At 41.6% G+C, this 127578-nt stretch overlaps 3 protein-coding genes across 4 annotated transcripts; all 3 read right to left on the bottom strand.

Annotated features, from left to right (window-relative positions):
* Positions 1-1215: 1215 nt before the first annotated feature.
* RRAS2 (RAS related 2) lies at positions 1216-44019 on the bottom strand. The gene is made up of 6 exons (XM_063158524.1): positions 43880-44019; positions 13367-13454; positions 12790-12892; positions 11316-11424; positions 4134-4252; positions 1216-3661 (listed from the first exon to the last, which is right to left on the bottom strand). The coding sequence occupies exons 1-6, from the start codon at positions 43982-43984 to the stop codon at positions 3574-3576; spliced, it is 612 nt and encodes a 203-aa protein (XP_063014594.1). The 5' UTR covers positions 43985-44019; the 3' UTR covers positions 1216-3573.
* A 40952-nt stretch (positions 44020-84971) lies between these two features.
* COPB1 (COPI coat complex subunit beta 1) lies at positions 84972-103640 on the bottom strand. 2 transcript variants are annotated; one of them, XM_063158525.1, is made up of 22 exons: positions 103542-103640; positions 101126-101276; positions 100248-100477; positions 99041-99210; positions 98771-98885; positions 98121-98213; positions 97462-97599; positions 96397-96516; positions 95867-95974; positions 95629-95775; positions 95056-95201; positions 93944-94040; positions 93164-93324; positions 92517-92637; positions 91934-92161; positions 91581-91760; positions 90635-90779; positions 89108-89227; positions 88643-88788; positions 87312-87401; positions 86437-86592; positions 84972-85305 (listed from the first exon to the last, which is right to left on the bottom strand). In XM_063158525.1, exons 2-22 carry the CDS (start codon positions 101214-101216, stop codon positions 85246-85248), a joined length of 2862 nt encoding a protein of 953 aa, XP_063014595.1. In that variant the 5' UTR covers positions 101217-101276; positions 103542-103640; the 3' UTR covers positions 84972-85245. The 2 variants fall into 2 exon arrangements, with proteins under 2 accessions (XP_063014595.1, XP_063014596.1); XM_063158526.1 differs by lacking the exon at positions 103542-103640 and adding an exon at positions 102637-102761.
* A 2047-nt stretch (positions 103641-105687) lies between these two features.
* On the bottom strand, positions 105688-114091 carry PSMA1 (proteasome 20S subunit alpha 1). Its single transcript, XM_063158527.1, has 10 exons — positions 114001-114091; positions 112985-113029; positions 110743-110844; positions 110145-110248; positions 109284-109372; positions 108999-109069; positions 107998-108127; positions 107293-107372; positions 106500-106604; positions 105688-106033 (listed from the first exon to the last, which is right to left on the bottom strand). The coding sequence occupies exons 1-10, from the start codon at positions 114001-114003 to the stop codon at positions 105977-105979; spliced, it is 786 nt and encodes a 261-aa protein (XP_063014597.1). The 5' UTR covers positions 114004-114091; the 3' UTR covers positions 105688-105976.
* Between the last annotated feature and the right edge of the window lie 13487 nt (positions 114092-127578).

The following is a 127578-nucleotide window of genomic DNA, read 5'->3' on the forward strand; positions in this document are numbered from 1 at the left end:
CCAGCTCGGTTCTTTTCTTAAATTCTGTTTGAGTGTTTCTTTTATCATGGTTCTGGTATGTGAGGGTAACCAACATCAAAATCTGCACCTAAATCAAGTGCAAATGCCCGACCTTTCCCAGCAATGAACTTCTGAAGAATAAGTGCAGATAATTTTTGGCAGTGCTGGGCTTGTGGTGACTGCCTTCAAAAGCCTCCTGTTTGGAATAAGTTCATCAAGGTCTTGTAACAAGATGTGGCAAGGCCAGTCAGCAACTACACACCACCACGGGTGAAATCGTGTCACATAAATGATGTCAGAAGAACCTCAGCCAATATTTTTGTTATAATCCAGACTTGAACTTTATCAATGATGACTAACCACAAGGCCATGCATTAAAGTCAGAGTTTTCCTTGGCATTAGTGGGAGTTAACACCTTCCAAATGTGTTTTGTTTTATTAACCCTTTCACAACAGCTCATCTCATGCTCCCATGCATAGAAAGGCTTTTGCCCACGAGCACATCAACCCCACTCCTCATCCAGCAGAGCAGCAGGTTCAGCAGTGTGAGAGGCCAGCAAGAGCTGCTACTTTGTGCCTTGAAATACAGATGCAGACCCTACCCTGGGCTCTAGGAAGAACAGGAGATCATTGCTGGGTACATTTCAAACTCTCTAGATTCCTGAACTGCAAGTTTAACAGATTTATGGATGCAGCCTTGAACTAAGTGACAAATGTTAAAGCATTTCTTCTGCCAGGAAAAGTTGTAAGAATCTCTCTTGGGCTGTCAGCTAAACCCTATCCTACAGCAAGGCGGCAATGCTGTAAATTCACAACCAATCCAAGGCCTATGGATGAGGGCTATTACTTTTAAAAAGACTGACAAGGTCCCTATTCTATTGTTTCAAGCAGCACACCAGGGCCAGAAGCATCATTTTTCACCGTTGCTTTCAGCTACAACAATTAGAAAAGCAAATCACTGAAATACCTTCGGCTGTTTTCAACTCACAACCACCTAGATCACCATTACAGACCAAAAGTCCCTACTGCCTTTCTAAAGATTTACTTCATGTCTGAAGAGTAGGATCCAAATGCCTCCATTTAACATCTCCTTAAAGTGCCACAGTCCAGAAAAGAGATGATAACACCACATAGATTTCTCTGCACATTCTCTCCAACAGAAGCCTTAAAAAGCACATGCACATGTCTTAGTTAATAAACTTTGCACAACAGCTGCTGGTGGTGCCAGGGTTGTTTATTTTGTTTGTAAGGTTCACCATGTTTACAGTGTGGCTTAGCAGGTGTCGGTTCTTTAGCATCAACCTCCTCAAAGTTATCCATCTCTCCAGGTGGAGCTCTACCACCTTCTCTATCAGCTATGAGGAGCTGCATGTTAAAAAAACTTCTTTTTCTAACTCCACTTTTTAAAGCCATTTTACCATGAGTGAAAGGTTTAAAAATAAAGAAAAAAAGTTATAAAATCTAAAGATATGCTCACTGAACAAGTTCAGTCTCAGCACACATGCTGTAATCTGTTGTCTTAACTCATTCTAAAGCCACATATTCAGTGATTTACCTCCAGAGAGCTTTACATAGTTAAGAAAACACGTGGTGTTTGCACAGGCTGTAATTTCTTACATTTGACTTGAAAAATGCAATGCATCTCCCAAATGTGTTTCCACTGTAACTCCTTGTTTGAATCTTCCACACACTCCTCCTAAGTAGACTTTCATCAACCAATAAATCCAGCAGGGAGAGGAAGCTCCCCACTCTCTCAAAACTGCATTACACAAGCTAATCTAAATTACATTAAAAAAAAACTTAAATTCCTCTGCAATGCCTGGCAGGAGTTTGAATCCAAGGTTTAATGCCTTGCTGCTGTAAAGGTACCTGGAACTTGTTTCAGCCCTGTTTTCTCAGGAGACACTTCCAGATTTATGGCAGAGCACCTGACAGTGAGCACAGCCTGAAAACACAAGGATTGTTTACTGGACCACTGACTACACATTTCAAGCCAAAGCAAACATCAGCTTTTGTCATCTATCATGAAATGTTTCTTAAAAGTAAAGCTTCTTTCCTTCCAAGCTTGAGGCAAATGCTGTTGCAGGTATGTATTGCTCTTCCCCAGCCAGGTTCCATGACTCCCTTTTCCCCCCATCCCCCCAAAAATGCAGCTTTTGGAAGAGATTCAGAAAGAGGCAGTGTGTTTACCCCCCAAAAATGGTTAGATCATCTTTAATTCTAGCACCTGAAGTTATACAAGGGTTTGCTTAATCAAGTTTCAAAGAACTGTTGGACACATTCAGTTAAGGTGACAACTGTGCAATACCACTCAGTATTTCAATATCAGGGACCATACTCTTGAATTGTTTAAACACAATCCACAGAACTCAAAATTAAACAACCATCCACAGTTTAACTAAACAATCAGTTAGAAGTCTTACAGTTTAATAATTCACATAATGGTCAGTCTTTAGTAAGGGATACTGAAATTCATTAAAACACAACACTAGATTTTACTCTATAGGTGTGCTGGGCAGGCACATAATTGGCCATTCTTGGGTACAACCGGGAGAGTAAGGAGAAATTCACCACAGTTTGGCAAATCCCACATTTTGTCAGTTAAAAGTGAACTGTGAGAATTAAATACTCATCTTTACATATACACAAGTTATGCTGTGAAAGCATATTTGCTTACAAACATATAAAAATACTTGTTAACTAGTTTGATAAGAAAATAATGTATAAAAGTATATAGCAAAAACATTTAATCATCTCTGACAATGGAAAGATCAAATTCATTTTTATATCACATGAAACAAAAACAGCTACAATTTTAGTTTTCCTTAATCCCTTACCCAGAAATACAAAGGAAGACACAATTTGTTTTCAAACATAATGTGAAATTTCTTAATAAGCTGAAATGCCTCAATCCAGAATGAGCTCAGGTATTTGGCCATATCCTAATAGTAGTAGTAATCATCCTGTAGCTGTTCTGGATTCAAAAAATAAATACAGTAGAATGTTTTGGCCACCGAAATAAAACTGCAGCATAAATGAGAGATGAAAATTTTTGCTGACAATGAAATTCAGTGTAGGTTTCTTAAGGCTAGCTGAATACTCAAGTCTAATTTAACTGAGGGCAGAAACAAACAAACAAAAAAAAGCCAATCCACCCCTTTTTTAAAAAGTATTCTCTATACCCCAATATAGGTCTCTGTAATAGCTAATGAAATGTCAGAAGTAAAAATAAATTAATTCACAAGAGACAACTTATGCATGACTTCAACACCTCGTCCTACACGGTTTTGTTTCATCTCCTTTGCGAATAAAACTCCACAAGGTGCAAGCTCTGAAGGGACAGAAGGAAGGAACTGTGGTATTAGAGAAGCAGCCTTAGTGTTTTGGTTTGAAGTCTGCCCCAGGATGACCGAGTCTTCTTCAAGAACTATTCTGCCAGCTTCTTGGACTAAGGCTATTCTGGTGACCACTTTTAGGACATGCACATATAAGGCTAGACCAATACCAGAAGTGATGTAAAATGATGGAAAGAAAAAATATGATCTGGCAGTTGATAGCTTGGTTCTTGGGATTCTCAGAAAATAACACAATGGCAGCCTTTCTTGTCTTTTTCTTTCCGTGTTGGCTCTGGTGAAGGAGGGCACTCTTGTTCCTGAAATTTCCTGGAAACAGGTATTTCAAATTAAATTCATAGAATGATTTTCAGGTAAATAAACACAACTACTGTATTCCACACTTTCTTTTTATACTTTCATAGGGAATGTACTTCCTTTTTATATTCAAATTACTGATAAAGTAAGTAATAGTTTTTGAGTTCACATTCTGGGGTTGTTTTTTTAAGAAACTAAATTTTTTACAGAAGGCCAGTCTCAGATGCAGTTTATCATATTTACTGACTGAGTGACCAATAAAATCCAAATATTAAAACAACAAAATTATCATTCAAATATATATTAAATTAATGTAAGCATTTTTCCTAATGCACCTGAGTGTTTTATAATGGAGATTATTGGCTAAAGCTTAAAGGTAACAGCAGGCAGAATCCTCCCAGCAATTTCCCACTGCATTTCAACACCTTTGCTGCAGCTATCCATTAATACATGGACATGAATTATCAGGTCTCAATTACCATACCTTATAACTCTGACAAGTTCATGAAAAGCTTGGTCTACATTCAATCTGATTTTTGCTGAGGCTTCCATGTACATTACTTTAAGTTGCCGTGCCAGCTGCTGGCCTTCCTCGAGTGTCACCTGCAACAGACAGCAGTCATTAAGCACTAGGGTTCTGCAAGCAGCTTTGTGCCACTACACTCTGCATCTTAAGGCATGTTAAGGATCCAGCTCCCTCAAAAAATAATGGTTATTTGGGCACAGCTTTCACCTTGCCCACGTTACACAGCTGGGAAACAGGTTTTTTTAAGGAAGTTTCTGCAATAGACAAAGACTGACTTTCCAAGAAATCCCCCTCACTCCGGGTGCCTCCAGTTCTGCATAAGACCAAGTTTTCCTCCCCAGGCAGACATTAGTCCCTTGCTCCTCCTCAAAGCAAGTGCTTCAGTCAGCATCTGCTGGATTATTAACAGAATTCTGAATATTATTACTAAATTCACCTTTCATTGTCCCAGCTAAATCCAGAGAAACAAACAAACAAAAATCAGACTACTCTTAAAACAACTGCTTTAACTTCTAAGTCTTTTTTTAAAATAATTAAAAAAAGATCTATTAATGACATAGCAAAACACAGCCAGTTTTAAACATAGCTTAGATTATCAGAGTTCTAAAAATCCATGAGGCCTTCAAGCAATTCAGAAATACTAAAGAAACCCTGGTTACATAATGACTCCTTGAGACAACAGTGGAAAAGGAGATGAACAGGAAACAATGAGCATCGTGAAAAGTTGGTACAAATTTAAAGTGATGAGGCAGAAGGCAGGAGGGCAGTGGACCATTCTAGGAAGGAGGAATAAGTCAGGCACAAGGCAAAACCAAAGGAGACCACAGTGTATTTTTGGATGAGGTGGAAAGCAGTGAGGTCAGAGAACAGAGGCCACCCTGAGTGGTGCAAGGCTCCAAAGGGAAGGTCACCCCCAGGGCCAGGGAGGAAAGGGCAGCTCTCAGTGACAAAAGGAAGTACAACAGATCTTGCCAAGACAATGCCTCATGAAGAAATGTCAAAGATTACACTGCTGTCACAGAAAAACATTAAACCAGCACGTAGAGGACTGATATAAGAACAACAAAAAAGGAGGGTTTATTCTAAAATTAGTTCTGAAAAGGAACTCAGAGTATTCATTAGATTAAGCAGCTGCACAGAAATGGAAATAGATGGGAATAGAAAAGTAGTGGCAGCATGACCACAGTGCATGGTCTAGAAGTACTTTTCAGCTTGCAAAATAGTTTCTTAACAGCTTCACAGTGGTTTAAGAGCCTCCATGCATGGCATCTCCACATGGTTGATTTCTCTGTCCTTAGCATCCCACTGGCACCATATCCATACACCTCCTGCTGAAATCAGGGCTGCTCCCACTAAACCCTTGTGAAGCTCTACAAAATGCTCCCAGCACCCTGTGCCATTAGCTGGAGTAATTCAGGATGCATCTGCTGATCTCAAACACTCACAGCAACTCTGCACTCATTTCAGTGTTATCACCACCAGCTGAAGCCAAAAAAGAAACCCTCAGGACCAACTCAGCCCCAAATCAACCACTGGAGCTGCCTTTTTAACTGCAGGGCACCCAAGGAGAACTGGAAGAACTGGAACTGCAGTCCTCTACTGCTGTTTGAAAACTGAAAAATAATGAAAACTCCTGCTCCCCCAGCTAGAACTGGGGAAGCCAGAATTCCACTTCAGCTCTCCACTCTGACCTCTGATGCTGAAATATTCCAATTGCAAAGCTTATGAAGGCTGCACTTGGACAAATATTTGGCACTTCAATGACTGTAGAATCTCCTGAAGTTTGCACCAGTGCTTCCAGAGCCTTCTGCACATCTCTACCTCAGACTAATAAGTTATAGATATAACAGTTCTAGCAAAACTAACTCTTTTTACTTTTCTTCATCCCTGCATAGTTTACTGCAGCCCCAGAAAGTGAGAGGCTGAAGTTCAACAAAAATAAATAATTGGCAAGGAATGTTTAATTCTGAGAAGAAGCTGAACTCAATCTTTAAACACATTTAAAGAATTTCTTCAGTATTGTACCTAAAGAACTTTACAGGTACAAGTCAAACTAACACTGTAATGGTTAAGCTACACTTCCACAATATCCTGCATCTAAAACACTATAAATACACTGAAGTTCTTGTTGTATTTACTAGAATATCTGTAACTGTTAAATTCCAAAATAATTTTTTTTCCAGACTCACAAGTATATTGTCAAGTTACTGGTGGTAAATTTTGGTGACCTCAAAAGTCAGTTTAAAACAATATTTAGTTTGGAAACACTATGGAAACATGTGCAGTGCCCAAGATGTTAATTAGAGGCCAGAACATACCAGTTCCATCTTCAAAGCTGAGGGAAATGTAAGTACAAACATAGAAATACTTGTAAATAAAAACATGAATTTTTCTATTTTTATTGTCCCTTCCTGAGTATGACAGCCCTGTAGCACAACAAGTTTTCCAGGACGTGTGATGGGACAGCTTATTTAACACCACCACCAAAATAAAAATTAAATCCTTTTTCTTCAAAGACGACTGGATGTTATTTTGACAGAGTTAAAGAGAACCACAGATTTGATGGCAGTGATTGTGTGTACATCTGTGTGTGCTGGTTCTGCAGTTTTACTGAGCTTAAGGCTGAATGCAAATGAGAACCACCCATAATGCTCACCCTTTTGCTATAGGATATTTCACTGTTTGTTTCTGGATATCACTCATTCTCCCTGTTCTGACAGTTAGTAAAAGTTTCTCAAATGAAAACTCATTACAGAAGATGTGAGCCAGTCAGACATGGAAAAGTTTATTCCCCACCTCCCTAAACTAACATTCTTCTTCTGAAACAGTTTCCATTTGAGTATCTGCACAATAATCCTGTGAACATAGGTCCTGCTCTCTTCACTATTCTGTCTGGTATCTGTCAGAAATACATTAATTTCTGAAGTTTCCATGCTTTCCTCCACCTAAATCAACTCCACAAGGCTGCCTAACCTAACACTGCACCTGTGTTTTGCCTGGACACTTACACAAGACTAAAGGACACACCACACAGGTAACAATTAAATGTTTCCTCAAGTTTGAGAGAAATCCATTTCTACCACTCTATGGTCACCCTACACTGCTCCCAACACAAAAACACTGTCCATTTCTGCCAAGACTTCCATCACTCCTGAAGAGTGCATCTGTCATCCCAACTGTCCTACAGGGATAATTCACTGTCCCCTAACTCCAGTTTGTCCACACTCTCCTGTCAAAGCTACAATCTGTCTGTGGGCACAGAGCTGTCCCTGGACACAGTCCCAACATCTACCACTGCAAGAAGTTATTGTCACACTTTCATACAAGAAAGAGATGGTTAAGAGTTAAGTCAGATGGATCTCTCTTTCTCTTCTTGCTTAAAAGGTAACAGAGGTGATCTCAGCTCTAGGTCATTGTGTTAGTTCAGTCATGATGTAAAAGCAAGAACTGGCATTTAATAAAACCCAAGCACTTTCCTGTTGCAACTTGGATTTTCCTTGAAATCCTGCCATCTGGGGAATGATCAGACTTGACCCAGTTTAAGCTAGCAGTTATCTGCAGAAAGTCAGACATATCCTGCACTGACAAGTCTACTCCTCCACCACTAGTGGTTATTATTAAAACATCTGGTGCTCTACTGAATTATCTTACAGTAGAAACATCCAGTGTTGAGTTCTAAGGAATTAACCCATTTAACAGAAAGACTGCTACACAGCATTTACTTTAGGAAAGAGCAGTGAAGAGATGGTGCTTCAATTCTGGTTTCAGAGTCAGCAATTTGTGACTGGGGAATTCAGAAACACTGGCAGCCTCACTGCTTATCATACATTCTAAAGATTAATGCTTCCTTGTCCTCTAAAGACTCATTTTTCTTTGTCAATGTAACCCATGGAGATTGAGAGATGAAAATCACAAGAAAGCTGCTTAACTCTATTTATCTATACAATTATTACCATGACAAATTGCCATTTCAAACTTGCTCTTTCACATCCCTCCCAAAACCACTTGTGAGCTGGTCTCTGGTTTATAAAGCCCCACTAATTTGCACCACACCTTTGGTGAGCCCCAACAATTCATCAAGATCATACCATTGTTTGTGCACTTCTGCTGTACAACCCATTTCATGTATTTCCTGAGAAACAGTTGCCACCACACGAGCATGATTAGCTATGCATCATTAGCCTCCAGATTTATGGTGTCACAACGACAGTACTCTGTACTCTGCTCAACCTCAACACATATTTACTTGGATAAAGGTGTGGCCAGACCCTTGAGACAGCCAGAACTCTTCCACATGTTTAACTCCTTTGGGTTCTGGGAAGATTTGTTGTTGAGCGTTATCTGCTGATCCAAACACACACTAAATTACTTTAACTGGGTTTAAGTCTTTCAGAGATTGCATGTGTTTCACTGGTCTGCCTCCTGCCTTTAGGAAAAAGCAGGCAGATGCCCAGTACAAGCAGTTTTGCCCTAAAAACTGATACCCAGCTTCCTGACTTTCTAGAAATGTTACCTTAATGAAAAGTGTACAGTTGGGATTACACAAGAGAGAAAAAACCAGATAAGTAAAAGATAAGCATGGCCTAGCAGGTTTTTGGTGGTGCCCAATGGGGCCTGACACATCAGCAGGCAAAGTGTAAAAACGCAGAGGACTTGCCCTTATCACACTTCTGCCCACAAGTTACAGCCTGGGGCTGCCCCACACTCCCCACTGAGCCAGCACTCCCAGCCAAGGGGAGGGAGCACTCTCTCCTTTGACCCCACTGCTCCCAGCACAGCTCCCTGCCAGGAAACCTGCAGCCACAGCAGGGTGACCTTGCTTGTCAGGCTGAAGTTTTCCTCATTTTTGGACTGGTTGGTTTAGCTGGTGGCAGGACTGGTTGACAAGTTTTCAGGCAGATGAACAAGCTGGTGCCCCTCAGAGAGTGCAACACCCAGCTGATAACATCGCCCTGCTGGCTGCTGCAAAGGGCGAGGTCTCACTGCTCCCCCAGCCCAGCTCCTCCCTGCTCTGCCCCAAGCCACAGTCCCACCCCTTCCCATGCTACCAGCACTGGCACTCCAATCTTGCTGCAAGCTCATTTAGCTCACACAGCTCCCAGGAAGCCATTCCTGCTCCTCCCCATCCAGAGAGATGATTCAACTCTAAAAGTGCTTCAAGTGAGATCTGGGAAAGAATGGGAATGTGAAGTCAAGTGGGAGGGGAGCCTCTCCCTTGTGGGGTCCAATTATGTCAGCTCAGCATCCCACAATCATTCCTTCACACTGACTGAAGCCCAAGTGAAACACACCATGTGATGGGGAAGGGGCAGGGAAGAGTTAAGAACATGTAGTAGCTGTTTAAGCAAACCCAGAAAAGTTTTCTCTGCTATATCTGCCTAAGCCCTAGCTTGTGATGGCAGTGACAAGTCCACCAATTGGTATATAAATGGTGAGTGAGAGCAACAAAAAATAATGTCCATCAGCATTTAATCAATTAAGGTAATTAATATAGCCATAAAAAGCAAAAGGAGATTTTGGAGCCATATATTGATATAAGCAGGAAAACTGCAAAGTTAGGCAATTCAGAAAAAGCTGCTCTAAGCCTGAATGTGTTCCAGCCCATCTCCACCTGAAAAAGCAGCTTGGAACAGGGCAGAGGAAGCAGCAGAACAGGAGACAGGCACCTCTCTGCCTTTAAGGGAGAAACAGAGGCAGTGTAATTAATTACATGAGGAGGGTGGAGGAGAGAGCAAAGTTCACAGCTGTTGCTAGAAATGGATGTCCAGGGTCATCAGCTACAATTGCAGGGATCCTGAGAGCTGAGGCTGAGAGCCACCATGTTATTTCCCTCCCAAAGCATCTGGGGGTTTCTCCTTCAGCAATTACAATTAGCAGAATAGTTTAGTTTCACCTCCATAATTTCAATGCCAACATTTGTGCAGGAGATGAAGTACAGATGTTCCAGGACCTGCAAGGTTAAATCTAGGGATTTTGATGAGGGCATGATGGTAAGTGAAGAATGAAATGTCCCTGTCTCAGGGACAGACTGTTCTCTGAATGTGTAAGTACTCAAAGTTATTTCAGAGGAATTTGTGAGCTACTTCTGTGAAAACTTCTTTCAATGCAGCATCTTTCAGCATAGCTTTTAATTTAGTCATGATCTTTCTACACAGCTTCTGGGATGAAGAGGCTGTGACAGCCAAGGGACCATATTCAACAGGAAATTTTCTGTACTGTAATTGCAATACAGAATTGCACAAACTAACTCACTGAGCTCTTTAAACCGTGGGGGTTTTTCCTTGTGAAACTCTTAGAACAATTACAGCAATTTTTACTTTATTCTCAGAAAATTATGTGTTGCCACCAAGCTTTCAATGTCCTCTTACTGTCTCAAGAGAAAATATTAAGCTTCTCAAATTAGTTGCTGAAGAAAATACAAGTTTGACATCTGCTCCTTTCCTGCTGCTATAGTAAGGTTATTTTCATTTCAGCCCAAATTAGGTTGATTCATTAAAAATCAACAGCAACTAAGAAAAATATATTTGAAAGTCCTTTAAATAATTCTAAATTAAATATTTTAAGTAGTCTTGTGACTAGAAGTGAGGTTTAAAACTATTGGTTTCAAAACTTTAAGGTACATAAATGTAACAGAAATTGTATTGAAGTACTTCCAACTTTTAAAGCTTTAAGTCACTTCTGCAGAAGATGAGTGGACAAAGAGAAAACAGTGACTAACCACTAATTTATACATAACAGCAGTGAAAGGTAAAAGCAAGAGCACTGAAGGCTAAGGATGGCTGGAGTTAGTGCTGGAATGCACTCTGCTGGCACAGTGCAGTGTGAGTAACAGAACTGAGGAATTAGACACGTTCATGCCTGAGTAATCAAGTCATGACAGCAAGCTCTCAGCTCTGTGAATAGACTTGGTCTCCACATAACCCCACTGAGTCAGACAGAAGATGTGCTGGGCATGGAATGCCATCATGTTCCTAAGGTTCTTCAAGTACAGAAACTGAGTGGAGTTTCTTGCATTGGAATTAGTTTGCATGATAGGACTTTTTCCATTTGTTTGTTCCCATTCTGGAAGGAAGTTTAATTTTGGGGGAAAACTGAATTTTCTGGAAGAAAGTGAGCAGTAACTAAGAGCAAGTGAATTACCTGTCTTTGGTGGTCCAGATCTGCTTTATTACCAACGAGAATCATTGGAAACTCATCGCGATCTTTCACTCTAAGAATCTGTCGCTGAAACTTGTAGATTTCTTCAAAGCTGTGAAAGAACACAAGCAGAGCATCAGTGCACTAATTCACAGATTCTCACAGATTCTGAAAAAGTTCAGAAATTATGAGTCACATACTGGGACTTGCCCTGCCATGACACACAAGCACAGACAGCTGCAGGCACTCCAGAGTCACAGCATGACCAGTTAGAGAACCATCCAACACTCAAACCAAAAAAATCCCCAAGTGAGCAGTGTCCTCTGCACTGGGCTGAGGTGGGGCTGCAGGGTGAGCAAAACACTGACTGTGTCTCAATCCATAGGGACCCAGGGCCAGCGTGCTGCAGAGAGTCAAGCAACCACAGTCCATTCTACAAACACTGACCCTGGAGTTCTGCTCCATCTAGAATATTCAAACCACAGCATAGAGACCCTGGTGATCAATATCAGCTGGCAACCTCCACAGCTACTTATAAGAATTTTGGGGGAAGCTATGAAAGCTGGAAAGCCTTGTTTTGTCAAGGACAGAAAAATGGCAGGGCTAAACAAGCAGAAGGCTTTCCAGTTACCAACTAAGTTAAATCAGGTACTGATGCTTCTCAAGCATAAGGAATATTCCAGCAGTGTTTAAAGAAAGGCGAGCAGAGCAGAAAACTTCTTCCAGGATGGTATGCTAAACAAGATAATTCTGGCCTAAGCAAGGATTTTTGGAGAATGAATAAATAAATCACTGTAAACACTGTTAAAGCCACATCACTACATAAGGACCTTCAGCACAGACATTTGCAGATAATCACATAGTCTTTGTAGCCTTCCAGACATATAGCCTGAAGGTATTTACACCTAATTTGCCAGCTAAAGTTTAAAAGCAAGATGATCACCAGTAAAAAAGTCACATTGAAAAGAAGCAGGTGCCAGAAGGGATGTATGTCACTAAGCATAGCTCTCCATCAGCTTCTAAGAAGATGTTTCATCTGCATTCTGCAGCCATTCAGTCAATGCATGGGGAAAGCAGAGGGACCTCTGCCTGCAAAAGAGTGCAGGCACATACCCTAAACCCACTCAGAAACCCAGAGTCAGTTACTTGATGCTGCACATGGCAAAGGGATATTCCTAAGGACTGACTGAATACCAGACACTCCCAGGAAAATGGTATTCTGGACTGTAATAAAGTTCTTGAACAGAGCCGTCCTCTTTTTTTTTGTATGCTTTCAAGTCATCTATTGAAAAAAATAAGACACTTTCACAAAATGATTGGTTCAAAATTGTTCTTCAGTGCTGAAAGAGCATCACATCTTGCACCTAAGAATGAACACATACTTAATGTTTTGTTTGAGATAATTTCAGTTAAGGATCATGTGCAATTTAAGAATAATTAAAACTTGTTTGTTTTAATTACTTGACCTCAGGCTTACCTTCCTCTATCTGTGACTGAGAAAACAAGCAGAAAACCTTCGCCTGTCCTCATGTACTGCTCACGCATGGCTCCGAATTCTTCTTGTCCTGCTGTATCCAGAACTGAACACAAGCAAAAATATGGATTATTACATTTCATGTTCTGACAGACTGAAAAAAAAAAATATTCCTGATAAGATATTGTGAGAGTCTGTCCTGTGCATCATAGCCAAGCAGAAACCACTTTTGGCAGATACTACTGGATATTTTTCCAATATTCCCAACAAGTTTTTGCACTGACTGAACAATTCAAGACCTACCAAACAAACTGAACAACAAAACACCTGAGGACTTCTGCTAATTCCTGACCATCTGAAACAGATGGAAAATGCTCAGAGATACGTGAGGATGAGGGTTGTTGGTTTATTCATAAAGAAACCACCAACATGCAAGAATTGCAATTTTTAAAGCAAAGCATTTCTATTGCACTTGGGAGAGGCAGCACGGAGGTGTGTTTTCCATGTCACCCAGGTAACTCCTAGGAATAAAAACAATTCCCAGTCCTAGTTTTGTGGGCACTGTGGGCGGGATACTTACTGTCCAAGCGCGCGGCTCTGTCGTCGATCACGCATTGCTTGGTGTAGGAGTCCTCAATGGTCGGGTCATAATCCGTAACAAAGTAGGACTGCAGAGAAAAAAACAGGTTTGTGGCTTAGACAAGCACAGGACACTCACAGAGGGAAATGCTAAAACTGGACACTTGGCAGCATGAGGAAAAAGTGAGTGTGTTTATCCATGTACAACCATTTGGTTCTTCATCCAAAGATATCCAGGAATGGTTTTCCTATTCCTAGTAAATGCTCATAAACTGTAGGGATTACTAGCAGGGTCACTGAGTTAACTGGATTCCTACAGCCTTTCCAACATTTTGTAGACATTACTGGTAACTCCTACGATTTCTCAGAAATCCTTAGAAATTTTCAGTTTCTATGGACTTCTAAGGTCTCTTGTAATTTCTCTGAACTTCTGGTAGGGTTTAGAAGTTCTTTGACATTCTCAAGTTTACAGGACTTCCTCTCCCCATCCCAGAGCCAGAGATTTCTAGGAAGTGCCAGGACTTTCTCAGCTGTTCCTACAATTCCCCGGCAGTTCTAGAACAATGTCTAGCAACAGTTCCTCACAGCACAAGTAGCACTTAGTTTGCTAGCTGAAAGAAGTTTGGTGGAACATCCTGGGTTCCCAGGACTTCTCTCCTGGTTTAAATGACTTTAAGCACTCACAGCCCCCAGACAGACAACCCCTGAAAGCAGAATTAGCCATGAAATGCCTGTGCCACCCATGGTCTAAGTACAAGGCTCCACCAGACACTGCCAGGCTGTTGCTCATCACCCACACTGTAGAGCAAAGCACATTCTGGTACATTTCTCTAGAGACTGGGTGATCTGGTACTGAATACTGGGTTAACAACACCATCAGAAGGCAAGTTTAGAATTCAAAGATGAAGTTTTAGCTTGCATGCAGTCATAGTAAAGTTAACTTCACCTAAAACTGAAGGAATCACATTAGCATAACAAATCTAAACCCTGATCAAATTCCTTCCCATCTATGTTCCCAGCAGGCACTCAGTGCACAATTTGTGCAGAACTGCAGGTGTACCATGTGTACATTATTGAGTTCTGTAAACCAGGAAGGAATTAGAAACATTTTGACACTACATATTGGTTCCTAGGATGAAAAAAAAAAGAAGGGGACTTTGCTGAAGCACCTTTCCAGCCACACAAACCTAAAGACACTGGTCTTCTCAACTTACTGAAATCAAGTTAACAGATGTCACAGTTGGGAAAAGAAAAAAAAAAGAGGGGAAAAAAAAAAGAACTGAAATCACAGCACTAGCCCACTAACCTTCTCCAGATACACCACTGTCAGTGCAGAACACAGTTAAAACTCTGTTCCTTGCAGATCATTTACGTGGCTGTTTTTGCCCGTGTCCAGTCCAGGTGAGGAGCTGCTCATGAGGACAGCCTGCAGGACACTGTCCTGGCTGCACCCAGCTGAGCCCAGCACAGGGCAATGGCCATGCCAGGCCCCTGGCTCAGCAGCATTCAGGACAGTGGCACCCCAGCAGAGCTCCTGGGCTGAGCTGCAGCTCCCTTGCTGGGAGAAGCACATCCCCAGCTGTGGGTGCTGTGCATAACCTGTGCTCATACACCACAGCCACCATGCAGCTGGCTGCAGGAGGAGTTTGTACAGGTCGCTGTTGATCTGTTCCTTCAGAGCTGGCACCACACTAAAAATCTGCTGCCCCCAGAGCAGAGGCCCTGAGCAGCTCCTTTGCATTTCAGGCAGACAGCAGTGTCCTCTCAGGATACACCTACACAGCAGCCACAGCTGCTCTGCACTGATGCACCCAGGCTGAACAGGCACCCTGCTGCAACCCCACCCACACCAAGCAAAACAACAAAAAAACCCTCCAACAAACCCTCTACCACTAAAAAATTTCAGTAAACCAACAGGCATGGGATCCTAAATGCAACACACAGCCAAAGTGCCCATCTATAGGCAGCAGAACACTCACCTCAGAACAAGAAGCTCAACTCATCCCTTTACCTTGCTTCCCTTTAAGATTTAAAGAGGAGAAAATTCAGCCTTCAAAAGTGTACTCTATCATTCCTTTTGCCTGTATCCATGACTCAAAACCTGTTATCCAGGAGCTTAGGAAGAGACTTTGAGGAATGAATTTACACAAACTCAATTCTTCTGTGGCCTTTAACAAACCTTAAAGGATGGATGAGAAACTGAGGTGAACATACAAATGTAAAAATAAAATCATTTACAGAATCTGACTTTAAAGGGGTGATCACAAGGAAGGGAATTTAAGTCCTCTGTTTCACTGAGGAAACAATGTGATATTTATAAAAAGCATTAGGTGACTAAACCATGGAAAATAAAGCACTCTGAAATTACTCCAGCTTCAGCTTTTATTCCTCCATCCTGCAGAATTCAAAGTTACTGTTTGAACCTTTACATCTACAAAATGGTAAAGGATAGCAGCTTTTATTTAAAAGGGAGATTTTGGAATCAATTTATTTTGCTCTAATGAATCAGTGTTAGTAGAACACCTAAAGCAGCAAGTTTATATCCAGCAAGGGCAGTATTTTTCACCAAGAGAGTTCAGAAAAAGAAAGCCATAATGATCTCAGATGGATTCTTCTTATTTTCCTCATTATCTGTCCAAGGGCCAACAACTACAGCATGTTCTGTAATATGCAGGGCATTTCTGTGATTCCCTCCACCCTTTTTAGTTTGTTTTTTTTTTTAATTTAATTTAAAAAACCTGACTATATACAAAGCAAGAGTGCAAGATTAGGTACAGAGACATGGAACATGGTTCCTCCCTCAAAAAGGGAAACAAGATTAAGTCATCCTGATCCAGCATCAGCCACATGTCAAATTCAGAACGAGCAGATGCCACAGATCCCCCATGTAACAATTGCTCTTACAAGTATTTTCTTCCCTCCCATGGAGCTGGCACAGCCGAATCTGCTGTCACAGCCACTATGGGAGAGCTTTGCAAAGCAATTAGTGCTGAGGTTTAGCTCCAGGCACTGGGCAAGGCTTATGTGCCTCAAACAGCTGCTGGTTTTGAGGGAGTCTTCCTTCCCAAATTGCACTGGGACTATGTGCAGCAGGACACACAACCACCACAGCTCGCAGGCTTTATCCAGCTTTGGTTGATCTACAAAAAATAGATGTAGCAGACACAGTATTTATCAATTTGAGCAGAAATGGACCCTCCTGCTGCTGCTCAGGCAGTGTTTAAAGAATTAAGGCATGGCAGATATGCTGAAACATTCCATGAGGCCATCCCTTCACTCCTGAATGCTGTCCGGGCAAGGTGCCTGCTCACCCAGCAAGCCCAAGACCCTACACCAGCACAAATAACTTTGCTGAGGTCAAGGAGTTTGTGGCCCACTGCCTAAAAGCCCAACAGGAGCCCAATCACAGCAGACACAAACCACTGTCAGCCTACTGGCCTCTAAGTGATGCCAAGCCCAGAGAAGTCAAGGAGCCAGCACACGCAGAGTGCTGGAATAGCCAGGCCTGCCTAGTGCTGGGTGTTTATGAGAGCTGTCAGTGCAAGCCCTGACACCTCAGGGCAGCCACCCTGCCAGGCCACAGCAGCCCCAGAAGCAGAGCAGGAGCTGGGATGGGAGCTGGCATGGAACACGGGGCATGGCTCTCTAGGGTGGCCCCACACAGCCCAGGGTGTCAGATCCCCTCCTCTAGGACTCATTGAGCTCCTCTGACAAATCCAAGGAGCCACAACTCATTCAGCTGGCTCCACTGCAGCTGGCCACTGCCTGCAGGAAATAATTAGAAGCAGTTAAATTTCTTCTAAGGAGATAGTAACTTGAACATGCTCTCCTGTTACACCACTCCCTTAATCACCAGCAAAATCAAAGTTCTTTCCACCCATCTCCTAGAAGGGAAACGAGAAGCTGAGCCCAGTACTCTCATCGACCATTCAATTCACCCAGAATATTATGCAACAGGTTTTCTAGGTTTTTCTCTTTCTATGACTGCTGAGGCAATCAAGCCCAGAGATGGGAAAGCTGGGAAAGCCTGCTGCCAAGGGCTTTTGTAAAGGGGGAAAAAACCAAAATATCATAAAAATCCCCAATCCCACACTACCTACATCACTTAGAGCTGGGGAACCCACCACTAAAATCCCTTCTTATGTACACATTTGTCATCTTAAAATGCATTTCAAACGATCTCCTGACCTTCACAGGAGTTTCTACTCACAGTGCATGGAAACAGTGACACTACACAGAATACTGCTCCAGCAGTCTTTGCTTAAGGCAATAGCAATCCCTAAATCAGTGTTTCAATCACTCAAGTCTTTTGGTAAGATATGAAAACCTGCTCTTAAGTTTATCCTCTTCCTCCATTTATTTGTTCCCTTTAGTACGCATAGAGAAATTCCTCCATTAGCTGACAAGCTTGGAGTCCCACTCCATAAATTAATAAAAATGACTAAGTAAAGACACCTTTGATGGAAAACCTCAATGCAAATTCATGGCTCTTATGCCACTTTTCATAAAGTAATAAACAGTGCACAAAATGAAAAGTAAGGAGATAACTTTCTTTTGCACTTTATGTTTTAGGGTGGGGAGAAGTAGGATGCTGTTGACAGGAAGCTGCCTCCCTAAGCTGCAGAACATCCCTCCCTTTCTCTTTACACCAGGCTGGAAGGGCATGCAATGAAAGGCAGCCCAGCACAGTGAGAGCACACCACCACTGTGAGTGAGTTAAAGGAGAGGTACATGCCAAAATATATATTCACCCTTGCTGTCTCTATAATCTCCATCTGTATTTACTAAACATACACATAACGTTTCAAAGAGCCACTGGTTGCTTATTTAAATTTTTTCCACATGTTTTAAGTTTTTGGTTCAAACCCAGCAAAGGCAAGGAAATAGAAGGGTTTCCACCCTCCAGCTACAGTTACAGACCAGCTCTGGATTTAAATAAGCATCTGCAATTTGAGCATTGCAAACAGCCCAAAAATCCTCCCTAGCTATAACTTTTATGCTAGGACTTAAAACAAACATGTGTAGCATCCACCAACACCAAAGCTTTGACTTTAGACTTGAATAAATTACCAAACACCTGAAATGTAAGATCCCAAGACATTCCTGTGCTGTGCTCCTTGACAGAGTATTTCTTCTGGCAGTCTCTCCTTTGCCTGCCTTTTACACTATCATCTCTTCTCTAGGTTTTACCTCATTTCCCCTGCATTTCACCAAGAATATGCCTGCTCTTGAGCCACTCAACCATTGTGAAGCCCAGTTCACTCCCTGCACTGCCAGGTCTTCACCATGGGCATATAACACACAGTTGTATGTAGCAGTACCAGGTACAGCCCCATCACACACCACACTGATCACATCAGAAATATTTAACCCAGAAAGAGACACCTAAGCTCTCTTCATTTAAATAAGTATTTCCAGCATGCATTCCAAGCCATAGACAAAGCCAGTGTCAGAGGTTAAGACCAGAGCTCCACTGCCATGGCCAAAAGTGGACACCTTTCTCTTTGAGGTACTTGGCTACACCATAAAAGTCTTCCCAGACCATGAATTAAGATCTAAATGACTGATTGCATAACTCAGTTTGCAACTTCCATTGTCCTTCCACCCATGACATCTGATAGCCTCTGCCATCAACTCTTCTCCCTAAGAGTGGCAGAGAAGCCAAGTCTGTACTAAAGTGACCCCAGTGACACACTGTGCCCTCCTCCAGCTGGCAAAGGAAGTGAGAGACCATTTCTAGGAGTTCTGATCTATGTTCCTGTCTCTGGAGGAGGAGGAAGCAGACAGGTTCTGTGTCACCACAGGCAAGTTGCTGGAGTAACCTGTCACCTTGCCCAAGCACCGTGCTGCCCTGGTCCAGAGCTAACCTGCCCAGCAGCAGGGGCAATCGGGCAAAGCAGCAGCCCAGGGCCCCAGCACCTCAAGGGATTTAAAGAACCTCCTTCCACAGCACAAAGGAGAAGTCACTCCTTTAGACTACGTGAGTTGGCTGGCTAGAAAACAAGGAAAACATGCAGTAAAAAAACCCTGACTTCTAGAAGCAAACATAAACCCAGACTGCATTCCAGAATAAAGGAACAGACAGAGCAAAACACACGAATTTAGCATTTCACAGAGCCCCAAGCACTTGGGTCACAGCAAAACCCAAACAAACTAAGAGCACACCACTAATCAGAGAGTCTCTGACAAGCTTGTTCCAACAGCAAACACACACCTCCCCAAAAGCAGGTGCTTCACTAGGACCCACTATTTCCAGACAGGGTAAATTGGTTGGTGCTGGAAAAGCAGGAGGAGGATGCTGTTGGGGTTGATGACAGCTTTGCTACCTCTGCAAAGGTTTTGTGCAGCACTCAAACCAGTGACAGTAAAGGACTGCAGGAGGGACCCACAGCAACCCAGCAGCACTTCAAACACAAACTGCACTCAGTAGGCTTTGCTGGCATAATTTACAGAATGAGGGCAAATATTTTGCTGTTGAATGTTGGGAGAATAGGAGACCAAAGGTCTAGCCTTATCCTGGTAAAGGCCAGACTAAAGAAACAATGATTAGAAAACTGCCTCATGCTAAAGAAGGCTAAGTGTGTCATCATCCAATCATCCCATATTCCTACAAATCTTTAAGAGGTTCTTTCTTTTAATTATACAAACAGTAAGAGCACCCATTCCTTTCTTCCAAGAAATATAAATTAAAAGATAGTCAGTGCTTGCAAGTAATCAATGATGCTTCCCTCAATTTGCACTACTTCCCAGCGCCCTAATGTGTACTGTCAGCATTGTTATGGCTGTCCAGGGAAACAGATGTCATTTGTAACTTCAATTACTGCCATTACCCAGTGATGTGAAACACTTCATGAAGTCACAAAGACAGAAGAGGATTAATCTGAAGGAAGTTATAGTGAAAGAAAGATGACATGAGACATGTACAAGCTAAGCCCTTTGGAAATTCATACGCAAGCTGAAAATTTTTATTTGTTCCTGAAAAAATAACAACACACATATATATAATACCAAACAACACATGCTTAATCAAACATTAACAGATCTACTAAAGAAGAAAATAATAATGGAAAATGAAAAGTTGTTGTATAAGCCACGGCAGCCTCAGAGTACATCCATTAGATTACTCCCCTGCCAACATACAACTGGAAGACAGAGGAGAGTAGGATACAGAAATAAACACCTGACTTGGTTAAGTAGAGGTAAGTCTTCTCCTTAAATTTTTTTGTGCAATGCAAGGATTCTCAAAAGCTGTGCTTAGCCTGGAAACACTAAAAGTGTCAGTCCTATTACACATCACTCAGTGTCCACGGAGGGAGAGAGGGACTCCTCTGTCCCTCTCCCTCCATGGACACTGAGTGAGCACACCAGAAAAAGAAAACTGCTAAGAAAACTCTGTTCAGTGCATGGGCATATTTTAGGCACATAGCTAAATATAACATGGCTCTCTTCTGTATGGGCTTTGTTCTGCTCACTACCCAGAATACCTAATAACAAAAGTGGTTTTGCATCCCTCACAGGTGTGGGGAAAGATGAGCTGGGATGGGGGGACAAGGGGGAAGGGGTATGGAAGGTAAAGTATCTTCAGTTTGAATGTGAACACATAAATCTGATCTGTGCACCTTTAATTTTTGCATTTCCTAAATGAACACTTGGATTTTGTATCCATCAGCACACTCATTTCCAATGATATTTCTCCAGATAGCTGTATGCTAGGAAATTTCAGATTTCATCCCCAGTTAAGCAGGACTGGCTTGTGTGACAGATTTAAAAACCAGATTGGTTCTGGAGCATCAACTTATTCTGCAGTCAAGTACTGGACCAACACTCAGGGATACGAAAGACTGAAATCAAACTGAATTTTGTGCACTGAAAGGGAACAATCCATCAGCTCTTACACATTTCAACATGCCTAAAAAACTGACTGCTAATTTTTGCCCTTCCCCTAACTGCTACTTAAAATAAAGCAGCTTTACTTTCTCCAACCCCACCCTTCTTTTCTCCCTGGCACCTAAGGCATGGCTGGCAAAATATCTTGGATTTACAGGTAGAAATCTGGAGAGTGTAACTGCTAAAGAGATAATTACAAGATCCAGTGGGAAAAAAAAAAATAAATAAACCCAGCTATAGTAGATTTGCTTGGGGAAAAGAAAGTGTCTTTGCCACTTTGACTAATACAGCCTTTCAGAGAATGTTCAAATCATAGAACTGAATTATTTCAATTGCAAGAAAATTTCTTGAAAATTAACAATATTCCAGAATATTCATTCTTGAATGAATAATTCAATTATAATCATTAAAACTATTTTTCTGAAAAGTTAGGTGCCCTTTTACTAACACACTTCCAAGCTTAAACACACCATCAGATGCCAGGACAGTCTCAACTTGAGGGCCTTAAATGCCTTTTCCAATCTAAAGGATTATATGATTCAAATTATGGGTGCTGGCCACATGAACATCATGTGAATACTGATGAGAGTGGGTTTTCTTTTCATATATGTTTTGCAGAGCACGTGAATATCTTTTAAAATATTAACTTCCTTAAAAAACAGCAAATTGATACTTTTTAAAGACAGCTTCCACCTTTTAAACTCAAACTGAATCTGCCCTGTGCTTAGGTCTCCTTTCAGTTCCCAGCTTACAGCTCTCCCCATGGGACAGCAGCTTGGTAGGAACAGCTCACCACCCTGTGAGCATTTCCCTCCAATTTATAATTCTCAAAAACCAAACCACACCAAACACACTCACTCAGACACCTGGTCTAGGCAATATGTGCACTAAAATTTGGCCTCTCTGGTACTTCCTAGTGGTGCAGTTTTCATTGCTCAAGATCAGAGGAGGTGCACTTTCACTGTCTGAGCAGACTTCTTTGTAATGCCTTCAGTTAATGCCCTTTAATGCCAGTAAGCACCTCCAGAGTTCTTTGAAGGCAGCTCTGCAATTTCTCAAGTTGAAACACGTCTGACTGTAAAGCATATCCTATACTGCGAGCTTAGTTGAGTCTTGATTTAATTTCACTTCATTTGTGTTTCTCAGTAAATATGTGCAGGAACTATGAACACACCAGGTACTTCATCTTCCTCATCTTAACCACTTGCAATTCAAAGAATGTTAAAAACATTCACAACACACCATCTTTTCATCTAGGAAGTTTTATCATGCTTAGATAGCTTTCAAACTAGCAGCTCACACAAGCTCTTCACTATGAACTCAAGGTTTTTCTCAAGAAAGTAGTGATTTTTTTTAAAGTACATATCTGATTTTAGGACTGTGTATAACCAGCCTATAGCTGTAAGAGAAAAAGTAAGCCTGCTTCAAAAATCCCCTGGTGAGGCAAGTCATAGATTACTTTTTCCCTGTACACAAGAAATCATTATCAAATCAACCTCAAGATAGACAGTGTAATTAAGAGATTTTGGTTTATAAACTAAGAAACTGGAGGAGACTTAGTCAATTAAAATCTCTCTTCACTTCTGTAATTTAGATGTAACTGTACCACAGTGAGCAACAGTCTTCAGCCTAGTGGCTCCAAGGAGACCCGTGTTTAGGGCATTTCCAGTCTATTCACAAAGAAGCCACTTCATAACTCTGATCAACTTGGACTTTTCAGATTGTCTAGCTTAGGTTATGGACATTTGGAGCCAGACAATTACATTAATTAAATTAATTAAAGTAAGAAGTTTTTCTTGCCCAACGAGCCAGTGAAACAAAGCTGCACTCCAGCAACTCTAACCCCTATTTCACATTTTAAGTACCTGAAAATGTTTCATCCCTGGGACTCCACAGCAAGCTAAAATCAGAATTTTCTGAAGTGAACACCTTTTTTATTCTGACTCCATTCATCAGAAAGAGTCAGGTAGAAAGCCTGAGGAAGGTAAATTCTCCACATTCTTCCTCTTAAAACCTTTGTTTAACATGGAGATACAATCAGGTTGACTAACCCACTAATCCCAGAGCCCACAGTTTTCTAGAATGAGTCAAGCTAGGATTAAATATTATAAGATAGTATTTCATTCTACAATTAAACTACAGCAACATCCTAGTGAAAGAGGGAGGTTTTATCATCCCCAGTCCTGACATTCCACTGTAATTCCCTGCTGCCTTCAGGATGATCCAGAGATCAGAAAGTTCAAATTGCCACATAAAAATTATAAAAATCCCTCATCCAAATAAATACTAGCCATGCAAACCACAATAAAGGCACCTCAATAAAGTTCACATAATATACCCAAGAGACACCTTTTGACCCAACTTCAATATATTCAATTACTTTATTAATACACAATTTGCTCAAATATGTAAAGGCCAAACAGGGACTGAACCCAAAGAATGAAAGCTTCCAGAAGTTCTGATCATACCACTTATTCTGCTGGAAAACAAAAACCTTGAAATGACTCTTTCAGACCCAGTAACACATTTTATTTACACTGCCAGATCATTGTAGACATTGATAGCAATGCACTAGTTCCTGTCCTGTAGGGCTTTTTTCTATTACCAGTAAATTCCATGGAATTTTTGAACACCAGCTTGGACAATATCCAACACATTAACACTCAGATTCATTAGCAAAGTCTGGAGTGCTTTATTTTTCAAAGATTTGTTGACTGATCATTAAAAGCTAATTATTTAGGGAAAAGCTACAAAATAGCACTTCTATCTAATAAGAACTATTGCTTCAAGATAAGCACAGCTCTAACAGCTTATTTGCCCAAATTACATATTTATTCAACTCCAACCTTTTGGCCTTAGATTAGACTGTCTAGACTAATTTTGCAGACTACAGACAATTACTATTATCTTTAAGTTTGGAAAGTGTCATAACCAGAAATGTCAGGAATGCTGAAATTACAGCTGTGTAAGTGTTATTTAGCCATCTATTTTCATTAGCAAGGCTAATAATTACTAACCTTCCCCCCAGATCCTCACCCAGCTCAGTAGAACACATAGCAGTTATCCTGGAGTATGACAATTTTAAATGATAATGAAATAATTGGTTGCCTCCCCATGAAATAATGGACTCCTTCAAAGTGTGTTACTCATTCAGGAGTGCAAGCATCAGAGGCTGCATGGTGCATATATTATAATGGTAAGATGTGCTGCAAAATTAATTAAAACAAAAACACACTGGGTAACTTTCCTTTAGAAAAGGGTGCCTGAACAGTTTGCAGGTGGCAAGCCATTGACAAGAAATTAATGCTAAAAACTCCAACAGCAAAACCATACTAAACACACATCAATTTCTAAAGTTTTCCACACATCACGGTGGCAGGGTATGACAGCCAGGCTGATTACCCCAAGGCCCAGTGGTCCCATGCTGCAGATCCAGCAGCTCAGTAGCCAGGGGTTTTTTTGCATACCCATATCAGTCAATCACACTGCATTTTAAGATGAAAACGTGCTTTCCCCCACCTGAAAGCATTTCTCAGAAGTTTGTGACTAAGCAGCAAAACCTCAGAAGAAGGAGAACTTGCACTGGTCAATAGGTGTTTTTTTTCCATGTGATCTGTGCTTGCAGATTTGGCTGCTCTGAGCCAGGCCAGCACACAGGCTCTCACGGGGACCAGGAGGCAGAACAAAGCACTTCACACCACTCACTCCCAAACCAGCAAAAAGCTCCACAACCTTCATGGTCCCTCTACCAAGTGAAGTTTTTCAAGAGATTCAAATTTCACCGTCTGATTTTTAACCCAGACACATCAAGGAGAAGCGCTTACAACCTCAGTTTGGGATTTAGAGCCAAACAACAAAAATCTTAAGGTTATTTTTATTGTGGCTCTAACCTAAGGTGTCAGGTTAATGCACCTGATTGTGAGAGTGGAAAGGAAGGAAGGGGATCTCTTCCAAGGTGGGGCAGGCTGCGTAAGCCTTTTCTCACTAGGGACAGAGTGTTCAGACCTTCCTGGCACTAAAGCCTTTGTTTTGTCCCACTGCTTGGGCAAGGTGTTCAACAGGTCTCATTCTGACTGATGGGAAGGAAAAGAACCCAGATTTAGCCATTGTAAACTGAACTCAGCAAAGCAATGTGGTAAGCCACTCCACCTTTGGAGCAAGAAGCAGAAATCCTACCCCATGAGAGCAGGGAGATCCCAGCACAGATATTTCGGTGACAAAGGCTGACCTGAGATCAGGATGAGGTGTGATGCCTGGCAGAAAGCACAAGCATGTTAAACAGAGGCTGGTCTCACAGATGAGGACACTACTGCTTCAGAAATAATAGTTCAAATTAATATCACTATCCTCAAAATTCCAGGTTTCTGGAAGAACAAAAGCTTAGAAATCAAATACAGGGTGGGCAAGAGCCATCAGTGCAGACTGGTGTAACTGAAACAAAGTTTCAGCTGCACAAGCCACTTTGGAAAACAGCAATGCAGAGTATTTTCCATCACAGATACCAGGGGAGTACAACGCTTTCCTTTCCAGCCTAATCAGTGCTCACAGAGAAGTTTAATCTTAATGTCCTTGAAGAATGTCTTCATAGTCTCTCTCAGCACCAGCAGCAGCAGATTTCAAGATCAAAGGTTATACTCCTTCCCATCTGACAACAGCGTAATTCAGACTGGTTTTCTCATCAAGTGGCTGGGGCACAGTACTGCACATGAGCATTGTTTACAACAGGCTGTGTAGCACTTCATTTCTGACTCTTCAGAAGCAAAGCCATGTCTACTGGAACTGCTACATTACAGGCAGACAGCTGGAGTTCTTAGAAGAAACACAAGAGGTAAAAGAGAGTGTTTTATCCTAAATATAAATAAAACCAACAAGGAAACCCAAACCAGCAGGCTCATGGTTGGGAAGACAGAATTTAGGCCTCCATTCCATGTTTAGCATCAGCATCCCACAAGTCAGCCCAAACATGCTGTCCTGCAGCATCTCCAGACCCTGCACCTCGGTGGCACAAGGTTACTCAGTGAGATCACCTTTAAATCAGCACATTTGCACAGTGACACACAAAGCTTATGTACAGCCCTAACACTGTCTGTGCCCCTCCTTCAGAATCCACACTCGCTTATACTCAGCTGAAGAGTATCAAACAGGGCAGCACCTATTTTTCCTGAGTTATTATTTTACAGTGTGCATGAAGTCCCATCAACATCAGAACCACAGAAAAGCAAGGGGGAGATCAGAGGACGCTTTCCTGGCAGAAGATGCATGGATGGCCACCCTTCTGTTCCACCAAGCAAGCTGCACACACAGGCCCACCCCAGCAGCACGGCAGACACAAAGCCAAACCACTCACAACTGGAATATTCACTGGGGAGCTTGACAGAGGGAAGTGCTCGAGTAGTATTATCCTCCCAATTAGTCAAGACTTTAAAAGCACAATGTGACCAATATTGTCCCAACTCACATACAGGGAAATGTGCACACAGTCAAATTCCCCTAACCAGAAACTACAGAGTGGTTTTACCATTGCTGATCCTGTACAATTTCATAGCACAGAACTGGTTTTAAGCACTGTCTTGCTAAATTGGCTTGTTAGTGGATCTACAGGGAAAAGGAAGAGATCCTAAAGCCTCAGTAAGCACAATTAAAATGCTCTTAAGCAGTGCCAGAATTGTCAGCCTCAGCAACTTCAGGTGTCAAAGAACTGTCAAATGGATACACATTTATGTCCTTAAATTTTATTTAAAATGCTTTTGCCCTTAGTAGTCAGTCTACGAATTTCAGCAAGCAACGATTTCCATCTAAAAAAAACTTATTTACCAGCAAAACATGTGTTTGTACTAAAACCAACCACAGTGTTTCTTCCCCTTCGCCTGCGCACCTGCGGGTGTAGTACCACACTTAGTCAGCATCAACCCACTCACAGGGCAGGGAAACACATAGAAATCTCAGAGGGAGTTTATTTTTCACTTTAAACTATCACAGACACTGCATGGAATAGAATAAGATGGAGATAACTAACATTAATTAATATATGTGGCATTGATGCTAATGTTAAGAATGTTCAAGGAACGACTGGATAAGGCACTTTGTGCCATGGTCTAGGTAATATGGTGGTGATGAGTCAAAGACTGGACCTGATTACCTCAGAGGTCTTTTCCAGCCTGATTCTGTGATTGTTAAGAGAATATTTCACATGACTTTTTGAGCTGGAGGATCCACCCAGTTGGATGTTAATCCCGGCATTTGCACTTTTAGAGCATGCATACCTTAAAAGCAAGGATTGTTCTACCCCAGTGAGAATATAATTAACCCTAAACCACATGCTTTTACAACTAAAGCAAAAAAGCCAAACATCTGCTGTAAGGGACCATTCTCATTCCACTAAAACCCAGAGACACAGCACACTCAAGGTGCATGTTGGGAGACCTGCTCTGATGTTAAGATCTACTTCACGCCACAAACTAGTTTTACTTGCAAACACCGACTTTCACGTGTCAAAAAGCCACATCTATGATGAACCACATCAAGAAACTGCAAGCAAACATTCAGCTGAGGTGCTACACACTCAAACACCACACACAGTCAACTAATGTTTTTACACTCTGGCCATTTATGGTAGCAGTAAAAAAGGCAAATGAAAGATTGGAGCAATTTCACACCGAGCACCATCACTCCCCATGCTGGAGCTGATTCTAAGTAACAGATAAAAAACCATGATTTGTATCAAACACCACCTCTACAGGCAATCCAGCCTTATTTCAGAAATTCACAGCTTGAGCTACAAGCATTTTCTAGTCACATAGACCTTAGGATCACTGAAAATCTGTTTAGTATTTTCTTCTCCAACATCCTACTTAGCAGTACATTAGAGCGGGTTCCAAAATAGTTCTCTACCCATTTGTGAGTGAAGTTCCTCCAAGGGGAAGAGGAGTTTAAAGATCAAATTAAGAGCAAACACTTCCCGTTCAGAAGCACATGAACTGCTGAAGGGAAACAGTTCCCAATTTCCTTCCAGAGCTGGATGCTCAGGCTGAACCTTTCTCATGAAACAATAGCATTGTAATTCCTTGTTGGAAGCACAAGTGCTCCAGACACCGACCCAGCCACACCTGGACCCTCAGACAGTCATTCCCCACTCTTGGTTCTGTCATCTAAAGCTTGTAAACACAGCTCCCTTAAGTAATTGGGCAAGCAGATTAGGGCTTTAACATCAAAATGCTCTCCCTACAGTACAGCAGCAAACTCTGTAAAAACTATTAAAAGCATCTACAGAACATGATACCATCAAGAGCATGCAAACCTCCACTGGATATAGAAACTTTCTGCATCCTTTCCTTGCACTTCACCTCATATTAAAAACTCTGGGACACCATCTATGCTGCAAGTACACAAATCCTGACAAGATGGTATCTCTAAAATGGAATCCCAAGGTTTAGCAGACCAACCATCAACAGAAAGCAAAGACCTTTGGCTGAGAGATCTTGCTCTGTACACAAGTTTTGCTTTTTTTGCTCCCTCCCAACTAGAAGAGGACAGAAGCACCATCAGATTACACACAATACAGCTCAGCTCCATTCAGGTAAACAAACCATTTTTCTCATCCTTCTGCAAAACTGTAACTTTATGTGCTTATCTAAACAGATTTGAGCCCAGTTTTCTATCACCATTTCCTAAGAGCTAAATCTCTGGAGTCACCTGGGTAGGTCCGCACAAACCTTCAAAAATAACTCTTCAAACAAACTGCACTTGAATAGAATAAATTCTTCTCTCCCTCTCCTGCTACTCCAGTTCTGAATAAAATAATCTAGTATTTTAGGAGGCTTTCAAGATTTAAGGGAAAATAAGGAAGGTACACCGCTAAAAATGCAAAGAATTTATTTTTCTCCTACAGCATATTCACACTGACCAGGTTATCAACACCACCTCATGAAGACTGGCAGACTTTGGGATTTTTAGAATGTTGAAGGTGTGAACTTAAAAACTAAGGGTTCAAATTTAGATACTTCAGTTCAGTAACAGCATATAGTCAAGATCTGCTCCGGGGGTTTCCAGCAAGGTGATTTCCCTTCTGCCCCGTGTGCACTCATTCTTACAAAGAATTTACATAAATGCTCAAATAAACTTGTTTTCTAAACTTACAGGCCAGCCTGCACGGGGCAGCCAGACCACATAATTTTTACTTCATTTGCATTAGAAGATACAGGCTGACTTCTCTACACATTATTATTTTACAGACATTAGTTGTAGGAGAATATTATTTTATTATGTATTATTTTTAAAGACATTAGTTATTAGGAGAAAAGTATTATAATCTGGAAAACAGATGTGCACATCAGATGAACATAGCTCATAAAAAGAATTAGTAAACACATTGTCTAAGCCACCTACAAGGATGATCAAAGGGAAGGAGGACAAGGGCTGATGAAAAATAATTTAATCATGCTAGTTGTATTTCTCCACTTCAGACAAGCTGGTTCCACTAGCAGCTGCTATCTCTCCCTCTGATTTTATGTTACTAACTTGTAACAAATCTTCAGTGAAGCAAGCTCCCTTCTTCAGGACAGACACTGTGAACAGCCACTGGCAAAAAGTAACTCTAATTTGTTTATTACCAAAATATTTTGCCTTTGAAAACCATGTTAGACCAGTATTCTTGAGGCATATAGCAAGCTCAGAAAAGAGGATACTTTTATGGATTCCACAAACAGCACAGAAAGGATTAGATTTGTCCACAGTCTAGGACCAACTTCCAAGGAAGATCCTTTTTGTTTATCATCTCAACATGCCAAATGATACTCACATGCCATAATCGGCCACACAATGTTAGTTTACAGTCTTTCAACTTGACAGGACCTATAAGACTTTCCAGGAGGGGAGCCAGTACTCCTGAAATGTAACTCTGCTGCTCTCACTTGCTGTTTAGTCCTTTCCAAAGCAATCCCTCCATTCCTCACTTTATTTCTGGAGCCAATAGTCCTGCAGAGGCTGATTCCAGAGTGCAGAAGGGACAGCACAAAAAGGCCTTGCTACCCCATGCAAAGAAAGAAGGCAACCCAAGAGCTTCTGTAGCATGAAATGCAGCAACTATAAAATCCACAAACAAAATTCAAGTTGTTCCCTCTGCAAGCAAGTTCACACTGACAGGAAATGAGTAGCTAACAAGAAGTAAATTACCCAAGCCCAGTTCAGAACATGTACAGAAGTAAGGGACTATAGCAAACCAACCAGACTCACTACATGTGTACTTTTACTAACTCTAACCTCCGCTAACCTGCTACAAACGCGTTTACAGCACGTGCAAAAGTGGCTTTACCATACATCTAGGAGGGAGGACAGCTTAAAACATCCTGCCCTGAAGGCAAGAACACACTCCATCACCTAAAGCCACTTGTTTTCATTAGGAAATTGATCTACAGAGCAACATCTGAATGCAAATTGAAACGTGCAACATTCTCTCCTGGTCTGACAGGCACACATAATGAAGTATCGTGTCAAATAAGTAGAGAGCATCATAATTCGATTGCTTTCTTGAGCAAAGAACACTTGCAAATGTTTCATTTAAAGGTATAAAGAGGCAGCAGTACAGCAAATGCCGCCTAAAACTGTGTGAGCAGTATGCAAAGACCTTCAATTTGTTTACTTACAGAAAGCAGCTTTAGAATGCACTGGGTTTGATCAGAGGGGGTTTTTTCTTGGCTTTTTTTTTTTTTTTTTAAACCCTACTGCTATTTCCGCTCCCATATTCTACCAAGTAGAGATCTTGTGGTTAAGGCATTCAGTGAAGAGAAAACAGAGCGTGGAATGCACAGGCAGACAGCCTTCTGCACCAGAAACCACAGGAAAGCACATTAGTTTCTCTCAATTTTTATAGATTAGAAACAGGTTTTTCAACTTCATCACACTCAGAATAATGGACTACTCAGATTTCCATTAATCATAGGTGAAGCCTCTGGACAGGCAGTCCAGAAACCCTTCAGGAGACCTTATCTACTTGGTGCTTAACTTGGATGTAGCAGTGTGTGAATGTCCCTCTGATCACAGCATTAGCAACACACAGCTCTGCCAGCCTTTAACAGGCTGCAAAGCTGATGTTATTTACAAAGACACGCTGGATGCTACCAATTAAAGGCAAGTAGTTTCTCTTTTGAGCTTTCTTCCAGCATTAGAAAGTATTTTAATTTAAGTCATAAGTCTTAGAAGACTCATTTCCTGTGCATGTGTTAAACTCAACCTTTCATAATGACCAAAACTCAAAGCTGCCTGGAGGGACCGTATGTGTTACAGACATGTGGGACAGAATCAAAGCCCACTAATGCATTGTTGTTTTTCCTATATACATACATATATAAATACTTGGCTTGTTTTTTTTTTGTTTGTTTTTTTTTTGTTTTTGTTTTTTTTTTTTTTTTTTTGTTTTGTTTTTTTGGGGTTTTTTTTAACCAGGAAAGCAGAGTTACAACAAAGACCTCTTCAAGTAGGTTTTGGCACTGACAGCCTACATGCTTCAGGTTTAGGAAATGACCGTCAGATCCTGAAGACATAAAAACAAATCTGGGGAAATCTTCCTGGGAATGGCAGTGGCAGCCGTTCCTCTGCAGCAGCTCACACTTCAAAGCATGGCCTGGAAGCTGACAAAAGTCAGTGCTCCAACTTGGAGATGTTCAGTCAGCAGGAACAGAGCATGGGGTTTTGTCCAGGAGAATCAAGCAGCACGAGTCCTTTTCCCTGTATCCATCATGCGTTTTCTGGATTGAGGAGAGACTATCCATTCAAGGAAGAAGTTAAAGAGATGATAAATAACCAGGTGAATAGTGCTGGGCAGCCACAGCAGCAGCTCATAACTCCTAGCACAGGGGAAAGGCTGAGATACTTTTAAATTTCTCATGCTACTCAACTGGCATGGGATTAACTCAAGTACAAAACAGCTACCTAAAGTACACGAGCTGCAGGGAGTTTTTAAAGTTTGAACATAAGCTGTTAGAAAACCCAGCCTCAATTATCTAGTCTGAAGCAAGTGGCTGCAGTTTAAATTATTCATCTTCTGAAATCACCCTGAACAAAATCTTCCAGATCACCACCTTCCCTCATGCAGGCAGGCATCCAGTATCTTTTTCAGGAGATCAGCTCAAGAGATGCAGGGCTTTTGTTTATTGTCTTCAGAGTATTTGTAAACTGAAGAAATGCACAGAAGACAGAATTTCAAGGTGCAATTTTAGCTCTTAAACAACAACAACAAAAAACCCCCAACAAACAAACAAAAACCTCAAGTCTTGAGCAAAATTCCCAATTCAAATGGATTTTAAAACCCCAGGTCACAATTTCAGCAGACACCCAGATCAGGACAGACTCGATTATTTTCAAAATCTGCTCTAAGTGAACAATTTTATTATCAATTTCCTTTTTTGGGAGAAAACCTCTGGCATGTCAGCTGAAATATTCAAGCCCTCCCACAAAACAAGTCAAAGCAGCTAAGGAGGAGGGGAAGCCACTATTAAAAATGTGTGGAATGTAACCTACTGGGCAGAAGGCAGATAATGGGACAAGGAAGTCGACTACTTCAGATCCGAGGCTCTTTTCCCACCAGCAGAGGCACTGGGCAGTTTCAAATTTACAAATGCTAATGAATTTTGTCAACTTTTGTAGGATATACATGACTAAAAATAGTTTGACAAAAATAATTTGTCAAATCTGCCATTTACTGGATAGACACTAATGGGTGCAAAAACTTCTAGACAGCTAAAGAAAAACATTTCTTTAGCTACTTCAAAAGCTGATCTTTCAAGTGTCTTTTTTAAATTCAAAGAAGTTGAGATGTCTGCAGCAATAGATTTGGGTGCACTTGCTCCAGCAAGATAGAAACAAAGCAGAAACTCCACATGAGACAAAACATTTTCTATAGTTAGTAGATTTAGGTCACAGATACAGGAATTCAGAAATGCCTCAGGTTTTAAACATCCTTGATGAAAGTGAAGCACTCTGTTTAAACCACCTCCTTGCACTAAGCAATGTTCTCAGGACAGATCAAAGAGCAAACCCACTGCCAGGTGCTCTCAGAGATGTGCAGGCTCCCTCAGCAGCTGCATCAGCCAGGAGACCACGCCTCAAAAAGTCAAGAGCTGCCCTGACACTACAAGCTGAACCTGAAGGAAACCAAACCTCCTGCTCCATTAGCTGCCCTGACACAGCCTGACCTCTGAGAGGCTTCAGCTGGACACCCTCTTTTCTGAAAGCAAGACTTGCTCATCAGGATTACACACAGGGGGCATTTCACAACCCTTCCTTGCAGCCTCTGCAAGAGGAACAGCCAGCCACCCCAAGTGGTCAGCCTGCACCCCAGAACGGCTCAGCTTCCCCCCATTGCACAAGGCAGAGCCACATCATCTCCTGTGGTTCATCTGCTGCACAAGCAGCTGCCTGTCCCACCCACCCTGTACTATTGCTCTGCTGGTCCCCATGAGCATAAAGAATTCTCCCAATTCTACCTGGATGTTTGTGAGCCTTTCTGCAGCATCACCCCAGGGCTGACACGGTATGACAGAGCAAGTTACAAACCACGTAATTGCCAGAAGCAGGAGCATCTTAAATTACATTACAGCAGAAGGTCTGGTTTTCATGTAAAATTTAATGTTAAAATCATGCCCAAGAAGTTACAGTGAGCAGCCTGATTCCCTTCTGATAATTTCTTGATGATTCTGGAATACCCCCAGAGAATTAAACCTCCTGTATTCCAGGCATGGCATGCAGCTTAGATGTGCAGTTACTGCAGCAATCAAACCAGACAAGAGCTTTTAGGTTTAGCACTCCTTCAGTTGGTAGTATCACTTGTACAACATAAAACAGTATTGTCCCAACAGCTGGAGAAGCAGTTAAAATGACTCAAAAGAGCTGGAAGCACAAGACTCCAAACCAAAGCTAAGTAGACACCAGCACTGTGGCTTGATGACAACCTGCTAAGAGCCAGCAATAAAAACAGCAAGGCAGGACATTCAGAGTGGTTGGTCCACTGGATGCCACAGACAGAACAATTTATTTCCAGAAACAAAAAAATCCCCACCACAAACATCCCTCTTATGGCCCCTACAGAGACAGAAAGAAGATTATCTCCACAGTTTAAAAGTTCTCCTTTAAATACTCTCAGATGGTAAGACAAGGCACAGTTGGTTAACTTTGCTGATGTGCTAAGAAGGATCTTGGCCTCACAGGTTCACTTTCAAATTAGAGGGTCTGGAAAATGTTTATCATGGCATACACCCATCAGAAAAAAAGCTTCAGAATTTGCTGCAGCACTGCAGGAGTGCTGCTGAGCACAGGAGGATATCACCTCCATCCATGATGCTTTGAGAATTCCCATCAGGAGGCAAACCTGCTTCACAAGGAGGGGGAACAACATCAGTTTAGGGAAAATCAAAGTATGGGAAATCAAAGTGATACAGCACATTTGGGTGCACCTTGGAAATCTCTCAGGACATGGCCAAGATTCAGGTAACAGAGTCTGGGGTCTGAGAAGAGGCAGGAGAAAGGATGCAAAGGCAAAGATGCTCTGTTTCTGGAGGACTTCAAACACAAGCTGCTGGGAAAAAAATCCTAAGCAGCAGCTGAAATTGCAAAGCAAAGTTAAAATATACTCGTTATTGCATTCTCAGTAATACTGGGTCATGCAAAGCCAGAATGCATTTAAATAAATCCCCATTACTTTACTGGCTTTTGCTAATGAAGGCTTGTTAGTGTGAGCTACTAGAGGCAAGCACTGTATGCTTCTTTAGTAGAGCTGGTAGCACTTGTACAAGTATATTATAGACAGGTTCCTTTTTACATGGTCATAAAGCACCTTCTTAAAAGGAGGCAGAAACACAGAAATATTATGGACACACAGTTAAGTAACTCCCTACCTCAAACAGTGCATATTACTGTAATCCCACTTATTTTCCCTGCATAGAACAAGTCTAATAACAGAAGAAATTTAGTAGATCATTTTTCTACCCAAAGATGCCAGATTTTTCACACAGATTTATCACTGGCATCCTACCATTTCATGGTCTACTTACCACATACAAAGCAAAACACTCAGATTTGCTTGCAGGTTTATAGATATATGTCTGCTTAAATGACGAATACTGAAGATGCTCTGCAATATGAGCTAAGCCTGTTAGTTTTGTCAGGAAAACTCAAAATGCTAACAAGAATGATTTAAAAATTTCTTTTCCTAGCAAATATAACCGGTGACTCAACAGTGTATCACTACAGTTACAGAATACCCTGAACAGGACAGAAAGAATAATTTGCTGGTAAGTTGTGTGGAAGCTCAAGTTTATTTTCTGGCTTAGAAGACTTGAGGAAAGTGACACATTTGATAGCAATTAATGTGTGTACCCACAGCTGATCTGCTGAGAAATAACACTCCTCATAGGTCCCCTGAATAAAGATCTTTGTGGAGCACTTTGCTTGTGAGTGTTACAATAATTTTTTTCTTCAACTGCACCATTTTTACGTGTCAGTGCTAACATCTAGTTAATTATTAAAGCACGCTGGTCCCACAGCCAGCACTTTATGCTATCTTTAATAGTGCCCTTCTGCATACATTCCAATCTCCTGAACTCATTCCTATCTGGATTCACCAAAAACTACACTTCACTTTCTGCTCACAACTGAGAACCTGGTGCAGGCCTGCTTAAAAAGAGCTCCACTGGCAGATGAAGTTGTTTGCAGAGCTGCACAGTGAACCAGACAGGGTAACTGATCCTGGGTAAAAACATTCCCTGGTTATTTTTAACTCCGATGGCTTGCGGAGTTTCGGTGCACTGGAGGGAGTAAATAGCTGTAATGGCAAACTGCTGTGGCAGCAAGGGGACCTTCTCAACATTTCTCCTTACTTGTAGTAGTGCTAGCTTATCAAATTAAACTTTCAGTTACAGCAAAGCCCTGTTTCCTCAGGCTTGAAGAACAAAAACATTTCCCCAGCCTTGTGCCTCCCCACTGTCAGTCCCTTCTAAAAGCAAACAATCAACTTGCCCTTGCTCTCAAGGCCCTCCAGATCCCCACCTGCACCAGCACAGCCCTCGTGGTCACATATGCAGCCCTCACTTGCACTCCTGGGGAGCTCCACACAAGCCTGTTCCAGAGGCACCTTCTCCTCTTTAGTCCTTTGTGAGATTTAGCACGAGCACATTTGTGTGTCACAAAGAGTCACCATAAACTCCATCATCCATCAGGATCTCCCCCTGTAAGCAGAGTTTATGGCATTTCCCCATGCAACTAGAGACGTGCACAGTCCTCCCCAGCAGCCCTCCCTCAGTCAGGTTTGAGGCTCTGCACAAGCCCAAGTTCTCCAGCCTTTCCCAATCCAGCAGCAGATCAGAATCCCTGACCTCACTGCAACAGCCCTTGCACACAATGCTTGATTAGTCTCAAGATCAAGCACTTCAAACGTGAATATGTGACCTTCTTTAGCTTAACCAAGAACAGTCCAGGCACAGCAGCCCAGCCAACCCTCTTAAAAACAACCCAGTGAAAGCAAGCAGTCTACAAAAAAAGTAATTTCAACCTCAAAGCTCCATCCAGAAGCATCACTGTGTATCATGAACTTCACACACTGGGATGTGACCAGCTTAAGTATATGCATGGTGAAAAAAAAAAATAAGAAAAAACAAAGCAAGCATATTAAGCAAACATCCCTTGTCTGCCATCTACTTTAAGTTATAAAGACAGGAAAGAAATATTTTCTTTTGTGTTACCTGCTCTCATTACGTCCCTATCTCAAACCCAAGCTGCAACCACACTTGAGCCATAAGACAGAGCATACAAAATAGCAAAGAAAAGATTAAAAAGAGACAAGAAAAAAAGGTGTTCACAGTCAGAGCATGTCTTCATAAAGAAGGACACAGTTCAAGGTGAACAGAAAGAGTCTCACTCACTGTCCAGACAGAAATAATTCACCTGGGATCAAACTAGAAATCTGTAGTAGCAGGCCTCCACTGCTCTCTCTCAGAATTTCAAAACAGATCTCCAGCAACTTTGTACGGCTTTGCACTTTGAGGCCAACATCCCCTAAGTGCATTATTTGCAATTAAACTTTTCAAACTGGTTCCCTCCTACTCCTCACAGTAAGAGTTTGTCTTGGTTGTTCAAAGCTGCACCCAGAAATCTTTGGACATGTCCTATGCAGAGTAACAGGTTTAAAAAAAATTAAAAGTACCAATTACAGGCATGATTTCTGTTTTAATGTTGGTTTTACATACTTCTTGAACTAGAACAAGAAGTGGTGCATTTCCCTGGTTCCATTTTCCTTTAAAAGTGCCTTTTGACCATAATTGAAGACAAGACTACCAAACTGGTGCAGTTCAGCCACCTGAACTGTTGGAACAAAGGGAGAAGTTCTCTGCTTGTGTCACACCAGTCTAGACCTGCAGACTGACTAATTTGGGAAGGAGCAAACCCAACTTCCCACCAGCCAGCCAGAAGTCTGCTACATTCCACTTCATGAAGCTGGTATTTATCTTTGGACACTTCAAGGAGTTCAGTCACAACGTTTGCAGCACCGGGAATGCTTTTGGTAAGTGCGAACAGGTTGCACAAGGTATACAAACATCAGCCATTTAGGCCCTTCCAAACTCTTGGAATATAAGGGCCCTACTTATAAGAGCCACCCTCCAGCACCACTACTGAGCACTGGAATTCAGAGCTCCAGCCAAAACCAGAGGCAGGAGCCTCTCCCTCTAGTACGGGAAGGAGGCTCAGGGCGAGAGGCCAGCGGCTGCCTATTCATCCCTGGGAGTGCAAAGGGCATGCCAGGCAGAGAGAGACCTGGGAAACTGTGCCAGGACTCCTTGTGCAAGGGGCAGTAGAAGACGAGCTGATAACCAAAAGGTACGTCAATATTTACTCGCTGTACAAGAAACCGCTGCTAGGAGCTAGCACACAGAAAGGTGCTCTCGACTGCCACGTGGGTTAGGTTATCCCAAAGGAATGCCACTTGGGAAAAAAATCTGTAAATCACTCAAAACCAGAATGGTGAGTATCTCAAAACTTAAGCACTGCTCCGAATTTATGGCAGCTTTTGAACCCAGCTCAGCTCTACCCTGAGTGTGCACTAGTACGAGGCATGAGCGCTGGATAACAGGAATTGTTATGCCACTGCTGGCTACACTGCAACACTCACATGCAGCCTGAGGCTTCCTGCTTGCCTGCAAAGCAAGCCTAAGTCACCTACTGCATTCCCAGGCTGTAGATCTGTAAGCAGAGCGAGCCCAGACTTTGGTTTGGTAGCAGTGCTGCAGGAAGCAAGGAGCCGAGCGGTTCGAGTTTCACAAGAGGGGCGACGAGCAGCCCTTATTATTCCAGGTGACTGCATCACAAGTCCTTTGTTTTGATTAGGATTTTTATTTCCCACCTTTAACCTCAACAGATGTCGACAATCAGTTGCTCCTGAACTGTATTTTGTCACCTTGAGTTAGTGCAAGGAGGCCCCAGGCTTTATCTCAGTGTGAGCATACCAGTCCCAGCGTAGCCCTGCGTGAATCTGCAGCCTGGAATCCGTGGCATCCCATTCCCTTAATTTGCCTGCACACTTACTCCAAGAGCATTTTCTGACGGTCACCGAGGGTTAGTCAGAATACCCAGAAACTGTGGAGGGATTTGCACATCCCAAGTGCAGCCCAGGGAAATGGGGCACCAAGACATCAGGGTCTGTCAAACACCCAGCACGCTGGCTCCAACACCAGCTGCAGCTGCACGTTCAGTTGTTGCTTTTCAATCTACTTTACTACTCTATTTTGGAGCTTGGAATTCATATGTAGAGCATAAAATTCAGAACAAGCTGTTTTGTTGCCCAATAGCTATTTCAGAGATAAAAGACACTTTGAGATAACCCACCTTTGGGTTTATTGCTAGTTAATGGGAACAGTCCTGTGAAAGTAGCAGCTTGGAAAAGGAAAGAAAAAAGGGGGAAAAAAGCCTGAGCAACTGCTCACCCATCTATCTGCAAGTCATATGTCTGCTTTCAGAAAAAGTGTCTGGTATTAAAATTCAAGAGTCAAAAATCTACATCCAACTAACTTTACTTACTAGTCAGTGGAACAGTAAGCTCAGCTCCAACCAGAATTTGTAACAGGCACTTTAAGGGCAGAAGGAAAAGTATTTTCTTTTACAAACTTGGCAGCAAGATTTGAGCTTGTAAATACAGCATGAAATCAGTAAACAAATAAAAAAAGTCCCAAACAGTGGAGCCCTACACAGATTTTGTATCATGTTAAGTATTTTAGCAGTTTCAAACATGCTCATGCCTCAGCACAGGTATCATTAAGCTGACTGACAAACTAAGCTCAACTCAGCCACACGGAACTAAATCCATTCAATATCATCTCAAGGATCTAGTGACATTTATTAACTGATACACTCATACAAATCACCAAAGCCTACTCAGTATGCAAAACTATACATGTCATTGTCACAAAACAAAAGCCATCGTTGTACAAAGAGGAAAAAACACCAGGACAAAAATTTGTCAATTCTGATAAAAAATAGACAGTATTTTGCACAGCAGACTTGAGAAAATAAAATATTAGCGGCTTTCTTGCTGCATACTGCTAAAACTAGAAATATTTGTTCAGTTTCACAAAAAAAAAAAGGAAAAAAAAGCATGAAGTAAATGGCAACTGCAAGATAAAAAAAAAATCAGAGGCTGATTAGGTAGTTGCTAGGCTGTATTCCCTTTGAGCAAGGAAACCTGAATATTACAAAGAGCTGAGTTACAAGGGAATGTGGGGTATTTTGTGACAGACCTCTGCATGACAGCTGGAGAAAAGCTATTGTGGCAACAGCTGTGTGCTCTGCACAGCTCATACTCCCAAATACCTCAGCCTGCTAAGAGGCCAGTTAACTGGCTGCAATGCATTTTAAAAGTTTGCTGCCTCTTGGGATGTGAGCATGATGGATTATTTGTGTATGTTTTCAATAACAGAAGGAATGCTTAGTTCTACCACTTAGCCTTTTACAAAATGCTGTGGTGTAATGCTGAACTATCATTCACTGCTGCTTTCCTAGAGTTTGTAGCTGCAACATCCCATTAACTCTCCTCCACAATTAAAACATCTTCACTTCCTCTCTTACCAGTGCACAGGCTCGACAGCAGTAAATTCATCTATCATATCCTGATTTAAAGGAAATGATCTGGTATTTCCAGGATGAAATCCTGACCCACCAACAGCAATATTGAGCTGTGTGCACCTCCCTAGAGGAAGAATTTTGAGGAACACGCTACTCATTAACCACTGAAAGCTTTGATCTGCTGATTTGTACTCTAAAGCTTCTCTAGGGTGTCAGGTGAATGTCTGAGAGGTGAGCCCAGGCAGTTGTACACAAGTGACCATTTACACCTCACTTGCTCCTGCACTGCCCTAATTAGCACAGCAGGGCTGAACTCAGGACACCAGAGAGCTTCCCCTGTACGGGATGGGTTTGCTCACTCAGCCTCCTTACAAACACCTTGCTGTTTCAGGCCAGGCTGAGGCACAACAACGATCAGCAGGAATCTGTCCTCTGACACACAGGACAGCAAGCACAGGAGCACTCTGCACTGCCCTGACCTCAGCCACTGCTGCTCCTGCAGGAATGAATGCTCTCTGCTTTCCCACCATCATCTAAACAAGGCAGGGGAGGATGAGCTGTGCAGGCATCCCAGAAAGCTGGCAAGAGAAAGAAGATTAACTGGTTCTTCTTACATCCTCACTTTCTCATGTTTCCCTTTGTTTTATCTGAAATCAAGGAAGAGTTTTCCCATTTTCAAGTATGAATCCCCTGTCGTCTTTCAAAGACACAAGGTAAACTGCAGCACATGCTTCCTCATGATATCCTATCACCACAAAAGTCTGATTTACTGGAAAACAATAAGCACCGAAGTAAAGGCTGCACTTGAGTACTGATTTACTGAAAATTCAAAAGGAAAGCAATAGCAAGTATAGAAGTACTTGCTAGAAGTAAGAAGGAAAAAGCTTTCCTTTTTAAGCTTCAGTTGGTGACAGCCTTATTTTAAACACAAGCAATAAAGAAGCAAAAAAGAATTTAAATCCTCCACTGACATCAGGATCTGTCATGCAGCAAAAGCTAGTACTGATCCATGTTTTAGGGAAGGCCACTACACGTTTGTCACTTAATCCTAAGAAATTCCAAAAATGAAGCACGTGACTTGCTTGTAATCAATTTTAAAACAACTTGGAGCAGTTTCTGTGCAGCCTTAAAAGACAAACAACGTATTTGGCAATACACTTGCTGTACAGAAACTACCCAGGTGCCTGCATGGCAAAGCACACACTTGCTAACATCACAGCTTTAAGAGCTCAGGAAGACACTGTGGGACATAAATAGTACAGCAAGCCTCATCTCTTATTGTCCAAAACCACACAGCAAGCACAGAAACAACACAAAACTCTCCCCTAAGGTACCTGAAGTACTGCCCAGGTCTTTTTTTCTCAGCTACTTTTCTTCGGGGTTTTTTTTTGGTTGTTTGGGCTTTTTTTAAGGCTGAATTTTCTGCTAAACTCCACTTTGCAGTGGCAAGATTTTATCTCAGGATAAAGCTGCCGAAAGGGCAAGAAGATGGAGATAACTTAATGCAAACTGACAATAAGTTGTTTTGAAGAATTCACCCTCAATGTGTCAGCTTAACACTACAGCGCTGCTGCCTCAACACTCCTTCAAAGTTAACTATTTATTTTTCTGCTGTTAATTTGAAAAGATCCTTATACGTGGCAAAACAGACATGGGTTCCTCTTTTGCAGAAATTTGCTGGAAGACAAGTGTCAGTCACAGCACTTCACCCAAAATTTATAACTATATTTAATAAAAGCTCAAGTTGTTAGATTAAAGAAATAATTTCTACAAGTACTCAAATATTGAAGCCATCCAGTACTCAGCAGAACCTTACTGCTATTTAAAAAGATGGCTATACAAAGGCATCAAGTGTGAACTTCCCCTTTTTTTCCTCTTTACATCTTTAGTGGAAATTACAGGTTTTTTGTTGCAAAGGTAGTTATCCCAAAGCCCTCAGCGCTGCCTCAATCCAGAAATCCCTCCAGCAACATTTCCCAAGAGTGAAGCCACGTCCAGCTGCACACATGACTGCCACAGTGAGACACGGGCAACACCACCTACAGCAGCAGTGAATGGCACCCTAAACCAGCTGCAGAAAACCCAGGGTTTCATTATCTCCATACGCAAGCAATGAGGAATTCAATCCACACACTGGGAGCACTGCAGTTATTCCAGCCCCATCACCTTCAAACAGACCCACCAGCCAGTGTTTCACCAGAAACTGACCATCTACACATCTGACTAAAGACACCTGCCCAATACATCTCAAAAAACACCAAACTAAACTAGTTCCAAGGAACTAATTCTCCCAAAGGGTTCCCTCTTTTAATGTTCTGTACAACACTCGATCTTATAAGAATAATCTTATTATTCTGGTATCCAGTACTTATCCAAAAATTCAAAGTAATGTTTTCTATGTAGTTACTTAGTCTGTGCTGCGGAGCTTAAATTCTTAACAGAGTAGTTGAGCTAATGAACACATGGATGCATACGTGAATGAAAAACTCGACTGAAATAAAGAAATGGTCTCTTTGCTATCAGAACACCCAACACCTATTTTGTTCTAACAAAATATTAGTGGAGAATATCACTGCCCCAAGCATTCAAAGACAAGTCTGCCCCACCGTCCAGCAGCCCATCTTAGGGGTAGGCAGAGCATGACCGGCTCTGCACAGTAGAATAAAAGAAAGCAAACAAGAAGCCATGCCCTCCAGATTTGCTGCTCTGCCGTCAGCAACAGCAGCAACCAAAACGCAAGAAGTTGTCTCCTCCTACCACCATAAACAGAGGTAGAAATGCTAACAGCAACAGGGCAGGGACTGAAAATAAGTAAAGGAGGTACGGCTGAATTCGTGGCGAAACACTAAAAAGGGATCTTCCTCGTAACACTGACGCGCACCCTTTGTATCGCTATTCTGGCGTGGTTTTTACTGAAAGCGAATAGACGAGAAAGTTCAATTGTCTGCAAGTTGAACAGCAGGCGCTCCGAGGCTTGGTGGGCGCTGGCCGGTCCCGCTCGCACGGCGCGCCCCGCCGCAAACACCGCTGCTCTCGGCGGGAGCCGCGGGAGCTCCCCGGCCCTCGCCGGCCCGGCCCGAGATGCTCAGCCCGGGGCAGCTATTTCGGAGCCGGACGCCGAGTGTCACCGCTCCCCGGCCGCGCCTGCCGCTTCCCGGGCGGAGCGCGGGGCCGGACCCCGCCCGCGACCCCGGAGCCGCCGGTCCCCAGCGCCGCGGCGCCCCGGAGCCCAGCGCGCCCGGCCGGCCAACCCCACCCGGCGGCGGCGCCCGGCGGCCCGGGGGCGGCGGCCGCCCCTTCCCGCCCGCCCTCCAGAACCTTCCCGGGGGCTCGCAGCGGCCCCCAGCCCCTCAAGGTCACAACGCCGCCGGCTCCCCGCCCCGGGCTTCCCGCTGCCCCGCCGGCAGCATCCCGCGGCGCCGCCGGGAGCTGCCGCCCGCCGCGCCGGCTCCGGCCCCGGCCCCCCCGCGCCGGGCAGCGCCCAGGCCCCGGCGGCAGCGGCGCTTCTCCCGGCGCCGCGGCCCCTCACCTGGATGAACTGGATGGTGAGCGCCGACTTGCCCACGCCGCCGCCGCCCACCACCACCAGCCGGTACTTCTCCTGCCCCGGGCCGTCCCTGCAGCCCGCGGCCATGGGGGAGCCGAGCGGGGCGATCGCGGCAGCGCCGCCGCGGGCTCCGACGCCTGCCTCTCTCTCTCTGCGGCGCTCTCCTGCCGCTCCTCCTCGTGCCGCCGGGGCTGAGCAGCCGCAGGCCCCGCCGAGCGCCGCCGGCAGCGGCAGCAGAAGCAGCGCCCGCCCCGCCGCGCGGTGAGGCAGCGCCGAGCGGAGCGCGCAGCACCGCCCGCCCCCGCAGCCAGGGCGCCGCGGCACTAATGGCCGCCGGGGGCGGGGCCGCGCAGCAACATGCTAATGAGGGGGCGGGGCTCCTCTTATCTGCATGCTAATGAGGGTGGGATATGCACAGAGGGCGGGGCCAGCGGGGAGCCGCCGTACACACGGCCGCAGGGGGCGGGGCCCGCTCATCGCCATGCTAATGAGATGTTTGCATATGCATAAGGTGCCCGCCCCGCGGCACCGGCACGCCGCGGTGTTTGTGTGGCGCGGGTGGTGGCGGCCCCCGGTGTCCCCTCCGCCCCCGCGGCAGACAGCGCGCCGCGGAGGTAATTAGCGATGTCCCCGTGGGCTGCGGCGGGGCGCCCGTCTGAGTGGCTCATCAACATTAATGAGGCGCTGGATGCCCACGGGATGGAGGAACGTGCTGGTCACCCTGAGAGCAGATGCAGAGCCAAGGCGCGGGGAGGCTTCAAGCCAGACGGTCGCTAATGTCGCTTCTCACCAAGAGGGAAAAAAGGGAAAAAGTCATAGTGACTAAAGCCCTTCGCCACTCTTCATCAGGTTTCCTTGTGAGCAGGCACGTGAACGGGTTTCTCACTCATTTAAGCCATTCAGATCAAGTCCACACTCTCCTCCGAGCGTCACCCACCGCTGGATGTCACAGCCCCATATTCATCCCTCTCTACTGGGTCAGTGCGTGGTGAGTTCACCCTGGGCATCTCCACCGCCTCTGCTGGGGACAGGCTGCTGTGATCTTCCAGTGCTGTCCCTCCTCTTTGGGTAATATCTTACTGCCCAGGGCGTTTCTGCACACCCAGCACTCGGCAGATGGTCATCATACAACAAAGCAGAAGTTTTGCTTTTCAGGGAATTCCTTCTTCACTTCCTCTCCCCTTTTTGTGAAGATATAAAGCAACAACTCTGTGAATATCTAATCTTGCACTCCTGTACACACGTGCGTCCTTTTGCCAACACAGAGCTGTTGTCGTGTTCCTCAGTGGCAAAATCACATCAGCAGGGTGGACACGCTCCTCCTCCCTACAAACAAACCTCCAGAAGCAGTGGCCCCGCATGGAACCCTCGCTGAAGGGACCTGCCCTGTCCAACACTGGAGCTGTGTGGGGAGGCAGGGACAGCAATCCATGCAGCCTTTTTCACCCAAGAAACCCCGACTTTGAACGTTCAACACCCATTTCAGCTCTGCACCAAAAGATGGGAGGATCCCACAGGTGGGATTGAGCCTCCTTCCCTCCACAGACCCAGCACAGCACTGACAGAGATCCGCAGAGAAATTACGGCTTGCGGAGCTAATTAGGAGCTAACATGATATCATATATACACATGGGGGCAAATCCATGCTGCAGCCTAATCTTAATTCCACTATTACCCAATTTGTCGTGCTGAGCTTTGCGATTCTTTAACTGAATTCCTCTGCTGAAAACCCCCAAACTTCGAAACCAAGAACAACATCCTTCAACACCCGCTCTGTCTCTGGGGAGAAGAGTGTCCGACACACAGGAAACAAACTGCTACTTTGTGAGTTAGTGGTGTAACTCTGTGAGAAGGAGATACTTTGTTCCCGGGACTCACTACAGCATTTTGGAAGAGGAATGCCGGCGCTCAGGCTCAGTTGCCTCGGTATTCTCCTGCAGTGATAAGCTGCTTTTTCACATCCGTTTCCTTATTACCCATGCCAATCAAAAATAAGGAACAACTCACACAGGAAAGAATACGTAGCCTAATATTTTCCAGTTTGGAAAAAAGATAAGTGAGAGGGAGATAAAGCAGAAGTCTGTAAATTCCTAAGCAGCATGGGGAAGTTGAGCAGAGAAAACCTCGAAATAGGAGAACTGAGGGACGCCCAGTGATAGTAGGAAGAAACAAGTTTAAACAAACAAAAGAGGATAAAAAAGGACACTGTTTTCCACAGACACAATCAATGGCACTGTGGAAATCTCTGCCACGAGGGCCTGTGGGAAACGAAACTGCAAGTGAGTGACGAAAGGTTAGACAAAGTCACAGAGCAGGGAGCAGCATAAAGCAGCCACTAAGCACAGCGACCAGGCACTCAGATTTGACTGGGGAAGCCCCCAAAGCCCTGGCAGCCTGGAGGCAGGTTTGCTGAACAAAGAACCCACTTTCCTCCCACATGCCCTGGTTCTGGGGTTCACTCATCTACAGATCAATTACTGGCCACTGCCAGGATCAGGGACCCGTGAGAGTATTAATCCAGCAGGACAAGTCTCCTAATTCTTAATTACATTCTCTAGGCTAAGAAAAATCACAAGTATAGATTGTAAGGAAGTGAAGCTGCAGCTAATTTATCAAGTATGGGGTGTTTTTTAATCAAAATACAGCTACAATCTCCCAGTTGGCCATTAGCACAGTAACCACTAAACTCCACTGCCAGGAAGGGCAATGACATGAAAAGCACATTTTTAGTGAGTTTTAAGAGCACGCTAATCTCTATGCAAACTATTGAAATAGGATATCTGAGTTCTTGATTCAAAGTTACATAGAAAGCCAAACATTTTTATCATCCCTTATTTTTTAAGTTTCAGTTTCATTATACATAATTTAAAACAAATTTAGTATTCTGAAAACAATATCAGTATTGTCACTGATACAGCTATCGAATCTTGTGAATTCTGCAAGAAAATTTTGTTCTTTAAATAACACTGACAGATATGACAATGGGTTAAAATAATACAATCATCTGTTATGATCAAAAGATTCTATTGCAAAAACAATACTGTTAAATTCTTTGCATTTGTGAATTTTGAAATCTAGCTTTATAAATAGAGCCATATTCTTTCAAAGCACAAAGCAGTGATCACAGAGAAACAGGAGATGGATTGCAATTGATGAACAGCGGTGGGCTTTGTAGTTTTGTAACTGCACCCAAAGATGTCAATAAGAATTGTTTACTCTTTGTTGTATAAATATAGGTAAAAGGAGAGAATATCAAGTACAGAGACTGTCTAAAACCAGGGCAGCCAGGGCAGATCCAGCTCTGGAAGTGCCACTCTCTACACCTTGTTGTCCCTCAGGCGCAGCCCTTGCTGTGAACCCTGGTTTCAGAAGACAAGGGGTATACATGAGAATAAAGAGAGGGGGATGAGGGAACTACACACTCCAGGATTCACTTCAAGATCAGCTAACCTGGGAAGGACCTGGCTGGTGGTGATGCACTTTACCCAGCAGGTGAAGGCAAGAAACCTGGGACTGACAGGAGGCAGCAGGGCAAGATGATGCAAAAAGTGTTTGCAATGCTCCACGCAGCCAGGAAAATAAATTTCACAGCGCCAGTTTTCATATCCCCGGGGAGGTAGTAAATGTGGGATTTCATAACAGAGAGGAAGAACTCGAAATACCAAGAGTTGAGACGGTGGAGCCATGACCAAAGTTTTGATGAAGCAGCTGGGAAAGAAAGTACAGCTTTTAGAGGCGTTGCATAGAAAGAAGCTGCGTCATTTCAGGTCTAGCCTGAAGATGCATATTTAAAAAGAGACAAAATCAGGAATGACATCCAGATGGCAAGCTTAAAAGAAAGATCACCATAGTGCTTTATATAATGACAGGAGAGAAAAAAAAAAGACTTCAGGAAGTGCTTGAGGGAAAGATCCAGAACTTTATTTTACATTGGCAGCCTTGCAAAGAAGTGGGTTTGGAAGGTTAGAAGACGTGCATGCAGTAAGTGACATATTGAAAGCTAAAAAGCGCTCTGCGAGAACGTAAAACCTTAATTAGAAGAAAACTTCTCAGGCTTAGCGCAGAAAAAAGTTACAAAAATCTTTGGGACATGAGTCAGAGTGGCAGGTAACTTTAACTCTGAGTTATTCCATGGATTTAGGATTATATATGTACCTATCACTTGTTTATTGACCTTGCTCAAACAGGCCTTAAACATCACCCCTCCTATGTGTGGACAGTTTCACCTAAAGGACATCCATGTGCTGCCACCAAGGACTCCACTGATGACCATAAGAATATTTGAGGAAACTGGCTTTCTCAAAGCCATAAAACAAAAAGCCTTGGGGAAAAAAATATATTAAAAATTTGGTTTTCCTTGGAATAGAAAAGTAAGACCTAATTCAGAAGAAAACAGCCGATAATTTTTCCTGTCTATACAAAAACCATGAGCTATTTAATGAGCAATGAGCACCTAGAAACTGGGAGAAAAATAAACCATTTCTCCTCAGACACACTTATTAGTTCTATCTCAGTAAAAAGTAAAACTATTTTCAGCCAAGTAACTACAGCTTTTTTTAAATCTTGATCTATTTTTACATCTACCTATTCCAGTAAAGCAGTTTGTAGTAAACACTTCAAAATGTGTCATTTTCTTTGAGGATTGAAACTGATCTACAGACAAAAGTCCTGATTTTTTTCTTTGTTTGTTTGGTTTTGGTTTTTTGCTGTAATGTTAAAGATGAGCTTGTCAATTTTTATTAGTTATTATGATTACATTAGCAATTCACATGTGTTTATACCCAGTAATAATTACAGAGAAATAATATCCCATGAGAAAGAGTAAAATAAACTGTGTAGGAATAGGATTTTTAGACAAGATTGTTTAAGGTTTGTGATGCTATATATTTTTCCTAACATTTACATAACTGCCTTGAGCAATTAACATGAGGGGAAATATATGGGGTTTTTTTTAGAGAATGCACCAGCATCATCTCGTTAGTGAGCAGCTCAGGTTCTGCACACCTGGGCATTCAGTTAATCCTCTACCAAACCAAGCAATCCAGTCTTGACTGATTTCATATATGTGATTCCAGGTATATTAGATAATATGTATTTATGTATTTTTATACATGTATTGGTTTATCTATTTATTTAATTATGTTACTAGGATAAAAAAGAGGCAGGAAGGAAACCTAAATTAGCACCTTTTAGAACTTCCCTGTAGACCTTAAAAATGAGAAAGTGATCCCAAGAGGAAATTTCTCCACAAATCACTTCCAGATTAGTACTCGAAAGGAGACCCTTACCCTGTTGGAAAGGTGTGTGTACCTTTCCTGGTCTCTTTCCAGAGGAAGGCAGTAAGTAGGGGTACAAACACTGGCAGTGACACAGAAGTGTGCTCAGAGCAGGTGGCATTCCCTCTGGAGCAGAGTGGCCGTGCCCGTGTTGCACCATGGAGGCGGTGCCTTCAGTCCCTCACACCACAAAGAGGTGGTCATGGTGACCCTAATCAATGCACACAGCCACTCCATGTCCCACCACAGTATGGTCAGAACCTCTGTCCCCACCAGACTCAGAAACTGGCTTTTTCCTTCACCACCAAAACTGCTAAACACTGCTGGTTTCTGTTCCCCTCCTACAGGATATAAGAAACTCCTTATCCCCTTATGCTCACGAGCCTGTTTGCTTTCTTACATTTATGATGATTCCACAGAGCTACAAGAGGCAGCATAATAAAAACACGGTTCTTGTTTAGGAAACACAGAGCTATCCAAACCTCAGAATCTCAACCTTGGGAACAGCCACAGTTTCATACACCTTTCCATCACTCATGATCCTGCTACCCCAGAATGGAGAAGCAGCTGTTATCAGCTGTCCCAAGATCTCTCTGCTGCTCACCTTGCAAAAACCTCAACGTTTGTGGGCACCTCTCAGTTGGCTTCTATTGCTTGTTTGGAGTTGGCAAGACAGTGCAGCCAAGAAAGCCACATTTCCACTTCTCACTAAAGCTCCCACACCAGTACTGCTCTAGATCCACCTAGGAGATAGTTAAGATTGATTAGAGAAAGAAAGGATGAGAAATTGGATAGGTTGGACTAAACCATCTGAGTCTGACAACATTTGTTGTAAGGTACATGGTCAGCACTCTCAGAGGCATTGGTGGTTACCCTTACAACTATATAGAAAGTGGGTGAGAAGTTGAGCAGAAAAGGAAGAGTAGAAAATTGTCTACTCTAATCTCATTTTCTGGAAGGAAAAAGTATTAAAACAAATAATTAAACTATTTTTGAGTACATCTAAGAAAACAAGGAGGCAACTGACAACAAATATGTCCTTCTCCAGGAACAAATGGTGTCAATCAAAATATTGTTCTCCTGTGGTCCATTAACAGGCATTTGAGTAGGAGGAAGCTGTATGCATCCTGTACCTTGATTCTGTCTTTAATGATTCACTTTATTCAGCCTGGAGAAGAGAAGCTCCAGGGTGACCTAATTGTACCTTCTGATATCTAAAGGGAGCGGACGAGAAAGATGGAGAGGGACTTTTTACACAAGCATGTTAGTGACAGACAGGGGGAATGGCTTCAAACTGAAAGAGAGCAGGTTTGGATAGAATATTTGGAAGAAATTTTTTGCTGTGAGGGTGGTGGGGCCCTGGCACAGGTTGCCCAGGGTAGATGGTGGAACACCATCCACTTCCACATCCCTGGAAGTTTTCAAAGCCAGTTTAGATGGGGCTCTGAGCAGTCTGGTCCCATGGAAGCTATCCTTGCCCATGGCAGGGGGGTTGGAACAAGATGATCTTTAAGGTCCCTTCCCAGCCAGGCTGTTCTATGGTTTTATGATTCTCTGTGCTTACAATTAGGTTATTACATAACCCCTGTGTTATGCTGGATGGCAGCAGTAAAGCTGGAGCAGGACAGTGGGACAGTTGGACCCAGTGATTTCCAGTGTTCATTGACAAAATTGAGGGTAGCAGCACACAACCATGCAGAAGATGTCACACAATCTAGTATTATTAAATATTTTAGTAATAACCTAGATTATGAAACAAGAAAGCAGATGTCCTACATTTTCTGCATGCTAGGGAAGAAAACAAGACTTGGGAATAACCACAAGAATTAAAGAAAAGTTCTAAAAAACGAGAATGCAATTCAGAAACAATGCACATATTGTTCTGCCCATAGACAAGAATTTGTTATTTGATTGCAGCTAAATTTATTAGAAAAAAAAAAAGAAAAGGAAAAATATTTTCCCTTTTTTTGGTGCTTTTCCTTGCTTCTTGGTATTTTACACCACTTGAGCCTGAGCTCCCTCCTTTTACATATATACTTTCAGAAATTTCCTTCCTTGTATTTTATTTCTCTGGCTATCTTACAGAGTAATTTCCACCATAAAGGCTTGTATTACCATTTGAATATAACTCTTTAGTATGATGACCTACATTTCATTTTCTGCATATTTCCTCCTTATGCTGAGATCAAAGGAGAGCTAATGATTGAGGCACTGGTCTGACTGAAATTCCCATCCTCCTTTTGCACCGAGGTGATGTGTGCTGGTGCTTCATGGCATTTATTTAGCACACTGCCTACTCTGCTATTTCCTATAAACTCACTTTTTGTGAGGCCACTCACTTCCAGCCTTGGTTCTATTTCCCTTCACCCTTCATGACCCATTCCCACTGATTAATGCTGGGATGCAATTTTTCTAGAATTCGTTGTCCCAGTATCCCTGTACCTCAGCTGGATGCAGAGATCTGTCTGGTTAGTTCTGAGAACTCTAAATCCACAGAGGAGCAAAATGCACTAGGAATCATTTACTGAAATGCGTGACCTTGAAATAGCATGGTTCCACAGCACAGATGGAGTTTACCAGATGTCTGAGGCTAGGAAATGATGAGATTTAAAAGAGTCAGTACTTCGGAGTGGTTTAAAAAACCTGAGATTACTGGATAGGACAGAGATACTGCAAGTATATTTAAACAAGTACATTGATGTGTGGATCCATGACTTTGGTGCCCAGATTAGTTTGCCAACCCTGCCTCTCCAGTGTACACTTACCTGTGCAAAGCATGTACATCACAGCACAGTGAAAGGCTCTCTCTTCATTGGTATGAATTGTGGGCTCTTCCTTGAACCATCAGCACTGGCCTGATGGTGATAACCCCTCTGCTGCTGGTTGTCCAATGTTTGGCTCTTCAAGCTGTCACGTTCTGATTCCCTGCTGGTGTCTGAAATGACCAAAAACCCATGCAATGTGGCATCACCATCTAGGCCCCACAAGAAGAGCTGTTCTTCAAAACAATTACATCATGTTTTAAAATTCCAGTGCTAAAAATAGGCAGGAAGGATTCTGCACCCAGAGATGTCTTGAAGCAGTGCTGTTGTTAGCAGAGGGGTTTGTACAGCAAGGTCCTGTCTGGAGAGAGGTTCACAAATACATAAGCATTACTCTGTCTAGGACTAAAAGCTGCCTGGGGACATGAATTTCTTTAAAAGAAATACTTTTCCCATCTCCACTCTCTTTTTTATCCATCCTATCACCAAAGTGCCACATTTCTTCATACCTCCAAGATGCCCCAACATTTGAGACTGCCCTTATTATTTGGGTCAACTATTTGGGAGCTGGTGATCATAGCAGCCTGTGGAACATCACAGGGCATCTCTGCTGTTAGGGAATAAAGAACAGGTTAGTCTGGCTGTGTTTCCAAATGTCACAGCTAGCTGAAATCACAGCTATTGCTTAGGGAAACTCTTTTTTCTCAGCCTACAACCATTTCCCTCAGCACTGTCACTTCATCATGTAAGGGTTACTGTGGGTGAACAGGGGAGGGTTCAGCAGTTCATTTTATTTGGGTGTGAGAATTGAAATACCAATGTAAAATGCTTGTAAAATCTATCTTTTCCTCCTGTCTACCATTCTTGCTGTATTTTCTTCCTCTTCCTTGTTGGCAAACTCTCTCTCCACTGATCTCCTCTGCCAGCCTTTTTCTAAGATTCTGCCACTGAATCCTGCAGTGTAGTGGGCTTATCAAACCCCCTGTACATCTCAACACATGATGAACAATGAAGCAAACACCCTTTCCATGCCCTTCATGCCATCAGCAGGCCAGGGAGCCTTTCTCAGGGTACAAGGTATTGTGAGGCACTGCTGAATGCCAGCTCAAGGACCCGGAGGGGTGTTTTTCCAAAACTCAACAGGCGCACACTGTACAAGTGAGATTGCTGTCTCCTGGCTTGCCCCAGTTTGGGTATGGGGACACAGGAATGGAAGAATAATTGCTAGAGGAGAGGAAATAGCCTGTTGCAGAGTTGGAGCAATTTCTCTTCCACTCCTTTTCCTCCTGCCCCAATCTGCATACCTCAAGGAAACCCTACACACATAGCAAAACACCACACATTCACAATATCTTCTGTCCAGCTTCAGAGGCACTTGAGCTCTTGGTTCAAAGGTGATACTGGGAGATTTTGCCAAATCCCTCATGTTTTGACCTGTGAGCCTGTGAGCCTTTTTTCTGCCAAGCAGAAAAAAAGTGCTTGTTCAAATATGTGAAGTTAGGTTGTACTGAGATGTCAGCTGAGGAATTCACATTCAATTTTTGTATTTGTCCAAGTTGTTACTTACCATTCATTTAAAGAAGCAGTACCAGTGCATCACACCAGTGGATTCTGCACCAACATGTTGAAAGATCCAGCTTCTGTCACAAGGAAATTACCATCTAGACAGACAGAAGAAACATTATTATCCCATTGCAGACAGGGCATTCAAGCACAAACATGCCAGGGAATATGCCTGAGGACACCCAGAAAGACTACATCAGTCAAGTGAGCCATATTGAGGTAGGAACAACACAAGCCCTTCACTTATTGCTGCTCCAGACACTCTGTATCTTCTCCTAAATCAGCCTATTAATTCATCACCAGGAACACCACAGGTGAAGAAGCTGTTGAAATCTATTTTATTTTTGTTGTCTTTATTTATGTACACGAGGACAAGAGACTGAAGTCAATAAGAATCAATGAGATCAACATATCTGCTGTAGGAATGAATTACCTTTAAATATATATCTTAAAACAGATATTCTGCTTTCTTATACTCCTATTCACTGAAAATATGAATCTATCTGAAAAACAGAAAATATATCTAATGATGGGGAAATTCAGGTAAAAGTAAACAAGCCAGCTTGATAAGAAGTGCATGGTAAACAGACATTTCACTGAGAAGGAGATTTTCAGATATTTTCATGACATGTTGTTGCCACTTGAAATGTGGTGCCTTCTGGTGCTGTCTCAGAATATCTGGCAGAACATGTTGTATGTAATCAGACGCTATTTTTTCAATGTACAATTTTTTTAAATTCTGTCTTCTCTGATAAGCATCGTGCAAGACAAATGTTCTACTTGCCAAATAATTTCTTTCAGAAAAACTGAACAAACACATCTCTAGGATTTTCTGTTCCTAGCAACTCCAACTCCCATCTTTAAAAGTCTTAATGCAATAAAGCAAAATCTTTAAGATGCTTTGGCTCACTGTCAAAACTCCTACTAAAGGAAAGTATATTTAAAAGATATTTAAAAAAAGTAGTAGTCACACAAAATCATAATGGAAAAAACTATAATAATAATAAATAAATTTGCCATTAAATATAAATATATCTTTCTATTACATAGAATAAACAGTCACATTGAGGAACTTACACTTGTGAGCTCACTGAAGTGTGGGCATTCACCGCTCACCAAACTCACTCATGTTCTCAAAACACCACTTGCCTTTACTACTTTGTAGTAAATGAATGCTAATGAGAAATATTCCAGTTAACTCTTACCCAACTAAATAATTTCTTGGCTCCCCAGACAGAACTTTTGCATGGACATTCTCCAAAATCATTGTCAAGACTACGGCCTGAGTTTAACGAGCGATGTCTCAAAAAGCACAAAGGACAAAAAGGTAAGTGGTGAAAATGAAAATCAGCAGAGACAATGTTAAATAACACCTTCAGTGGTGACAAGAGAGCTGGCAAGATATCCAACCCCAAGGTCAGCCCATCTTCCCTGGTTACAGGGAAACCAGCAGCTTTTTCTCACATTATCACATTGGCAGGAGCCGGGTGGGGAAGTGCAGAAAGTGACCTGCAGCTTTCCTGGGTCTGGCATCAAGTCTAGTGTGTTAGATTTGCACCTCAGAACAGCTCAGAAGATGCAAGGAAACACTTGCCTACTTGGCTCCCGGCAAATGAAAACACTGAAGTTCTTGCCTGAGCCCTGCCTGCTAACAAGGTGAAACAGGAGTGGATCGGGAGACAAGAATTCTTGCACACCTTTTTCTTCTGACCATGTTCCTGTTAACATTCCTTGTCCTATTCTAGGTGACCCCATGGAGCTGCTGTCCAGGCCTTCTCCTAGTGCTGAGCTGGGCCACAGGCAGGGGTAGAATGAGAGGCTCATGTGGTGGCCAAGGCAGAGTGAGCTGGCTCCTTCTGAACAGCCTTTGCTAGGGGGAAGGCATTGAAAAAGGCATTGAGTTTCTCAAGCTCTTTGTGGCCCTTGTCAGCCACCCTCTAAATCCTGCAGCCATCTTCCAAACCAGAGGACTCACTGAGGCATCCAAGACTCTTCTCTCCACAGATTCCCCTTCATGACAATCCCATTATCCCATTCAGACCCCACCCCAGGGCAGCTCCAACTCCATAACCCTCGAGGACTGCCAGTCAGTGCTGAGCCTGCTGATGGACCAACCCACACACATTTGCAGATATCCTGGCAGGCTGCCCCAGGAGGCCTTGTGGCATCTGTGTTTCCCTCTCCTCCACCATCAGGTTCAAAGGAGATGTCCAAACCTTCTTCCCAAGCAGGATCATTCACAGCATGGAGTGGAAGAGGCTGAGAGCCCTCTGTGCTGCTGGTGGTGAAGCCATGCTGGCACAACAGAGGGAACGGGGCTAGTTTAGCCACATGCTATGAAATACTGTGAATAAATGGAATGTGCTTTTTTCGTTGACTACAATATGGCAGGTCCTGATTGACAGACTAGACACAAATGTGCAAACTGCACAGGCTGCACAAACAGTGCAGCCCTGATGGCTGTTGTGTCCTACACAGCTTCTGCAAGGAACTGCATGAGCCTTTCCATCTGGACCGAGCAAGGACTGCTTCTTCAGCAGCTTTATGCTCATCCTCTGCAGTCTGTGGGTAGGTGGAGAAGCCAGAGGAACCTCTGTGTCTGACCATGCCTCCATTAGCAGGGTAGGGTGGAGTTCAATGACTTTTCCATCCCATTCATTTTCCAGAGGAAAGGTTTAGGTGTGCCTGCTTTACCCTCCCTCCCCAGGCCACCTCAATCTGTGCTTCTGAGGAAGCATGGCTTCTCTGACTGTGTCTGTGCTGGCCCTCTGTGTCTCTTTTGACCTTTTGAGCATTCTGGCATGCAGCTGTGACTGCTGCCTCCACAACCCTCAGGAAACATCACGGGCTGAGGGCTACGTTCTTCGCTGGAGAAAAGCGTGGCTGACAAGTGGCTGTGCCAGGCAGCTCAGGAAAGGGGGGAGGCTGAGGAGAGATTTGCTTGCTGTCTGCTTCCTGGGGGGCAGTGGAGACAGGGGCAGAAGGAATAAGGCTGTGCAAGCAGCTCGTATGGATGGGGGAGGAAGAGCTGATGAGGGCTAGAAAGGCAAGGAAAGGAACCAGCTGGTTGGATCACACAGGACAATAAAAGCACCCTTCACCAAGGAAATCCTTTCTCCTTCCTGTCCACAGTAACAGAAGTCCTTCTATCCTATCCTATTTTCTATCTTTTTTGTCTCTAGAGAAACTGGCCATTTCCCCTTTTACCAAGGCTTTTGGCCAACCACTCTACTCACGGAGTGGCTGTGCCTGCTGAACCTCACAAAAAGCCACCTGCAGCCCAGGTGGTTTTAAGCCTCTCCATGGTGTGGAGAGGAGACTCCCAAAAGGTCACCATGTGTACAGAGCCAGCTGCCATTTTGTGCCCTTCAGCCCACACCTAAAGAGTACTCTGAAGGGAGGAGAACACAACAGACATTATCCATCATCCCTCCTTCTGCTCCCTTAACAGGCCCACCTGGCACTGCTTGGGAAGACAACCAGTGGAGCAAGGAACTATCCTGGCAGAAAATGCAATTTGTACCCCATGACAATTGCTCCACAGTGCTGCTGTGAGGGAATTACAGACCAAGGACACGGTGGTGGTGCAGCCCTGGGATCAGAGAGAGCAGCACAGTCCTGATCACAGCTTGGCACCACAGCAGGTCACAGCACAGCCAAGCCAAGGACTGCCAAGTTAGCTGTCCCCACAGGGGCTGGGAGCAGAGGAGTGTGTGGCTCAGCCACAGCCCAGAGCAGTGAGGATCCTTGAGTGGCTGTGGCCAAGGAGCCTCCTGCATGGCAGGACAGGGCCCAAGGCAGGAGGGAGCAAACCCAGCTTGCTCCTCAACAGAATCCCGTCACCAGAAGCTGCTTGATGACACAGCCAAAAGGTCTGGTCTGTTCATTGTTCAGATTTTCATTTTGTTTGGATTTACCTGATACCAGTGAAATGGTAGACATTCATATTAGTACTGGCATTAAGATTTTTTACACTTAGGGCCAAAATGATTAAAAGGCTTTGGCTTCCAAATATTTTCATTAAGCCATGCCTTTGAATTTGCTGAAAATGCTTCTTGCTTTGTTGAAAGCAAGATTTCACACTACATGTTTGACCAAATTTCTTTGCAATTCCCACTCTCAGAAAAGTAAAATAATTTCTCATTTCATTGTAGGAAGTCACAAAAACAAACCTGTCATTCATCCATGCCCTACGGGCTTTTTGATTCTTCTTTTGGCACTTGCCTTAGTATTGGAGAATCTTCATAGATAATCATAATGAAGTGTAAATGCTTTTCGGTGTAGGAAGTAAAAGATAGCCGGTTTTTTTTCCCAGAAAAAATGTCTAATATTGACAAAATCTCAGTTTTGTTTTTGACCTTTTAGTGTGATGTTATATCTGAGCATGGATTCATCCTCACCACTTCTTGCTTTCATGTCAGTCTGTATTTAATGAGAGGCACAGTGCAAGGACCACCTTTTCTGGCCATGTTGGAATAGACTGCCCACAGTTATAGACATTACATCCAAAGCAGCACGATTGTATTATTTTTATGTCTCAATATATACAAAAGCTGCCCTAGGGATAACAGGCAGGTCTAAGTAATATACACATAACATAAGGGCTCCTGCTGTGTATTTTTGACACCCCTTAACAGTGAGAATTAAGATCTATGACTCCCATGTCTCAGCTGATAACATCAAGACAGGCTGCAGTGACTGCACAGAGCCTTTCTGAAATCAAATTGGTCTCTGTGCAAGCACAGCAGGTCACATGGGGACTGTCAGACAAGAACAGTTTAGAAGTGCAGCATGCATAGAAACAAGCCCTGTTTCCTGCCCCAGGTGAAGCTGTATAGTGGTCTCTGGCTCTATTCTGTGACACAGGGACAAGCTTTTGCTGGGGACAGGGACAGCAGCTGCCACCAGCAGCTCATGGCCATGTAAAGAGGTAATCTCTGGTGGAAGAAAACCCAGCCATCACACAATAACTATTCTTGCATTCCACTTGAGATCTCTCCCGCACAAATGGGGGAAGGTGTGTCATGATTCAGATCACTGCCAAAATAGCACGGTGTGGCATTTTGCAGTTTAATTGTTTCAACAGATCATTTATTCTTCCTGTAAGAGTGAGCTTGACTGGAGCTCTCATCCTTGGAACACCAGGGTGAACTTCATCAACTGCAGTTTACTTTTCCTGAGTGACTAACACGACCCTGTGGGAAGTACAGCAGACTGCACAGCCCTTAGCAGAAACTGATGCTCAGGAATTTCACCTGAACATGAGGGAGAACCTCTTCACTGAGCAGTGACCGAGCACTTACCAGGCTGCACAGAGAGGGTGGGGAGTGTCCCTCAAGGGAGATATTCCAGAACCATCTGGAATGACACAGTCCTGTGCCATGGCATCACCCTGCTGGAGCAGAGAGGTTGGATGAGATGATTCCCCCGTGGTCCATTCACAGACCCATTCTGTGATTCTGTGAATTTAATAATTTCCTCAGTTAACGTGGTTTATTTTTCCCTGGAAATGTCAGAAGTGGCTTCTTGTTCAGTAGTTTTAGTTCAGCACTTACATATTAGGGACTTAGTAAGTATTTTAAAGTAGGTTTGTAATAAGTTCATAAAACATTTGTAAAATCTCAATGCATTCAGCATGTACTTTTATACATCACTCTGGCTTTCTCAGAAATAAAAATTAAGGCAGTGAATCCCTAGTTAGACAATTAAAACACAGGATAGTGAAATGCTTTTCAGCAAAATATATGAGGGCACAGGTGTGGCTACCAACAAGCTCTTGGGTTCTCTAACCATGCAACTACCATATTGAGAGAAAAATACACAGATATAGGAAGTCAGTTGTAGAAACAAACTTGTTGTAGAGTTTGTTGTATAGAGTCAGTTGTAGAGTAAGGGGCTACAGTTTCCCTGTTTATTCCCCACTGGATGATAAAGATGTATTTGTATAATTCCCTGACCCACTAGATTGAGATTAGGATGAATTTGATTTGATCTCACTGCAGGGTTCCTGAGCTTGAAGTATGCATGGTGAGGTAAGCAAAGCACTCAGCAATTCACCCCAAGAGTGCCATCTTATCTATCCCTTTTTACGGGATCAATGCAACGCTGGCTGAAATTGGTGAAGTTTTTACTGCAGAGTTCATAAGAATTGTAGCTATCAAACATGACAGAAAAAAAGGGCTCTGCAGCCACTATGGAGGCTACATGAACAAACAGGAAATAGATCTGCTATTTAGGTGTCCTAGTGTTTATCTGCAAGCAATCTCTAAGTGCACACCAAGCACGTTACTTCTTCATAACTCATAAATGGAGGCAATTCCATTTCACCTTTACACAGAGACGGCCTTGTTCTTCAGGAGGGAGAGCCACAGGGCACAGGCACATTTCTGCAAGGCAGCAGGGTCACTTACCTTATCTTAGTCATGGAAATGGCACGTGAGCTGGGACAGAGTCCCCAGGACCTTCCCTGATACTGCCACAGAGGTTGTGTTTCAGCTTTCAGAAGCTTTCTTCACACTCCACTGCTGCAATGGAATGGTTGGATTTAATTCCCTACTACTAATAAAATAATATTTATAAATTAAGACAGGAGGTAATCTGTGATCCAGCAACCAATATTTATGTTGGTTTTTTGTTTATTTTTAAAGGCCAAGCTTAGAAGAAATGAAGCACAAGGGCTGCAATTCAATCCATACATCCTTAGAGAGCAAATCTTCCTGAATTTTTCAGCTCCAGACACCTGCCCAGAAGGCAGTTTGCACTAGTTACTAGTGAACTTTAACCTTCCTTAAATAACACATCTAAGAAATACCAGCAACAACACAAATAACACTCTCCCCTTCATCCCCTTCAGTAGCTGAAACAGAAATTAGTAGAATGAGAGAAGCAAATAGACCCACCACACATATGATGATGCTGAACAAACATGAAAGCTGAGCTGCAGCCTGGCTTGCAACAGCCCTTGACTTCCACTTGGAGCAGCCAGCCTTGGAACAGCCAGCCATGACTTCACTGGCCTACACATCAGGGATGAACAGTAGATTCACTTACAGAGAAGTTGCTGTGACAGTGATTTATCCAATGAAAAGCAGCTCATGTCCACCCCATCACAAACCCCTAGTAAATAGATTCTATTTATCTCTCCACCTAGTTCTTATTCCAGTCTGCCCCAGTGCTCATTATTCTCTCAGCAGTCACAGCATCTGAAGTGTTTCTTCACCAGCACTCTTTTCCTCAGTTCAAACCTTACCAGAGAACTCCCCCAGTAGGAAAGCTTGATCCCCCCTCAATAGGATTATTTCTAATAATAATTAGAAATAATAATAATCAGCCCTCCATGGGCTCCCAAACCCCTCACAGCAATTCCTTACCTTGCCCTAGGCTGGTCACAGTGGATCTCTAACAGTAAATCATCTTTCCCTTCACACTGTCTTGGAGTCCCCTCTTTCAAGGAATTCCTTTGCTGGTCTCCTTCCCTTGTGTTCGTGTTTCCCAGCTTCAGTGACTGACACAATCCCACTTCCATCATTGCTGCCATTTCCCTCTTTCTTTCCATAAAGCTTTCCTGAGCAACTCTTCCAACTCAAACCCTGTGTCTTTGCCATCATCTCCTTTCTTCAGCTGCAATGTGCTAAACCCAAGACTTTGTTTAAGCACATTGGAGACAGATTTACAGTTCATGGAAGGTTTTTTGAGATCATAAATGTCTGAAATCAGAGGTCATGGGTCAGGCTAATACAGTATCTATTAAATGTGCCCTCAAGCTGTGTTTGATGCATTTGTAAAAGCAGAAATAGCAGTAACAACAAGGAAAGGAGCAATTGCTGGGAATTTCCAAGAGCTGTAGCACATGCCAGGCACGACAGTAATCAAGGTCAGACCCCTCTGTCAGAATTGTCTACTTGCCCCTCATACCAGGATTTTGCACTGAGTTCTCCTGATGCCCATCACCTCTAAGAGGACAAAATGAAACCCCATTGTCCCACAGGTTAAGGTGAATAGCTGGTAGGTGTGCTGGGAACATCATCTGACAGTTGTAGTAGCTTGTTTCCCCTAAGTAAAGAGAAGGAAAAGGTATTGTGCATCAGAAAACATGGGAGTGGCCTGAGGCTTCTCCTTGGACACTGTTAATCACACATAATCCTTACCTTAGAACCTTCCCTTAGGCACTGTCAAACAGAGAGAGAAAGAACGAGATTTAAAAGCTCAGGACATCATTAAAAGCATGGTTAAGGGCCAAATTAAAGGAGGAGAGCAATGGAGGAAGGTATTGGAAGGTGAGAAATAGTATCAAAGGTTAAACTAATTTTAAGTTTAAAAAATCCCAAACAACAGAGAGTGGGAAGCTAGTGAACATGAATAAAAACAGAGCTGAAAACCTCTGAACATCAAAATATTCCAATATACAGTATCAGATCATTCCTATCATGTACATACTGGGAATAAAGCCAAGAGACTGGGGCAAAGGAAATGGAAGAACATGAAGGAGAGAAGGAAGTCTAGAAGAAGTATCCATTTCAATATTGGATCACTTCACAGCTTTCCCAGTTTCACTAAAATAGATCCTTACAAGCAAGAAGCTTTTTCCAGAGGGAAGCAAATTAATAAAAAAAATTAAAACATTATCAGCTCTTGCTATAAATGAGACTTGTCTCTGTGCCCAGATATTTTGCCTTTGGGAGCAAAGCAGGTTTTTTCCCCCATCTGCTGTTATTGGAGAGATTTTACAATATTTCCTCATGCTGCCTCCCCATGGTTCCAGAGCATAACTAGGTGTAGACTGGGGCTATGGATAGATCATGACAAATTTTACAGAGAGGAATAAGAGATGATAAATCTGGTTCTAAAAAGTTAGCTGTCAAGGTCATCTGCTGACAGGTTTCATATGACTGCCAGATTACAGTTTGAGTTCAGGTACTGCCTAGGAATATCAGACAGAATCTAAGAGTCTATTTCTGAAGAAAACATGGAGATAATTAACAAAAATTACACCACTTCTAATAAATTACACTTCTTCTAATGAATTTAAAAATGTAGACAAATCCTGTGCTCAGTCAGACAGTTTCAGTGCAGAAGCTCACAGTCTAGGAGTTGGTTCTGACACAGTGGAGAGGCTAAAGAGAAAGAGTGAGAGGGGCAGGCGAGAAAACAGGCAACAAAAAAAGCAAATAAACAGGAAGCCAGGACTTTGAGGATGCAGCTCCTTATTTGCTCAGTCTCCATCTTCTAAAAGCTGTGACAAGGTTCCCCTCAATACATTTTGTTATAGAACCTTTTCGTCATTTCTGGTTTATTCTATTCAGCAGTCACTCAAAAGTTAGATAATGGAAAGTAATATTAAAGGTTATGAAAGAAGCAGAGAAGAGTTCAAATTTTGAACAGACATGCAAGTAAGCCTTGTGCTTGCCTCTTCACTGGAGGAGAAAGGTGGGAACTAATACTTTATACCTCTGCTAAATACTCACCTGATGTAATGAGACCTGCACTAAATAAACTATCAAGTCAACCACATTTAAGAAGTTCATTGGAATTTTCTGCTTTTTTTATGGAAGGATCTTCTAACTTTTGCAGATCATTCAGTATGAGATCTTACAGAGCTACAGACATGATATAATCTTCCCTAATTACCATCAGTCATTATTTCTTCACTATTCATCATTGTTTTTCACACTCTGGTAGATGGCTTGTCCTCATTTTAATCAGTCAGCTCATCCCACGAGTCAGAATCTGTAAAAATGTCAAGTCAATACTTAATTCTGTTAAAGCTGAAATTGAAAACCTTATCTCATAAACCAAACTACATTTTGCAGTCTGGGCTCTGAGTCAAAGTCAGGTGACGTGAGGGAAAGTTCAGAGAATCAGAAGAAATTCCTGGAACATCTTGTAAGCCAGTGGCAATAAATTGTGTGTCTCACCAAATTCCACCCCAGGTAGATCCCTGCCACCCTGCACTAGAGAACACTGTCACAGGCTCACCATTTCCAGTAAAGTTAATTGTATTTTAGTGGGGACTGATTCTGCATCCATTAGTGGCCTGCTCAGTGCTGAAAGGCTTGATGGGTTGCTCAAGATATCTAGAATAGTATATTATCACACAATTATTGGAAAAGCACCAGGCAGACTATCAAATGGTTCTCTCTCTCTAGTTATTTTTTTTTTAATTAATACTGGAGAAGATGCTTTCCTGCATTTACCTGCAGTAAAATTCTGTAATCCTTAAATACACAGAAATCACAAAACAGAGAGAAATTAAAAGGATATATATAAAGGTGTCTTTAAACAACAGTAGGTACCAAATCTATAAAGTTTTTCTAATTTTAGAGCTTCAAGAGGACACAATTTTTGTGATTTACAGGAAGAGAAGAGAAGGATAGAGACTTGTGTTCCTGCTTAGAGGTTTGCTGGGAACTCAGTCTCTCAGCATGGTGACTTTTTACTTGATGGTTTAGATGTACGATTGAATTTACAGCCAAATTACCTTCATAATATTAGTAAACGAGACTGCACTGCTCTGCATTTATAGTCTTCTTGGAAATGTGAGATTCATCTGCCCTTTCAGAGACAGACATCAATGAACAGACTAAGAACTCCAATGCAAATGTTTTCCAGTAAAAATAATTTTATCTATTTTTAGGTTTGTATTATTTTACTTATTTTAGATATAATCAAGCAGATGAAGTAAAACCATGGGGGTTTGAGCTGCTGAGAACCCTGAATTTTCTGTGAAAAGTAAGCTGAAATAAGCCAGGTAGGAGGTATCCCTGGATGGGACCTGCTCAGGGACCTGGTCATCCTGAGAACGAGGAACATTCTGTGATGCTTTACAACACCCTAGGATGGCTTTAGGGGCACAAGTAAGGAAAATGCAAATAAAACAAAAGGAAAAAAAATCTGAGCTGGGAAACTTAATAATTTCTCATCTGAATGGGTCCTTCAGCAGAGCAAGTGCAGCCTTTAGAAGAGTCAGACTAAATGTGGGCACTCACCTCTCTGAGAAATGTCTCATCCTGCAATCACTGCTGGGCCCCTAAACTACAAACTCAGGTCACCAACACATGGGGAAAGATTGCTGTTAAAAATCACTTGTTTTATTAAAGCAAAACCTAAAAAATTAAGAAAGATCCATAGATTTATAAAAACCCTAAAAAGAGTTTTTTAGGTATGGCTCTTTAGCTGTTAGCATGGACTTCATTAACTGAATTCCCAAATAGCCTTGAGGCATGACCAGAACAATATTGGCAAGATCTCCCACCCTGAGCAATTGGACATGAATTTTTTACTCCCTCAAACATAAATAAAACACAAAACTCTGCTGCTGACTAAAACCCAAACCAACCCCTCCCTCATTTTTTACACATCACTTACTCAACAGAAATAGGGTGGGATAAAGGGTCCCTGCAGTATGGGAAGGGGGATGCAGAGCTGCAACAGAAAGGGGACAAGAGTCACTGAGTTGTTATCCTCCTTGCTGGCAGCCAGATCCCCACTGCCCACTGTCCTGCCTGCAGCCCCACATCCCACTGGGACACTGCAGAGAGCAGCTCCAGCTCAGAGCAGCCTGTGCCAGAAGGAGCTACAAGCTCTCCTCTGCCTGAGAGCATCATTAGATTATTTTGGAGATTGGGAGAGGACAGAGGCGGTTTGAAATCACAGTTTCCTCTCCTGAACAGTGAGATTCTGAGGAGATTTTTTCCCCTAAATATCCCAACTTCAAAGGACTTATAAGACCCGTTTAAGAAAATGAGGAAAGGTCTTCACTGTTGTCCTTTTTGTCTTGCTATCCAGCAAATGGAACACAAATTAACTCTAACTTGTAACTTGCAATTATTTTGCACCTGTTTCTTTGACGTGCTTCTCACAGAGGAAGAGAAAGTCCAGGCTGCCACCACCACACTGGGTCTGGTGAGAAGTTCTTGCAAACCTGCGCTCCCACCATGCCTGCCATGATCCAGCTGGAGAATTCAGAACTGCTGAGGGTTAAAACACACTCCAGGACACAGGCTTGGCTTGCTGCTGTTATCCAAACAAGCTGGCAGCAACTCCCTTCTTCACTGAGAAGAAAGGCCCCTGTGTTAGATTTGATAACTTCACCTTTCAGCCAGTAAGTCTCCTCAGTATGAAATGAAATTAAATGGGAATCCTGCACGATGGACTTAAAGCCATCAGCTTTTTGTTACTGTTTCAATGCTTTTAAAATTATGCAACAGAGTACCTGGGAAGTTCTGGAGAGTTCTTGTGCCTTAGGCACACCTGGGAAAGATGGGTTTCTAAGTCAGACTTCCGTCTTGATTTGTGTGCTGCTTTGATTCTGCTACTTTTACTGTTTTTGGTTTGCTTAGCCTTTTTTTGCAGTGCCTCCTCAAACAGTGAATTCTTCCACATACAAGTTGACTCCCACCATGAATTTATGGAGCCCAGTAAGACAAACTTCCATCCAGGTCTTGCTGAAACACAGGTAATAATCTAGACTGATTCTTGGTGGGGATATATATCTCACTAAATCAATGGGATTTAAACACTGACCTTATTATTTTAATGGCTTTAGGAAATCAGTAAACTCCTCTTTGAGAGTTTGAAATAATCTCCAAAAATTACTTGAAATAATCTCCAAAATACAGCATACAAAGCCAAGCAGAAATGCAAGCCTAGCTGGAAACCTGAGCGAGGCAGGAGATTTTTGTGAGTCCTGCCTTTGTTCTTGGACACTCAGGCACACACACAATGCCAAGGAGGGGCATGGAGACAGAGGGGAGCTCACCCTGAGCCAGCACAGCAGAGTAATCATGAAAAACACCTTGGTGAGCAAAGGAGAGTGTAAGAGCTGTAAGAGCATGGAGTGAGTCTTGGCTTTAGTGCTGAAGGAGGACTACTGGCCTCTCCAATGAACAGGATCTGTTCCTAGCAGCACCTCTTTCACCAGTTTCTCTTCAGTGAGACAATCAACAAGGCCCTGGATAGGCTCATCAGAGTAATATCAATTCTAACAGTGCTTTTAAGTGCAGCAAAAAAAGAACTGTCAGGACAAATAAGCCAGGGAAGGCACACATGTGCAGTATTTTCCCTGAGTGACAGAAAAGAACAGGTGGCACAAATCCCCAAACCCCACCATTTAGAAAGTTTTTCCCCTTTGATTACCCAATACACTGTGCCTTTTTTTTCTGCCTTTGCTGTATGATCAGGCAAAAAAAAAAAAAGGAAACAATACTGACTTTTTCAAACTATAAGGACCTAAAACTCCCCACAAGCACAAAGGACCAAAGACCTGGGTTCACACAGCAATCCAAACCTGCAGAGACACTGTGTAATCCTGCTTCCTTTTTTCTCCTAAGCAGAACAGAAACTGCTCTTACATCCTGAAAGGCAGAGTCACCAAAGGGTGTGCTGGATGACCCAACAGACCTTTTGCATCTCTGATGTCTGATTCAGTGCAAAGAATGCAGACCTGTGAATCATGACTCTGAGCTGAACAGGCAGTGGCACAGCGGGAGCCAAAAGACCTCCAAACATTGCCACTCACCCAAGGCATTACTGTAGGCATATAATGAACAGAAAAAGCAGATGTGTTTGAGACAGAATCACAAACCACTGTGTTTGCCAGCCTGATCCATCCAGCAGCACGTTTCCCTGCCCAGGTGGATTGTTTTGGCTAAAAACTGCGTGGGCAGGGGGTGGAAAAGAATCCAAACGTGGTACCTCTCAGGCAGGTGGAGGATCTGATTCACATTGTAATCATTTGTAATAGCCTGCAGCCAGAAGGCCAGATGCTGTCATCTCCTCAGATCTCACAAGCCAAGCAGTGTAAGCTGGATCAATATTTGCAGTGGAAGGTCTCCAAGTGGCACCAAGGAGGGCAGGAAACAATGCTGATGAGAGCTGGGCTGGACCCAGCACTGAGCCAGAGCTGCAGGATGAGGTTTGGGAGGAATTGCTCAGGCAGGGTTGCCACTTCTTACACAGGGCTCCAAAGGGCAGCCCTGGTGACGAGGGCTCAAGAAAAGCACTTTCTTTTGGAAAGTGTTTCCTGATACTCTGGACAACGTCCAGCCTATACAGTTGCATCCTCACTCCTTCCTGCAGCTGGAGACAACAAGGATTTGCCATCCCAGCAAAACCTCTGCAGGGGCCTGGGCTCTCTCTTTGTGTGCAGAAACACAGTGATCTGCAGTTCCAGCTAACTTTGGAAATTTAACAGGCTGGGGTTACTGAACTTGCCCCAAAATCTTAGACTGATTTCAATGTCTAAGGATATGCTTAAGGAATGCATTGGTTTTCTAGAGCTGTTTTCTCATGTTAAAAATAGTATTCAAATAGATAATTCTAAGTTTGAAATTAGGATCTTTGCATATGCTTCAGCCCATTTTGTCTATTTTGGGAATGGACAAAGAATTTGAGACTGAAAAAAATAAGTACAAGCAAAATACAGTTGTCTCCTTGTTACTGAGACAAACACCAAGTCATATATTCTCATTGTCATAAAAAAGACTGCATGGGGACAAAGAGACTCAATGCTACAGCCTGCAGCAAAGATACCATTAATAAAATAAATCACATCATTCACCACCACAAGTGGTTCACTTTAAAGGCAAAACATAGGGAGAATAGGACTGTGTGTAGTTGGATGAAAGAGTACAATCTGTATCAGTGTACTGCACACGTCAACGCTGCTCATACAATGAATAAAGAGGAAATGCAACACAGTCAAATACCTTTATTAATCTTCTGCACAATGACCTTCTGCTAAAGCCATATAGCCAATGGTCTACATGCTATATAGGCTATCAGATTGCTCCCCTATGAATAAATAAAATTCCACAGGAAAAAAAAATGAGGATGAAAGCTCAATTATTGGTATCTTTTAAGGCTCATGGGCAAAAATTTCAATAAAACATAAGATGACTTGGAGCCAAAAAGGAGCACACAGAAGTTTTTCAGCATAAGCAGCAAACTGATACTCCACTTAATACCAATTCCAGCCAAATTTGACATACCACTTGAGATTATTTTTTTTCTTCATGCAAATTAGCTGGCTGGAGGACAGAAACCCGACCAAGGAGTCACATAGAGAGGAAAATGGGTACTATGAAATAACAGGCAGACTAACAAGGGCATAAAAACTGACCTACTAGTCAACCCCTCCATAACTCTACATTAGCCAAAATGCTACTGCTTGTCCAGAGAAACACAGAAAGGGAACTAGAAAGTGTTATAAAAGCAGAAGGAAAAGCAGTGTGGATGTGAGAAAGGCACAAATATATATAGGAAAGCTACATTAGCTCTGTTGTGAACAAAAACTTGCTTTTCTCATGGAATTTTTCAACTGAGAAATCCACAGGCCAAACCCTTCATTCTGCAAGGGAAACTTGGTGTCAACACAAAGTGCAGGTTTAAATCAGACAGAGGTTCCAGCATGGAGTGCCCAGAATCTGAGGAGACTTTGTGGTGCCAGCCATCCCACAGCCCCCTCAGACAGCCTGTGACAGGAGCAGGGCTGATCTGAAATGCATTGCATCACATCCTCCTGTAACACAAACAGCTCTCAGTATGTCTAAGGTTGATTTTTGGGCAAGAGAGGTTCTGAATTGGAGAAATGCAATAATCTCCCCAAATTAGTGCTGAGGTACAGACTGTGACTTACCCATCCATTTGGTTATTTACATGCTGGGAAATGTGTAAATAAATGCTTTCTAAATACTCACCAAACTCTCAGGCACACTCAGGTAAAATCAGAAAATAGTAAGAAGTGCAGAAAAGCTGCTGAGAAAGTGGGGTCAAATTGGCAAAATATTAATTTTCTTGAAAATTTTACATTGAGTGTTGAAGGCAAAAGTAGAGGCTGAGGCAGAGTGTGCTCAGGAAAAGATGCCATCAATGAATTCTGTAAATGAGGATGAGCTCCATCAGGAGAGAGAACAGTGCAAACACAACCCATCTTCAGTGCCTTGGGTCTGGGACACCACAAGCACCCAGGCACTCTCCATTTCAGCTCCCACCACCAGTGTGGCTCTGCTCCTCACCCAATTGCTTGGTTCTGGCAATTCTGGGATTTCCCACCCTAGAGCAAAGCCAGCCTGCTTGATGGAGCAGGAACTACCCTCTACAAAAGGAGAGGAACTACCCTCCACAAAATATGATAAATGTGGTTTAGCTGCACTGGCTCCAGATGAATTAGAAAAGTAAAGAATAATTAAAACTGACTTTAAATCAATAAAGCAAAGAGCTATGACTACATGAATATATATATGGATATCAGATCTCCTACAAAAGGGTCTGATTCAAAGTCCATAAGGAAAAATTACTTCAAATAGCATCCTTCACAGCTGCATTCCCTTTCAGAGCACAGAAGAGGTGCATAGCTGTACTTAGGATCTCCAAGCAGAGAGCCCAGAAGCAGAGTAAGAACTGAAGAGTTTTTATGCCAGCAGAAAGGTATACTTTCTTCTCCCCTCCTTTCTTCTTTACATGAACATATTACACAGTGCCAAAAAAATAAAAAATAAAAAAGAGAAGGAAATGAAAAGAAAATGGATCAGTTGAAGCCTCCAGGGAAGATAACCTTCAAAGGAAATTTAGCGGAAAATTGAAGAAAATAGAAGCTGAGATTTCTCATGTACCTCATGGCTACAGAAATAGATAAGTAGGAGGAAAGGCTGCAAGCAGCTTTGCTCCTTTTTGTGACAAGAGAGAAAGCCTCAGCCTGAGCCATATTCAATCAGTTCCAAAGGGAGAGAGATAACAAGAAGTTAGAAATACCCATGAATAGGTTTGAAGTCTACTGCTTCTGGACACACATCATTGACAAGAACATGAAATTTCAGCACAGAAGAGAGACGGGGAATCAAGTGATCAATGTGTGACACACTTATAAACTCACAGAAACACCCAAGCAAACTTTTAGAAGTTACCAGTGTTATCAAACCACCATGAGGCTTCCAGAAGCTTTTTCCTGTAATTACAGTTATTTATGTGAATGTGTAGAGAACTACTTCTTCATCTCCAACCCAACACTCCTGAAACTGTGGCATATGAGTGCAGCTATACTAACAACCAAAATCTAACACTTCATGCCATCAACATGTTGTTGCCTGCATGGGGAAGGGAGAATCTAGAAAAGGAGAAAAAAAACCCATGGGAAAAGTATGAGACAGAAACATCAACATTAATATCTCTATTTGCAATTAGGAGCAGTTCCAAGAGACAGGGGTTGTTTTGTTTTGGTTGGGGCTTGGTGCTCTCTTTGTTTTTTAGCAGGATACAGACTGAACATTGACTAAGCAGAGGGATCAGAGCAAGAATTCCAGTGCTGCCTTGGCTTTACTATCCTGAATTGGCAGCAGGGAAAAAGATCAGTGTTTTCTTTAAGGTTTCTTGGCTTAATTAATTTGCCTGTTGTGGCAGTGTGTCCCTGAAGTGGGAAAGTCTGCTGGAGGGAGAAGAAGGCACAGAAAGAAATCTGAGATTGTCTTCTTTAAAGTGAGGGAGAAGGGTTTAGCACAGCCCAGCAAAGGAGGTGCTGCTTGTATGTGCAGGGGAAATCCTTGCACCCATCTCCTCCTGAGACCAAACCATCCCACTGCTGGGCATCCTCTGGTACAGAATTAAAGATGATCCCCAACAGCAGGAATGTCAACAAAGGGTAACCATGGAAACAAGACACTTCTACCAAAAAATACCCCAAAAACAAACCAAAAAGGCTATTCTGTACCATTAAGGGATTGCTGGTTACACCTCATTTTCTCTCACACATTTCCCCTGCAAACAATTAAGCACCTGCAGTTTTAAGATGATGTTTGCAAATGACTTGAATCCTTCAAAGCAGCCTCATCACAGATAAGCATTGGGGAAAGAGTGGAAACTCTTCCAATTGCCTAGCTCCCTCCCATGGTTGCTGGCCTGTGATCAGCACTGGCGGTAGTCTTGCAAAACAAATAAATCTTTAAACAATAAGCTACAGATTAAAAGCCTGAGAGGATCCCCTGTGACCCATCCAGAAATAAGAGCATTACAGAGAGGGCTGGAGGCCGCTGGTGCAGAAAGTTGAGTCACTGGAGACATGAGTTCATATTTGATGCATGGGTAGAGGTGAAATAGGCTTCTGGCCCTCAGACACTTCAGGGATTTGTTCCAACTGCAGCACTTGCACTGTAGCTTTTTCCTGATGAGCCTAAGGCCTGGAATAATGGATGTCCTGTAGGCAGAAACAACTGAGCTTCAACAGCAGCACTGTGTGCAGATCTGTACTCAGTACCTGCTTTGTTTGCTGTCAGAAGCACCACGGGGTACCTGTCATCCTTGGGTTTAAACACCAACTACACAAGTGAGAGCAGTGTAATACTAAACCTGCCTGGGACCATTTCTGCCACTGACCAGTGAAAGATGTGCATTTCCCCTTCTCCTTATCTCTCTCAGACTCAGATAAAGTATGTGCATCTGCTGGCAGCCCTCCCTCCTGAGCACAACTACATTCCTTGGGACATCAGAGGAATACAAGCAGCACAAGGACATGCTGCAACGGAGAGTGGGTGTGCAAAGCAAGGTGTGCTACCCCTCACCCTGAAAACTTAGAAAGGGAAAACATTGACAGTCCTTTCTTAGCTGTCCTTGATGGGGAACCAGTTCCATGCCAACATGATCAGAAGAGAAGTAGTCATTCCAAAGATCAGAGGAGCCAGTTGCCATCTTTTTGAAGCTGCTGTTCTCCCAACAAGAGAAAACCACAATTCCTTTGGGCAGCAGCCATCCATGTGCCAGCACCTGGCTCCCCTCAAAGGAGGAAAGGAGGAACTCAGAGCAGGAGGCCTCGAGCAGCAGTGCTTCCCTTTCCTTCATGGCACAGGCAGTGCCCTTGTGCAGAGCACAGCCCTTGGGGGAACTGACCATGGCCTTCACTGCACCCTGCTCAGGGCCCCAGCTGCACTTACCGGGTCAAAGAAGAGTTATTTCATTCAAAATGCAGTAATATCTCAAAACCCACTGGCTATGAAAAAAAGGACACTGTCACAAGATTCCTACCTCCTATAAGGTATTGGAGCAGTAAATCCAGGTCCTTTTCCATTAAAAACAAAGCAAAAAACAAACCCGACAAAGTAGGTGCATAAAAGGATTGTCCCCTACGGCTGACACTGAATCTAAATTAAACCAAATTGTTTTCATAATTTGAAACCTCTGGTTTCTCCATAATTACAATGTTGTGAAATGAGCAGGAACAGCTAATATATACCCACAGGGAAAATTACATTTAGTGACCCTATAATGATCCAGGATGAAGAAGATGCAATAAAGGAACCCACATCATTCAGTAATGAAGAAGAGCAGTAAGAAAAGAGGAAACTACACTTAATGAATGTATATAGGATTTTGATGTAGAACCTGCAGGCAAAAGTAGCCAACAGTTTTACTCCAGCAATGGTCTTAGCCATAAAACACTTCATTAGTGACAATCAACTTTCCCCATTTGCAGAATGCTCAACAAAAAACTACTTTAAAAATATTTTGCCTTTACAATATGCTGTGAAGAGGTCTTAATATCTATTAAAAATGAAACATTCTGACAAAAACTACTGTAAAAAAAATTACCTGATTTTAGAGTGGCTGCTTCCATCTGCTTTTCCCTTACACTGCTGAACATCTTTCTGTTGACCATCAAAATTAAAACAACCTCACAGTGATAATGTGCTTTCTTTTATTTTTTTTCTTTGTCTAAGCTTTTATTATTATTTGTTAAGTGTTTAGAAAAAAACTTCAAAACTAAAAGCAAACCACTTACACAGGTGATTAAGGAAAATTACAGAATTACAGAATGTTAGAAGAAATTTCCCGTCTGACACACAATCTTCCCTTGTTTTTCTCACAATCCTTTGCTCCTTGCAGTTTGAGAATATCCCTGAGAGGAGGTAAAGGGAAGGCAAAAATCAGTTGAAGCCCTTATGGTATGGCTCAGTTTCTGTGGTGTTAGCTGATGGCACAGCATACCATGGTCAATACATGTCTAGCACATATTACAAACACATCATCCCTTTCTCCATGAAGCCTATCTGACAATCTGCATAAGATTCAAATCACAATTTTACAGCTGGCTTTTAGTTAACAAGTGTCCTGGCTAAAGCCCAGTGTGAGGAGTCCCTTTTGGGAAAGGTGGGTTCCCTCTCACTGACATAGTTTGCACAAATTAAACTGCAATTGCACATCACATTTGCACTGCACCAACTGTGATTCATGCTCGTGCTGTGGCATGTAGAGACAAAAGCACAGAATAAGCTTTAGCCTGCTCCAGCATCATTAAAGAATGCAGTAGTCTATACAGACAAACTCTACCCTGCCTACTCAACACTCCTATCCTTCAGGATTAAATGTTTACTTGCCTCTAGAGTACAATTACAGCTGGTATCAAAACTTGACACTATATTCTAATAGCTTTATAAAATTTCTGAGAAGGGTGAGCATCATGGCAAGTCCATGAGAAACCCTTCTCCCACCTATCAGGAGCTATGCATCCACCAGTGTTCTGAGCTGGTAGAAAACACTGATTGGTCAGAAAATAGGATTCCAAAGAATTTTCTAAAAATTCTAATTTTTAAAAATTTAGTCTTAGAAAAATTTGAATTCTTTATTAAAATAGTCTTATGTTACAAAGAGTGTTATAGGCAGCAGGCAAATAGACGATTGGCATTTTGATTGTGCATTAGAAACTCCTCACTGATAAACAAGGAGTGTAAGACGTCCTGCACAAAAGTTTCTGCCTTTCTTCTGTTCAGAGCTGCCCACAGAAGTTAATAAATACCTCAGAGACTCATTTCATCTCTCAGCAATCTGCTAGATGAAGAATTGTGAAGCCATTTATTCTGCAAAATCCCATTAGTTTTTGATAAACTCTTTCAGACAAACGGTAATTTTGAGTGATTCACCTGAACGAAATAATGCGCCCACACTCTCAAAATGCCATTGGGGTGAGGTCAGGCAGAGAATGAGTCTGCCAGGGTAAATGACTGCATTTGTCTCCTGTCACACTCCTTCTCTTTGGGCACAAAAAGTACTTCCCTGAGATTACAATTTGACAGAGATCGAGAAAACTGATTGATTTTTAATTTTCAGGAAATTTTCAAGAAATTTAGAGTAATAGACCTTTTTAAAAAGCTTCAGATGTTCTGAGAGTATGTGGGGCTGTGTGTGAATGGGGAAGTGCTCTCCCTGTGGGTTTTGGTGTAGGGGAACCAAGGAGCACCCTTGTTTCAGTTACATATTGCTACATTATGCACAGTTGAGAACATTTGTGGAAGGAAGCACACAGTACCTGGGTTTCAAAATACAACACAGTCCTTGGCAGAGATCCCTAACCCCCTTGGAGGAGGGCTGCTAAGCTTTTGTGTAGAAACAAGCTTCTGCAAATTTGCAAGAGGTACAAGAGGTTTGTTGTAAGGATATCAGCTGAGGCCTGACCCTGAGACAGACAGGAATACCTGCTGCTCCAAGCATGGTTAACACCTGCCTGTGGATTTTGCAATGAATGCACTAGAGGAAAAGCCACCCCATTGCCCTCAGGTCCAGTCCTCCTTGTCCTTCTCCTGTGGGGAGCAACAGCCCAGCCTCTGCCAGCCCCAAACCTCTCATGCTCCAGGTTTCAAGATTCCATCTTGCTCATGTTTCCAAGAAGCTCTAACCTGGCTCTGACTGGGACACCAGCAAACTTCCTCATCACTTCAGACCAACTTCTAGACCAACCTTCCTTGTCTGCCTTTTCAATGATCTGATGTACTAGTTCCAAACCTAGCACTGACAAAACTTGAATTCACACTCAGTTACTGCAGTGCTGACATTGCAGCATGGCTGTGCATGAGGTGATACTTGCTTGCATCCCAGCAGGGCAGAGATGGTCATCAGTCAGTTATTCCCAAGCTTAAATCCTGTTTTCATCACACAAATTCTGCATGGAAACAGCTAAGACAAGACCCATTTCTCAAAGTAGTTATGAAAATTAAGGCTTAGTGGAACTTCAGAGAGACAAGCATCTTTTGCTCAGTCACAAGCACTAGAAATAAATTTAGACTTAGGAACATCAAATAGGTACAAGCAGTCAAAGAAATTGCATTGGATCTCCATTGGGCAATCTACAAAATCCAGCAGGATTCTGAAATGATTCCATAGCACTCCTCCATGTGACTGGCACCAATTCAACATACTTTTGAGATGACTGAACTTTCTGTGATAATCTATAATTTTAGAGCTCTATCACATTTAAGGCTGCCATCAAAAAACATGAATAGACATGTGGTTGTAATGCCTGCATCACTTACATCACCCAGGAAAATTCTGCTCATGTGATACAGACCCACACCACAACATACCTCTGCTCCAGTGTCATTCACACCCTCCATGTAGCAGGGTTTTAGGGCAGAAACATTTCTGAATGAGCACTGCCAGGAGTTTAGTGGACAGCAACATTTCTTCAGTTGTCATTGCACTTCCAGCTCCTAATTATTCAAGTGCATTTTTAGGTCACTTTAAAAATACATCATATACTGCAAAAAACAAAAAGCCCCACCCATAATTCCAAAAACTGCAGTGATCACACATAACACATTTTAGGCCAGCAAAGTACATATTCCCTTGCTTTGGTAAGATTTGGGCACTTTCTGGCAGAGGACAGTGCCATTAAAGGATTCCCGAACAACTTGGGATTACTAACCTTTTTCACAAAGGTAGATATAGAATAGTATCAGAGAAAGCTGAGGAAATTACCTCCTTTAAAAGTTTATCATAATCTAATCAAGCAGGGGATTTAAGGATTCTTTGGAGGAAGATCTAACTCCACTACTCTTCCCTTTTTCTATGAATACAAAGCCCTTCTGTCTTTCCTTGGTGAAGTATGTGCCAATTTGCAGATTCTCCTTAAAACAGCAAGATCTGGGAAAGTCTCTAGGCTTCCCTTGATCTGCTTGGTTTCTTTGCAACCTGAGGCAACTGCAGACTGGTGGAATATACTGAAGCACTGAATCATGGAATGGTTTGGGTTGGAAGGGACCTTTAAAAGTCATCCAGTGCAATGCACAGCCCACACCACCCTGGCAATGAGCACAAGGATTGCTGCTGCTGCTGCTGGGAGATGGGCTGGTGAGCTGGCAGGATGGCCAGAGGCTGGCATGGGTGCCCCCTGTGACACCAGTGCCAAGGTGGCACAGAAGGGAGGCCTGGCACAGTGTATTGGTGCCAGAGAAACTGTGCTGGATGTGCACCCTCCTCTGTGGGCTCCACACCATCAGCCAGATGGTCCATGGGGCTGGTGGGATCCCCATCTCAACTGGCCCCTTCTTCCTCTGTGCTTCCTGCAGCCAGGGGTCTTCTGTCCCTCCCCACAAAGAAGGGCAGCCACATGCTTCGGTCTCGGACCTCTTGGTTTCAGGCACTCTTGGAACCTGAGAGCTTTAACTCAGCCAACTGTGGGCTCCCTGCCAGGGTTCCTGCGCTTTTAGAGCCCTAAAAAGTGGCAGCAAGATGGCCTGTGACATCAGGACACCACTGTTATGGGACACATGTGACAAACTACAGCTGTTTGGGGCCTGTGGCCTAAAAGAAGGGGGAAAGCTGAGGGTGTCTTTTCTAAGGGTTGCTCTCCTGCTGCCCCTTCCTACACCTGGGTTCCTTGGGACAAGATGGTGCCAAAGGTACTGCAGGAAGGCTGGGGTTCCCCAAAGGCATTGAAACAGATACTTGTTGCAGCCCTCTAGAAGCGGATTTGGCCCCCCGCATCCAGGGATGTGCGCATGATTTAACAGAAACAGTCCAGCAAGAAGAGGAGCTTCCAAAGTACTGCCTACAAATGTCAACAGGATGATAGCATTTGCCTCCAAAAGCGGCTGTGCCTGGGCTCTGCTAAAGACAAACTGCAAAACAGAGCTAGAAAATATCATTTCACTGTAACAACCAAGGTGTTGCACAAGTCTTTTCACTCCTGGTGGCATGGGAGCAGCAGGACAAGTCTGAGAAGCCCAGCTTCCAATTATCTATCCATTTCCTTTCCCTGGCTCACGGGAAAGGTGAAACACACTGGGCTGTCTCTGCTGCAGCTTTGTCCTGTTACTGCTAAACAACACATTGCTGCAGTAAAGTAGAAACATTATAAAGAAAAGCATTATAAAATCAGGCCTGCTCTGTTAGCCTGTCATTTCTTCTAAATCAAGCTAGCATTTTGCAAGTTCCCATGTGAAAGCAATCCTGGTGTGAGCAGTTTGTTAGCACAACAATCTACTCCTGGGTGAAAAACAACCAGCACCTCTATAAACTGTTTTTACACTGTTAGATAGTTTTCCTTTTTCTATCTATCACAAACAACCTTTCCTGCACATACACCCTGGGGATTGAGTGACCAATCAATACAGGATAATAACTTGTTAATAACCAATAAAGAAACTGGCAAGAAAGCTACTGACCAATTGGAGTCCCACACCAGGTCTGTAAAACTTATTAAAAGGAGTTCTGTGAATAAAGAATTGCCTTTTTCCACCGTGAAGAAAATGGAGTCCCATGTGATTTATTCCCTTAACACATCACTTACTTGACTGTTTATTAGCTTTTGTGCATGTCAAAAACTAGTCTTGCTGTACTGAGAACTTACTGTCTTCACACAAAACTACAGCAAAATGTAAATTATATCATGGAGCTGGCAGAGCCTCTGTTCTTCAGCCTGCAGCTGATCAGAGCAAGGTGCTCACAGCCACCCAGCTCCCAGTTCTGTCTCACTGTACCCAGAGCTGGCTCTGAAAGCTGTCTAAGCTCAGCTACCTGCCCATCCAGTGATGAGGAAGAAAGTGGGGACTATTGACCACATTTTCAACAACAATTGAGATTTGTACAGAACTTTTCACCAGCAGATCTCAGAACACTTCACAAAGGTGGCAGCCTACCCCCACAACCATGAAACTCAGGTCCTAAGGCCATTTCCTGGAGATATGAGAAAAACTGACCTGCTCTCAGGTACCATCCATTAAATACTGCTACAAAAACCAGTCACAAGCTTTTGAAAACATGGTTGTCCCAGTTACAAACTCCAATATATGCAGGTTTGTTATTTATGTGCTTTACTTGGGAAGTTAGGGACTATGCTTCCAGAAATAAAAGTTTGTATTTGTTAGGGCTTGTATCTTCATGCTTTACAACAACACATGAGGAATTGGTTGGAACACACACAATTCCTGATTTTTCACTTAATTAAGAAATGCATTCCATAGTCTCACACATTCTGTATTTTCCATAAATATTACGTTTGACAGATTACCTGATAAATGTCTTCATGTGCTCTGAGTACCTGCCTGCTGCAAGAGCAGGTTTCTGTGGTGTTTCTAAGGTAACATTCCTGTTTATTAAGGCTGGATATAGTAGCACTGCTGAACTTGTACATCTGAGAGTGCAAGTGAGAACAGGCGTAGGAAAAAAACACCTGCTCTTACTTATGGATCAGGCATCCAAACCTTGCAATAATTGCTTCTCTTAGTAATGATGCATTAACATAGTGTTACATGCTTGAAAACACAAGCACCAAACGATCAGGTCAAACACATTAAAGTTTTAATAGCTTCTTTTCTTTCCACTTTAAAAGGAAGTTTGATATGGCATTAAAAAAATCCCACTTAAGAATCTAAGGCAATTCCTGATAATCTGAGTAAAAGGTGAATCTGTGTTTCATGATGGAAATATTTATATAAGTAAACTACAACAAAGAAAATTGGATGAACCAGAAAAGAAGGATGCCGCTACAGCAGGGTTTTTACCGGCAGGTAGGTGCCATCTGAGCAGGTAAACAGCTGCCTGAATGCAGCCTGGTAAACTGGGGAAGACTGGATTTATAGAAACTTTACAGAGGTTTATTTATAGGGGTATATTTATGGAAAGTTTATAGGGGCTTTAGGAGAGAGTGCAGTCAGCAGGACTCCTCCTGGGCACAGGTGTGGGACCTTGCAGCCAGTCTGAAGCCAGCTCTGATATATGCTTTGCTGCATGTGCTATCAGTTACAGATTCAAGCTGCCTTCTCTTCTCCCTCAAGCTCAAGCATGGATGAGAGGATCCTTGGAGATGGCAAGACTTCAAAACCTCACTCCTTCTCCTCAGAAAAATAATTCATGTCAATGTGGAAGTAATTGTTAGGAGACAGTGAGCACTCTCACTTTCTAAATGGTGACAACATCAGCTGCATAAACCAAATAAACTGGGTCACTTGCCTTCCAGGTTGGTATCAAATCTGGGCATCACACACAAGAACTTGAGTGGATCATTTCAAGTTGCAGTTTTCAGATATTAGAGTACTGTAAACAAGCAGAGATGGTGCTTAAGATCAAACAGACCGAAGCCCAGAGCATAACTCCCATCTGGTACAGAGAACTGTGCATTTGGGCTCTTGACAAGATGCCTGATGATGTAGAACAGCCTCCTACAGACAGGAACAGCCTGGAAGGTTTCAGAGCATGGGGTAATGCCTCAAGCAGGCAGCTACTTCTCTGCATGAGGGAGGAAAGACAGAGCTTAGCTCATGGCTGAATGGAAGCTCAGACACCCACCTGGAGATCAGCTTTGATCTGCTCTGACCTGCTGCCATTCTGGTACTGCTAGTCTAGGCTTGGTTTTGGGCAGGAATGAAGCTGTTGCCAGGTCCTGGTCCAGGTGCACATCCCACAGACACTTACACTGTGCAGGTGCTGGCAGCCACGGTGCCAGTGAGGCACAGGTTTGTGGCCTGGGTCACTACTTCAGGTCCCATCAGGAGGAAAACTGCACCAAGTTCGAGCCCATCCCAAAGACTACTGAATGTGCAAAGAAGATCCCACCTAAAAACATGCACTGCATTATTAAAAGAGATGAACCCAGGGGGTTTTCAGTACCCACAGGTCCCACAGAGCTCTGCCACAAGTTAGGACACCTCTGAGGTGAAAATTCTACCATCCCAAATTTGAAGGGTCTTACATAGGCTTGTCACCCACAATTCCTGGCCTCACAAAGAATCTCCTGCTAAATGGTGCATGCTTCTGCACATGAACAACCCTTTCATCACTTTTAGCCATAGCTCAGAGGAAAGTGGTCCACTAGCACCACTGAATTCAATGGATATTTAAAAAAAGACAGAATCTCATGTGAAAAACAATTAAAATTAGGGATGCCTATGCAACACATCATGGTAGTTTTGCACAGATCATGTAGAGATCACGGTGAGGGAAAAATACTTAAAATCAAGGAAGGAAAAACCAAAAGGACATGGGGAATTCCATCTGAGTGAAATTTCTACAAAGTAATAAAATATTTACCTATAGTTTAAGAAAAATACAGCAGAAATAATTGTTTATTCTTGTGTCTAAATATTAGTGATAGAAGTTATTCAGAAAGATCAGATTAAGAAGTCATCACTGAATTTTGAAATTCATCTCCAAACTTAGGACATAACTAAAATCAGAAGCATGATAAAATTCTTACAACTCTTTCTGGTACTGTGAGACCTTAGAAAAATAAGAGATCACATTTTTAGTGAGAAGATGTAGTGTGACCATCTGCTGTGGCAGACTTTGATCAGCTATTACAGGAAAGACCTGAAACATCATCAAACCTGAAAACCACTGTGAATAAGATGCAGGAACAGTGAGACCCACTAACACTGCTTCTGAGCTAGGGCCAGGATAACAATAAGCTCAGTATGTTCTGCTTCTCCTAAATGAAATTTCAGTGAAAGAAAGAGCAAAATAGGCACTTACAAGCCATAGAAACTGCAGATCTTGTACCTGTCTAAAGTAACTGGTTTAGACAAGTATAAAATGGCTACATTTTATCTACATAAAATATTTGTACTTTACAATCAAATTATAAAATACCTACAATCTATAGCTGGAAGAATTATGCTCATCTTTCAAAACAAAAGAAATCACATTTTGGTAGCAATTCCATTCTACTCTTAACAATTGTGGATCACTGATGAAAAAAAAACCAATTATACAAAGAATTTAGAAAAGGTTAAAATCACAAGTTACAGAATATATACCAAAAAAATTCCAAAGAAATATCTAGTGAAATACAGTGGATACTTTATGACTTTGCTCAAACAGAAAATGGCCTAGGTTAGTATCACAAGTGTACAGGCAAAGTTACAGCTAGAATTTCTTATATTACACCTACATCCCTTTCTTAGTGAATTCATTTTCATGTCTCTCAAATGGGAGATCCTCCCTAGGCCAGCTGTGCACAGCCAAATCCATCTCACTGTGCTTTAGAAAAGTAAAATCTCTAGAGACAAGGCAGTGTTTGAACAGATGTACTGTATTAGTAATCTGAGCTGTGAATTGGTGTGCACTGCTTACACTTAGCTAGGCAACCTAAAAATATACAAAAACCAATGGAAAGTGACCCCAAGAGTGGGCCAAAATTACTCCCTACTGCTTATATGACAAAATTTGCAGCACACCCCTGCACCAGACCCTTTACTTTCTTCCTTAACACTTAAAAAAAAGACAACAAATAAACAGCCTCTGAAAATTTATCAGTTGCAAGACAGCACCCCCTGGTGTAACAACACAAGAAAACTTTGAAGAATTTATAAAATGCTTTAAATTGGTGTTGGGATGCTGCTCAATTAGGATTAAGTGACGGAGTGTTTCAGCTGCAGCTTTGTGCCAGAAAGCACACAACAGAGAGCAAACACCTCACACAAAGCTTCACATTTCTCAGAGGTGCACAAAGCTGCCTTTACAGAACCACTTACAAACCTTTCTGAAGGCCAGTGTACAAATTAAGTCCCTCTGTGGCCTGATTTATAATTTATTTTATTTTACACTACCTATAAAGTTTCTATAAATTCAGTCTCCCTATTCATGTTTTGTTAGGATGAGCCCCAAGTCTTATTTGACTCTCAAATAAGAGCTGTCCACGTCTGTCTGTCCTCAGGTAAACATTCCTGCTTCTCATATTAGCATCTAAGTAATAAATACATAAAAAAACATAAATACAAATCCTCATGAGGCCCTGAATAAATAAACCTGGCTGTGATTCCTTGCAGCAGGGACACCAGGAGCAGGGGCATAGTACAAACTGGCTTCCTGCTATTCTAACACTGCATCCTGCAATGACTTTCTAAAACTTTTAATGGAAAAGCAGCAAGCTTTTTTGCTCCATTTACTCCTCCTGATAATTTATTCTTGTTCTTATAGAAGTTTCTGAAATCAGAGCAGTGGAATAACACTCCCTTACCCCTAGCACAGCAATACACACATGCAAGTTTCTGAAATCAGAGTAGTGGAATAACACTCCCTTAACCCTAGCACATGCAATACACACTCCTGTGCAGAAAACAGGGTATAGCAACTTCTGATATCAAGTTTGGAACAATTCAGAGCCACATCTGTACACCAGCTTTTACTGCAGTGAAAAAGCTGCAAGTGGCTCCTGAAGAATGATGGTCTGTGGAAGATATTCCTTTGTATGCACAAGACCAGAAGCAATTTGTTATCTGAGCTGCTGAGCAAAATCTTAGCCAGAACACAAGAGGATGGATGTATAAAAAAAGGGAATTTCATCTCTGAAGCAAAGACATGAAACACATATCTAACATTTTCAGTGTTCTGGCTACTGAAAAAATGCATGCCACCAAGGAAAATGTTTGTACAAAACCAATTCTGCAGAAGAGGTACTGGAAGGCATGGCAGGTGGAAAATGAATCCCAAAGTCATGGCAGCTCCTGCTACACAGATGTTTCTGTGTCCTTCCATAAAATCCTGACAGCAAAAAATATCCCAAACAAATTATGTTCCCCTCCCAGCTGAACTAAGAGCCACTTGAAATATGGATGACTGCACGTGCCAGGATGTTTTTCTATTCTCCAGTGAGGAGAGCAGATTGTGACTGAAGCATGGCTTGGATAACACAGACTGGAAGTCATTCTCCTTCTCCAAAAACATCCTTTCCTTGGCTGTGGTCAGCAAATTCATCCCATCCAAACCAGTCAGTGCCCACAGAGCTATGATTCAGTCTCTGTTAGTGTCTTACAACTCAGTGTCTTCATGAAGAGATGAAACCATCCATTGGACTCCTAGGATTTTCTTTTACCTTGGTTTGGCTTTAAGTGACTGCAGAATGAGATCCCCCACACTCACCTCAGAGCAGCACACTGATATCCATGGAATTTCCCAGGAGATCCCATACAACATACTCCTATTGCTTTTCTCCCATCAGCACTCTCACCCCCAAATGATGAAGTATTGAGCAGTTAAGATCAGAATTTGATTATCTCTACATCCTTGTGAATCTGGAGTAACTTCCCAGAAAGGAATACAGCTGCTGTGGGATCATGCAGAGACATAAGGACAATATCAAAGCAGTCCTGCACACTCAGAGCTTCAGCTCTTGCTGCTATCACGTTATTCACAAGCTAGAGCTTTCACTAAAAAACAAAACAATGGCAGAACCAAACAGGGATTTCAAAACATGAAAAATAAATAGGTCATTCAGCAAAACTATGCTCAGGTTTTGCATTGCACTTCTAGGGCCATCCTTTAGCCAGATAAAATACTGTAGCCCTAACTATTTCATTTCAGAATTTACGTGTGTGCTCCTTGTGCTTACTCAGAATGAAAAAAAAGGTATTTTCATCACTGAGGCCTGAAATGTTTTGGGAATCAGCTACATGGAATATTTTCTTCTGTCCTTCTGGAGCAGGTCACAGTTGTGGAAATCCAGCAGCAGGATTTTCAGCCAACTGGAAGAGCACTGCTGGCTTTGGACACTCTTCTGTAGAAGCAATTGCTTGCAACAATTTAATAAATTCAGAATTAATGTTGAATAGATACAGCAGACAGTATTTTCACTCTATGGTTATATGTTTTAATCCACTGCTAATTTGCATAAGATTTAGAAGCCAAATGGTGTTAACTCACTTCAAAATCCTGACCTGACCTTCACTCACAAGTCTTCCTTTTCAACATAGTTCAATTCATTGCAAGTTCACAATGAGTCTGAATCTTTCCTTCCTGAGCTCACACACATGGCCAAAGGCTGCATTCACTGAAAAACTGCTTATGCTGCTACAGCTTTAATGCTGCACTTGGCTGTCTTTTTCACAGTAACTGAAAAATAAGAACACCACCAGCAATGTTATGTTACTCAGGATAACACTGCTAGGAAAGCACTTCAGAAACAAAGTTTTAGGTTCTACAACTTGCTGGAAAGAGCTGAATTTTGCCAGTCTCTTTTTTGATACTACAAGCTTGTCTGTGCCAAGTTATTACATTACCATCTAGAATATGCAGCCTTTAATTTAGCTGGCAAATTTATATTCTCCTAGGTATACCAGAGTATTTTAAGAATTATGATCACACATTCACATATTCAGGCCTGGTCATTACTGCAAACACTGAAGCTATTACAGACAGCAACTTTCTCAGAGTATCCAAGTAGCCCTGGACAGATATTCAACACTGATCAGATCATACAGAGATTATAACTGACAGACAAAGCAGTACTGGTATAACTTGTTTATTGTACTGTGAGCATCAGTATATATTAGAGACAAAGAAAACATGACTTCCAGGACAAAGAAAAAAAAACCTGGAGATTTAAAATTTGCCCGATATCAATCATGGAGAACCTATAAATTATCTGCTGGAATGCTTTCAGCTCAAAAGCTTGGCTTCTACAATTACAGAACACTGAAGAATATAAGATGTTCTGGATCCCAAAAGCCACATACCTAAGGTTAAACTGTAAAAGACCTGAAAAGACATTAGGTAAAATTTATAAACTTGTCTTCTTCTGAGACAGATTGATCTTATCTCCAAGGCTCAGGGCCATTCCCTGTAAGGAAAAGGAAAACAACAATCATGACACAAATACTTCACTTGAAAAGAACTTTTCTCATCTATATTAAAATGGAAATTCCATATATAGAAATCTATTAAATCAATGGCATGGAAATTTCCAGCTGCTCACATCTTTGTACATTTCATAGTGCTCACTTCCTTATCACTAGGTAAAGGTTAGGTCTACATATATTATTGAGACAATGAAACTTAACTGAGCTGGCAACTGTTACATGTGTTATCCATATGAAAAGCAAAAGACTAAAATATATTGTAAGCTTTTAACCTCCCACCCCAGACTACCAGGGGAGAAATGACAACTGCCTGTCCAGTTACTGAAATTAAACTGCTGAAAGTCCCAGTGCTGATACCAGTACACTCAGTGCACCACAGCTATGGAAAATTATTTCATCACAGAGCCAGAGTAATATTGCACAAAAACTGAAGAATCATCAAAAGAAACTGCATGAATAAATCCACGTATTCAATAGCACAATGATTTCAAGATGCAACCATGCTGGTATATGTAATAGAATGCAGTCTTCTGTAAAAATGGCACTGTAACATATCAGAAACTTTAATTTAAACCAGACCAAAATCTTTGTAGTGCCATCACATAAACAAAATGTTTTCTTTGAATATGAAAACTCTCAAGTACTCCTTTATTGTACACTGGTGAAAATATTTCTATTTTACATTGGTGTTTTTGTTTTATTTATCCCAAATCCCAGTCTTTTTTTTTAGTTGGGAGGTAGAAACTCTAAATGCCAAAGCAGATTCATATCTACAGAAATAACTCCTGCTAAAAACCTTGGGATTTTCTTTTGTTGTTTTTAAAAAGAATCAGTGAATAGCAATCACATGCATAAAATTTCCTTGTTGTGTGACACTGAAATGTGCAATTTGGTAGGAAAAACATCATATAACCCTGGGGCATATTTGATTTATTATTTAAAAGCAAATAAAATACAACATCCTATTTGCAGTACTATGGACAAAACTGGGAAATCTTGGCGCAAAGGCCAATTTTATGGCAACGCACCAGGAGAAAGGACTGTGAAAAGTCTGTAATGTTTGGGAGTGCTTGGTACACTGCCCTAAGGGGTGAGGGTGGCAAGGCCCATACCTGACTCTTGGCCCGGATGCGTATGTGGCCCGTGACAGGCGCCTCCGGGCCCAGGTGGATCGGCTTCTCAATGCTCACGTTGGCCAGGGCGTCCTCCCCGAAGATGGAGCGGGCGTAAAGATTGGCTGCCATGAAGCCACAGTAGCCTGAAAGGGCCTGTGGAAAGCACATGGGAACCCTTAAAAAACCAAAATCCTCTGAACACAGTTTAGTTCAGCATTAGTTCTCTAGGCAGTTATCAATGTGTCATGTTTACACTTCTTTCTTCGCCTGCAATGTTTTATAATCATGCACAGGGAAACAGCAGTGGGCCTTTTTCTAGAATTCATACTGGGAATTATGCAGTCTATAGAATTCATCAAGACAAGGCAGGTGGGCATTCTATGGTTTGTTTTAATCAACAGCAAAATGGCAAAGAAGTTAAATAGCTACTAAATTTGGTTACTACACATGTAATAGCTATCACACATGGTCTATCTTAACAGCTAGTAGCTATTATATATATTTGTTTTGCTTTACAACAAAAAGGCTAAACTGGCAAAAGAAAGGTAAATTTTGTCAGAGAAGGAAGAAATATGGAGCTACTAAAAAAACCCTTTATGTAAACAGATGGTCCTATAAAGTCTATGCTGCAGCTTAGCTACTATGAATCAAAATGGACATTCTGATTTTTCACCTTGGGACAACAGAATTTTGGTAACATTTATCTGCTTCTACTCATTTCAGAGTAAAAGCTTTGAGGTACATGTACTATTTCATTTTGTTTCATTTAATTTCATTTATTTGAAGAATATTAACAACAAATGTTGAACAAATTAAATAATAAAGTACAGGAAGTAAAAAAGTTATCTAAAATTCTCCAAGAAATAACTCACCTTCTCTGGAGTCAGGCATTTCATATTGGTTGACTTCAGTATGTGCTGTAAGTATTCATTTAAATCAATGATATTTGTATTCACTGTTACCTTCAAGAAGGAAAAAAAAAAAGGCAATTACTTTAATTAGCTCCTCAGGTATTTCTGAAATCTCTTCTTCAGGGCTCTATAAAGGAGATCACTTCCACATTCCTCCTTGAGGAACAGCACATTCAGTAAGCTGCATGCACTTCCCACTATGTGGTGGCATCACAGGAAGTCTTCCCCTCCTGCCCTCCACTTGTTAAGATGGAAAATTTCATGCTATTACCATGGTTTCTAAAATCTATTGGGTGAATAGGATACTCTGTTGAACATCTAGATTCTCTACAGCAAACAGTGGACTCCTTGTCTGAATACAGTTTACACATTGCCAGAACAAGAAAAAGCAACACCTAGTCCAAAGTTTGCTTTTAACCAGTGATAAAGATTCCTTTCATCTTCCTCTTCTAGCAACAACGCTCTCTGGGCTGCCTTGGCTTTACCATATTGCATATTATGTGCCTTGTTTAAATTGTTTTTAACATCTCTCTTAGGAGGAGTTTACAAACTACTAAGGCTTCATATATCATCCATTACAATATACTGGGCACAAGTTCCCCTGAGACATTTAAATCTAGTCCCAAGTGAGCACACCTATGTACCACACAAGGCTACAGTTCATGTAAAGTATCTCCCATTCTGCTTCTATTTCATTCTTATATATCATCTCCCTTAAACCCTTTTTTTCTTTTAGCTTTGGGCACCCTAGTTACTAAGAAGTGTAACCACTGTCTTGCTGGTCTTACACAGCACCCAGAACTTTATGCTACAGCTGTACTGCAAAGTAGCAAGGTAAAAGAAAGATGTTCCTGTCCCCCTGGCAGGGGGCTGGACTAAACAACCTTTAGAAGGTCTCTTGCAACCCACAGGACAATGTGATTAGAACTGGAGAGGCTGAGCAGCATGAGTAATTCTGCAGCCTCAGCATAAACCTAAATTTGTTGCCATCTCACCTTTGAGCCAAAATACACAGCAATCACCAGTCAGCTTGGACAGCTTCCATACAGGAGGTAAAGCTCAATGCACACAAGCTCTTTTGCAAGCCAAAACCCCAGTTATTGCATTGCTAAGCTGGTGAAACTGATAAGATAGCTGTAAGAGAATAAGCTACTTGAGGCAAGCATCCAATGAGGATGTTGAATGAGGTTTATGTGGCAATAGACAATGCTGTTGCAATGAGCTGCTGTAGAACAAGAGACAGAATTGTATCTCATCAACAAAGCAACATAGAAAAAAACTCAAAAACTAACTTTGTTTTCCCACTCAAATTCTGCCCACATCTGTCTGAACTCAGCATCTGTACAGGAAGCAGGCTGGATGTAATCCATGATGTCAATGTGAATGTCACTGAGAACCACACAGTTTCTGTCACTGGCTGCTCCAGAGACATCGTACACTGCAAGAGAACACACAAAACCACTTCTGAATGTTCCAAAAAGTGAATTTGCTCTTAATAAGGGTGCTGAGCTACCATCTGCCAGTTAACAACAGCCAACCCTTGCTCAATCTCATGCTGACAATTGTCCTAAAGGTAGCACATTCTACAATGGTTTTAAGTAACAGTGATACAGCTTTTTTTTAAATAATCACAAAATAGTCTTACATTGTAATTTAATTTCTTCTTTTAATATGAAGGGCTTTATTTTTGAGCTCATTAAGCAGTTACAAATACAATGCATTCATGTTAATTTTGCACACTGAAATTGTTTACTTACCAACATTACCAAAAATGATTCCATTTTCTGTAGAAGCGACTTTGACATTAGCTTTAATGTTTGCAAAATCATGTGGAGCAAGTGTCAGAGGAGATGGTTTTTCCACAAGTTTCAAGTCACCTGTGTAAAGAAATTGGGAGATGAAATCAGGGAACACTAGCAGTATACAATGAGCTTAGCTTCTGAACAACAGGTTTTATTTTCTTGTCATTCAATTTTTGCATCTATACAGCTGCACTAAACACCACCATAAAAATATTAATTGATTCGGAATTGGTTGGTTTTTTTTTTATAGTTTCCTAATTGCAAGAGAAATTACATTATATAACAATTTCAGTTAAAATATTGCTGTGTTCACCCAAACCCCACAGAAAACAAATGCAAATACTGAATTAAATGGGCTTTGGATGGAGTTTAGTATTAATTTTTAACAAGGAAATGGTTAATTCTACCTTGTATTTTAATCACTGACATCATCATAAGGCCTAACCCTATAGTCAAGTGCCTCAAATCCAAAGTACAATGTCCAGCACTACAGGCACCAAGCTATTTACTAAAAGGTCAAAATATCCCCTTGATTCTGAATATAATTGCTCCAAGGAAACACTAAGGGATGCATTTTTACTAATCCTTCAACAAGCAATTGGAGACTCCTTAATTCTATTAAACTGCAACTTGAGAACACAGCATGAGCAGCATGAACTCCACACATGGGAGTGATGCCTCAAGTCAGCTTTTGCAGTACATCAGCTGGGAAATACAGAATTCCACTTTACTGAGCTGACAAATAAAAAATACAACCTATTAAATAATGCAACCATTCGATTTATTCCCATCATTAGTCTCATCAAATGATTTACAAAATTTTTGGAGAAAGGTTATGCCCCTCCAGTCATGTTTATTATAGTGAAAAGTACATAATATGAGTTCTCCTAACATATTGTAAATGTATGTCAGCTCCTGACTGCCAAAACAGAAGACAACTAATAAGAAACTGGTTACTGTTCTAGAATTATGTGCTCCAGTGACTCCTCTAAGAGAAGTTAATGAAGCCTCAGTATTGTCCAAGCAAGACTCTGGTACAGCTGTTGGTATAGGGAATGGTTTCAGTTGAGTAAATGCAGTATTTAAGTGCTTCAGGCTGAGTGCAAAAACCACCTAGGGCAGATGGCTTTCTGCTCCATACCAGTTGGGATTTTGACCTATTTTTATTTTCCTGTCTATGGTAGCAGCACAATGAAAAATAAGTACATCAAAAAACCTGTCTATATATCAGAAAAAAAGGAGAAGCGGAAATGGAACACTATGTTTTTAGTGATAAAATCTGGCTATGGTTTATATCATCAGATTGCATTGTCAGTACATACAAACTTCCACCAAATATTTAAACCAATATATCTCTAAAGGCATTCAAAATGTGACTAGCTGGCATCACTTTGGAAGTGTTTCAGGAATTCCTTACAGTAGGGTAATGCCCAATTCCCAGAAGCTCAGAGCTGCTTTTTTGCAGCATGCAGCCCTCCTTACCCAGCGTGGCCAGCTCCAGGGTGCAGTTCTGCAGGGTGTCACTGGTCTGGTTGACCACGAGCACATCCAGCACAATGTCATACTGATTGACATGGACATAGGCTTCTGCATACACAGGGTCTGAGAAACCTGTCAGCTGAGTCACCTGTCACACAAGCCAAGGGATTCACCTCCTCAGAAAGCAGTTTAAAACACACAATCATTCAAACAATGACAAAAAATAAGAATAAAGTACACTTAAATTGATTATTATTTAATATGGGCCTCCAAAACAAGTTGCCTTCCTTCACATGTGCCCCTGCATACACACTATATATTTCTATACACATATAAACCCCTCCAGATGAAATGAATTCTGAACTAATAAGTTGCTAAAATATGAACTGTAATGCTATTTATTCTTAAGATGATCAGCAGCACAAAGAAATGCTGACTTAATATGAAAAGGTAATTTTAAACATCAAAAAGAATTCATCTGTTCTTTCAAAGTCTGGGGGTTTAACTCTTAACTAATGAATTACTCAAGTGATTGCCTCTCTTTAAACCTCCTCAGCAGGTTCTGCTAATCTACAGAAAAAAAAAGGCATAAAGAGTGAAATAAGGATGCATTGCACTTGGCAATAGGATACAGCAGCCAAAGAAAGGGGATCTTAATTACTTCTGGCATCCTTGCAACCTTCCCCATGAACTTTACTGGGATTTCAAAGCAGCAAACCCTAATTTCTTCTCCACGTTTCACCAGCTGAGCACTCTCCAAGTTTCCTTTTGGTTCTTCCTCTCCCCATTTGAGAAGGTAACAACTATAAGCACAAGTGGTTTTCTTTTTCTCCTCATCAGAATACAATTGTGTCTTCCCAATCAAGCAGCACAGTCTGGTTCATCAGTTGCAGTCTGCAATTCCCAAAATGATCCCATGTATACAATTAAAGCACTGATTTCCCACTACCTTATTAAGTTTGGAAGCAAGAGGATCAGCAGCCTCTTTCCTCTGTGTGTTTCCCATTGCTGCAAGAAGGCTAAGCTGGAACTGGTCTTCTTTTGAGCTCATTTCATTTTTAGCAGTAAGCTGCATGAAGGAAATGGGATCATCTGGCTGAATTGTCACATTCCTCTTCTCAGATTCTTTCTGCAGGAAGAGAGCAATTCAAGAATTCACAGTGAATTCCATTCCTTAGCACAGAAAAAGTCAACTAATGGCTCACCTACACAGAGTCAAATGGTGACATTTCTGAGACCAGCTTGGATGTGAACACCTGTAAAACTCCAAGTGTTTATGGTTACACACTGATAACAGCTCACCTTCTGGGAAAGTTTCTCCTCTTCTAGCTTGGCTGACAGCATGTGAGAGAGGGACTGCCTGCATTCTTTGTTGAAAATGTCATTCATGAGAGGAGAACATTCTGACAACACTTTCAGACACAACGAAATACGATCCACATCATCATCTGTAATTGGCTTCTTGGGAAGAGAAGACTTTCCCAAGTGGAGAATTGTGGCCATCAGCAGCATTGCTTCAGCATTAAAGGACTGAGAAGGAGCACAAAGAGAATGGAAGAAGGTTATTGCATTTGCCACAGCTTTAAAGAAATGTTGACTTCTGACTTATTTAGGAAAAGGTGCATATTAATCAAACCATAACATCTCTGAAGAGATTACTTAGTTTTTTAGCATTTGTTATCTGAAACCAAGCAGAATGATTTAGAGACTGTCTAGATAGAATGGCTGGAAAGCAGCAGGTCCTGTTTGTGATCCAAACTAATCATTATTATCCAATCACATAACTGGCACTTCACTTTGGACTTAACCCATTTTGCATCTTTTGAAAAGAAAAGAGGCAAAAAGCAGCTGTTCCTTAAATGTGAAAACACAAGAGATGACTCACATTTTGTTTCTTCTTTTCCTGAACTAGGGACACATAACGCAAAGCAATCTTGGTTAAAGTTGTAGCAAGGGAAGCTGCAACAAAGAAATCTCCATCCAGCAAGAATCCTCGTAAGGGAGGTCTGCAAAGACAAATGATCCTCAGAAAACTACTTCTGGATGACAATCTTCAGCCTACTTCTCTTAACCTTCATACTGTACAAGCAAAACAAGTTTGAAACACCTCACAAGGTTGAGTGTTTTCCTTCTCAATGTAATTTTCTAGATACAGAGATTTTCACAAGTCACCACAGTCATTTCCATGTGGACTAGGGAGAGAGAGGTGTAGGAATGCAACGTGATATAAAAGGAAGAAAATATTTTAATCTAAAGGCACTATCTCTGTATCCAACTAAAACTGTGAGAGAACTTTATATGTAAAAAAAATCAACTAGAATTCAGGACATCATAATTAATAAAGCACTTATTTATACACTAAGCTTTGATTACAAATCCTAAGCAATCAGGCAACTTCCTATTCTATCTAGCTAGGATTAAAACAGGAAACTCCCTCAACCACTGAACTCTGTATGACAGATAACACCACTCAAATAAACAAAGATAAAAATTAACCAAGTCATTCCTGGCCAAGCATGAAATCACAAATACCTGTCTTCTTCCTTTTTGGCAGGTCGGGAACTGCTAAGAGCACTTTGTGTTGCATAAGTGCCCATCTCTGTCACTAATTTTTGGGCTGGACCCACAGACACCTCTTCTTCAGGTTTGAGCTCACCAGCTTCTTTCTTGATTTCAGATTCTACTATTGGGATCTAAAAATGAGCAGGAAGCAACTGTTACAATTAAAAGAAAAGATATATTTTTGTTCCATAGGTTTTAATAAAAATTATCTGCATTACTGAGGTAATGGTTTTATAACCAAAGGTTCTAAATATTGGTTTTATAACCAAAAGGTCAGCTACACTGCATCAGTTCGGGGAGAATTTGAGGAAATAAGCAGATATTGAAATACACACAGAAGCTTCCTATACATGCAATAAAGCTCTCATTGATGAACTAGATTTTGTTAGAGAAGTATTGCTCTCAGAACAACACAAACTGAAGGCATTTTTTCTTTGCTACTGGATATAATTAAATCATATCATAAAGCTGCCATAATTTTCTGAAATAAGGAATTTCCCAACTTTTCTTGTAACAGATATCACTTATTCTCAGCTCAAGTATGCTACTTGAAAAAAATGAGTAATGAATGCAAAACCCTGACTGCTTTTTACTTAAGATTTTCTGTGCAAATGCCAGTACACAAGTCCTCAAAACACTGTTACATATTACTTGATCTTTCTAAAATACTTTTTCTTAGAAAACCCACTGCATAATGGCAGGAAAAACCACAAAGAGCCAGGAAACACAAAAACCCCAAAACATACACACCTCTCCGAGTGATCTGCGAACCTCTGTCATTACACTTTGTATATCCTCCTTTGTGCTGCAATATTCTCCAAGGATCCATAATGCTCCTCGATAAATCCTGAGACAAGAACAGTAATTTAAATCATGCTTTCGTGATATACTCAAATCAGCACCAAGAAAAGTGATTTAAAGTGATTTATCAGGTAGTAAAGGCCAGTCTTGACAAATTCAAAAGGACACAACTGACAAAAGCAGGTTAAATCAAAAGCAATTATCTTTTAAGCCTTAGTAAACTCATGAAAAACTACATCAAATTAGATATATTCTCTGCTACATTTTAATTGCCATTTTAAACCTGAAATACACAAAATTAAATTTCATTGGGATCATAATGAAATACTCCACTGCATGTGAACAAAGTCAGCTCTAAATTCTCCATTTAACTGAGACAAACTCATTTTTCCATTATACAGGAGAAAATGAAAAACCAGAACAAGAATGAAGATTAGGAAAAGAATAGCAAAGCTTCAGAGGGATTTTTTCCCCCACTTAATGAGATTACAATGGAGATGGGATTCAGAATTTTCTGTGTATTAGGAGAATGACAAAGTGCTCTTCTGACACAGAGAAATTCTCATATGACTTAACCTTTACAGATCCATCAGCAAGCAAAGTTTTTAGAGCCCTGAAAGGTACTAAAATAGCTTTATACTTTGTAAAGCTCAGTCTATGTTAGATTAGGCTTTCTAATAAATGTACAGTATTTCCAGTTGCCTACAAGTGCAAATTCCTTAGGAATTCTGTTTTAGTAAATATATTACTTTATGTTTGGCCTTCATCAACAACACTACATCCGAGCAAGGAGAATTACAATTATCAAGTGCATTATAGAAATGGAAATTGAATTTATTTCATTTTGCATTTATTCAATGTAACAAATGCCCAATTTACCTCTTGCACAAACAGGCAAGAAGAAAGCTGTACCTAGAAATCTCCTACCTCAAAATATCTAGGCTCACAGTCACTCTGTGTGGATAATGTGGATTTTGGTACATATTTAATGATAATATACATTCAATGCAAGTGAGCCACAGGTGCTCCCAAGTCTGTTTGATATCATATTCTGGACTCACTTGACAGATTTAATAGCATGAAAGACTTCAAGCATCTTCTCAACAATAAGAGGTCTGAGGTTTTCAAATCTCTGGATCGCTTCCCGCACAAACTCCAGGACATCGGCGGCTGCCGCTTCGTTGTTGTCACTAAGGAACTCCATCAGCTGCCAGGAAAGATTGAACATCAGCACAAACAGAGAAGTTTGTACAATAATACTTCCCTTCTATGTTCAGAAAAATAAAACTCCTTATGTATCTCCAGTGAAAAAAACATGAAGTCAAACAACCTTAAGCATATTCCAAACAAGTACCAATTATTGCATTCCCAAACTGTTTTTCTAGTGATCCAAATTATTGCACTTTTAAAGGTGCTCTTCAGCTCATGTTCTTCAAAAATATATTAACAGTCTCAGAAAAACAAAAAATTACAGCATCAAAAGTCCTATGTTTCTTTAGGAACTAAAAATAGCATTGGTTCTTGTGAGGTTCATTATGAGGCCACTATGAGGAACACCTCAGCTCCAGCAATTCTGCAGGTGTTGGGTACAGGTGTAACACATGCAATGAGAACACAATGAAATATTTGCATACCACTGGAATAACATTGGCAGCCATGTCTGGGAAGCGAACACTGCAGGAATGCAGTGTCCGAACCAGCAGCTGTCTGTACTTGTCTGTATCCTCATGCTCTGTCACATTATTAGTTTTAATCACTTCCTTCTTCAGAACAATCACAAGCTGCAGAAAAGATCAAATCAAATTTTTTAAAAAGTGACATTTTTCAAAAGAAAGAAAATAGTGTAATGAATCAAAAGCACATATAATTTACCTCCTCCACATTTCTTGAAGACACAAGATCCAGAGCCAGCTGAAGGGTCTTTTTGCGCACTTCTAGATCTGGGGTGCTCAACACTCTGAGGATGTCCATAACCAGATCCTGAAACAATAACAAAGTCAAGTATTTTGCCATTTTAAATTGCTTCCTCTTCATACAATTCTAATTTTCAGTCCTCAATGATTTTCAAAGCCTTTCTGGATACATAATATATGATGTACTGCCAAGCAAGCAGCAGGCATTAGAACTTCTCAGTGTTCATTTAATACATTTACACAGACATCTCCTATGCAGTTACACCATTAAACCTTACAACCACGACAGCATTTGTCATTGTTAATTCTTATGCAGACAACAAAAGCAGCCAAGTCATAAACATAGAAGTCCATCCAATATGTGTTCAAAAACATACCAACAGGAAATTGAAACTTCAGAAGTTCTTCTCTTCATTGCAAAAACCTGGGAGATTTGTTATTGAAGGCTTTTCTTTCCTAAGGCTTGCAGGAAAAGAGACAGCAACATACCTGCAACACTCGTTCGTGGGAGGGATGCTCCTTCAACTCAATCAACCGATCCAAGACAATCAGTTTCACATTATTATCACTTTCTTTAATGATCAAATCTATGTAGCATTGGGCAGCAGCCTAAAATTAAAAGGATCAAAACCATTTTTTTAAGTCAGGAAGAGAATAAACTGGAAAATTTTGAAATTGAGGAAAAGACTCCTATTTTACTATTAAAGCAGCTACTCAGAGCTGGTACAGAAATTAACCTTATAAACAGAGTTTAAAATTTTTTGTTCACTATGTTACAAAAATCACACATGAAGGCTCACAATGGCATCACCTTACAGTACACAGACTTGACTTCAAATTCAAAGACAGATGTAAGATAGGTTATCTGACATGCTCTGGGTCAGCTGTGAAATATGCAACAGGGCATGAAAACCAACTTAAAAGAGCTGGCAGTATTAGCCTACCTAGATTAGGTTTTAATGACAGCTTCTAGGTACAGTGTGTCTACTTCACCAAAATGAGTATGCCAAACCAAGAATGCTGGAATTCATACTCCCCCTGACTTTTGGAAACTATGAGTGACAATGTTCTAATCCTATGCATAACCTATCTTTTAAATTTCCATACAAATTCTAAATTTCTAAGTGATCCTCAACCATCAGCTGTAGAAATATAAAACTAAGAACCCCAGGTCAATCAGTAATCAACATGAATCTTCACTGTTTTATGCTTCTACCCTGGTCTGAAATAAGTGACATTCATGAGTAAAAAATTTCATCCAATCTCTGAAATCTTCAGCTGTAGTCTGCTTTGCTAACTAGGCCAAGTAGATCACAGGTTGGTCCAACAGTCTGCACAGTATTCAAGATTATGCTCTACCAAAGTGACATGAAATCCACTAGCTCCAGGTCTGCTCAGTCTTTTTTTGTGACCAATTCTAAGAGTTACTTTCAGATAGTGTTTCATATGAGAAATGTTACTAAAACCTTCTCTCTCAAGTATCAACATGCAGCACACAGCGTTCGCCTCAGTGCACTAGAAGCTACTGAAGAGCTGCAAACATCCCTTTCATACCTTGATTGCTGTGGGTGCACTGGAGAGTGTAACCAGAGTACCTGCAGCCTCATACTTCACTGCAGGACTGGAGGACTGCAGCAGGTTGTAGATGCAGCGAATGAACCGAGCTCTCTCCGATGGATTCGCGTGACAGACCTCGATAAAAGAATGATCCACAGTTGGCACACAAAGAAAAGAGCAATCCTACAGCTCACCTGCTCCACTATCTCACAGAGAGGAGAAAATTAACAGCATTTTCTGGTGACAGGAAGTGTCATTCACAGCTGTAAAACTCTAATTTCAAAAGCTGTTCTCAACAACTCTGAGCAATGCTACAGTCTTAAAATCTCCCATCAAAAGGAAGGGCAGAGCCTCTAACAGCCTCTGTAAGAGATGGCCTGCTCATGCCCACGAAGAGCACTCTGATAATATTGTCCCCATCACAGCAAATCTGGTGAGACTTATTGCTCTGTACAGTGCACACTTGAGCTCTTTATCATTTCAAGAGACAAGATTTATTGAGCTCTATTAAGCAATGACATATTCCTGACATGAACAAGAAGTCAGCTAAACCCTTTTCCAGCAATATTCTATCCCTTTTTAAAAACAGTCTAATATAATTCTATAAATTAACATGTGCCATTTATTTTAAATGTGCCACAACATTTCCCTTTTACCTTGTAAATTAGTTCAACAATAACCAATTGCAGTATGTCACCAAAGGTCTGCACTTGGTCAATACAGGTACTCAAATAATCCAAAGCTCGATCCTACAAAGAAAATAAATTATTTTATATTATTCAGAGTTTGCCCACTCAGTTGAATTTTAAATAAAAACACATGCTAAAAATCAAAATACAAAACAGCCTTTATGCAATGCTTCAACAATTTAGGAAAACACTGTAGACCTAAAGAGCAAAATAATCCATCCTGTCTATAGAGGGCAAAAAGAGAGACAAACGAATGGTAATTATGCAAAAAAGGCAATTGCCTGTAGAACAAGTGATCCAAAACACTAAACAGACACTACCATTTCTTTCTCATGTAACTACAAAAGCTTTAGAACAGCAGATAATGGACTACTTCTCAGTGAGGTTATGCTCACATTTTTCAGCACCTTCACCAAATAGAGTAGTTCTCCTTTAAAATAAAGAGAGCACTAAAAACCTACATTATCAGTACCAAATAGCCCACAAAAGCATTAACACTACCATACATGGGGTTTTTTATGAATACAAGTAGTTTATACTATCAACAAACTACTGGCTAGTTACCCACCATATTTACAATTATTAAACCAAATGACTTTGAGGGCAGGTATCCTTACCTGATCTGCATGAATTAGCATCATAAATGCATTTCTTTTGCAGCTTGCATCTTTCTCATTCACCAAGAAATCATGGATCAGTTCAGGAGCATCAGGTATAAGATGTTCAAAGTTCCTTTAGAAGAAAAAAACGTAATTAAGAGCGGAGTAAAACCCAGGGATGCCCATAAAACAGAGGAGAAAAGGCAAACAAACATAGAAGTTCTGACCAGCAGTCTAGGGAGTGCTAAATCTCTGAGCTCTCCAAAGCTGTGCCCGGTTGGTGCGTACCTGTAGATGGTGTAGATGGCCAGCACGGCGTTGCGGCGCACGTAGCTGTGCCGGTGCTCCAGGCACGCGCGGATGGCCGGCATCAGGGGCTCCAGCAGCTCAGCCTCCTTCAGCTTGCACAGAAAGCGCAGGGTGGAGCCTCTGATAAACTCGTTGGGGTGCTGGAGATCCTAAAAGCAACAGGAAACGTAGCTGAAATGCCAGACTCTCCAGATGAATGCACTTACCACCCTCTCCCACACTCAGCTCTCCCATGGTACAAGCTCCCAACATTCCCAAAGACATCTCACTGTTTTCTCAAGAAATTATTTATTTATTATTTCTCAAGAAATTAATATTAATGCCGCCCAGGATGTGTGTCTAGACGCTGAACAGAGTATTTGTCACTTTGAAATTCATCCAGTCACTGATCAGAAAACTGTGCTTGTATATACTGGTAAAGGTTGTGTGTGCCTGAGAACTGCTTGTGCTGCTGTAAAGATTGATAACAAGGATGTTATTTTGTCTAGCAGAAATCACTCTAATTTTTGTATTTGTAATTTTGTTAAGACTATCGGGTGGGATTTTTCATACTTGGCCCCAGTGACATCCCACCAGTTAATTAAAACCAATTACACAATGTATCACAGACTATCACATACTCCTATTGCTTTCCTAAAGCACTGCTGCCCCACAATATTTAAAAATATGTATTTATGTGCAATAAAACTTACAAAGCCTGCAGGATTTTTGTCTGGATTGTGTTTGTTTACTCTGATTACCATGGCTGTGAAAGCTCAGCCTGTGGGCATTCTTGCACATTGGATATAAATTTCTTTTATATATAAGCTCATCTGTTTCCAACCCATTCCCAAATCTGAAGCTCCTTATTATCTTTATGAAGGTGTTTCCCAAACATATCACAATAGTGTCCTTTTATGACCCATGGCTCGTCCAAATTCCTGGAGGATGGTAACTATGTTACCCCTCACAAGGAAACAGAGCACTACATTTTTGTTAAATTGTACCACTAAAAGAATGCAAAACTCCTTGGTAGTAGATCTGCTGCCTATCTGCAGTTAACCAGCTCTGAAGCGCTGAGACACAGCTGATAGGATGGAAATGCTGAGCATAAACAATGTTTATATTTATTCAGTAACACAAAATGCTGTCCCTTGTACAAAGATCCAGCAGAGGAACACAAGCAATGAAATAACCAAGAGGTTACCTTTCGGTATGCATCACACACAAGGATCATTTCCTGCAGGAGCCTGCCATCTGGAGTGGTCTTTGGCACGATCTCCCAAAAGACAAGCAGCAGCTTTTTGATGGTATGGTCTTGGAGAGGCAGCACAAAACGTATGATGGTCATCAGGAGCCCAGGCAGCTTCTCACCATTCAGAATCATAATGATCACCTTCTTCAAGGCCTCTGTCTTCAACTTGACATCTCCTTTTTCTACAGGAGGAAATGAAGTGAGCGAGGCTGACATGTCACAGCTACTTTAACAGGAATATTGATCCTCAGTGTCAGAAGACACAAACTCCTCTGAAGGGGTGAAATACAGCACATCAATAAAATCCTTCCCTTTACTTCTATTAAAGAATAAAGAGGAAGCAAGAGATATTTAAAAATAAGCATGGAATTCATGGACTAATCAGCAGATCAATATATTGGAATTGAAAGAGTTCAAATCCCAAGGCTGTTTTAATGCTTAAATTTGTACCAGGATACTACAATGTGCCCTGGAGTCACACATATATGAGATCCCACAGTGCATTGAATGAGTGACAACACAATTTGTTGCTTATTCCAAAAAAATCTGCTCAAATCTGCCTTAGCCCAAGCAGGTATTAAAACTCCCAAAAAAAAAAAAGATTTCAGATTTTCCCAGACTGTGGAGTACACCAAAGCACATAAAACAATATCATGAAGTTTGTCAAAGCACATCAAACAGAGGAACAGACATATTCCAGAACTCAACAGAAAATAAACATGAAACTGACTTGTTTCAGCTTACAAAATGTAAACAATACTCGAGGAAAGGCACTATGAGAGAATAATTCAGGTAAGATGGAGCATCCATCAGTCACTGCCAATACTTGCCTAGGTCATTTTTTAAGCTGATTTCAGAAGGTGGCTCTGAATCCATGGGGACGTTGATCAATGTGTAACACACGTTCTCTGCAGCAGTCATGGCTCTCGGTTACAGCAGCTCTCTCAAGGGAAGAAATATTTTCACACAATGTCAGACAACCTAAAAACCAAGCAAACAAAACCATCCCAAAGTTAAAAGACTTTATTAACAAACACAAAAGCATTATTATAACTGACTTAAAGGCTTGCAGGATGGATGCAGCAGCTTCTCCCTCCTGGAGTCATTCCCTGATCCCAGCTCCTGTACTCCTGTGTTCCTCCAGGTGAATGACCCAAGCTGCAAAATTAGCTGAAAAACTTCACAGAAAGAAGAAAAAACGAAAAGATAAAGTTCTGGACTCAATTAACAAGCTGAATCAGTTTATGCAGGAGGCTTTGAAGATGAGCATGAGATCAAAGAGAGCAAAAACCAAGGATGGGAGAGAAGAGAAAGATGGAGAGAGAAGCATTTTACCTGCCAGGGATCATCAGGTCAGCTCAACTCTACTGTCTCCACTAGACACTAATGAGGAAATCAAGTCATTTTATGGTGAAAAAGGACAAGAAGGCTACAGATCTATCAAAGCTGCTGTGTGCCTGACAGTCCAGGTAATGAAATCTGCTATTAAGCTCAATTCTCATTCTCATGTTTGTTTTTTTTCCTTGCGTAATAGATATCTAGGATCAAATCAACCCTTTTGTTGTATCAATCCTCATTCTCATGTTTGTTTATTCTTTATGTAATAGACATCTAGGATCAAATCAACCTTTTTATTCTATTTCTTAGGTAATGAAAAATGCTCAAGCCTGAGCTTGCTTGGCTAATGCTGTGATACCACACTGACAAGCACAGCAAAGAAAACTGTTACTGTTTATTACATGAGCCAGTTTGTACTTTTTACAGAAATTGTGTCAAAAATAAATCAGCTTTTATTGATACTAATTGTCTGGAAGTCTGAGACTCCCTTTTCTCATCAAAGGGGCACGCAGAGAACATCACCCTGAACAGAGAGCAGGGAAGTTGTGCTGAGCTGGGCTGCTGTCTCTTTCTCCACACAAGAAAACAACTCACATCAATCAGCACCAAAACAATCACCCCAAAAAATAATTGCAACACAAATGTTTAAAGAAACTCTCCTCTTCCCATTATGAATTTCTGTATTTTAAGGCCTAGATTCCTTAACTTTGTTGCTTACAAATATCTACATAAACCACTCGTTCAAGGAATGACTGGATGTGGCCCTTAGTGCCATGCTCCAGTTGACAAAGGTGGTGATCAGTCAAAGGTTGGATCTGATGATCTCAGAGGGCTTTCCCAAGTGCTTTCTTGCCTCAGCAGCAGCTTTTTTGCTTACACTCCCTGTGCAGTTACCCAGAATTCCTGCCTCAAAGCCCTGCAGCCGGCACCTTCACCTACAAGAAGAATTCACACAGACCATAAAGCAGATCCTTGTGAAAGCAGGGCACGTTTCTTTACTCACACAGAGATCTCAGCTGCAGAAATTTCCAAAATCACGGTCAAACATATCTCTGAAGAGTGATAAATAAGTGCACTTTGGGCTCTGAAAAGCAGCAATGAAAAACAACTCTCCTGAAACACCGAGCTGGGAGATCTGGCAGGGAAAACCACCATCCCGTTTTCCTCCTTGCAAGGCACAAAGAGTTGAAATCAGAGACCCTGAGAGCCCACACGGACACAGATCTGGTGCTGCTTTAACTCTCCAGCAGTAACATCTCTGTCCCCTGTGGGAGTCACTGAAGGGTTGGGGTCGGAAGGGGCTTTAAAGATGAATTCATTCCAAACCAGGCTGCTCAGAGCCCCATCCAACCTGGCTCGAACACGTCCAGGGATGGAGCACCACAACCAGACCCCACGGGAATCGAAAGTTAGAGTTTACAGAGCGCAGGAAGGCAAAGCCACGCCTGCTCGCCACCTACATCCCCGGGGAGCCGGAGCAACGGGGGCACCCAATGAACCCAAACCTCGGGGATGCACCGCTCTACTGACGCACAGCTATAACACAGAGCGTGCAAAATGTTTGCTAAAAATCCCCACAAATTTCCAGCCGGCTGAGGGCTATTTCTCCCTTCGTGTCCCAGCTCCTACTTCCACTCCAAACCCGGGCATTTTAAGCTACGAGGCAAAACTTCCCTCAGTGCCCGTGTCCGCCTGCCATTCCCGTGAGGGAGCCCCGAGCCCCGCAGCTCTCTCCACGCCACAAACCCTCCCAGAGCCGCCCGCGCCCCGGGGCCCTGCCGGGGCCACCGGCAACATGGGGGCCCTGAGGCCTCGGGCCTTGCGGCGCCCAGCGGAGAAGCGGCTCCCGCCCCCTCCCCCCGGCCCCGCGAGGCCGCCGCTCCGAGGGCCAGCCGTGCGGCTCCGTACCGGGCGGAGGGGTCGGGCCGGTCTCGGTGCGGAGCTGAGCCCGCGGCGCTGCCGCTCCGGCGATGGCTGACGTGGAGCCGCGCCCGCCCCGGCCACATCGCGCGTACGGCGGCCGCGGCGGGACACGCCTCCCGTCAGCGCGAAAGGGGCGGTGCCGCCAGGCGGGAAAGGGGCGTGGTCGGGAGGGGCGGGGCTTGTGACGTCACATCTGCGCGGACGGCGGGGTTTTCCCGCGCGGGGGGATCCGGGACCCTCGGGATGCAGGAAAACAGCGGAAAATAGCGACCGAAAATAAGATTAAACACCCCTCCCCACACAGATAGATACAGATACAGATAGATATAAGATATATAGATATATACAGATATAGATAGAGATATATAGATATATAGATAGACAGATTAGATAGATAGATTAGATTAGATAGATAAAGATATATATATATATATATAGATAGATATAGATCGATATAGATAGAGATAGATTAGATAGATAGATAGATAGATAGATTGATTGATTAGATAGATAGATGGACATAAGATATATATATATATAGATAGATATAGATCGATATAGATAGATAGCAATTAGGTAAATAACAACAACAAAACAAAAAAGACAGTAAAAGGGGGTTGGGAAATGGTAAAGGGAAAAATAAATGGGTGGGGGAAAAAAAGTAATTGGGAATTAGTAAGGAGCTGGAAAATAGATTATGGGAAATGGATAAAGAAGAGGGTGCATAAATAAATATGGGAAAAGCAAAGGGAAGGAAAATAGGAGAGAGAAAAAAACAATAGGTGAGGAAAAAAAAGTAATTGGGGAAATTAGTAAGGAATGGAAAATAGATTATGGGAAATGAATAAAGAAGAGGGTGTATAAATAAATAAATAAGGGAAAAGTAAAGGGAGGGAAAATGGGACAGAGAAAAAACAACGGGGAGGAGAAACAAAGGAAGAGAAAAAAAACAGTGGGAGGTGGAAAAACTAGGGGGAAGTAACAAAAAGGAAAAAAACTACAAGTAAAATAAATGAAGGGGAAAACATAAATAAAGGTGAAAAATTAATTAAGGGGGAAAATGGAAATGAGTAATACAGGCAAAAATGAGTGAAGGGGAAAATAAATAAGGGAGGAAATAAATAGAAAAATAAAGGGAAAAACTAAAATAAATATAAATTTAGGAAAAATAATAGCAGCTTTTTCTAGCACTTAAAAACCAAATACACAGCCCTGGCACTGCTGTTTTGCTATTTTCAGACTGAGCTATTTGTATGGATTCAAGTCAGTATTTAAAGGCTGTTCATAACAGCACCATGATTTATTAATTTTTGTTTAATAATTTATTAATATTTATTACTTTATCTGCAAGTTCCAGGCCTTTTTTTTAAGTACACTGAGCAGGCTATCAGGTCCTATGTGGGTCCACCCCAAAAGGTTGTTCCTTGTAATTTTCAATGCAATCACTGGGGAGAATAATTATATTAGAATGATCCAACATAGAAAAGACTGAATTCAGTCTTGCTTACAGCATCCCAGCCAGGAAGCACCAATTCCCTGGGCTTCCCTGGCAGATGGCCCTGAGGAAGTCACTGTTAGTCCCACATTTTGTGGCATTCAGCTTAAACCCAAAGAGCCCCAGGTGCAGACCAAGCTGAAGGGACCAAGCCCTGCAGAACCTCTTGGTTCAGCAGCAATGCACAGACTCCACAGCTCAGCTCAGGAGAAGTTCCTCTAATGGGAATTTGTGGTAGTTTTTTGTTACTCCAACTCAGCCCTCAGTTAGCTAAAAGCCCTGTTCTGCCCCAAGGCTGGCTGATGGCTCCAAAGAAAGACTGACATTCTGAAAGAGGTGGGGTTGAGTAAATCCTCTCAAAAAACCTGACCACAATTGGTAGTCAGCTTCATGCTTCTTCAGCCTCACAACCACACATGCCTTTTCAGCTGGGACAAAGTGACACAGGGAAATGCTCTTCCCTGTTTGCTCCATGACTATTTTATGGTTTCATAGGCATTTTAAGACCCTCTCAGTTCTACATGGTAAGCAAACACTCTAACAAATGGTCAAACACAAAATGGCACCTTGATATGACACTGCTATTTGTGAATAGCTGTTTTTTCAGACTGAAAAAGAACCAAACTGACAACAGACTCCGAGAAAGTGATTTATTTCCACTTGTCCTTATGAGTTAAAGACAGCATCTTTTCTTTATAAAACACTATCATGTACTATTTAGAAAATGATTATACCCTTCTTGTCCAAGTTACACCCAGATATGTCCTCCTATCTTTTACGGGTAGGTGGGTTGGTTGGTTTCTTTCTTTATGAGCAATCCTCAGAATGTAGCGTCAGAAAACATATATAGGTGAGGATAAAGTTACCAGCAAACGGATAAATGTTCCTGGGTAATTTTACATTAACAGAGGAACTCATCCACCAGCTAGTGCTCCATGGGCTCCTCTGCCTTCTCCACGGTTTCTTCAACAGGCGGAACCGGCTTCGAGACAGGGAAAAGAAATATTTTAGGAAGGCAGAAGACAACACTTGACAAATCAGCTTTATCCCCACTGGAGCACCATGAGGGGTAAATGCAGCTCACAAATTACTGTTATCCAAATTAAGCACAGTTGGTAATTAGGAGACTACAGAGGAGTCTTGCTAAGGGCGTGAGAAACATATGCAACCACTTCTGCTGTAAAAGAGTGAAAACTCATACTTGATCAAAGATGTGGAAAGGAGATGACATTGGAATAGCTTGGCATAAATCCAGTATAAATTGATTTAATAAGCATCTGAGTTACCAGTTAAGATTATACAGCGTTCATACAGTAACTACATATTTTAAAAATCACCTTCCTAAAACTCTGCTAGAGTAGTAGATCTACATTTATGTTAAACATAGTAGATCATATCTAATTATTGTCCTTCAACTAAGCCTATTTATTCATATCTGAACCACTCACCTTTCTCTGTGGTCTCTCCTCAAGACCTTCTAGGAATGGTGCTACATCATCATCATCATAGATGGTAAACTCCATGTCTTTGCCCACAATTCCAATTGAAACATTCTGTCAAGCAAAGCATTGGAAGCAGTGAGAAGCATTCTCCTGCAATTAACTTTGGCTTTACAGCTTTCACTTACAAAAGCTATTACATTTCAAAATCTTTTAAGTAAAGCCATTCAAGGGTTTCAATTTCTTTTATTTTGTTTCCTGTTTATCAATTCCTTAAAACCGCCTATTCTAATTTCATTTTGATTTTCAGTATTTTAAGATGCCTAAAAAACATGGTGCGCTAAGAATAAAAAATCATGGAAAATGGTAGATAATTGGAAATCCTTAGAATTTTCTTATTCAACAGGTCCTCAATTCATTGTCAAATGTTTGTGCAGCTTTATGATGCTGGATGCTCTGGATGATGAACTGTTGGTGCAATACCTTCACTCACTGCCCAGGTGAATTACTGACTGCTTACCATGCAAAGCTGGGATTCTACAGCTGCAGGCAATGCATCTGAAACTGATCAAAGCTCAAGATAAGAGAGAAGCCACCAGGAAAACAATGCCTTCTTTAGTGAAAGCATCGTTTTTGTGAAGAAACTTAAATCTGAGATGAACACAGAACAGTAGATAAACTGGTGACATGAAGATATTATCTACCAGTGTTCAGCTTCCAAGCTTCAGTGCCAGCCATACTTCACAAGAATTTTGTCACTGTTACTTCCAAGTAACAATAGCAAAGGAGACCTAGACCTCACCTTGGTGGTCAGATCCTGTTCAGCAGGAAGAGTCTCTCTCAGGGCTCGCAGTCCATGTTTAACTAGCTCATTTAGATTACCTTAAAATGGAATCAGAAAGACATTGACAAAACTTTATAGTATTACCTCTAGGCACTCATTCCCCTTCTTCCTAATCCTACCTGACAACTCCAAAATCAGTGAGATTTTTGGGTCAACTTGACTCCTAGACTTCCTCTCCTTTCTGAGCAGAGCTGGTTATAAAAGTTTTCCTTGAGAAACCAGCCTTGCTCTAGATCTGAGGTCTAACACATCCATTTTTGACCCCTGCCATGTTTCATGCTTTTTTCCCCCAAGGAGGTATTCAGTGGTTCCTCATCATCATGCCATACAAAAATAAATTCACCACTGTAAATGCAGCACCTAAATACTTGCTCTGACATACTAACCCTGCTCTGCTATGGAAACATTTTCCCTGGGTTAAAAAGAGCAGAGGCTTTTCATGTTTTTCACAGCTTTTCTGAGCACAGCTTTTCTTTCCATTAGATGTAACAAACATCCACAGGAAAATCTCAATCATATTCTCTGAAATTTTTTTCTGTGCAGATTTACAGTTAGATAAATAACAGTTCTTCATCTCACTAAATGCAAAAGGATGGAGTAGCAGCAGAAGATAAACTGCAGAACTGATGAACACCAGTGGGCAGAGAGAGTTCCATTACTCACAGTCAGTGAACTCAGTCATGTGCCTCTCCAAGTAAGTTCGTGCTGACTGTGAACGAGCACCAATGGACATTGCTTTGCAGTCAAAGTAGTTTGCAGAGGGACAAGTCTGGAAGATGTGAGGACCCATATCCTACAAAGAGAGAATAAAACCCCCACAGAATGTTAAACAAATATATAAATTCACACCAACTCTGCTGCTGGAGCATGACATTTTCTAAAGAGTTTTGCTTCATGGTACATCACACCTACATGTGTGCACAGATACATATTTTATATTGCTGATCATATCACTCTTCTTATGCAATTCCGTCCAAACTGTTGTTTAAAAAAACACTACAACAATTAAAAAAAAAAACCAAAAACCTCTTTTTTCCCACTTTGCTCATCTGCAGCTTTTAAAGGGACAGGATGGCTGGCACAAAGAAGTATTTCTTTCTCTGTTCTACGAATTGCACTGCTCAAGTATGCTCCCTACTTCATGGCTTGCAGCAGGTATTTTACATACATTCTGTCTTATCTACAAAAAAAATAAAAACTTGCTGTAGACTAGACCACACCATCCAAATTTCAGGCAATATCATAATTTCTTCCAACCATCATCATGTCAACAATCTTGAGGACAGAGATTTTCTGTGTGCTGCATTAAGCAAAATGTTGTTGCTAAACAAGTGAGAGAGAAGCCAGTGGTGATTTCCACATCCATTTTCTTACTGGAAGTTTTAAAAATAATAGTTTGTAAGCATCCAAAATCAATTGCAAAATATTTACATAAACAAATGTCATCTTTACACCTTAAAATACTCAGCAAGTGTAGGTAGGATTAACTATTAATTAACACTTCTGAGTTATGTTTTAGAGTAAGATACAGAAAAGTATTTCCTAATTCAGAGAATTTTGACGAGTCTGCCACTTCCATCTTTCCCTCTCAACATCTATTTGTTGCATAAAGTTCCCTGAGCACATTTTCCTGCAGATCAGTGCAGCCAGAGCAGCTTACTCACATCATAGCCTGCGATGAGCAGTCCCACTCCATAGGGCCTCCTGCCATAGCGCTGGGTTGGAATCTGGGTTTCTTAACAAAGCTAAGGAAACAACCTCAAAATTATATGATAATTACCCAAGAGTTCTCCTAAACCAAACAGAGATGGACCAAAACACATCCTTATGGGATGTTCTCTGAAAGTATACACAAGCAGTGCGAACAAAGAATTGTCCAAAAAACTTCTTCAACTTTTAAGCTGTGATAGATGAAAGTCATTTCATGAAGTGTACAAAAAAAAGGATACTGCTTCCAATTAGTGACACTAGGCGAGAAACTGGGAGAGGTCTATCAAACACAAATCTGGAATCCAAACACTCTTGACGCATGAAATTGCTAGGGAGCAAAAATAGAAAAAAAAAAATTAAAATTCAAATCAGTGCACAGATCAAAAATACAATGAGGTTTTTTTATCAAGGCTTTGCTAAGGTAAGCATTTTTGTTTCAGCTCTGCTCATTGAGAAAAAGGGTCAAAGGCTTTCCATGATTTCATTTCTACATGACCTATCATTGTTATTGAGAAAGTTGACCACAGGTTTGGTAAAGCATGAACTGGGTATTTCAGCCATACAAATGCAGAGAAAGTAGAAGTTCATACAGGCAACAGATGGATCCTCTGGAGAAATGGCAAGGTTAAATGCTAACACTGCTTTGTGACACTGCAGCAATTGAAACTTATTTCAGAAATCCTTCCCACCCCTTCTGATCAAAGTTGCTAAAAGCAAGCCCCCCTGAAGCCCACACACAAACAGCACTGTATGTATTTAATAACTTTCTCAAATGTGTGTACACAGAAGCAGCTGCCAGAGGAAAAGAAATGATGCAGTTTCTCAGACTGCTTGGAAACCCTGTCACATTGAGAAAACCAGACAGGACTGTTTTACTTGTAACAAAACCAAAGAGCAAAATTTTAAGCCAAACAAATGAGATTTCTGCCAACTAGTTAAAAACTTGCCAGAATTTCATGCTGAGGTCTTTGGCATAATACAACATTAAGCAGCAACTCAAGACTAATCCTTAGCAAAGCAGAAAATGTCATTTGCAATAGTCTGAATGAACTTTCCCTCATTATTGCAGCACTGTGTATGTCAACAAGCAGGGTACTCACCACAAGAGTCTTGCATCGGCAGTGAGTCCAGCAATGGAGATACCAATATGGTTGTCAACATACAGGATTTTTTTCTGATGAGCTGCCAGCTCAGACTGTGCTCTCTATGCATAAAAGGAGAAAGCTATGTAGCAAACTGAACAGTCTGCCAAGCACTGTGGAGAAATCTGCTAACATTTACAGCAAGAACTGAATATGTTCATGAAACAACAAAAAAAACCTTTAAATTTATAGACTTGCAACAGAAGACAAGAAAAATCTAATTCCACTTCAGTTCTCTCAGAACAAAAGAAAGAACAGACACTTACTCAAGTTTTGGGAAAAGAAGGGAATAGATTTACTGCTTAATAATAAATGAAAACAAAAAAAAAGAGGAACACATTTGTTATAGGAAAAAAATCATCTACTCATTTCCTTCACCATTTTGTGAAGATCTGCTTTGTATAAGTACTGGAAGTACTTCAGTCCTCAAGCAAAGGGAATCTGCAATTGCATTCACATTTCATGTCTAAGTACACGCTGCACAAAACTAATCTGCCAAACCAAAACTTTTCTATGAACAGTACTGTCCCCACTGAGACCAGAGTTCAGAAGTTACCTTGAGGGCCACCAGGACAGCGTGAGTTTTTGACTTCAGCCCCACAGTAGCTGAGCCTTGTTTCACTGCTTCCATGGCATATTCTATCTGATGAATTCGGCCCTGCGAAACCAAGTCAAAGGTTGTCAGTCACTCTCTAGTGAATCCTCTCAATCAGTTTCCAATTCTGCATTCTCAGACCTTTAATTCCCCACCCCAGTGGGGACACTCACTGCATGACAGGTTAAATCAAAAGTGATTCAAAGACAGACAGAACTTCCAGCTGAAGTTGGACACTTAACTTTTAATCAGCTTTGCTGCAGGAACGAGTCTTACACAATTGTTGTGTCTCACCAGCCACTCCCCAATAACTTCTGAACAAGTTATTGGCCAACTGCAGCCAAGTCTGAAACAGGAGTAGAGGTCTCCAAGAAAATGAAGTTCTTACAAGCTCTGCAGAGGTGGCCAGGAGCTTTAATGTCCATGTAACAGAAGCACTGAGGGTTTTCCCATTTTCAGCACCCCAGCCCATGTCAGACAGCCAACATGGGCACTCCCATCCTGCAAGCACGGACACCATGGAGCTGCATCCCACCAGCTGCCAAGGAGTAGAACACAGCAGCTGTTACGGTGAATGTGCAAGGGATGAGCTACAGAACACCACCTTTCCATAGGTTTTTGGGAATTTTTGGCATAAGGTTTTTTATTTAAGTCTACTAGAGAGACCCTAATGTCAAATTTCATCCCCTGCTGTAACTGGAATTCCAATAACATAGGATATTTCCTGCCCAAGAGCAGCACTGAATTGTAGTAACCTGTCCAACATGAATCTGTCAGCTGTCAGGAACAACATGCAAGACTGTAAAAATGTGAAACTACTTCAAGTTTTTAAATCTTCTACTTCCTTTTCTTTACTATTTGAAAATATTTAACATATTTGAAAACATTTCCCCAATAAAGTATGATTTGCTCCTGCCTTAACAGTGCCAAAAACTCTTATGGCATCACATCACTGCCTCACCTGCAAGACTGGATGGAGCAGCAATTGCAGCATAGTAGCAATTTAAAATGTATTTTTCAGAAAAAATCCAACACTATTAATATTTTCAAGGCAATTTAAGTAAAACATAAAAATTTGTGCTTTTGATATTTTGGAATATCTGCTAAAAGTCTCAAGAGTTTTAGTTTTAAAAGAAATTTTTAAAGTAACAAATAAGACAAAAAAATTAAAGTTTGTGATACAGAACAGAGAAACACAATCATTAAGAAGGATTAAAACAACTCAAAGGCACTTACACCTATCATGGTATTGACTGAAAAAAGGGAAATATTCAAGGTTGTCTTCATGGAGAATGGAAAGGATAGAACACTCTCTGTTGCACTGTATCTCACATGCCATAGTACTACATGATGAAGAATTTCAGTAGCAATACAAACCCACAAACTAATGATACATTAGCTTTATACTAATACAATTTGCTACTTGCATTTAAAATGAATCTCTAGTTTTGCTGAATAAATGAGTCTTATTCCAAGGCTCTGGTTTTCTCTAAGTGTCTTAAAATATCCAGAGTGAGAGAAGAGGCAATATTAAGTACCTCAGCTGACAGTGGCTTTTAAAATTCCAGAATATTTACTTTCAACACAAGCTGTGTAAGTTTTAGAACACATAGTGTATGTTTTCAGTAACAATACAAAGTGTGAAACTGATTCAGAGGTAGTAAAATTTCAAATTCAAATGCAAATCTCACTTGAACTCCCAATTATAAACTAAATCGTTTCTTTCCCATATTATCTAGTGGACAGAAGAGAGAAAGACCAGCAACAGCTTAACTTTGGGGAGATTGAAACTGTTTCATGATTTGTGTACCTTACTTACCAACTTACTGTAGCTCTGTGAATGGATCAGAGTTATGGAGTGGTTTGTGTTGGAAGGGACCTTTACAAGATCATCCTGCCCAACCACCCAAAGATGACAGCATCTCTTTTGTACCTCACAGGTACATTTAAAAAGCAACTGCCTTAAGCAGCTGGAGGGGACAAGGCCCAGCTAAGCAGCACTCAGGTTCATACACCAGCAGACAGGGACGTGCTGAGCGAGGGCTTCTGGACACCTACAGCCTACAAAGGGAGACAGGAGCAGCCTGCAGGAAGCTTCAGGCACCTGAGCACAACCTTTGTGACTGTAACACCACTGCTGTGAGGTGGAGAAAATCCAAAAAGCAAGTTAAAACCTCAGTGAGCAAGTGTATAAAGGTTTTACCTGCGGGCTCCAAACCGTGACATCATTGTCATACTGGTTGCGAAACTGGAACGAACAAAATAAAACTCATTAGTGTCTCTAACAAGCTAACAGAGTGCTCCTGGAGGAAACCCTGCTTGCTTCCACAGAATCCCAGCACCACAGAATCAATAAGGTTGGAAAGATTTCTGATATATCACGTCCAGTCTGTGACTGAACACCATCCTGTAAACTAGGCCATGGCACTGAGAGCCACATCCAGCCCCCCTGAACACCTCCAGGGATGGTGACTCCACCACCTCCCTGGGCACCCCATTCCAATGACCATCCGTTCTGTGAACAAGTTCTTACTTTGTTAAATTCCTTTTGTCAAACCGTTAGACGGAAGGGACCTCTAGAAATCACCCAATTCCAGCGCCCTGCCACGGCAGGATGGCAGGAGCAGTGACACAGAAACACATTCAGGTGGGATTGAATGTCTCCAGAGAGGGAGACTCCATGGCCTCCCTGGGCAGCCCTTTCAGTGCTCTGCCACCCGCAGGGTAAAGAAGTTTTTCCTTATGTTGAGCGGGAACTTCTTTTGTTTCAGTTTATGGCCACTGCTCCTCATCCTGTCCCTGGGCACCACTGTAAAGTGTCTGGCACCACGCTCCTAGCCCCCTTTGATATATTTGTACGCATTAATGAATCCCCTCTGAGCCTTCTCTCCCGGACTGAGCAGGCCCAGCTCCCGCAGTCTCCTCCCAGCAGAGCAGCTCTAGACCCCTCCAGAGATATCTCCGTGGATCCCCGCAGGGCCCCGGAGCTCTTTGTCCCGGCCCCGAAGCTGGGCCCGCTCCCCACTCCCATTCCTTTTCACGCCGGCAGCGAGGCCCAGTCCCGCCCGCGGCCCCGCGTGGCCCGGGAACTGCTTACTCACGGGCCCGCTCCCCGCCGGCCGCTCTCGCGGCTCTCCCGCACCGGCTGGGCAGGCCGGGCAGGCGGCGGGGGTGCGGTGTCCCGGGCCGTGAGCCCTGTCCCGCCCCAGCGCCCCTCACCATGGTCCTGCGTGCTGGCGGCGGCTCCGGGCGGCGCGGGCAGCGAGCGCTCCGGGATGGGAGCGGGCAGACAGCGCCAGCCGCGCCCCGAGTCGTCGATGCGCCGCGCCTGCGCGCTGCCGCTGAGGGCGAGGCGGCTCCCGAAACGGCGATTTAAATTACCTAATTTGTTTTGTTATTTTTAGGCTTTCTGATGAATAAAGAAGTTCATTTGGTTCGGAAACGACTTCCTCTCCTCGCCGTTTTTGCGTGGGAACAGGATGTATAAACATTTTATGAGGCGAGCTGAGCAGCTTTCGGGTGTCCTGGCGCTCGCAGTAAATATTCCCGCAGCTTTCCCCGAGGGCGCTCCCCAATAACTTCCTACGGCAATGAGGGACTCCCCACAGCTCAGCTCCATTCACTCCGCCCGGGAAACAGAACCACTCGCAGACATTTCCCCTCATTTTGGCAAAACCGCCTTAGTTTTGATAGAGGGCTAAACCACGCCAAGCTCCCCATTGTTCTGTATTTGTCCAGCGCGGAACGGCAGCGGCCGGGATTTTAGCGATAAAAAGGCAGGATTGTAAAACTACGTGGTAATAGCTGAGTAAATAACTTTTGGAAGCTGTATGAACTACTGTAGGTTTATGAAGTAACAACTGAAGTATTTTCCCGAGTAATCTTTCCCCTTTATGAGATGGACAGAACAAGATCTAGCCAAACCGAGCTCAGCAGATATCCAGCTATTACGAATTTATTCCGGAGGGAAGGGCTGGAAGCAGGAAGGGGGCAGCGCTCGCAGTTCCTGTGCCGCACAAGCGCTCCCTATTCCCAGGGCAGCAGGGCAGGAGGATGGGGGAGGCAGGAATAATCTCTAGAACGGGGAAATGCTTACCGTGGCAGGAAGTCATTCACTTCCCTCTGGATGCTCCTTCTTGCCCTTTAGGCTCAGGACGAGACCGCTACAGGCAGGGCTAGAGCCAGAGCGTTGGAGGTGTATTTGTGATTTCACCTCCATGTGCTGGTGTCGGACCCAAGACATCCCTCTGGCTGTCCTGAGCAGCCAAGACCCCTGCCAGGGGGCTCAGAGACCCTGGCACACAGCCCAACATGCCTGTGGGTTTGATTATGACCCGTGGAGCAAGTTACCAACCTTAGATGAAGCTCTACAAGCCATGACAAATTAAGTAGAATGATAGTGAATTTACCACAAGGTGAAAAAGTAAATTTTGGGGGTTTTAGAATGGGGATTTGAGGGGCAAGATGGAGGGAACTGCGTGTGTCCAGCCTTTCTTCTTCTTCCTGGCCTCCATCTTCTGCTGTGATATTGGCACTTTGAAATTGGTTTAGAGTAGAAGCTCACTGTCTAACATAGGTGATAGGTATTGGAAAGTAATTGTAAACATTATACACGTAGTTTTCAGTATAAACACATAACACCGCCCTGGGGGCAGGCAGAGTGCCACTGACTGTTGTACTGAGTTGACCTCGGCAGGACAGGAGAAAGAATTTTATAAATTCTATTTATAAATAAATAAACAACCTTGAGACCAAGAAAATAAGAGCTCTGACTCTTTCTTCAAGCACTGGGCTGGGAAAAGAGACTTTCTAACTTTTCTTGGTGTCACTCTGACCAGCTAGAGATCCCAACATGCTGGTGCTAAAGAGCACCCAGCTTATTCCTCAAAGTATTTGAGCTGAGCGTGTATGTGTCGATTCAGAAGGTGAGAAAGGCAAAATCAAATAGTTCTTTTTCAGATAACAGAGCCATCACACCAAAAAGGAAGTATTTTGCATATATTACAAATTTAATTGCAGAGCAAAAAAGTGAATCAATATATTACATTGAGACATCACAATGTAAAAGAGTACCAGACTGAAAAATAAAGCTAAAACTACACTCTCATTTAAGTAAACTACTTATTAAAAAATCTAAGGAGAAAATTATCAGTTTCTCTGGGTCTGCATTGAAGGCACTTGAGACAGCAGTTCATGTTTGGACTCAGGTGTTATTTCTTATCAGTAAAACAGTCTCACCACCATGAGTTCAGCAGCTTTTCATTAGAAGGCACAAAATGGCCAACAATCTCTTGTTAGAAGGTCCTTTAAGACTAAACTATCCAATAAAGAATTGACACCTAGATTATTTTCCCTTTTAACCCAATAACTGATCCCAAAGAGCCCACAATGGGACTTTTCTGCCCAATTACAAAATGCCACCCAAACCCATGAAGAAGAAACCCAGGATGACACCCTGTGCACTCCATCTTGCTTCCATCCACAACATACTGAAAAACCCAACAGCTAAATTTCTCAGTAAGTGCTACACTGCTCTCTATAATCTCTTTCACACGTTTGTGGATTCCAGTCTATCTTGAAGTTTAAGAAACTTTCCCCATGAATGAGGGTCAAAGTCAGTGCTCCTCTGGGGGTCAGGGCACCCCAGAGCAGACAGAAATATTCCCTGTGCCCTGGCTTTCCACAGAAAATATTTTCTCCCTTTTATTTTCACAGTTGGCAACCTGGTAACCAGGATGACTTTGGAGCAATGAATACACAAGTTCAGTGCCCAGTAGGGTCCAAATTAAATGTAAGCAATGATTAGGAAGGAGAACAAAACAAAGCATTGCTGTGCCCCTGTATAAATCCATGCTGCATCTGACACTGTTGAACATTGGCTGTGACTCATTTCCCCCCTTGAAATGCTGTGGCACTGGGAAAAGTAGAAAGAAGGATTCAAATTATGGAATAGCTTCATATAAAGGATGACAGTAAGGAGTAGAAGTCCTCAGTGTAAATAGCAGGAAAGGCTTTGAACTCTTGCCAAATCACAGCTGGCACAGAGATGCTGAACAGATTCAATGCTTCCCTCTGTCCTGCAGGGCTGGTACAGGGTGCCATTAAAAGCAGCAGGCTCAAGCCAAGGGGGTATTCTGGGTCTTGTCATACCTGTGCTGTGGAAACCTCTGCATCTGAACACACTGTGGGTTTTTGGTCATGTATTGAGAGATTCACATTGGAGATATTGGACGATTCACAGACTAAACTGTCCAACCCACCAATGCTGCTGCTGCAATGTTTGAGCTCAGTGCAGCAGTGAAAGCATAGCTAACCTAAACCATGCATATACAGTCTCAAGAGAAACTAATGAGCCTGTTTTATTCTATGCTGTGTTTCCAGCAGAGTTATAAACAGCATCTGACATCTGAGCGATGACAGGCATTGCTCTGCAGAGATTAATGTACAGCAACTGAAAGGCAAGGCCATTATGCCTCTGCTTTTGCTGATTCACGAGAGGAAACAACATTCCTGTAAGTCTCTTTTTGGGATACCATTCACCATCAGCCCACATTAACCCCTGTGTGCTATGCTCCTGTAGTTAGAGGGAGTATTTTGGCAGAAGATTGGCTCCTCTGAGGTCAGTGGTGACACTCTGGGAGCACTCCCAGAGGCTGCACGTTGTGCTGCTTAGGCACAGCAGACTGCCAAAGGAGGAGGAAGAAAACTGCTGTGCCAGTAAGGGACAGAGTGAATGAAGGCAGTGCCTCCATCCCCTTGGAGAAAGGGAAGGATAGATCCCAGAGAGATCACAGAGCCACTCCTGTCAGATGGACAAGTGGTTGCCCACAAATAGCAGTGCTGTCATAATGTGCTCAGACTGAGAATTTTGACTAAGTTATTTTGAGAACTGTCTTACTGCCTTGACAATGTGAACAATTCATATTTGGATTTAATACAGGTAAGAGATTTGCTTCATTAATAGATATATGTTAACAAGACTACTTAATTAGAAGCCTTGGTGTATGACATATGTAGTATTTGATGACATTTTCATCAAGTAGGTTAAGGCTAAAAATAAAAATTTGACAGCAGCTATAAATGTACATACTTGTCTTTAGAATAATTTAAAGACAATCTTAGAAGTTCTTACGACGAAAAATAAATCTATAATTTTGTATTAATACTGTAAATAGGAAAAAAAATAACCTCTCTATAGAAATTATGCCAAATTTCTTTCCTGTTCTTTTGCTGGCACATTAGTAGAGATGCAGACATTTCAGTCTCTATGATAAACTTGCCTTCATGTTGCCAGAGGCTTTTTTTACCATTTTTAAACTACTGACCAATTTAAATCACTGGAATATCTTGTCACAAAAGATGTTAACTACGCACATTTTAAAGTCCACTCCTTACTTTTTTTAATCCCTAGCTTTTGTGGGCTGACGTCAGTTGACCTTTCAGGACAGGCCTACAGGGCAACTAACCTTGCTTGATCATCAAAGCTGGCTAGGAAAGACCAGGCAATGCTGAAAGCAGGCTTAAATAATCCCGTGGAAAGAGAGCTGCAGGAAAGGGTCTGGCTCTTTCTGTCCAGTTCTGGAACAAACAAGGGCACAAGGTTCAACACAGCAGAGCTGTTGCAGCATATCCTGCTCAGGGAAATAGTTTTTATTTGTTGGTTCTTGTTTGAATAGACCAAAAATATATAGAGAGATAAATTTAGATGGGCATTATTGCTGGTTATTTCTGGGACCTGAAATTTATTTCTTCGCTCTGAGTAAGGAAGAGTTTCTGTATAATATGCTTTTATTTTATAAGAAAAATTTATTTTGAGCTGTAAATTGCTTGATAGCCCAGAAATTATGATTTAAACAGCATACATAGAATTGTATGAGTCATCAAAATGCAACTGAAGAATTATCATAATTTATGGAGCATTATGAAAGATATTGTTGCAGTTATCAGAAAGTCTGCTAAACTTTTCATTTCAATGAAAAAGGATGGCAGTTACTAAGTTTCTGTGGATAAGAGATCCATTTCAGTGAGCATATAGCTGCATAAGCTCTTTCAAATATATTAACTGCTCTCTTGATTCATATTGTTGGAACTATTTTTAAGTATACCTGAATCAAAACCAAAGCATCATCAAACCTTCAGCAGTAGATATATAACATTTTGAGACAGAATGGTGAACAGATTCACTAATAAACACTACCTCAGTTAGGTTCAAAATTTCTCCCTATGAAAGAATCATCACAGATCGGAAATAACAGCATGGCACAGAAATGAAGCCATGAGACCACTAATGGATCCCATTTCCTTACCACCAACATTGTTGTCATATTAAATTAATGAGTAGACAAAGCATTACCTTCTCACTTATGCATTTATATGCCATAAATATTTTACAATGAGTGCTTGTATGTAGACCACACAATAAAACGTTCACAATATTTTTGCCACATCTACTGGTGCCAAAAATTTCTGCTTGAAAAATGGAAAGACATTTACATACAGAAACAAATTTTCTTGAGGATATTAAACTGAAAAAAAAAAGGAAAAAAAGAGAGAGAAAAGGCCCTAGGAATGGCGTACTATCCATGGCAAAGCATTAAGGATTTATGTGACACTTCTCTTTATGGGCATTTTCAAGTTCTGTGGGAGAGATAAACATTGTAATAGTTACTGTTTAGGCAATGGTTCTGGTATTTGTGGACCACATCTTTTAAAAAGTGACTCAGCCTATTCTTACTGTGGATTGAGTTTTTGATTAGGAAAGACATCAGTAGAGAATTAATATGCTGGAAAAATAGATGTTTGAGTAGGCTTTAGTCTTAAAAATCCTGCTGTCATCAGCCCTTTTTTTTTTTTTTAACATTTTGCCAAGCCCCTAATTTTGTTACATGGATTTTAACAGCTTTGCTGTCATGCATATCCCAGTTTTCATAGAACAAATTTTGTTTGGCACAGTCATCCTTATTGCATGTATTCCTAAACTAATAACAATGCAAGCAGAAATTTTAAGCCTGTCCTGACAAATGTGAGAGAGCTTCTGGCACTGCTGTGTCCATTGGCTGCAATAATTCGGACAGATCACAGAGCTCAGACACTGCATCACACATGCTTAAATTATGAAAAAATTCCATTGATGTAAGGATAATTCTAAATCCAGAGTATTTGGCACAACCCTTGGCTTCTCTGCCTGGTCCCTGGAAGGATTCAGTGACGGGCCAAAAGGGCTCTAAATTAATTCCAGACCACCTTGATGTAACCCTGCCTTGAGTGAGTATCTAAAAAGCTCTGCATTTGTTATTAACATATCAGCACAGAGTCACACATCTGCATGTCTGGTTTTAATTTTAAGAAGTATGTATCAAATAAATTTGTGACTAGAGATGTCTCATTCACAACAGATTCCACATATTCCAGAAAATATTTTTTTAAGCTGTGTTTACCACATCATTAAGCAAATGGGAATAATGATTATTCAGATAAAAGTTGTCACCAAATGAAAGGTTTCATACTTGGAGCACGGAAACTAAAAAAAACAAGAACAAAAAAATACTGTGAAATCAGAAGACTACTCCTGCATTTATATAGACCCTTTCAACTGTTTTATAATACTCAATAAGCACAGGAAGATATTTTCCAGGTTGAAAATTGAATACATGCCTTAGGATTTTGAAGGCACCAGTGATAGAGGCTATCAATTTTTTGTTATGCAATTCAAAATGCATTACATCAATACAATTACCAGAAAGCCCTGGACACCTTCTTGCTTCACAGTGAGCAGTGAATGCGAATGGATTTGTGTTTCTTTCTGTATTGCAGAAAATCACATGAGTCAAAGTTACAAAATTCTCTCCTCTCGAACAGAATGCTCCTTCTTTCAATTCTGTATTCTCACTATTACCCTTGCACAATACTCAGCACGTTATTTAGGTTAGTTTCAGACAAAAATACTCTTCTTACCACTAAAGCTAAACATTAAGTTAATTTGATTAGGATCTTATCCAAAAAATCACTTACACAATGTAATTTGAAGTATTCCCTGGTGCTGCTTCCCTAACAATAATAACCAAGCTTCACTCATGTATGTAGCTTGCCCTTTCATATTGTGGCTTTCTTCTAAAGTGGCATCAGTATATATTTCTAAAATGCAAATGAGACTCATTATTGATTTCTTCAGAATATATTCAACTTGGAACTTAAAATCTAGTTTCTGGGTTATACTCTTGAGAGCATTATCAGTGGGTTTTTTTGACTGACTTACTTCAGTATAGCCACACTTTTGCTTAGATCTTGAATGCATAGTTGGAACTGCCAAATTGAAAACAAATTAGGAAAGCATATAAAAGATATTTTATTTCTTCTTTGATTTAAAGCTGACAGTTACATGATTAGATCTCCAAATTCCATATCATAACATCTGCCTGGTGAGTTTAAAGGATTAATCTGGACACTGAGTATCACCCTCCAGCAACACATTTATGAATGGTCTTCTGGGTTTTGGCCTAAATCTGATTGGCCACAAAGAAGGAAAGAAATTGAAAAATAGGTCAGGAATTGATACTACAACTTCATTATGCACATTTGTATTTTCACCAAGTTTTTAGTAACACAGCATTGTGCAAGTGTAGTATACCAGTAAAACAACAGCAGTGCTTCATTCTTGGGAGGGGTTTACCTCTCCTTTAGCAGACTTTTGAGCACTAGTTAGAAATTGACCAACTTTCTCTGGTTTCTAGCCAGGGAGGAACTCATTATACACTCACTTCTGCAAAGTGAAGCGAATGCAAATTTCAGAGAATGTTTCTCAGCTCATGAAAGGCTATTTCTCAATCTGCACTGCTGCATAAGCATTATCACCGTTTTAAGGTCTTTTATTGAAATAGTTGATAACTTTTTAAAGATATATCTATCTTTGTATGCATTCTTCCATACTTTTTCTCTTCCTTAACAAATACTCTTCTAAGATTAGGCTGGGTTATGAAGGATCTGTGATGAGCATTCACAAATACATCAAAGTTCAAGTGACATTTCTCCACTGCAAATAATTGAGAAGCAGAAGAAACAAGTATGATACTCAAAACCTACTTGAAAAGTATCAGATAAAGGAGAAAAAGATAACTAACAAACCTTTCAAGATTGAATTACTATTGTAGCAACAAAACCAAGGAGGGTATTAGTCTGGAAGTGCAGTGCTAAAAGAGCAGCCAAAGAGATTGAGCTGCTAGAGGAATCCAGCACCATCCAGGAAACAGAGCAGAATTCCTGACAAGGAAAAGAAAGTAGTCTTTTCTGTGTGTCACATGGAAAATTAAGCTTACTTGGTCAAATACATTTGGCTTTTACTTGCTCTTCTATTAATTATGGTATTTCTCTGAAGAGAGAAAAAAATCACTCTGGGCATTAAAAAAAAAAAAAAAAGGGACATGAATGCATTTGTTTCCTTTAACAATTGATTACAAAAGAGTCTGAAAGCCACTGTGGAGTAAAAACTGGCATTTCCTATTCACATCCATGGGAAAAGTAGGTCTTGGTTAACCACATTCCTTGTAGAAAAGTCTCAAGAACATTGGCATGGACTTCCTACATGTGACGTGGATACATGACTGACCTAATCTGTTCCCCAGCTCATTCAAGAACCCCAGACAGATTGCTAGCAAATCTGTCTGATACCTGATATATTTACTTCTGGAAGGACAGCATACCTCCTTCCCATCTCAAGTCTCTCAGACACAACTTCCAGCCAAGGAAGTAAGAGCCTGCTACAGAGACCTGGGAGAATGGGTAGTTACAGGAACATTCAAATAATAAAGTTCCTCAGACTCATCCATGAAAACGTCTGTACTTTAAAAAAAGACAAAACTTGACTAAACAGGCAGTAGAGGAGTAAGTAATTTCCTATCACTTCTGCTTACTCGTGGTATGATGTTCCACCCTCCTTTGTAATGTTCCTTTGGAAAGGATGCTCAGGAATCTCTTTTTTCATAACAGCTTTATTCTTCCTGGAAACAGAAGCCAAGAAAACTGTCTAAGAAATAAGGGGGCAGTGTAAGCCCAGACTGCTGTCCCTGCTGTGTCAAGTGAGGCTTGCAGGATTGTTCTAGATGATATATGACCCTCAATAATTGGAGTGTCAAACTTCTGGCAAAAATCTTTAGGCAGTAATCTGATAAAGGTCACCAGATGGTCAAAGATGTTGTGGCTATAGTTTGAGAAGCTCACAAGGTAGTTCCAAATGTGGAACTGAAATGAGGCTGAAGAGTCCAGTCTTTTATGGAGCACAAGTAACTCCTGAGATTTTAGAGAAGTAGCCTTTGAAAGTACTTCTGATATTCTGAGGGGAGCTGAAGGTGATGCTCACAGGGAGATCTTTTCCTTAAACTATATGATAACAGGCAATAGCCTGTTTTAGGGCTCTCTGGAAAACAAATAACGTGATGTTGCAGTTCTGAAAACTTCTCCAGTTGCCACAGTGGAGCTGACATGCTACTAAGGTCTCATTCAGAAATCAGAGTCCCAGGTATGGGGTTTTGTCTTTGGAATATTGCTCTTTCCCCATCTGATTGAAACAATACTCAAAAGCAATTCTCTAGTTGTGCTGGTGGGATAATAAGGTATTTTGATATTTGGTCCTGAAGACCCCAAAAGCCTAATTAACAAATGCTCCTGACACTAGTGCTAATGATCTCAGTGAGTATAAAGAGAAAGTTGCCAAGGAATATGGGCTATCAGTGCAAAGGGAATAAACATCTGAGATTAGGAAACAATTGCCAAGATCAATGCACCTCTCAAGAGCCCAAGAACCCAAAAAAACATAGACTAAAAATTTCAGCAGTAGCCAAAACTCTCTTAGCTGTAAGAAAACAGAAGACATTTCCAGGTTGGGAGCCAGCATTCTACAATGTATGAAATGAGGAATCATTTTGATGCAGTGGACATTTCAACTCAATTAGTAGAAATAAGTTTGTACTTATTGTCCCATTGTCATTACGCAGGGGGCTGATACTTGTGTCCTCCCCTGCTGTTGTTATTACACTACAAAGGTTCTATTGTCATTATACTGCAAAGGTTCTATACTGCTAGAGTTTCATACCTCCTCAATGTTTCCTGTAGGCAGCTCCTCTAAGCACTAACTGCTCCTTCTTCTTCTCACAGTAACCAAGCAACTCCAGTTCCCCTCAACAACCAAGCCACTCTTTTATAACACTTTTCTTATTGGCTACAGCTGCAGCCTGTTAAAGTCAGGCCTGTTCCCAATCTCTAATAATTGGCTCAGCTGCAACTCCTTAAAGGGGTAAGATTACTTTCTATACTACCTTTGTTTTCTTCTATTGTATCCCCCTACACCCTGCTACTATCAGTAAGATTATCTGGCCTGAAGCACTGGTACAGATAAGGCCCTCAGGGTGACCAGAAACAGATCAGCTGATAAAGAGTATGGAATCTTTGCCTTATTCAAACAAAGTGTCTTTAGCTTACTTCTAATCATCAAGAAAGCTTTTTAAGAAGTGAGCCCTTCAAGTCCTATAGCCTGTCCAGATGGAAAAATGAAGTGAAAAGTGGGGGGAAAAAAGGTGGGGAAGGAAGAAAAACAGATGGGAGGTTTCTTATTGGAAGAAAGAGCTTTTGACTGTTGTAACATTTTGTTTGCCTTCCATATCTAAAAATTTTATATTTGCATTTGTGAATGATTCCTGCTGATTAAGCAATTGAAAATTCATGGGAAGTACCCCATTCTACTGGTTTAGGTTCACATAAGTTAAACTTCTGCAGGTCATTTTGTCACTTGATACAAACTTTTGAAGTAACTTGAAAACTTGGCCTGGCTTCACCAACATCTTCTAAACCATCATGTCCATTTATAAAAGTAGTTTATCTGTGTTTTAGGTTAAATCAAACTTAAACAAATGTGCTTCTGGATACTGCTGTGGCAAGTGGAACTTATACCACATAACAATCAATTATATACTCATTTCACTTACATCCCAGGTCAATATATTCCTGTATCTACTATAAAAACAAAGGTTTTTAGCTAGACCTCCCAGAATCACGTTTATAGATAATTATTGTCCAAAGTATAAGATATATTTATATATACATATTAAAGCAGTACTCCTGCCTATCCTCTCTAAGGCCTCTTTTGCTAGGCAGTAAAGAATTAGGCCTCTCAGCTGAAAAGCTGAAAATTACCTAGTTATTTTCATTTACATGCCAGATTATTATATTTCACAGCAATTCAATGTCTTTCTGTTCAGAAATATGCTAATTTCACCATTAGATTTGGTACAGACCTGTTTGTGGAGGAGACCTGACTGGGGAGAGTAACTGGGTAGGATATATCTCAGGGTTTCAATTAACATCATAGCTGTCTCATGTGCATTTTAACAACTAAATTATTGAGTCTGGAAAAATACCTCTCTTCTTCTAATACATCAGAAAGCATTGAACATTTAACTAAACTTTTCCTTAAAACTAGAATGCTGTTTTCCTTTTTCCCTCCAATCCTTTCAGAACTCACATAAAAAAATACGTCAATCATGACAAGGAGACATGGTAATAAATAAAAGCAACACTTAATTTATGTGTAGCTGATGTATTCCTCACTTTCAGCATTAAAGAAAGCAAATATGCCAAGTATGTAATATTTTAATGATCAGGACTACTTAAACAACTTCATAGTAAGAAATCAAGGCCAAAACTGAAGATCATAAAATCTTGTTTAGACCTGAACGTTAACAGTACCACCTGACATGTAATGATGACTTTTTAATACAAAGTGCTTCAGAATTAACAGCAGCAATTTGAATATATGATGTAAAGAACTTCAGTTAAAGTGTATCACTCAGCTGCTTTGGTATCGGGGTACCCTCCTGGTACATAGCTTTTTTGTAATTTTCAGACATCAAATAATGAAAGTAGTGTGTAGTATTTAAAATCCCAAAGATTGCATACATCTAGGAGACCTAGATTTAGGGAACTGCTACTTGGCAATAAGCCCTACAGTAATTCAGTGCTAAATACCAAAGTGGCCCAGAATCACAAACTTTCACCCTGTTACCAAGCACACACTGGTACTAGGCGTTAATTATTATGAATTTTAGAGTCTTTGTAATTAGCAGCAGTCACAGAGAAACAGATTACAAACCAGCAACTTTCACAAATCAGTAAGTAAACAATAATAAAAGGTAATACAGTTTCATGTTCACTTCATTTACTAATTGTATTGTTTATTCACTATGCTTTTCTCTCTAGCAATATATTGGCATAATACAGTATTCATGTTTAATAAATATTCTAATTGTAGTAAATAAAACATTTTTAATGCAGCAGTAAAAAATACTCAAATAAATATAGCAGTGTAGTTTGTTGTAGGTCAATGCTAGTGAATACTGTAGCAGTGAAATTTACTACGTGATGTCTATTGCTCTGGAAAAAATATTTGAATGTTGACTAAATAAAAACATCTGTAACTCATTTTATGGTCAGTGTTACACTAGTAGTTATAAGAAAATAAGATATATGTGTTTCATATGACTTGCAATTGATATAGTATTTTTTCCAAATGTAAATAAAATTCCATCAAGTTTGAAGTAGACAGATTTCCAGGTTACAAAAAACCCTTGAGACAGTTTTTCCCATGCTTACATAAAATCTTACATAGTTGCAGAATCATTTAGATTGGAAAGGACCTCTGAGACTTTGTAGTCCAGCCTTTGACTTACCACCAGCATCCAGCAGACCATGGCATTGAGTGCCACATCCAGTTGTTCCTTGAGCACCTCCAGGGACAGTGACTCCACCATCTCCCTGGACAGCCCATTGCAATGTTTGACAGCCCTTTCAGTGAAGACATTTTTCCAGATTCAGGTCCAGCCTGAACCTCCCCTAGCACATTTTAAGATTGTGTCCTCTCATCCTGTCACTGGTTGCCTGGGAGAAGAGACCGACCCCACCTGGCTACAACCTCCTTTCAGGGAGTTGTAGAGAGCCATTAGATGACACATAATTTAACAATCACAACAGGAAGCATTATAGAATGGCATAAATGATATTGCAAGTGCAGGACAAATAGGAACTCAGTTAATGATGTAAACTGAAACACAGTTCTTGGCTCACACAGTGTTTGAGTTTCTTATGTTAAGCATCAGTCATTGCTGGCTCGTTACTACTAATTGAGCATAAGTGCAAAGATATCATAATGTCAATTTCTGCATTTCCCTAATCAGCTCTGGTAAAAACCTATTGCTGTGTCCAGTTTGTTTCCTTTCAAGGTCCTTTCCTCAAAGGTTGTTGTAATTCAAATTCAAAAAACTCCAAAGCAACAGAAGAACCCTTTTAAATGTGTTGCTTCTGCTATTGCAGGTCAATTGTTATCCTTTCATTGCAAGGTCCAGCAGGTGCACATGGCTGATTGTTTCTACACCATTACTTTGTATACCAGCATGCTGGGCTCATTTTAGCTATACATAAACACATAAAATTTAATCAACAGAAGTTAATAACTTGCATTATCTAGATTTAGAATTGTAAAATTTCCACAGCATACCCTTATTTTTACTTATGTAGTCAGTTCAGACATTCTGTTAACAATTTTCTAAAAGATCCTACTTGTTAAAAATATCAACTAACAAAAATACACATCTTGGAAATATTTAAACACATTTCCACATCTAGCTCTTCCTCCTCTTACAGTAACATCATGCGTTAGGATGATAAGCACTAGTTTTGATTACAAAAATAGCTGAGTTAAATGATCCACTCACTTATGCGTTACTTGATCTTGTGACACTGCTTTACCTCCATTTG

Source organism: Melospiza melodia, chromosome 6 (assembly GCF_035770615.1).
Source record: "Melospiza melodia melodia isolate bMelMel2 chromosome 6, bMelMel2.pri, whole genome shotgun sequence".
NCBI lineage: Eukaryota > Metazoa > Chordata > Aves > Passeriformes > Passerellidae > Melospiza > Melospiza melodia.

Coding starts and splice junctions, on each gene's coding strand:
- RRAS2 (XM_063158524.1), bottom strand. CDS start 43,984: ATGGCCGCGGGCTGCAGGGACGGCCCGGGGCAGGAGAAGTACCGGCTG. Junction 12,893..13,366: donor CAGAGCCGCGCGCTTGGACA/GTAAGTATCCCG, acceptor GCTTGTGTTCAG/TTCTGGATACAGCAGGACAA. Junction 11,425..12,789: donor TCAGTCACAGATAGAGGAAG/GTAAGCCTGAGG, acceptor GTTCTTTCACAG/CTTTGAAGAAATCTACAAGT.
- PSMA1 (XM_063158527.1), bottom strand. Junction 109,373..110,144: donor GCCGATGCAAGACTCTTGTG/GTGAGTACCCTG, acceptor TTTGCTCCCTAG/CAATTTCATGCGTCAAGAGT. Junction 106,605..107,292: donor AACAGGATCTGACCACCAAG/GTGAGGTCTAGG, acceptor TTTGCTTGACAG/AATGTTTCAATTGGAATTGT.
- COPB1 (XM_063158525.1), bottom strand. CDS start 101,216: ATGACTGCTGCAGAGAACGTGTGTTACACATTGATCAACGTCCCCATG. Junction 100,478..101,125: donor CAGCTTAAAAAATGACCTAG/GCAAGTATTGGC, acceptor TTCCTCCTGTAG/AAAAAGGAGATGTCAAGTTG. Junction 89,228..90,634: donor CCTGGAGCTGGCCACGCTGG/GTAAGGAGGGCT, acceptor TTCTTTACACAG/GTGACTTGAAACTTGTGGAA.